The 139099-nt window shown below is 35.6% G+C and overlaps 1 protein-coding gene across 5 annotated transcripts; it reads left to right on the forward strand.

Moving 5' to 3' along the window:
- Window positions 1-21542: 21542 nt before the first annotated feature.
- LOC149807143 (lysine-specific demethylase 4C-like) lies at window positions 21543-103423 on the forward strand. Of its 5 annotated transcripts, none has more exons than XM_089962666.1 (18): window positions 21543-21662; window positions 38330-38518; window positions 49908-50083; window positions 54332-54690; window positions 55851-55954; window positions 60232-60369; window positions 62031-62176; window positions 69767-73154; window positions 81775-81952; window positions 82195-82358; window positions 84249-84468; window positions 87076-87155; window positions 90374-90538; window positions 92004-92189; window positions 94775-94945; window positions 96739-96858; window positions 99151-99243; window positions 99707-103423. In XM_089962666.1, the coding sequence occupies exons 2-18, from the start codon at window positions 38384-38386 to the stop codon at window positions 99824-99826; spliced, it is 5943 nt and encodes a 1980-aa protein (XP_089818792.1). In that variant the 5' UTR covers window positions 21543-21662; window positions 38330-38383; the 3' UTR covers window positions 99827-103423. The 5 variants fall into 5 exon arrangements, with proteins under 5 accessions (XP_089818792.1, XP_089818802.1, XP_089818783.1 ...); XM_089962676.1 differs by having other exon boundaries at window positions 21543-21621; window positions 38376-38518; XM_089962657.1 differs by having other exon boundaries at window positions 21549-21662; window positions 38376-38518.
- Window positions 103424-139099: the final 35676 nt, after the last annotated feature.

The raw sequence follows: 139099 nt of genomic DNA on the forward strand, positions 1-139099 counted from the left end.
TGTAAAACAAAGGCATAAACCTAATCCTGAATACAGGTGTAAAACAAAGGCATAAACCTAATCCTGAGTACAGGCATATTTTGCACATTTAAAATACATACCAGAGTAATACTGGTTTATTTTTCATGGTTAGTCATTGCAAGAAAAGTCATATGGTGGTAACAGGTTTATTTGTAGTTAGAATGAGGTGTGTCATTTGAAAAATCTATGAATGACTATAGTATTTCAATAGTGGAGCAATGAGTACAAATGAAAAAGAAAAGTCCAAAGAATTTACAAAAACTAATTTAAAATATTTGGGTATAATTTCTCTTCATGCACAAAACAATTTGTTGACTTTAGCAAAGATCTATACAAAAAATGTGGTGGCGTAAATTCCGAGACATAAATCCTTAGACTTGTGTCACTGAGGTTTTCACCTATTTAGACATAATCAGATGCAATGTACAAAAACAAATTTGACACTCAGAACCTGATAGCACACAGTGGTACTTATCCGTTGCCTGCTTTAGTCATTGTTATTTTAAGGTATCAGTTGGAACCTGCCATGCCAAGAAGTTTTTGCTTGTAATTAACTTGTGCTAAAAAATGCCCTGTAGCACAATTGCTTACCATGAACTTCTTTTGATACAGATGTATTTGTTATTTGAAAGTCTTTTCATTTGGCTTAGTGAAACCAACAAATTTTCACAATGTCATCTAAAGTTGAGACCTTTATTTTAAATCCTACCCAGGAATGGTTAGTCCTTGAAAAAGGATGAATTGCAAAACCATCTTTGTTAAATCAAGAAATAAAAAATAATATTTTGGTTCAATATTTGGTAGAAATGAATATTGTGGATAAAAATGCTTTGGGTTTGATTCATCATCATCATCATCATCGGTCCCGTAGTCTGGAAGACCGTTGGGGCACCGCACAAGACCTAACAACCAGCTTCCTCCATTCCTCTCGATTTTCCGTCTTTCTCAGTGAGGCGCTCAGTGTCAAGCCTGTCCACTCTCGAATGTTATCTTACCACCTCTTTCTTTGGCTGCCTCTCTTTCTTCTTCCTTGTACAGTGCCTTGCAGGATTGTCTTGACAAAACCTAATTATCGTGAGACATGCCCATACCACTGCAGTTTACGTTTGTGTACTGTGATCAGGAGGCCATCACGAATACCTCCTGGGTTTGAACTAAAGTAAATCTGCATCTAACTTGCAAATTATGGCATTGAAATTAAAATACAAGAAAGAAATGAGGTTAAGAAAGCTTGAGCTTGAAAAGAGGAAAGAGATAATACACATTCGAAGAAAATATACAAGAGATAGACATAGAAAAGATATGGAAAAGATATAGAGATGAAATTACAAAATGCAAATGCCAACGGGAGAAAAAAGAGAAATTGCGGAAAGAGGAAAATGCAGTTGCAAATGCAGGAAAAAGAAAGAGAGACAAATGCAGGAAAAATAGATAAATTCAAAAAGACATACGAGATGCAAATGAAATTGCATATTCAGAAAGAAGAAAGAGAAGCAGAATTGCGATGGAATGAAAAGAATTAGAACTGGTAAACATAAAGCACCCCGCTAATAAAGGTCCAGTTTTTGATGTTATCGGAAATATCAACCTAGTTCTCCCATTTCAGGAAAAAGAAGTAGATCAGTATTCTTTGCATTTTGAAGAAGAAGAAAAAAATAGCTACAAGTTTAAAACAGTCATGAGAGAACTGCTGTTTCTTCTACTTCTCTCGCCTTCTTCAATTTCTTTACTGGTATGGGTTCTTCTTCTGTTTTCTATTTATGTTTCTCAACATTTCTTCTCCTTGTTTTCTCTTTTATGGGACACTGATGACCAGTGTCTTTTTTTCTCGACATTGACAAGTATATTTCCTTCGGACTCTCTTTTTTCCTGTCTTAGTTGTTCCTTTCTGTTGAGGTTCTGGAGCCCAGTATCCAGTTTCCTGACAGACACAGCAGATATCTCGACTCGTATCTTGAGCAGAGTCGTCTGAAGCCTTGTAATTTCGAATGATTGTATGTAAATCTGTGAGGAGAAGTGTGATCTGTTGTGACTCTTCCTTCTCAACAGATTTAAAACTGAATGAGCATATCCTCTTAGGATGCGGGGCTCTATCTCCACAAGGGAAGGGAGTGTTGTTGTTGTTGTGGGGTTTGCCATGTTCTTCGCACAAATATTGTCATTTAACATGAAAGAATAAAGAGATGACAGAAAGATTGAAATATGACACATGAAACATTTTCTGTAATATCCAGACACTATAGTTTCAAGATGTTCTCATTCCAAAAGAAGTTTGTTGTTGTTGTTATATGGTTTAACGCCATTTTTCAACATGGTGGCCAGTATTAATGGTGGAGGAAGAACCCGGGAAAACCCCGGAAAGAACCACCGACCCAAGAGAAGCTACTGGCAAGATTTCTCACATACCCACGTTGGCTGAATCCGAGACTCGAACCGGCGCAGACAGAGGTGAGATGGCAGTGATCCGTAACGGAGAGCGCTTTAGACCACTCGGCCACTCGGGGCCCCTAGGAAATGGAGTGTAAATCGAATTTTGAATCATCATGAAAAAAATGGAACCTTTCTATAAAAATCAGTAAAAGCCGAGAGACGACGACGCCTTTCGACGTTGCCTCATACAATCGGAAATGCATTAGAATAAGTTCACTTGAGCGGCATTGAAGAGGTCATGAGCGTACACATCTGCTTTCACTGCAAGACATATAGAGTCAATATCAACATAAAAGGAAAATAGTTCAGTAGGTCCAAAAGATTAATTTTATATACGATCAATTCAAAAAGTGACTTTCAGAACATTTAGAACGACGGCTTACACTTAACAACACCCAATTTGAAGAGTTCACGTCTCGAGCTCCAGTAGACAAAGCAGTTGTCTTCATTTCAAATTTACTGAAGTGAATGTGAAACGATAGTGTAAGCTCAGTGTGACGATCAGTTTGAGACTATCACTCACTATTACTGGGCTCCAGAACCTCAACAGAAAGGAACAACTAAGACAGGAAAAAAGAGAGTCTGAAGGAAATATACTTGTCAATGTCGAGAAAAAATATAATTACTATCCCCACAAAACCAAAAGACCCAGTAACTAGCTAAATAAATTTAGAAGCCACCACATAAAACCCCATAACATATCATTCAATTTTATAACAGTATTAATACATAATTCACTTACGAAGCACCTATAAAAAAAAAACTAAGGAAACCGCAAAATCGGATGTCCTAGATGTCCTTAACGAACCGAATAATCAGCTAGGACTCCGGTCCTAGATGTCCTTAACGAACCGTGTAATCGGCTAGGACTCCGGTCTCTTGCTAAATAAAGTATAAATAACATTCAATCTCTAAAAACATTAATAAATAAATAACTTAAAGAGGCAATATCTAAAAACGTATACATAACATAACGTAGGAAGCATACCCTAAACACCTCGACTAGTAATAACATAATAACCTTGAAAATCTCTCTTCATACAAGATTTCTACTACGAACCTCTATAAACAGCATAGAACATCCCTCCCACCTTTTTAGAACATTTTGAAGAAGAAAAAAAAAATAGAAAAATAAAATCGCAAGAAACACCAGGCAAATGCAACAAGAAACCAGCGATGTAAAGCAAGCAAGACCGTTCCCGAGCTCTCCTTCCGACTAATGACAGCCAACCATTCAACTGTAAGGGACCTTTATGGACCCACAGATTGAGGCCAAACTATCAGGGTTCCTTGAATCCATAAAAGCCTGGGGGAAGTGGCACCATTCCCTTCCCCAGGAACAACTAGCAGGCTGCGGTGCAGCCAGAAAAAAGAGTGGCACATGCATAATTGTGCGCTCGCCACTATAATTAAACTCAAGAACAAAAACAACTATCACTCACAACAGTTTGAAATCTCCTGTCCCGGTCTAGTTTAATGCACATGCATAATTAATACTTCCAAAATCTCAGACAAAATAAATACACGCAATTCAACGACGAGTTTGACATGACCGATAGAAAAGCTAATGTTCACATGACACAAGTTTCACCTGCACGAGATAGCAGACGAGCCAAATTTTTTTCGATGAATCCTGTTCTCAGCACCAAATGAAGAATCCTCCTCATTGACAACGACCAAGACCAGATGTATTTAGCCCGTGCAATCATAGCTGATTGAGTGCATGCCGAGAGAAACGATACAGCAGAATGGGTAAGATTATGAAAGAGTATTAGAAAATTGGACAGAAATGTAACCAAACAACGGAGTGAGCTTAGAAGCTTAATTCCTTTTACATGAAGCGGGTAATTCCAAAGATAATATGTGTAGAGTCCCAGAAATGCAAAAACTTAAAGACATTTTGGCGGGGTCCATGGTGACCTAGTCGTGAAGAGCGCTAGTCTTTTACAGATCACTGCCATCTCATCACTATCTGCGTAGGTTTGAGTCTCAATCTCGGCCAATGTGGGTTTGTGAGAAAGCTGCCAGCAGTTTTCCGTGGGCCGATAGTTCTTACCGGGGTTTTGATGGGTTATTTCTCCACCAATTATACTGGCCACCGTGTATAGCTTATATTGCGCACAGAAATAGCATTAAACCCCAAACAAAAAACGAAAACAGCAACAAGACGTGTTGGCACCTCACTTTACGCTGAAAATATTTTCTGAGTTATCGAGGACTAGATATCCCAGATGAAAACTATAATCACGTTTATCCTCACCAAGATCATGTTGATGCAATTGCTACAATCATAGCCTTTATTAGAAGCGTATACGAATGCGAGAAATGTGACCAAGGATTTAACAGTTCAGAGCAACAAATTCATTTTGGAGAGAGAAGTCATGTCATGGTTGTTGTTGTTGTGTGGTTTAACGCCATTTTTCAGCACACGATAGGCTATGCATGGCGGCCAGTATTATTGGTGGAGGAAGAACCCTGGAAAACCCCGGGAAGAACCACCGGCCCACGAGAAGCTACTGGCAAGCTTTTTCACATACCCACATTGGCCGAATCCTAGACTCGAACCCACGCAGACAGAGGTGAGATGGCAGTGATCCGTAACGGAGAGCGCTTTGGACCACTCGGCCACTGGCGGCCCCTCATGTCATGGATGTTTAGCTTACGGACATAGCATTCCTGCAGGACAAGAAATAATACATTGCTCTACTTTCATTTCAACATTTGTCAGCCCAGCCTGTTACAAGCGACATTGCACGAAGCAATTTCATTAACAGAAAATTTGCGAATTACTGAGAGTGTGCTCTAAGTGAGGATATCTTGTTTGAATGAATAACCAAGAGCCGTGCGTTTGTGTAGGAAAGAAAAGATGTCATTTTTATAATCAAGACACTGATTTAAAAATATGACAGCGAATTCAAGGTATCATTAGGTCTCGAGGAGATCAAGAATAATATGAAGAAATGCATGCATTTTTTGTTTCTCTTATTCGCCTTTGAATGTTTACAAGAAATAGGAGAATGCGACGGACACTTTGCTTCGAATATTATTCAGAATAAGGAACCAAAGTTACATCAGTGACCATGAACGAAACCAAAATCATTTACGTGAATGTTGGAAACGTCAATTTAAATATTCCATGAGTTACTTGCTTGTTCTTTTGAGTACAATGCCTAAAACGATTGGAATGATAAATGACTAAAGACTATTTTTTCACATTTCACATTTTCAATAGCGAAGTTAATAAACACGTAGTGCTCGCACATTTGCCTGAAGTGCGATATTACGACCCCAACGGTATGCGAACAACAGGGGGAAAGCTAATCCTACGACTCTTAGGAGCGTCCCATTTCTGAAATCAACCCATTCTACGAAAATGGAAGCAAGGTAAAAAAGATTAAACCGAGGCATCTAACTGTGTTAACGCATTTTTGTTATTGACCCCTGGTGTTTTACACCAGGACCTTGGGTGTCACATTTTTATATGCCCTTGTTCACCGACCCAAGTTATCTGTGTTGGTCCTCCCCCCCCCCCCCCGCTGTTGTGCGTGTTTGAGTGGGGGTAAAAAAAATAGCTAGCGGTCAGGTGACAGGTCTCGCAACCAAAAATGTTATCAAGACCTACGCGATATCGTGACCGAGGATCATGTAAATTTATTGTGACAAATCCATGAGGAATTTCTGCGCTTGTGAGAAGAAGTTTTTAAACTCGATCATATCCATGTCCCCTGAACACCAAGTCTGGTGGATGTTTCTTAGTGTGTGGGTATCAACATCATTAAAGACAGCCATAGTATATGGCCCTATTATAATTGCTCTGGTGGAATTGACTGGCTCTAGCTCTCGTATCGCTGAGAAGTCGATCACATTCATGTTGTAGAACTATAATAAGTATATGGATTTATATTGTGTTCGATGCAGAGCACCCACCAATACTAGTGGATTAAAAACAATAACGACGAGAAATAAAAAGCGTGCATCAACAGGCATGTGTGTGAAATGTGCTACACACAAAAAAAAATATAACTTTGTCTCCCACTCATCAGTGAGTGGAGCAAAACGTGGCGGTGATATTGCGGCTTCAGTGAGAATATTACCAGGGACACCATGGGCTAAGTATCTTGGCGAGAAGCATTTTCCTGAATATAATTATTGTGGTCCCGGAACCTGACTTGATACCCGACTTGACGAGAAAGATCAACCTTGACCAGGAGAGCATCCAATAAATGCGATTGATCAAGCGTGCCATGTTCATGACGTTGGGTATAACAGATCAACAACAACGACATATTGCAGAGGTGAAGTTGATTCACACGCTTAAGTTTGTAAAAATGAATCTCTCAGAGAATCACTCGCTAACTGGTTGATAAGATCTGCCATGAAAGGTAAACTAGTGCTATGGGGTGGTGATTAATCATAGATAACTATCATACGAAGTCAATTTATTATAGGCCAAGGAGATAGTTGAAGGGTAGAGCAGCGATTAGTAAACTTGCTGGTGAACCAGGCGTCACACGTTCTGTTGCTCAAGATCGGTTGGCACGAATGGCAATATGGCAAATTTATCTACCGCCAGCTAAAAATAATCAATGCGCACATGTTGATGTCGGCACTCTCAACGAAGTTCATCAGGCATATATTTTGTTTTTGTTTTTACCACATGATACTATTAAAATTGGTAGACGTCAATCGCGTAAATATCAATACGTGTTGACGGTCGTCGACGTTGCAAATACATACAAAGATGCAGAGCCGCTATCAACTAAAACAGCAACTGAAGTTGCATCTGCGTATGAACGAATTTATCATCGTGGCGGCCTGCAATGGCCACAGTTGCTACAAGCTGATCCCGGCAAAGAATTTCTTGGTGCAGTAACGTCGATGATGAAACATAACGATCAGGCAATCGTTGAGTGATTTAATCGAACACTTGCTGAGCGATTGTGTGGATATCAGCACGCGAAGTAAATATCTACCGACCTTAAGTCCCTGAACAACGTTCAGGAGAACAAGAGATCTCGTGAAGGGGTCGCAAGACTACCAAGTATGATAGCTGCGTTAAATAATGAAATCACTCGTGGACTTTCTCTGAAACCCATCAATGCAATCTCGAAGAAACACATGCCATTTAAGCGACACGATTCTTCCTCTCAGAAACCATTACTCGGTAATGTGACTGTCAGATATTTATATGAGCCTGATGAACTTGAATGTGTTAAAAACAGAGCAACTGATACTATCTGGCGTGTGATCACACATAAAATTTTCAGCGTGTTAAGATCTACTGGCAGGCCTGCAATCTACAGACTTGATTCAACGGCCCCTCAGCGCGGATTTGTCCGTGAACAATTACAATTAATTCCTGAAGATACACAATCACCACCGTCTTCACTTTTGTGAAGGTTCACTCTTGTTAAGGTCGATTCATTAGCAAAGCAAGGAGCTAGCTTCTCGACGTCGATTACACTCAAGACAGGTCAGCATCACATTTTTGCATGTGTGGCCGAGACTACTATTAGTTCTGTCCACGGTAAATTGTCTTGAATTATTAATCGAATCCTTGTCCTTTATGTAACAGGAATAATTCTGAAGACAAGGGCCATACCAATATCGTGTTACAGCAAGCACAGTGATTATTTTGTCGTTGTTTCAGCGTCATGATAAATTCAATAGCAAGCTCAAAGTCGCGTTTATTTATTTTTTTTTGGTCACATCGCTGATAACCAGCCAATTGTTTCCTTACTACATCATTGCCAGTGATAACAATGGTTTCTTGAGTTTGATCCTTGTCCCCCGGCAAGACATCCACGGTGCAGTCTATAATAACCCTCCGTAGATGAGACATTCTTCTGACTCGAGATACTGCTAGATAAACTAAATTTGACCATCGATATGATCATCTAAAATCCAAATCACAGTATCAACAATCATTGACTCTGTGATGAATGGATACTTATAGCATATCCCAGAGTCCATTGAGATGTATTTATCGTTAACGCGCTCTCAACAAAATTTACAGGATCAGCAATAATATCATTAAGAACGAGTTTTTGTTTCTTCGACGATCCTGGAATTTCAACATCAATATTTTGTTTACGTGTATCTGCTGAGCAGGCAGATCTGAAAACTTTCCTTTATGTAACAGGAATAATTCTCGGTGAAGTGAATCACTAACAATTTTTTCTAGATGCTACGTTAAGGTCGCTAGGGTGCTATAAAATTCCAAAAATCGTCGTTTGTTTTCTCTGGAATTATCTCACGCATTATCAAACACTGGATGCTATCCGGCTGCAGTCTGATTAACCATTTGAACTCTTTCAGCGATTCATCAATAGCTCTGTGATCATTAAGTATTTCCTCATAATAATCTACGAATTCTTTTAACCAGCGATGTGGCGATTCGCCGACAAAAAGTGATGGTTGACCATTATCACCACACATGAAAACAGCGGTACTTTTCGTCAGTATCCAATCAGGAAACATTTTAACACATTTACGGATACCGTGCATATCTCATCCCAAATAATGATCTTATGACTATATTTCTCACCCGTTCGTTCAGGTGGCCACGCATCTCCCTTCCAACGAAAGAAACTGTGATAAGTATGAGATTTAACACCTCTTTCTTTCAGCTCTTTGGCAAGCCTGTGAGTTGGAGTTAGTGCTAACACATCTAAACCCCTAAACAGATTTATCGCTCGCGTTGTTTTATCGTAAACGCCAGGCCCATTAACATAAACAGTTATATGCCTGGCCACAAGATCATGTACCGATGGTGCTGATGATGGTTGTGACATTTGCTTTTGTGATATATATCAACAGGTTTATAATCAGCAGATTGAAAATAATCAAGAATCATCTCATTCTTGACTCGCCGTTGCCCCATGGCGCATCACAGATTCCTATATCACATTCCTCTAACAATCCTATATTTCCTTTACTGACATAAAATGAATCTGTGAAGACTCGAACCGTGGTATCAGGAAAGCTGTTTATCATAGACAGTAGGTTTATGGAAACACACGCAAGCATCGACGATCTTAAATGAGTATATTTCAGCGAGTCTCCGTCATAATAACCCACTATAGTCCCTAGTTTAGTTCCCTCTTTCAAATATGCATTTTCCCGCCACACAAATATGCCATTACTCGTTGTATCGGCGATTATAAAATCAAGCTCAGTATCGTTGATATTTAATCGTGTGCAGCGTCGTCGATGATTAGACGCGGTTCCTTGTGTGAATTTTCTATCCACATCCTCTGCGAGTGACATATTCTTGCTGCTTTCAGGTCTTACAACTGGTTCTGCTACTGATGATAGCAGGGGTAGGGAACTCCAAACCTGTTTTTTATGGGCGATATGAGATTATTGCCTCTCTCTCACGGTTAATGATCTATGTATGTTCGCATCAAGCATATATCGTAATAACACTATTGGGGCCAAAGCTCGTTTATTCTTCGCACAGTAATCCACCGGATTTATCTCTTGATTAGGTTTATTAAAATAACGGCCAAACCAAACAACAAATAACAGGATGAATATTCCTGGACAAGGCAAACTCAAACGGTTCAATCTCGGCAAATCCAGTTAAATCGAAATCTGGTAATGGGCCATTTGCCGCAAATCGAGTCATTTTATGTGTAGGATGTCCAAATCGTTTAAAATATTCCGCGCATTCTCCCATACCAAGAAAACTTTTAGGGTAACATGCAATCATGTCAACTGAGATAACTTAGTTGAAATCATATTTGGTATTCCACAACCCACCATGTCCATACTCGACACACGATCACTGAACGTCCTCAAGAAATTCTCCATGAATTATTTCTTCTGAGCAAAATGGGCAACACCATAAAGAATAGTAAAACAATTACTCAATAATCGTTCTATTTCTTCCTCATTGTCAACGTATTTCATTGCAGTCTGGTCATCTGCGTTTGAAGAGATTCCGCACGATAGAGATCACTGCACATTATCACGAATTGGTGAAATCTTTTATTTTCCTCATAACTCTAGAAGAACCACACGGACATTGGAACAGTTTAACTGATCTCATGAATATATTCAAATATATCACCATTCCTTGTCTACGACAAGGCCAGCACTCGCTTCCACTTGATCTAACTTCATTTGCCACGAGTTTATTTTTTGCATCGTAGATCTGCGAGACCTTTTCCTCGTAACGCGTTCATATAATATTCTATAATTCCCTGGGCGACACAATTTAGGATAAAACTAGTCGTGGTATTAGCACCAAGTCGCATTGGCAATAGCGCAATTATGTCAGGCTTATTTAACGGATAGATGCCATAAACAACTTCATTCACTGGATATGCTCTCTCGTAGTATGGTTTGACAAACATTCCTGGTCTAGAATTTTTTATCTAACACGGCAACATTCCCTGTACTAGCACTCGGGCGGTCTTATGATTCACGAACAGGGTCATGTTTATAATGGATAATCCAGGTTACGTCATCGTCGCCGCCATCCACGTCTGGATCGATGCTAGCGTCGATAGCGGCAACAATAAATTTTATTCTGAAAAATATCTTTGTTCTCCCGGATCCACATAAATAATTATTGTCCTTGCTCGTTGGTCATTCATGGTAGCATTGCTAAAAATATGGTCGTGTTTTACGTTTGTTGACCAGACATGGGTTGCATTGTCATCTCTAAACTCCTTCTTGGCTTCACAGATACGATAAACCAATTCCAGATTAACATCGACTAATACGTGCCGGGGTGGGTGCCTGGTCCCCCTGGTGTTTTACACCAGGACCCGGGGTTAATCTGTCAAGATCTAATCTAGCTTGAGATGGTTTCATCAGAGACAATCTTATAAACTCCTCCATCATATAATTAAGGCAAACATATATTTAAATTAAAGTCCAATTTATTAATATACAATACCTTTACGCACAAGGAATAGTTGCAAACGGTTGATGATTTGATTAACAACTCCGTGCAACAAGGCTTGTGTACAGGATTTATGTTGATATCACTTGCAGAGTGTACAACGGAGGAGGCTAGGACCAAAGCCATGTTTGAAATGCAACACGTGTGGAGGTAGAAAATTTATAGCTGTCAGCGACTGGTTCATTATGTTGAGTGCTGAGGAACTAATTAGGTATGGAGTTATTCTGTTTGACCATACCGCTGATCCAGACGCCACTGTATACACCACGCTGGCTTTTTGTTGTGTGGAATACGCCATCGACAATCTTTAAGATTTTATTGAGCAAAGTGTTAATGATCATGATCTTTGTTTCCATGTTGACCAGGTCAACAAGTTGCGTGTGAATTGCAGCGAGCCTGATATTGCGACCGTTGGATTTCCAAAGAAATTATCTGTGATTCTATTTATGTTTCTACGAAAATTTATGCACGCGAACACATGACTAGTTTATTCAGATCTGAGCGTGGTCAGTCCATCATTGATTGTCATTAACGAGGTCGTTGTGGTGGCGGCTTTCTTGTCGGAGTATTTTTTCGTTGTGGCGTCATCGTTTGATATTGTTTCTCTCACACCAACAGTTTTGTTGTTGGACATGTTGAGATCGCCAGACATAATGTCTCCAACTCTTTTGACACGTTCAACAATCTCTCTTGTGATCTTTGACACTGACTTCTCCGAGTTTTTTATTTTACTGTTTTTGGTGAACACCCGAAGTTATCTTCTGTCTCAGCTGCAACTCGCAGAATAATATCCGCCAGTGGAATATTGCTCGTTTTCAACCGTCCTTGCTGATCACGAAAAACGACCTCATTTTGGTCAACATCCGCGAGACGCAAAAGATCAGCAAGTTCATGTTGTGTTGCATATTTGGATAAATCGATGTCATCCTGGGGCTTGCCTTGAGCAGAACTTCCGTAAATATCCACTATTATAAACTATTAATCTATTTAAAATGACCACTTTTGTACAGTTTCCTAGTGAACGCGTGCACGACTTCATGCAGCGGTGCTGATGACCTTGGCACAGCGTTAAGTACAGAAAGCACTTCCGGACCGCATATATGTGGATTTATTAATGTCTGTGTTGATAATGTTGAATACCAGACCGGAGTGCTATGCATTCTTCTCCTGCTGTTAAAAATTATTTTGGTGGTACCAGTCCATATGAATCAAAATAAACACAACGCTGCGATGGTCAATTGTGTATGAACCTAGTGATTGCCTGGGTCAGAACTTACATCGAGATTGATGATATAAGTTTCCTGGACATTTGGTCGCTCCGGCAACTGATCGCGCATAAAGACGCCTCTGAAGTTTTTCATGTTTAATCGCCGGGCATCATCAAGCAGATCGAAATTGGACATGGGGATTTTCAAAAGGACGTTCTTGGCAGTATCAGACCCCTTCCCAAGGATCGATCGTACCACGTAAGAGTTCCGGGCAATCATAGGCAGCGACCATATCGTGGGCCTGGTAATCTTAGACTCTAGGGTTACGGTATTTTCGATGCTATTACACGTCTTCCATGTTGGGTCAGTACTCTTTCTGAGATTTCTGCGTGCACAGTTCCCTGTAAGGTCGCTTAGTTCAGTGCCATACAAGCGGTGTTTCCAACAGTACAAAGTGTGGAGGCCATTATAACAACCGAAGCTTCAGCGGCAATCAACGCTGGTTTAGCTAAAAGAAACGGAAATATGTCACCGGTCTTTAATCTCTTCTGGCCCTTGGAAGTACTGACGGTCTGTGCTGAATTCACTAGTATATTTACTCCAGAATTCCTTTTAGCTGCTAATTGTAGCTTTTTTATCTGACCAGGTGTCAGGGTAACATTGATGTACTGATATGACATTATAACATTATCAGCGATTTAATTACTGATTGGATCCGATCACGTGTTCTCCACTGGTGCATCAATGGCGCTCATTCGCCCACCAGCTCCCTCAAGCATCGCTGCTTTGTCCGACAGTAAAACTGTGATTGCTCTGTACCACCAGCATGCAGTCTTGCTACATGAGCTCGGAAGTGTTTGTCAACGACTGATTGTCTAAACAAATCCAAGTGCTCCAGCGAGAAATAGTGGATCAGATATAGCGTTGTGAAGTCCCGCTGAGATATCTGAAAACCAGAACCAATATCAAGATCGCGCCCCGTAAATGTCATCAACCGATAATATGGACGTGCAACGTGATTGTTGTCAAAATTCAGTAACACTTCCTCTAATGGTTCTTGATGTCCGTTTATTCTCAGGGAAACCTTACTAACTCCGAGAGTATCAAACACTATTGGATTTTGCTCCTGCGAATTCACTCGGGTATTTTCCTGAAACACGATGAATATGTGTGGTGGTGCTGACACTCCCTGCTGTGATATTATCTGCCATGTGAATAACCCAGAAACAGCACCTTGTATGCTATCAGTGGTCATCATCAACCATGACAACACAGACTTCCCGCACGTGGCATCCACAACAAAAGACTTGTTAGTACTACTTTACCATTATCAATACTTACAGGATGCCAGATTGCATCGTTGTCGGCGGTTTTTCTGACATGCAGCATAGTGTGTTTCGCCCTGAAGATGACTTTTCTCACGTTACGACAAAATCCAAAGATGAGTGACAGCGGATTACACATGAAAATTCTTCATCGCTGTTCAGCATTGATCGACGTACAGCAAATCCTTGGTTGAAATTTTCATTCATTGATGCGACTTCGGTTCCAGAAGCGTTCATTCTCAGGCTACTGCTCTAGGGGTAATCGGTGGAATCTTTGACAAACACCATTGACAGACCAGCGGACCGTGAATAATCATCGTTCTATCGGGCTAGCCCGATGCTCGTCATAGCAACGCCAATGTATTTTCAATACATGACTCGATTTCTTTTCCATTGATGATATATCGTGCACTGTTAAACAACACCGTAACACCATTATTGACAAGACCGACTAAATCTCCAATTCCATATGCTGTGTTATCTTCTTTCAGAAGCTGACTTTCGATCTCATTGAATGCCTAGGAGGGCAAGAAATATTTGCTCATATCTTGGACTTGTAGTTCGATTTTGTTGCGTTAGGTAAACGTGCATCATAAGAGTAATACTGATAATCACGCACCGATTCATCCTTAAGGACGGGCGCGATCATATCAAATGCGGGATAAGATACACGCTTGAACATTATTATATTTGCTATCGTCTAACACAGAAACTTGGAAGAAATCTCCGACGATACCCCGAAAACTACATCAAAGCAAGGGTCAAGGGAGGGAGAGAAGAAGGTGGAAAAAACAAAACAATTTTGCCCCGAAGAACCCCAAACTAAAAAAGCTGAAAAGCCACCCCTCCTACAAAGCACGACAGCAACGGCAACACCCCCGCCCCGGAAGGACACGTGAAATCAAGTGGTAAAAGATAAAGAAGTGTCAGCGTGCAAAACTCCCCTACGTCTCACAAGTCTGACCCCACAGACGGTGGAATCGTTGAGCCATCAAGGCAATATCAAAAGTTTAAAGGTGAACCAGATGAGTATATTCTCAAGCAGGCTCACACCTGGAAATAGATGATGTAGTGGAGAACCAAGAGATGGCAGTGTAGCATACTGATGATCTACGAAAGGCCCTAACATCGACAAAGATGCTTCAATGTCATGGATAAATATCCAGGAACCTAAGAGACGGCGCAAATTGTTCAGCATAAAATCTACGGAAACTTGGCTTGGAGAGAAATTCAACAGCTGCCCAGTAACCCCTTTGCGCGCTGATCATGAACATCCTGTTCGACCAATGGATATCCTTGTGGCTATCGATGAATACCTTCATTATTGATGGCCTTACTGAACCAAACAGAGCCAAAGACAAGAAGAGATGGAAGCTCGAGCCACTTGGTCGGATGAAACAGTACGTCTCTCCGCTGCTAGAGATTCCACAAAGCCTTTGTAAAAGCTACAAGAATTACACGCTTGCATATGGTTTTTGTTTGGCTAAAAAAAAAAAAACATTTCGACTCATTATATATCAGCAAAAATGTTTGATCCATTGGACCACTGGTCTAAAATTCTTTCCATACAGCATATCCAATTAAGATAACTGCATATGTATTAGGTTACATTAACCCGGATTCGCTCTATGCTCAGAACAAACGTAAGTGCACTATGTACACAAAATTCAAAATATGTTATGTAGTAGATATATTATTGTACTAACTACCTTGATCCTAATTACAATGTAACGCTAAAGCACAATTAGTTGTTAGCGCAAGTCCGATTTATATAACTGGGCATAATTTGAAGGCATGTACATGTGTGGAGTTTCAGAATAATGCTGTTGCCGCTTGGTGACTCTGGCCAGGACGTTCCCCCGCCCCTTTTCCTCGTCGTGATATACTAATTAAGAAGTATAATATGTATACAGTAAAACATCGAATTGTTACATGTTACGACCAGATGTAGAATTAAGTAGTGCGCCGTGCACAGTCAGCCCCAAAAGTATGTAACTGTTATGCATCAAGGAGCAAAGAGGTAAGTCAGCCCCCGAAATGTGTACTTGTTATTCAGCAAGATGCATTGACGTAAGTCAGCGCCCGATGTGTGTTTTTAGTGCACAGCAAGTAGCGTAAGTCAGCCCCCAGAGTGCATACTGGCATCAAGCAAGGGTAGAGACGTGAATGGCCAAATGTTGTGTCCAAAACCCAAGGTCAGAGAGTAAGCTACCTATCTCATTCATTTATTTGATTCATATCATTTATAGTCTGTCGCCAGCGGTGGAGAGGAGAAGATCTGGGAACAGAATAAAAAATTAGGCCATTTAGTTTAGTGTTTTTTTTTGTTTTTTTTTTTTCAGCCGGAATGTTGCCAATCAGCTTCCTTTGGAAGCATTTCGAGTACCTGGAGTTGCTCAACCTCTGGGAGCTACCATCAGGGAGCACATCTTCAGGAGGCAGGAGATGGGTAATATCGCTGGAGAGTAGAGCTGCAAAACCTGAATATAAAAATCTGAACCCAGTGTGCTGTGCCGACCATTGAAGAGGGACGATCCTTAGTTCGTTCCCTACCCACTGCCAGAAGCCATCAGGGACCGACTGTTCTGCATGGCTAATTGAAAGGGGGTTTTCTATTTGTCTTTTTGAAAATCTCTTTCAATTATAACTTTTAAAATTACAAATTTGACCTTTCCGAGAAATTGTCTTAGCACACAACTATCAATTTGTGTAAATAATAAGATCATTAACTTATTTAAGGGTAACGTATAAGCATGAATTGGTTTACATTTATTGGACACATTGCATGAAATAAAATAAAAATTAGCAAGAAAGATTACTGCAATTTAAATATGTGGCCAACGCATACGTGACCGTTAGGGACTACCCGGCTTAGACACCTGGGCAGACTGATTTAAAAAAATATATCACTGGCGTTTCAGTTTATAATCCCCTGGCGCTTTGCGCCGCTGGACATGCCTTTTTCAAACTTGGCCTCGACTGGACATTGTGTTTAACACCTCATAATTAATTTAAGAGTGCGATGTGCGCAAAATCAGTTTACCCGAAGGGTAATTCAAGACCTGCCAGTCTGCTACCCATCGTAGATTGGACAAGAATGAGTGGAAATAGGACCGGAAAATCAAACCAGACTTTAGTAACACCTAGCATATGTCAAGCGTCTCCTATAGCACGTCAAGGAGCTCCAGACAGATAAGAAGATTATTCACGAGAGTCTTTACCCATTTATAATTAGCCAAACAAGTTGTGCACTCATTGTTGGAGGATGATGTTGCGGAGAAGAATAGAAAATGGAAAATAGAAACGATCAAACGCCAGGGAAGCTTTGTTGCTCAAACAACACAGGAGGCAGCCAAGGACACTCTCGTTAAAGTATCACAGGCGCGTCCAGGCTGTTTCGTCAGAGCTGTAGTGAGGGTTCCACGACCATGCCAACAAGGGATGATAGACTGTGGCTTCCGAACTGAAGACTTGGAATAGAAAATGGAAATCGAACGGAGGATAACCCCTTGATTGAAGAAGAGTGGGATATGCAGCTGAAACAAACACAGCAGCAACATCAGCAGCAAAAGCAACAATTAACATACAGATAGTCCTTGAAGTAGAGGACTGGTAAAGTGAAGCAAATTTTCCTCACTTTTTCCCTACCTGTCTCCATTATTCTTTGGGGTGGGGGATATATGGAGTAGAGAGTAGAAGATGTGCTTCCTGCAGATCTCATTACGGGATGTGCGGACAATAAGAGTCAAATTTAATTAAATCTGCCCTTTTCACATATCCGGGATATCTTGAAATGAGATACAACTCAAAATCATTGCCAATCTTTGTGCCTTGTTTTTGCGTCGTTATTTACGTCTTCCACAAAAGCTAAAACTTAAAAACCCATTTTGTGTGATAATATTGTACATGTAAACTCTACTTCCCTTTGCGTTGGCGTGTTGTGATAGTAAGTGATTTCATCCTATTCTTTTACATGCTACCCATTTAATTTCTTGAATAAGTGCATAGGTGTTGGTCACTACACACGATGCGTTTGATAGTATGATGTGGAGTACTGGATAATAAATAGATAACAAGGCGACGAATAGTGATAAAAAGTATGTCCTTTATCATAATCAAATACTCAGATCTTACAACACGAATGAATAATTTCTAGAGAATCAAGATCATATAGTCCTCTACTTGATTTCAGGTCACAATTAGCATTTTTTTTTTTTTTAAAAACAAAACAATTTATGTAAAATTTCATTATGGAAGGTTCCAAATGTTTACAAGATAAAATCATTGTTATAATTAGAAGGTCTGTTACTAAAATTATGATACAATGTGTGGTAAACAATGGTAGACCCAACAATTCATGTGGAGTTTCCAATGCTCTGGACTCAGACTGAATAAATATTTTGTTCGCAAAACAAAAATCGATCATTTATATCAAGTAGAAAAAGAACTTGATTTATCCAAAGCATAAATTGAATAAATAGAAACTAACAAACGCATATTTTCTCTCTCTCTCTCTCTCTCTCTCTCTCTCTCTCTCTCTATATATATATATATATATATATATATATATATATATATATATATATATATATATATATATATATATATATACATATATATATATATATACATACATATATATATATATATATATATATATATATATATATATATATATATATATATATATATATATATATATATATATATATATATATATATATATATATATATATATATATATATATATATTAATGTGTGTGTGTTTGTGTGTCTGCATGTCTGTCTGAGTATGTTGATGTTGTGGCCTAGTCGTTTAGAGCTTTCGCCTCGGATGCGGGAGGTCGCGGTTCGAACCCCGGCTGAGTCAGACCAAAGACTTACAAAAATGGTACTTAGAGCTGCCTCGCTAGGCGCTCAGTATGAAGAGGTTAGTGTTAGAACTGGTCGGCCTGGTGTCAGGATAATGTGACTGGGTGGGGCATCATGCTACATGTCTGCGGCATGATGCCCCAGTGCTATAACAATAAACTGCCACACTGCAGACATCGTAGCGATATGACTGAAAAATTGTGAAAGGTACGTTAAAAATCCGAATCACACACATGTTAATGTTTTTGTTATATTGTTTTTTTTTTTTTTTTTTTTTTTTTGCCTCCACATACTAGTCAGGATATCTTAACTCATTTGTTAGATTTATGTAGAATTTATTTGTATACTGTGTATTGTACTGTATACTAATAAATAAAACTTACATACTAATATATTAAAATGGGTCCTGTACAATTTAGGATTTAGTTCGACACAATATCACACGTCTATATTCTCCAAATTTTGTGACATAGTATGACGAAATATATATTTTTAATAATCTTTGTTTAAAGCATCGTTTTAATTGTTTCTCTTAATTTATAATGTATCAATTAATGTTTTGCAAACTACGTTGATGGAGAAAAAAAAAATCGAAAAAAGCAGGGTCCCTGTAGTTCATTTGTTGTCGTCTGTATATATTATTCTCAAAATGCTAATGTTTTAATTATATATTTTTTTTCATCTACCGGTCTGAGCATGGCAGTGCCTCTAATAAAATAAATTTATGTAGAATTTATCTTTTTCTATAATAAATCTAATGGATTACAACAATGAGCGCCGTAAGTTATTTTCATTAGCAAATGAGCTAAATTTATAATGTTTTATTTCACTGTATGCAAATTGTTATTGACAATGTATACTATACAAGAGCAAATATAACAATTAAAGTATTATTTAAATTAGTTTAACTGCAAATAGCGAGGGCAGCTGACCAATAGTGTCCAAAAGCTGTTTAATTAATGCCGTTATAATTAAATATCATTATTATCACCGCTTCTTTCATACTTTGTTTGATCAGTGCTACCCTGTTAATTTAATTGCAAACACTAATAATGGGATCATTTTACTAGGAAGCGGAAATAATATTTGGTCTATAACTAAAGCACTTTTGATGTAATTTGCAAGTTTACCGAATTTAATACCATTATAGAACATAAAATATAATGCTGACTTCAAACAACTTTGTGATCTTTGATTGCATAGATATTTAGTTATATTATATATGTATCAGTATAATACCATATCTTTTTAGAAATCAATATTTAATGGATTTAATATGTGCTTTAAATGAAATATTTTAAAATATTTCAAAGGTTGAAATGAAAATAAGTTGGTTTAATAGACGGAGACTTCTCAAAAGATACAAACTGAACGACGATGACAGTAAAATACGTAATCCACTTGTGTTACCCAACAGTAGCTTTTTACACAAAACGTTTGGGGGCAAATACAGGGAAGTCGGCAGAATTATTGGGGGTTGGGGTTGGGGGCAAACATGTAGTGGTCGGCTATTAAGTTAAATATGTTTAGAAATGAAATGGGGGAGGGGGCGCAAATATCCCCTCCCCCTTTCCCTTATGTGCCCATAGGTAAGTACAATGGGAAGAAGCATGATTTGCATGAGAAATCACTAAAAACCATGAATAAATTTATATACATTACTGTTTGATAACACTGAATGTCGGCCATACCGGCCGATTTATGAAATGTTGCAAATTGTTCTCCACATACATTAAATCAAATAATAGCTTTAAATTTAAGAAAAATTAAACATAGAAAAGTATTTTTAAAAATGTGATAATTTGTATCTATTTTATTCTGATTTCGGAAACAAATTTGCAAATAACTAGTCCTATCTAATGTAAATTTGAGAAATGAAAATCACTTAATCAGTCTTAAAATTAAGTTGTCTTATAGTGTGTTTAAGGAAATATTTTTACCTACTAAAGTAAACCATGTATGCATGTTCCATTCCTTTTCCTATATTTCAAATGGTCCGAATCAGCTTGGTATTTGGGCAGAACCAGGACGTAATTTGGGCGAATAAGCCATGATTCGTATCAGCCAACGTTCCCCAAAGTAAACCAATGGCGTAATGTTAATTCCTCCCGTACCCATGTGATCCATATTATAATTGATACACTGGTTTGACTATTACTGTAGAACTTTTTCTTCGCTTCACAAATAACATTCCGCCATGTTTATGTAAAGAGATGAGTTTGTACATTTATATTTATTTCCGATTTTGATTGTGATATTTATCGCCTCATTCCTTGATGACTGATGTTTAACGCTCTCTCATTTGAGCGATGCATGTTTATTCAAGACCTACTGAAAAGCTTTGTTCCATGCCTTCTAAACAGAAAAGGAAGTTCTCAGACATAAATTTGAATTGTCAAAATAATAATCTAAATATTGTGTTTGATAACTTTGCCGGAAGTTTAATACAGTATTAAAACCGGGTTGTTGAGAGAAGTCATAAAAACGTACTACGTGACCACCATCAGACGAGTGAGTATATTAATTTTAGAACAAACTATAGCCTGGAATACTATCACACCGTAATGATATGTACATTGTTGGTACATAGGTATTCATGCGCGGCGATGTAAAGTATGTTTATTAGGATCAGAAACTGTTAATGGTGTACATTTCTTGCTCTCTTACATAATTTTTTAACCAATTTACTAATACAATGTAGATATCTGTGTGTAACATTCGTTTAAATTTATTTATAATTCTGGATCTATTTTTCTTGCTCAACGATTTCCATCTACATCTTGTTAAGTCGCTTATGAGTTTCAACTTGGATGATATACTTTAAGACCGAGTGATATTTGAAGCGTATATGGTGAGGACAACGTCGTAACTCGTTAAATGAGAGATTTCACGGTATTTTTCTGTCAATTTGATTTTGCAATAAGTAATACTTTTTTATACTGCTGGCTGTAAATGAACGTGTACTTGGTAACGTAAGCGGTTACAGAACATGTTTCACTATACTGTTGGACTGTTTTTGTTCCGTGTAGTTTATAACAGATCATGTTTTAGCTGGACCGACATGCATTAATGCAGAGTCAGAAAATCTTAAATGGGTCTTGCGCCAAAGCTAGATCAGGAAATATATCGAAATGTTTTGAAACGATGACTGAATGAAAAGTAATGCTGTTCCTATACGCCATTTTTTACCCCATAGTCTGTTTCATATAAGTAATATATTATCAGAACGGCTGCGAATTGTATTTATACTAAAGCCATCGCCATCATTTTATACATGAGAATAGTTTAATAAGTTGATTTTATTAAATAAGGAAGTTCATTTTTTTAATTCATTTTAGAACAGTACACAATTTCTTAGCATCGTGCATATGCTGGTGTTGGACAATGCTGGAAGTGTTCCATGACACAGCATTGAATCTATAGTATTTCAGAATTGATTCGTAGCAGGCATCAAAGCATCAGACAGATGATGAATATCAGTTTTTGTATAGTCTTTTTTATGGTATTGATACCCTTCCATACAAAATGATAAGTTACTGTTACTTGAGTGTTTTATTGCCTTCACTAACTGATGTTTTCGATACTTCTCTTTCACAAGGGTAATTCCCATCATTTTTCAAAACTGCCAATGTAAAACCTCTGATGAAGAAACCAGTGCTTTACCATAACAGTTTTAAGATCTACACCCTGTTTCTAATCTACCATTTATGTCAGAAATGTTCAAAATTATTTCAATCCCAACTTGTATCTCATCTGATTTAAAATAGTCTTTTTAACCAAGTACAGTCCACAAATCACCCTCACCACATTGATGAAACTGCCATTATGAGAGTAGTTAATGACCTCTTTGCTTTGGATAGTGGAAAGATTACAGTCCTCACCCTCCTTGTCTTGTTTGCTGCATTCGACACAATATACCAGTATTTATTCATCATCTCCAGTATGCACTTTGCATTAACAATACTGCCTTACTTTGGTTCAAGTCCTAATTAGTCAACAGGACACAGGTTGTGTTTGTAAATGTAATTGTCCTTGGTGCTTTCAAGACTAGACCATTTTAATTCACTTCTATCTGGTTTGTCTCAGCATCTACTACAGAAACATTCCAGCCCATTTGATCTATGTTCTGGCCTTCCACAAGGCTTATTTCTCTGTCCCATTCTCTTTATTCTATACACTCTACTTCTCTCGCGTGTTGTAGATGGACATCCAGTGTCTCACCAGTTGTATGTTGACTACATTCAAACGTACAGATTTCACTGCCCAACTGGAGTTTAGGCTACCATCCAAGGTGCAGAGATGTGCTATTCCAATGTGAAATTATATGTGACATGTAAGAAACTACAGGTCAGTGTAAAACTGATCACCATGCGAAAACTTTCTCCTTCACATCCTTTATGTCAAAAAAATAAGTATCTGAAATACTAACATTAAATTCAAGCAGTCAGTACAAACGTAGGTGTCACTTTCGACAGTACTCTCATTACACCAATATGTCTGGAGACACATCAGCTTCATTCTGTTTTCTTTAAGTTGATGCCAATAAAACACTTGTGTGTTCCTTAGTACTTTCAAGACTGTACCATTGTAATTCACTTCAGTCTGGTTTGTCTTAGTATCTACTACAGAAACTTCAAAAAGTTCAAAACATGGCTGTTCATATTATCCATAGAGTATGAAGAACAGAACACACTTTCCCCTTGCTCAGTAACCTCCACTGGCTACCCATACAATCCCGATTCAAACAAAAAGTTTGTTCACTATGCTACATTTATTTGACTGGCTCCAGTCCAATATACCTGTATAGCCACACCCATGTGTATCCATCTAGAAGGTTGAGATCCTCCTCCAGCACGTATATTCTTATTGTTCCCACTATTAAAACTGTCATACTTACAACATTTATTTGTGTGCCAGAGCCCAGCTGCATGAAACAAATTTCCCATCAATCTTAGACACAAGGACACATCTCTTTGAAGAGTGCTCTTAAAACATGCCTATTTAGACTTCCGGAAAGCTTAATAATTTTGAATTCTTTAATTATTGTCAGCATATTTGTGTATTAATATCATGGTGTTTGTTTTGGTAAACTTGTCATTGTAAATAATTGTATTTGTTATCTAGTATTTTAAAGTGTTTAAAGCTTCAAAAAATTAGGCATTGTGCTAAGTCTACATTATTATTATTATTATTAAGTGATATGTTATGGTCATTATAACATCCTCTGGATTGTGCTGAGATTGATGTGGGATATGTATGAAAATTGCACATGAATTGTTTTAAATAAAGGTTTGAATACCAAGTATGTAAACCATATCTGCATGAAAAAGTCCTCAAAGTTAATTTTACAAATTTAAAGCCCATTCACAAGGTTTCTCATTGATCATCATAAAGATGCTCACTCACGGAAATGTCTGTAGTCTTCTTGAAATAACCTTTAGGTTAAAAAGTTTAATATCAAGTTGGCATTTGAGTAAAATAACAAAAAATGTTTCCACGAGCTCACAAAAGTGCACTGTAGATATTAGAGTTGAGCATCACCAACTTGCCATCAGAACATCTGCCTCTTTAATCAGATCATTTAAGAAACTTACAATGTAATCCATCACCATTGAGAACTATTCTAAATTACTTTTAGTCACATGAAGCAGTATGGTAGTGGAAGGAGACAAGGACACAGTTAGAACATTCATGATCTTTGCTATGTTGTAACATATGTGGTGCACTCTACCAGAGATGAACGACCAAACACATCAGATTGATGTGTATTTTTACAGTTATGTCTGTGGTTATTCACAACCTTACAGAAGTGGCAGAGCAGTGTTCTGTTTGGTCACATTATGTTAAATAACTGGCTACTTGGTAGCAGTACAGTATATAGGAGTGACTCTGCATATCACAATACAGACTTCTACCATGTCATTTGTCATTGTTTGTAATGTCTACATCACTTTGTTGGCATCGTGTATGCAGACCTGCCAACCCTCATGGTTTTGGCATGAACTTCACGACTCTCAATAGCGATTTACTTCGCATACAAACAAATCATGAACACCCGAATTCTCAATTAGCATAAATCAGGAATAAAATAACTTTTGTCCCATTAAGTGCAAGTCAACATAGCAGCAGTGCTCACTGATGCCAATAATGGTCCTGTATTATTAGTCATGATGTTAGTAGAACTATATCAGAGTGTTACAGTTTTCCATGTAGCAAACATTGTAAAGTATATAATCTGTTAGAAGTTTTAAAAATGCTCATGAAGTAAATTGGGGCCCTACTGATTTGTTTTTAAATGGCATATGTACTTAAACATAGCAACTGTAATTTTTTTGAACAAACAGTGAAGGGAATTTTGAGATATTGAAAGAGTAGTATATATCATAATTTTCTAGAGTTCATAATTTTTCCATGCATGTGCTGACACCGTTAATCATTGTGAGGTTCTATGTGACCCACTGTTATGCCTTGGGGTGGGATGCTCCCAATATTCAATACAAATTAAACGATATTAATTTCTCAACCAATCTTCTTCCTCTCGACTATGTAACCTATTTCATCATGTGATTATAGTGTGAGATGGCTTTCCCCTGTACTTGGTTTCTACTCATCTGTGTTTACTCAGCCAATTCCTTTCCTCCTTCCGGCGTTCTCCGTACTGCGATTCTTCCTATCCTCTTCCCCTTTTGTCTCCTTTTCTCCTCCTCCTTCTCTCTCTCTCTTTCTCCAGCAACTAGGCTTGTTCTCTGCCTACTGCCTTGTTCTGTCCTGTCTCTCTGAGACTCGGGACTTGACTACCCGGTAGTTCTATCCCCAAAAGCTTCCTTTATGAAGCTTTCTGTCCTTGAATGTACCAAGGTTTTTGCCGCCAAATCACGAGTGGCTCCCGGAGTTATTGCTACAACTTGTCAGCATGATGCTTCACAATGACTAATTCGTTCCCAGCCCAAATGACTGTTAAATTCTGGTTCGAATTGATGGCCCCACTCTTTCTCAGTTCTGATTGGATATCAATTCTACCCCAGTCGGTTCAGATTAACAGACGAGCCTCAGGCCATCTGTCAACGCGGGGAGATTTACAATAGCATTGAGGGTCCTTTGTTCTTGTGCAAAGCTTCCAATGTCTACATGCGAGTTTTGACACCTAACGAAGCGGCTCTTGTACAACTCATGGCGCTAACCCATTCCTTTGTTCCTGACTTACGTAATTGCGGGCAGGCAAACATGACAATCATTAACTGTTCAACATTTCATCTTCTGGATTAATACCATTTCATGATTAAGCTATACTACACATAAAATGTTTTCACCTGCAAGGAGATATGTATTCCACAAAAAGTGAAGCATATATTGTAGTACACCAAAAACTGGCCTTGCACTCAGCAATGAAACATCAATGTACATAATGCTTTTCGCTCCGTAGTGTGCTGCAAATTTTTTGATTTCTGAATGTGCACTGGGGCTCATACCATTGCTTACAATTTACCTGCTATACATTTACATTATAATAATATTATTATATAGTACATTTATGACATAAATTGTAAGCAACGATACAAGCCCCAGTGGGCACATGGCAGAAAGATGTGAAGAAGCACACTGCTAGCAAATAGCATATAGGTAATGGGAAACTTTGGAGCAGCCCCCAGCAGAAGTCCTGCAAGCTACCAGTGCTGAAGCATTTTTTTAGTTTCCTGTTGAATATAATTTGTCTGTCTCAATTGGAGATAAACAACAGTGACAGTGAAAAGGTATTTCCTATTGTGAGGAAAAATAAGACAACATTAGTACCTCCTTGTGTGCTGAAAATTTAAACAAAATTATTGTCACCAAGATCAACTGACTGCTTCGGCGGCCTAAGTCGTTAGTGTCCACCTTGGATTTTGGAGGTTGCAGGTTCAATGCCTGGCTGAGTCATACCAAAGACTTACAAAAATGGTACTTAAGCTGTTTCACTTGTACTCCGCATCAACAGGTTAGTGTTAGAACTGTTTGGCGTAGTGTCAGGATAATGTGACTGGGTGGAACTTTATGCTCCGTGTCTGCGACATGATGCCCCAGTGCTAGACATCACAATAAACTGCTACACTATTGACATCATAGCAATATGACTGAAAAATTGTTAAAGCTTCGTTAAAAATCCAAAACACACAGATCAACCACTTGACAAGAAGCCTGAACTGTTTTGAAAACAAATTTACCATAGCTCAGTTGAAGAAGTTCAAGGCTTCCACAGCATCATATCATGACAGATAGTGTGAAGGTTGTGTATATCAGTAAATTTGGCTGCAAATAAATTTGTACATGTCTTTCAAAGTGGACAGAGCTAGTGTCATGGTATAATTTTTCAATAATTGTGTTCAAAATTCACTGATTTTTATCCCTCTTTTCACAAATTGTGAGTCTGGAGGGTTGGCAGCTCTGTATGGGAACATTGCTTGATTCATCTAAATATATGGTTTTGGTACTAACTGTACAATGTTTTTGTAATTATTTGATCCACTGAAATGTTAAATTATCCATTTTGGAGCTTTCAAAGCAGCTGAAGGATTAGCATTTAATTTCATCTGCCTTTTTGGCCTTAGCAAAGCATTATGTGGTCTGAAGTGTTAGTGCAATTACTGAGTATCTTTCATTTGTAGTAAAAGGTGTTCATCATATGATTCATCTGTTATTGTACAGAACTGGATCTGATTTAAATGTTCTGCTCCACAGTGTTTCAGGATGCTAAGTCTTGGACTTTTCACTCATGGCACTCGGGAATCACCAGCCTTTTTCCTAGAGTCCCTGGCATAAACTCACAAGTCCCTTGATTTCAAAATGATCTATTAAAAAGGAAAAGGAAAAGTATGTGATCATTATTTCTATAAAATATACTGTATTAAATTCTTGGCCTCACAAGATCACATAAGAAAAACTATTTTTTTAAATAATTATCAAAAAATAACTCTATACCATGTTGCACTCTACCATCTGGAAAACTAGTTTTTCAAAACAGTTTGTTTACTTTTTGCCATTCTTAAATACATGCAAATACATGTATGGCATTCTGGTTCTTGAAATCTTCAAGTACAGGACACTCCTCCATTATTCTGATTAGTGTATTCACTGTTAAATTGTACAGAACGGCTTTATGGATTTCCTCAACAGCACATGGGATTGTCTTTTTTACAATGCATGTTAGCCCTCAAGAACAATGAAATAATTTTGAAATGATTTTGCTTTTAAGCAGTTAAACACCCATCAAAAATTGTGTTTAATGTACTATCAGCATCAACTGCATCCACCTTTTTAAACCATGAAAACTGCTTCTCCTTCTTGGGTCTCTAAGTTCTCACATTCTTTGTTCTGCCTCTATTTTTATCAACATCCTTGACTGTACTCAAGACATAGTCAGCAGTAAATATGCATTCCAAGTTTAGTTCTTGCTTTCTTCACATGTACTCACACTTGTGCCTATTTATTTTTTACCTTTTTTTTTTGTCTTTTATTATCGTTAATATCCTTTTCATAGCAAGTCTATTTTCTGGAAAATTAAAACAGATTTTCCAACTCATTTTTAAGGGTCATACCAAAGACTAACAGCTGCCTTGCTTGGTGCTCAGCATCAAGAGGTTATTATTAGGACTGGTCAGTCTTGTGTCAGGATAGTATGACTGGGTGGGACATCATGCTGCATGTCTGCGGAATGATGTCCCCATGCTATGCATCACTGTAAACTGCAGACATCATATATATAACTGTTAAAAATCCAAATCACACACACAAAGCTCAGAAATTAATGAATGTGATATGGTCATCAGTGGTATATATATATATATATATATATATATATATATATATATATATATATTTCTTAGACTGCTCAAGAAAACCATTGCAGTACTATAGGAAGACCTCATAACAAGGAATATCTCTGAAAATCATTCCAAGTTCTTTGAGGTAACATTCAGTATAAGTAGGATTAGAAATGATGCACACAAAGTTATTACACAATTAGAAATTTATTGATGGGTAAGTAAGAACTTCTCGTGCTCAGCGCAGATAATTTTCGATAATTAAAGGTCATATAACTTCTCAGTAATTAAAACTTGTTATTATAAAATTATTTTCCTGAATAATAATCAATCTTGAGAACACATCATGAATAGAACATTTGTTATTATAGATCACTGCAGATAGTAGTATACAGTAATATGCCAGCCCACAAGTATAAGAGTTGAACTGTATGTTTTCATCAAGTATTTTTAAGAATAAATGAGTATCTATTGGTTTATGTTACTGCATCGTGACTCTTATCTTAACTCCCCCCCCCCCCCCCCCCCCGCCCATGACTGCATGGTAATGAATAATCTGAAAATAAACAAGTTAACTTGTCTAATTAGCAGCAAACAATGAACACCAAAGGTGGCACATCACATATTATGCAGATTCCTCAAAGATTTTGCATTTAGTTAATAAATGGGAATGAATGTGAATCCCAAAACTGCTTATGATACATTGGATTGGCTACGGAATTCTCTCTCTCTCTCTCTCTCTCTCTCTCTCTCCTTAGTTTGCTAACTCCTTGAACAAATATGGATACTAATGATGAGTTAACTCATCCTGTGATACATTTGCAGTAGCCAATTGCAACATTACTATCAGCTATGTGTAACTCGTGTGGCTTCTTCGATTGTTCTTGGGAACTGATTTCGCCCACAAATCCTTTCCGCTGTTCTGGTCCTCTCTGATGATTTTTGTGCTCATATCTTCTTTTCTCTTTTAGGCAGATTACTGAATTATTCACTCATGTTTTTTAAACACACTATTTCTGTGAAGTGTATACAGATGTCAAGCCTTTACAAATTTGATTGAAACTTTCTTCATGAACATACACTATGTTAATGACAATCCCTTTAAAGTTGCCCTACATTGATTGTGCATGCGTTAAATATTGGAGTGTAAAAACCCAAATTCGACTTTCTGAAAAAGGTCTATAACATGAACATCCGGCCTAGCAAAATTTGGTCCCCAAATTTTGATAACTTACTATATACTATTGCTTTGGCCAGATCATTGAATAAACTGGATTAAAGATGTATTTAATTGTGTTTTATAAGGTATCGTTGTTCACACACACCTGCTTGCACACTACCAAAATCTACTCTATTATTAGAATTTACATTCCATATATTGTAGGGCACTCAAGTACAACAGTATTGTGATTTATTACAATATTAGACACAGATGATAGTCCCAAGAGTTCTTATGGATGCCAATTGTAGTACTGTATATATCTTGATACATGTACATGTTAAATAGTTTTAAACCTCAAATATTAAGCAACTGATAGTTTCTTTGTCATTCTATTCAGTGTCATGTGAAGGACAGTTTCCTAAATGTCTGACATCTCACAAATCTAAATCTTCCATGAATGTCACATCACTTTTAATGTAATATGCAGATGTCACAAGTATTTAAAGACTTTCTTAGCCCTAATAAGAGTTGGCACCAAAATTGTGCCATTCACTGCTTTAAAACTACATGAAGTTATTTGTTTGCAAAGAATAATTCATTTGGAATGTGCAACACAGCTGTCAAAAGTTGAAGTGTGGGATTTATATATCTGTTCTGCTATGCCTTAGGAAGCAAGATGTGTATGAAAGATGTAGAAAAAGGTTGATAGGAAAGTATAGCATAACAAAACAAATGCGAGTCAACATTTCAGAAATATAAGATCAAGTCTATGTAGAATCTTCACATTGTAAACTTTTTCCTCTTTCCTTTTTAGTTTTTTTGTCATGTGAAATTCCTGAAGTAAAAACCAGTGTTTCCTCAGGTTCCCATGTTGTCTTTGGAAAATCTCGCCATTTAACCCTATAAACGTGTTTGCCACAGTACCAGCTGCAGGCTAGAATTGCATCAACAATACCCCATTCTTCCATTGGCTGCAACATTGCAGGTACATTTGGTGTCAAGGCCTTTGAAGATAAATCTGTTGTAGAAGTTGGAATATCATTTGTTTTGCTGTAGGCTGGTTTAATCGAGGTTTTACTACCAGATGTTGTGGTCTGTAAAGATGTTGTGGTCTCATGCGGTGTAGCTATCTGGCTTGTTTGGTCTAAATATTCATTTTTGATGTCCAGACTCTTGTATTGTTTTAGTCTGTTTGTGTGGACTAATGTAATGACCTTTGTAGTTTGTGATTATGGCAGTGGCGTAACTTGTATTTATGATTGGGCCCAATGTTGCTGATATACAATGGTCCTGTTATTTCTTTTGTGATTTAAATGATCTCCCTATGGGTACGTTTAGATTATACATGTACATCCATACTCTTTGCCCTAGGTGGAAAGAGGATTCTTGAGCATGTGTATCATATTATTCTTTGTACCTATGCTGTGAGTTCTGATGTTGTCTTGCACAACTTGTATAGTTATTTCCATTTGTGTTTTGAGCTTTTGTAAATAGGTTGTAAATATTGCCCTTGACTGGCTTCTTGGTATTTGTAGGGTCTGCAAGAGAAACATCCAGTGGTGCTTTCATTTCTTGTCCAGAGATTAGTTCATATGGGGAGAATCCTATTTAATTGTTGCTTGGTGTCTTTTGGTAAGCCATTAGGATTCCTGGAAACATAGACCCAGTTGTGTTGCTCTTCATCGGTATAATAATAAAATAATAATAATGACCTTATTTAAAGAGGGTAACACAGTTAGCTAAGAACTAATCTACCTTGAGGCCCTCATAGGTGCTTATAGAATGGGCCAATGTTCTGTTGAACCTCTCACGTGTAGAGTTAGTTTCTGGATGTAAACGTTTAATATTCATTTTCTTACAGAGTTCCGATATGATATGCAACAGTAAGTTCTGGCCATGGTCAGATAATAGAGCTGTAGAAGCTCTGTAATGGTAAAATTATTTCTTTGTACAAAATATCTGCTATTTCATTTCTTATTGTTATCGTAATGGAAATGCTTCCCAGGAATGGTCCTAGCTTTTAAAAAGTTGTTGACAAAAAAATTGCCAATATCTTGTTATAAAATGTCACATGATGATCCATCATGATTGTAGTAAGCCGCAAAGTGTTCCTCGTGGCACTGATAATGGCATTTTTGCTTTTACTAATAGCAGCGATCTTCGCTGTTTCCATGGTCTTTGCATCCCGCATCACTGTTGGTGCATAGGTATGACTGTTGACACCTGAAATAATGCATTATCAAATGTAAAATATCTACTTTCCTGACATCTTTGGTGTCTCACTCGTAATTGAGACATCAGGTATTAAGCAAATCTATATTATGTATAATATTTTCCAAATAATAGTTTGGTAAGGAACTTTATATAATGACATTTTAATACTAAAACCCTATGATCGTACTTTGCAATGTAAGATAAGTGACGTATAATGCAACCATCGATTTCATGCATTCAGTAATTAATAACCCCCCCCCCCCCTTTTTATGGCTTGCTTCACAAAGTACATCTCTGTCAAGCAGGTGTTCAGAAATATATTTTTGCCACGCTTTACATGCTTTGCTTATAGTGAATTGCTTCCTAAATCCCAAGAATGATCACTGACTGCTGTATAATTTTTCTTGACAATCAAACTAGGAGTAGGATCTCCATTCCCACCAATGAAACACACAAGTCAACACTGGCATTAATGTGCCATATATATAAGTATTAATTAACATCATTAAATTAAAAGAAGGAGTGAAGAAATATATCACAGAGCATATGTGCCCCCCCCCCCAAAAACTATTCGGAAAAAATGTGTTATTGAGTCAACTGTTATATGCATATACTAGTTAACATAAAGGAAATAAGGTCGGGGGTGGCCGAGTGGTCTAAAGCGCTCTCCGTTATGGATCATTGCCATCTCACCTCTGTCTGCGTGGGTTTGAGTCTCCGATTTGGCCAATGTAGGTATGTGAGAAAGCTTGCCAGTAGCTTCTTGTGGGTCGGTGGTTCTTTCCAGGGTTCTTCCTGCACCATTAATACTGGCCGCCATGTATAGCCTATCATGTGCTGAAAAATGGCGTTAAACCCTACAACAACCAACCATGTTTAAAAAAAAAATAAGGTGGGATGTAAAATGTGAGAAATAGTTATCACATGTATGATAGCTTGAGACAACATTTGAACTGCAAACATAAATTCACACCCATTTTAGGCATTGGTATAACAAAAAAGGGCATGGTTTATTTGTCAATCAATTGCTAGTGTTTTTACTCACTGTTGAAGCATGTCAAAGAGGCACGTTGGGGGAGGGGATAATGCATTCCACAGGGAGAAACAGCATGTCGTTTTCAAGAATTTCACATGTATTGAACCCGAAAAACAATGTTTAGTGAAAGCGATATTTGAATATGCTGCAAAAAAACTTTCTGATGGTAGGTCCCAATCTGTGTGTTTTCGCATTCAATCTCGGACTTTCTTTTAAAAAGATTTATTTTTTGCATGACACGCTAGAATAACTACGGTTTTAACTAATTTTATTCATCAACTATTTTAATTCTTTTAAAATTATTTCTTTCTGTATATTTGAAACTTCAACACAGAAGGGGTATTTTTCGTTAGAACTTATTTGGATTTCTTGGAACTATTGGAATTGACGGGACTTTTAGGAAATAGGAATCCATTCACCATACTGTAAGTTAATTTAATTCTTTCCCTCCTCTATTTTGAGAAATGATTTATTTTCAATTATGCAAAACTTGTTTGTTTTGCTATTTCTTATTGTGTAGTTTAAGTCCTTGCAGCTGTAACATGGGATTGATGGCAAAAGTAAAAGATCAATAGCAAAATTAACATATATTACTTACCCCACCTGGATTCATGTTTGGTGACACACTTCTTCAAAATATCACAGCCAGTTGTAAATAAATTGACGACTTGTGCCTTGATAAATGTATCACAGAAAATCTGCTTTAACTTTGTATCATATCTCAGCCACGGACGCCTAAGTTTCCAGCAGTTGAGAAATTTTCGGGACCTTTTGACTCGTTCATCCTGATGTGGTGTTGCACTAGAAGTGTTTACCATCACTACATGTAGATGATGTTTGACTGCCAGGTACAACATCAGGTTCATTGACTGTGTTGTCTGATAAATCTGCACTAAATCCAAATGCTGTTAATTTTATTAACTCACTCTTAGGATGAGATGATGAACATGCAACGTCTAACTTATGTTTACCCATGACAATGTTGCATTGTTGACAGTATATGATTCTGATTGAGATTTTTCCCATTTGCTTTGTATTTATACACAGCAATCGGTACTTCAGAAGTAATCAGTTTTTCTCTGAAGTTTCAGCAAAACTGTTCTGTTGGTATATTTAAAAAAGACAACAGAGGGATTAGCTGTCGTTCAATGACTTGTAGCTGTTTCTGCCTTTAGGTATAGTCTGGTAACATGCCTGAGTGTATCACAGCATACAGTACTCAGTCCAGATGTCAACATCAGCAGATTATGATATAACAATGCACTGTAAAGATGGGTTTGTCAATAGAAACAAAGAATTTGTTTATTTAACAGATAGTTTCCAGTGCATTGTGTATCCGAGTTTGTGGCTTCCTTTCGTGGTCCCTTTGAATTTCTCCACTCAAAATCCATGATTGTATGTACAAATTAAACAGCCAAAAAGGCTGTTGCCCAAAAAACTGCCAGATGGTATATTTTGTCGCCAGTAAGGGAAAAATGGCAATTTGCAACATTGGCAAAGCCCAGGACAATCCAAGCTAATGCAAGCCTGCTAAAACTGTCCACACACAAAAAGATATACTGGTAGGGATGCCTTGGTAGAATGAGAAGGCTGTTTTGCTTGTTTAATAATGGTACCTTGTAGTGTTGCATAAGTTCTGTCAAAGCCTTAATGTCCTCCAGTTACAGAATCATAACAGTTATGTAGAATTTCATGGCGTAACCCTGTAGGAATGGCTAACTGTTGCTAAGTGCAGATTTCTTTCTTAGCCCATCAGTCCCATAAATGGTACAAAAAGTCCATCAAGCATGGCATATTCACTGTCCTTGTAGCTTTTGTTGAGTCACTGGGCAGCTAGCCTGTTTCTAAGTAGTACTTAACTGGGGCTAAGTCAGGACGCTGTGACCAAGGCTGTTTGATTTCCTCTCCTCTTGGAAATTAAACCTGATACTAGCTGCTTATCCACTGTCAGATCTGAGACACTGTACACAAAGACTGGCTGATATTGCACTCTGCTGGGGGAGCATGGTGGGTCATATTCCAAGGCCACTATTGAAGGTTCATTGATGTTTGTAAACAGTATACTCGGGGTCAGTTTCATAGTCACTGAGCAGTCGCATTGTTATTTATTACTTCTTTATATGGAATCCTTGATAAAGAGTCATCCTTGGTATGCTTGACAACACTTTTGTGAACGACTTCAAAATTAAATCCTTGTAATAAAATACTCCAGCAACCCAAGCGCTCTGTTGGAATTTTAGTGTCCTTAATGTATTAACGGCTACATGATCAGTAAGTAACAGCAGTGAATTTCTGGTGTTCAAGAAAGTGTCTATAATACCGTACTCCTTCCACTAAGGTGCCTATAATACCATACTCATTTCACTAAGGCTAAACCTTATCTATCATATACACCCGATTTCATTTCAAATATACATAGTGATCTGCCTCCATAAGAAATCAGAGTTTCCCAACCCTGGTCAGAGCTGTTTTCAGTTTTTTAAAGCTGATTTATATTTATCAGTTCACTGAGATATTACCTTTTTGAGAACGCTGTTGAAGGGTGCACATATGCTACTATAGCTTTTCACTAAGTGCCTGCAGTAATTACATAATCCAGGAAACTTCCGATATCACATGCATTTTTCAGCCTTGGAAAGTCCAACCTAACTTGGTCTTATCGGAGCCCACTTCTACTCCATCTTTGGGAATAACATGTCACAAATATTTGACCCTTTTTATTGCAAAACGACATTTTGATGGTTTCAATTTAACATTTCTATCCCTAAAAATATTAGATGGAGATTTTGCTTTATTCATTCTTTTTCACCGAATTGCATTTTTTCAGGCCACATTTTAGCTATACACTGTTTTATTTACCTTGATTCACACTTGCAACATTTACCATTTTTTCAGTGATATAAGCAATGCGATGTAATCTGTTTGAAAAGATGTATTTACAGAGTATTTATAAACATATTTGGCATATAACCAGTTTGTATTCACATAACCAGCTTGTATTCACATAGTTCACTTGTAACCATTAAAGAATGACAATGATATAGATTAAAATTCTGATTGTAGTGTGTTTTCATTCCACTTTTCATTTTGGCATGCATGTGTTTGTTTTGGTGGCTACTTTTAATTTTAATTGGTTTAATTTGTCTTTTGTCTTCTGACAGAAATCCATATAACTGGCTTATGTAAAGAGGGAATTTGTCCAAAGACAGTGCCTGTACCCCATTGTTTTACAAATTAACCCTTCTGCTACATAATGTTAGCATGATTAGCATAATGTTAGCATGATTAGCATATTAGCATGATTACCATGACTAAGTAAACATGTACTTCTTTGAAAGTCTTTTACTTCAAAGTAAACTAGCACTAAATTATTGTTAGAATTATCTTGAAGGCATTATTTCTGAGACTTCTTTATCATATTTTTGACATACATGTATTTTGAAGTTAAGTTAGTGGTGCCTATAATTAAAAATGAAGTGATGTACTTTGTTCAGCACAAGTTTAAATCTTCGATCATGTACACCGCTAAAGTGGCTTAATGGTTAGAGCGTCCACCTCAGATGTGGGAGGTTGTGGGTTCAACCCCCAGCCGAGTCATACCAAAGACTTTAAAAAATGGTACTAACAGTTGCCTCGCTTGGCGCTCAGCATTAAGAGGTTAGTGTTAGAACTGGTTGGTCTGGTGTCAGGATAATGGGACTTGGTGGGACATCATGCTACATGCCTGCAGCATGATGCCCCAGTGCTAGACATCGCTGTATAAACTGTCACACTGCAGGCATCATAGTGATATGACTGCTTTTAAAAGCTACGTTAAAAATCTAAAACACACACACACATACACACACACACACACACACACAAATCGATGTACTTGCAGTCGCCATGATGTAAACAAGGTCACTATAATTTAAAATATAAACCTGAATAACTAACTAATCACTTTTTGTTTTTTTAGTACAGGTACCACATTTTACTGAAATAGGTTTTTAGATTTTCAAGTCCAGAAAATGTACTCAGTGATGGCTTGGAAGAGTATTATTTCTGCAGTGCATAAACTGACAGTAGTGAAGTACCAGTTACTGTACTACTTCTAATACTTATGCTCCATGTTTGTGATCATCTGATAAGTTAAAGCTTTTTGAAATATGTATAAAGAATATGAAATCTGAGAGAATTAAATGTGTATATTTTTATATTTGAAACAATTTTTTTTTTTTACAGCAGTGCCGTCTAGTAACTTATTATGGTAGTCCCATAACAATCAGCCTTGTTTTAAAAATAATGTTACGATCAATAAAATATGCCAAGCAATCAATTTATAAAATATGTCCCAAGATTTATAGTACAAAATTTCTATAATTTTATGTTCCAACTTTTACAGGTCATAAAAATTAGTTTTGAAAATAATTAAGGGTGTCCCAAGACTTGCTGTCATTAACTTATTTAAGAAAAGCTAATGAGAATGATAACTGAATGCAGTTTAGAAGTTAAATCAAGATCTCCTTATATTAAATAGATCTAATGACCACCAGTTACGGTTTGTGTCCTGCTGACCTTATTTAGGTAACCTGTTATGTCCATTGTTGCATTTCAACAAGATAATGCAATTTATAATAGATTCATTAACATGTCTGTGAATGAAAATTATGTCAAGAAGAGCAGTCAGGTATCTTTGGCAATTTGTAACCACATATGCTGAAAACTGATGTGATCTCAGTACTTTGTTGTACTGAATAATTTCACTTACTAATATACTTTTTGAGGTTTTGGTTCATCCGGAGACCTTCAGGATGGATTAGTGCTACTAGAATTACAGTAGAGATTTTCTGTTGACATGTCAGCTTTGATTTATACTAATAAACTATATGATTCTTATTGAATTATAAACTGATAACAGTTCCGATCAGCCTGTTTATAGTTTCTTTTATTTGAGTCGACACATTGCTTGCTAGGCACCAATTTAGCACATAGCAATCAATTTATTAGCATTGCATTTGACACTATTAATTAAAAGATGACAAAATTAGTAAGTAAACATTTCATTAGATGTTTACCTGAGGTGCAGGTGTTAATTAGGAATCTATTGTGATACATTTCCACACTTGTAAACAGGATGAAAGCATATTAATTAACATGACTGAGGTGATGTAAACAATGGAGAGGGGCATCACGGTGCAATTAAATTCTTGGGTATTTTGAATGCTGTTCAATATCACAAAGATGCTGTGTTTATAGAACATTTGATTAAAACATATACCTTCTTTCAAGAAATAATTTATATGGATTTGAAATTGTTTTAAAGGATTACTACACAAGCATTTTCATAAGGTCCGATTTATTTCTTCAGGAATTGTTACCAGAAATTTAGAGCTGATTTCTCGGTGTCTCTTCAGATGACGAGATGGAGTCGTCAAGTGGAGGACATAACATCCCCAAAATCATGGTCTTTCGACCAACCATGGAAGAATTCAAAGACTTCAATAAATACATTCTCTACATGGAATCTCAAGGTGCTCACAAAGCTGGACTTGCAAAGGTATTCAGTCTTGCTTACATAAAACTAACATGTATAATGTGTAATTAATAACACCATCTCTTCCTGCATCGCTGTGAAAATGTGGTTAGAAGGTACAGGTACTTTTCTTGAAAGAAAGATAACCAGTCTTCAGCAGCATATTTCTCTGGGTTTTGTTTTAGTACAGAGATTATCAGTTATTATTCTTATGCATTGATTCATTTTTTTCATAAGGCCCCAAAAATGTGTTTTCTGTTGCACAGGTTTACAGATTAGGATAGATAGGTAGTTTTTTAAATTAAAAAAAAACAATGATTAGTGTATTAAGTGCTTCAAAGTACTGGGCAAAAGGAGCTCAGTTAGAGGTACAAATCAAATTTATATTTATTTTTTTACCATAGGGGAAAAAGTGGTAGGGTTGGTAATGAGAAACAGGGACAGATGGCTGACCAGCAACAAACTTTTTTTGCATATTGGCATGCATTTTTGAGACCATTATATATGTTTGGAATAGCTTTGTAGATTTGCAATAGAACCTGTGAATTTCATTCCATCCTCTTGAGGTTGAATTTTTGGGAGGGATTGTTTTAAGGTAAATGGCAAATGAAAGGCATAGGCTATTTGGGTCAAATGGTATTTATTTGCAGAAGTCATCATGGAAAGTACATAAAATCAGACAATCGATAATGGAGGATTGTGCAACAGACTTAAGCATTTTCAAGCTCTCTCTCCTCATTAACACTAATGATATAATTTCGCTGATGTGATTAATGAAGGTATAATATTGAAAACAATGAACTACAGTGGAATCCCGCTATAATGCGATAATTGGGATCCACGAAATTGGATCACGTTAATATCAGGGTCGCATTAATGCGGGGTTCTACAGTATTTTACTTTTTTTATAGAACAACTCGTTGGCACAGATACGTGTATTCATGTCTACGGTATATGATGAATAGGGTATCAACACCGTTTACTATCGTGCCGTTGTGGCATTTAGTTCATCTATAATGCTTGTAATTCCACTGAAAAATTACACACAGCTTTACAATATTCAGTATTTTTTCCTCTGATCATTGTATTTGAATTCAACATCTAATATATAGCATGAACAGAGTGCCAACACCGTTTACTTGCCGTCTGATATCGTACCGTCGGGGCTTGAAATTAATCCATAAAATATGTAATTCCATTGCAAAAATTGCATGCATATTTAAACTATTCAGTAATTTTGTCACACATCATTATGTGTCTGAAGTCAGTGGAAAAAATTAACAGCAAAATTAGGTTAAGAAAGACGAAGCACGTGTACGGTTCATTACGTTCCAGGGTCTATGAACTGTGTCTGTACAAATTTCATACTGCTGAAAAATTTCTCATTTGCGTTTCCGTGTACATTTATCCATTGCAAATTTCCAATAATGAACGCTTGTACGCCTATTTGTTTGAATGACTGCAACAAGAATAATTACAAATCAACACATGCTTTCAGCGTGCATGTAACTTTTACTTCAGATTTTGTGAATATCGAAAGAAATGTGTGAAAACTACTATACTAATCATGGCGCAAAGTGCAGAGAACAACTTATGTTTGTGAACTTGCTTTTCCATAACGATAAAATATTTTTTAAATGAAAAATAGGAAATTAATAGCGAGTTCATAAACAAGCATCATACCCATGCAAAACCCGAGAACTAAGTGTAGTAGGCCTGCAATGGTCACGAGTCACTTTTTAAAAAATGTAAAGCTGAACGCATGTAAAATTTCATACTCTTTCAATTTCCAGCAAATAAAACGGACATTATTTCCTGGTCAACTGATTGCATCTAATAACACCGCCAAGCCCAGCAAACATGTTGGTGGCTTTCATTTTTTGATGTTTATTAAATTGTGAGAATCTTTTATCAACCAATGCATTGTCTGCTGCTTGTTTGTGTATGCACTTAAAGAAACACATGTCGGCTATTGTCTGAGCAACGATGGTACACAGAATTAATTGAAGACAATCACAAAGACGACTTACTGGCTTTACTCATGGATCAGTAACAAGTAACATTTCCAATAATGTTTATTTTGGCATAACACTTCAAGAACCTTTTGTCGAGTTTTGAAATTATTAAATTTCAGAAGCCAAGCCACGATTGTATTATATTCGAATTCATACTTGAACTCTTCCCCAAAATGATAATAAACGTTTTACACACTATTTCTCTTACTTTTAAAAAGTATTTTTCCAGGTACAAGAAAAATACACGTACATGTATTTAAAATTTCAGGAACCACGCCACGATCGTATTATATTGTATTATACTCAAATTCATACATGATCTCTTTCCCAAAATGATAATATTTTTGCATTTCCATAACGGTAAAATATTTTTATAAACAAATAGGAAATTAATAACAAATTCATAAGTAAACCCGATACACATGTAAAACCCGAGAACTAAGTGCAGTAGGCCTGCAATGGTCACCAGTCACTTTTATTTAAAAAAATAATTTTAAAGCTGAATGCATGTACAATTTTATACCATTTCAATTTCCAGCTAATAAAGCGGATATTATTTACTGGTAACATGTCCGATAATGTTTATTTTGGCATAACACTTCAAGAACCTGGTGATATTGTTAAATTTTAGAAGCTACGCCACTATTGTATTATATTAAAATTCATACGTGAACTCTTCCCCAAAATGATAATAAACGTTTTACACACTATTTCTCGTACTAAAAAAAATATATTTTTCCCGGTACGAGAAATATACACATACATGTATTTAAAATTTCAGGAACCACGCCTTGATCATATTAAATTCGAATTCCTACGCAATCTCTTCCCCATAATGATAATAAATTTGTTATTCACTATTTAATGTACTTTGAACAAATAATATTTTTTTATGTGTGAATGAATATACGAAATTTCGTGGGCCACGCCACGACCGTGTTATATCCGAATTCACGTTAAAGCAGGACGTGTTATAGCGGGGTTGCACTGTATGATGATGAGATATTAAAAAAGAATTATATGTACAGTATTGATATATTTTCCAACAGCAGCTACTAAAGCGTTACAGCAGAAACATTTTGCTGTATACTTGCAAATCAACAAATGTGTACAAATAATTTATGTAAAGCTATTCATACAGCTGCCACACACCTGATTACCTTGAATTCATTATTTTCAAGTCACTGTTAACCCTTTACCTCATGCAAGCGTCTTTGGACGCCTCTACTCCATTCGCATGGAAGCGCCTTTTGACGCTTCTACAAGATTTGCATGGAAGCGCCATTTGACGCCTGCTGTAAACATCAGCCATTTTGAGTTAGTTTTCGTAGCGCCACCTTCGGGGAAAACCCCCCTATTAGATACTACATTCATTTCTGCGAATGACAATTACGTCAGATCACGTGGTCGCTATTCATGCACTGGTCGATATCTGCTATTTAAAGCAACTGGGTCGTAATCTCCACTCTCCAAAATGGCAGCTGCAGACTTCATTCAGTACGTACAAAGTTTTCACGATTAGAATAACAACCACGAAAGATTCAGTAAATTAGGTAAAGTCTCTGATATTGATGTAGGCAGCAATTAGTTTTTATAAATTATCAAATTCAGATGACTTAGTGATGTAGATGCATATGAAAACCTTGTAAATTTTGAGTATTGGAAGTGGCAGCTACGGTTGGTCACGCAGCCTCACTGACATGACGGTGAACAAGTTCTCTCTCGATTTTGAAGCACATAAAAATTCTTCTGTGAAAAATAATTACACAGCTATAACAATTGGACTTGACTCTTAAATTTTTCCACATATAATATATGTGTGCCAAAAATGTAAAATGGTTAAAATTGTTGTTAAACGTAACATACACTACATTGCTTAACAGTTCACAGGCAATATTTTATTCAGTACTTATGAAGTTTTCATGATTAGAATCACAACCACAAAAGATTCAATAACTTAGGTAAAGGCTCTGATATTTATGTAGGCAGCAATTAGTTTTTATTGATTATCAAATTCAGATGACTTAGTGATGTAGACGCAGACGAAAAACATGTAAATTTTGAGTATGGGAAATGGCAGCTACAGTTGGTCACGCGGCCTCACTGACATGACGGTGAACAAGTTCTCTCTTGATTTTAAAGCACATACACAATTCTTCTGTGAAAAATAATTACACAGCTATAACAATTGGACTTTACTCGTAAATTTTTCCACATATAATAGATGTGTACCAAAAACGTAAAATGGTTAAAACTGCTGTTAAACGTAACATCACTACATTACTTAACAATTCACAGGCAGGCCTATGCGTATGCGGTCGGCTAGGTAACAGGTGTTCTATTTATAGCGTGATGCACTTTGTCACTGTGCTCTATGAGGTAAAGGGTTAAAGATGTCAAAATATTAGGAAAAGTCACCAGTGTATCAGTTGAACCTTATGATCTGTTACCCAGATACCCAATTGAATGGAAATTATGAACTGAACTGCTTTGTTGTAAGTTCATATACAGTGGAACCCCGCTATAACGCGATGATCGGGGTCCATAAAATCGGATCGCGTTAAAAGCGGGGTCGCGTTAATGCGGGGTTTTACAATATTTAACTTTTTTCCGAGAATATATACATGTATACATGTACAATGATCAAAAGTCGGCTTATCATCAGATGAATATTAACTGGAATGCATTAATTAAGATATATTCAAAATAATCGATGGCTAATATATTTATAGGTTATTACTGTGCATTAAAAACATTTACTAATTTTTATTTGTTTGAACGATAATACAGATTGACCGATAATACCAGACTATCGCTATATCATGAAAAGTGTATCAACACCGTATGCTACCGTGCCGTCGTGGCATGCAGTTCATCCATAATGGATGTAATTTCATTGAAAATCGTACAGATTTAAAATATTCAATAATTTTGTAATAGTCTGAATTCGTCGTGTAAAATATAGGATGAACAAAATATTGAAACCATTTACTTGCCGTCTGATATCGTACGGTCATTGCATGCAGCTATTCCCAGGTCTACATACGGTGTCTGTATTGGATATTATTTACTTTCAACTGTTTGTTGTTTGATCACACCGCCAAGCACAGCATACATGTTGGCGGCTTTCGTCCTTTGATGTTTATTAAATTGTGCGACTCTTGTATCAACCACAGCTTTGTCTGCTGCTTGGCTGTGATTGCAGTTAAATAAGAAGCCCATGTCGGCTATTGTTTGAGCAACGACTGTATACAGAATTCATGGAAGACAATCACAAAGACGATTTACTGGCTTTACTCATGGATCCGTAATAAGTAACACTTCCGATAATGTTTACTTTGGCTTAACAATTCAAAAACCTAATGAAACCAGTTTTCTCTTCTAGAGTAGAATACGGAGCTTCACCACAACCTGTTCAAATTGATAAATTTCAGAAGCCAAGCGTTGTACACACTATTTCTCGTACGTTATATATATCGTATTATTTTAGAATTCATACATGATCACTTCTCCAAAATCACTTAAAGAACCTGGATAAATTGTTAAGTTCCGATCGTTTATTATTAAAAGTCATACGCGAATTCTTCCACCAAATTATAATAAACGTTTTACACACTATTTCTCGTACGTTAAACAAATATTTTCACGGTCCGATAAAAATACACGTAAATGAATTTCAAATTTCAGGAACCATGCCACGATCATATTATTTTAAAAGTCACAACTAATCTCATGCCCAAAATGAAGTTAATTTCTGTTTTTTTTTACTTTTCTCCCAATTTTTTTTCTCCATGTGTGAATGAATATACGAAATTTCGGGAGCCATGCTACGACCGCGTTATATCCGAATTCGCGTTATGGCGGGGCGCGTTATAGCGGGGTTCCACTGTATGTCAATTCCCCCGAGAGGTATAAGTGTAATTATTACTAATATGAGTGACAAAAAAGCAGTCTGCGCATATAAAGAGTAATCTGTATTTTACTTAACACAATTACAGAAAACCTTACAGAAAATGTACATTTATTTTTTGCTACTTACCTGATCTGCAGTTAGTTACAAAACTTGTCACAAATCAGCTAAAACATATGGATTAGTACAAGGATAAAGACACAAAACAAAATGATGAATTATTTATACATAACACTAACCTAAACTAGTCTTCATCACGTTTCACTTTCACTGAAAGGTCATAAAGTCCGCAAATTTAGAAATCTGTATTACATCACTGTCGAGTTCCTCTTTCAAAATTTGCAATATTTTTTTATTTATCTGTCCTTATCCTGTTGCAACATGTTCTTCAGTTTAACAAAATTCCTTTCCTCTAATATTTTTTTAGCCATATAACATCCACAAGTCATATCAATAAAACCCGTTTCACTTAATATTTGGCACCTTGCTTTTTTCTTCTTTTCAATATAGACTGGTCTGCTACCTAAGTTTATATCAAATTATAATGAATATATGACACATGGTTCCAAATTCAAGAAAGCCATCTGTTTGGGGAGGAAAATGTCATGTACATTTATTATAAATAGAAAATAAGGAATCTTTTCACTATACATAGCCAAGTGGTTGCACACATTGACAATACAAGATTAGTAGATGGAGGTCTATGATAGATCAATGTCATATGACACAAGCCTCAAACTGCTCATTATTCTGTATCTTGCTTTGCTCCTTATGTCATCAGATATAATCTTTGATCTGAACTTGGAAACATTTTTTTGTTGTATTTTTGTTTTTTTTTCTAACATAGACTAAACAAGTTCCCTGTAGTTAAATTTATTACCTGGGTAACTAATTATGAATGGGTGGATACCCGAATATCCGGGTACCCGATGACACCTTTAGTCACTTTTGTTAAAACTTGTACAGTGCTATACTCCATCACCTGCAGGAGACATAGAAATATTCAAATTGAGGTCGAGCGAATCTGGTGGGTGAAAAATTCCAGTATTGTCACCCAGTCGATGAATGTTTCCTTTTATTGTATGCTTAGAGGAGTAGGCTAGTAAAAGTTTGAAAGTAGCTGATTGCTTATACCTTAGAACTTGATTGCTTATACCTTAGAACTTCTACTACCTCCAACCCTCCCAGTTTAAAAACATTTAGCTAAAAAAAACTATAACTTATCTGACTACTTAGGTGGCAGTCAGGCAGTGATCTCCTCTTGGTACAGTGTACCATATTCCAAGAATATCTCAATTACTACTTCCACTCGTGCTAAAAATCATGCTCACAGCATGAGATATCTCCTTGCAAAAGCCAGAATGAACTTTTGGAAGATATACCATAACAAGCTAAAGGAGTCTTTTCACTTCAAGGAATGTATACTCCCTCTATATTTCCAACTTTTCTCTGTTCCTGTAAATTTCCAACAAAGTTCTGCTTTTATGATTTTCTAACACTTTCATCTTCTTAATAGCACTTGAGCCTGTGCAAGTTCAGTTTATATTTATTTTTTATATGCATGCAGATCTCTATGAAAACTCTTTATGTATGTAAAAATCCTTTGTGATTGATTACATACAGGTGAGTTTTCTGTACCAAGGCATTCTTAGCATCCCGGTGCCAAGCTGCCTTGATTTTCCTGCACAGGCCATCCTTGGGCCTTCCTACAGGTAGTATTGTAAAGACATATTATTTCTGGACAAATCATTGCCTTGTGATCGTCTGTTATCTACTAGTTTCCAGGTAAAACATCATATGGTATAAGTCTGTACCCATCCTGTGTTCAAAGACAGGTAACTGAATTTACCTGTGCAGGACATCATTGAGCCTTCCCACAGGTAGTGTTGTGAATAGATATCATGTAGTGATGCTTCATTGCCCAGGCGTCACGCTACCCAGTGAAGTGGGCAACTAATTTGCCTAAGACAGTAAAACTGCTAGGAAAAGCTATCACTGGCTGATTTCTGCAAGTTATCATTTGATGATAAAAACATACAAATTATAATATTTGACTCAGAAATCAGAGTATAATTATTATGTTATTCAAGATGTAGCTTAAAAATGCATTTTTATGATGGTCCCAATGTATGCAAGGTTCCCACGCTAACGGGAAATTGGGAAAAAGACAGAAGAAATTATCCCTTTTTCCCGATCGTTAAAAGTCCCTGAATTTCACAAATATTGATGAAAGTCTGGGAAAAACCCAAGAATTTTCCGCTTCCACTTGACGCCCGAAACAATCATGTAATTGAGTCATAACTAAACTGATTTTGAGTTAAATTTATCGAGTTCTAACCAGAATATTTGGAGGGTGCAGTATGGATTATTTGCTTGCAATAAACATATATGCTGAATCAGTCCAGATGCCCAGTGGATTAGATCCGTCTAGTAGTCAGCTCAATATCCGTATCTTTTTCTTACCGGATGGCCTAGCAAACTTTAAAAGTGGCCTAATTGAGTGAGACATGCATGAAATCAATATGTAAATTACTTATTTTCTCAGAAATTGTGAGCAGTAAAATCCTTGAGTCTTTTATCTGCTGAAAGACAAGATAAAACCAAGTCATTGATAAAATTTGACCTAGTGCTCGCGATTTGCATTGCTAGTTGCATGAGTACTGTACACAAATCTAACAACCCACCTTTTCAAATGTTGTAGAATAAAAAATATAAAAAGTATTAAATGAAAGCCATCTACTGGTTGTAATAAGAATACAAAAACAAAAGAACACAAAATTCTCCATATTTATATATTCTGAGAACAACTTTTGGAGTTTTGTTGTATCACGTGCACACCACGTTGACATGTGCTCTCTGCTTGTTAAATCAGACTGGCATTTTTTTGTGCACTGTATGTTCTGGGACACAATATTTTTTTTGAGTTGTAAGTTGTGGGACTTCTTTTAAATCATTTGAAAATTACATGTCAGAAAATGCACTCCAACTGAAATTTTATTTTAAAAAATTTAACTGTACTTGAGATAAAACTCTTTAATCTACAGCAGCAGCATCTCATCAACACAACCCTTCTCCAGCACACGTACAATCCATTCTTTCAGTACATGAATATTTTATTTAGCTTTCCATACCGTGAAAATTGTTAGAGGCAACACATCACCTGAAGCAGAAACTGCAAGGACAAAAGTCCGATTTTTTCAAATCTGCACTAGTCTTGCTAATTCTCACACTTTTGACCCCCATCTTATTGTCAGTCCATCCAGGAATGCGATCAGAGTACACTTGAGTTTCATCCATGTTAATGATTATATTGTCAGCGAAATGATCTGTTTCTCTTCATGCCATCACGAAATCGTCACATGATTTTATTTTCTCCAAATCTTCTGGGTGATGCTGGGTCATCGATGTTCGCGCACGAAGCACTATATTGTCTCACTTTAAAAACGTTCCATCGTTTCACTTTATTTTCAAAATTTTCATGAATACCGGTGAAAAGGAACCAAAGTTAGCTTCCATATCTTGGTCGTCTTTATATATTCAAAACTAAAAAAATAAAAGATCTGTACACTTAAAAGAATCCATAGTCGGCTTCCAAGGTCAGCTTGCTTTGTAATGAAATAACCTTTGTATTGTTATCCTTTAAAAAAAAAATCGGTTTCGTAGTCCAAAGTCTGTTTCCGAGGTCTGCTGGCTTTGTAATAAAAATAACCTTTGTCTTTGATGTCCTGTCAGTAAGTTCAAAGAAGTTTACTGCTGGCTGCCAGTTGTGTTTATTTATCACCAGGGCTTCTATGTGCTTGGCATCTGTAGTAATAATTAATGCAAAGGTGTACTGATGTCTGCGGGTAAATAGTAATGATACTTTTGTAACCCGCGCTTGCATAAAGATTGTCACTTGCATTCAAGTGAATGTGTTTTCAAATAATGATTTTTATTTGCGAGATACTGTCATACAGTAGACCTGGATATAATTCAGTCTTGGCTATTTTGCACCTAACACCGTGTCATGTATGAATGGAAGTTGTCATCAATATATCGGCTGATTATTTCCCTCTCATTTGCGAAATCGTTTGCTTCTCTTTTGGCCTTCACGAATTCATCACATGATTTTATTTTCTCCAAATATTCTGGGTGATGCTGGGTCATTGACATCTGTGCACAGAGCACTATATTGTGTCACTTTAAATGTTGTTCCATTCTTTCAATTTATTTTCAAAATTCCCGTGAATACAGGTGAATAGGGACCAAAGTTTGTTTCCATATCTTGGCCGACTTTGTATATTCAAAAAAAAAGCTAAATAGGCTCACTTTACAGAATCCATAGTCAGCTACCAATGTCAGCTAGCTTTGTAATAAAATAACCTTTGTATTGATATCCTTTCCACACAAAAAGTAACCAAAGTTGGCTTTTGAGATCGGCTTGCTTTGTAATAAAAATAACTTTTTGTCTTTGATGCCCTGTCGGTAGGTTCAAAGAAGGAGTTAACTGCTCGCAGCCAGTCTTGTTTATTCACCACCAGGGCTTCTATGTGCTTGGCATCTATGGTTACAATTAATACAAAGGAGCATTGGTGTCTGCGGGTAAATAGTAAGGATACTTTTGTAACTCGAGCTGGTGAAAAGATTGTCACTTGCACTCAAGTGAATGTGTTTTCAAATGATGATTTTTATTTGCGAGATACTGTCATACAGTAGACCTGGATATAATTCAGTCTTGATTATTTTGCATCTTTAAGATATCGGTTGACTATTTCCCTCTTGTTTGCGATTTAGATGGCTCCAGTTTTTAGTCGGATAACATATTCAAACCTTTGAGCATAACCACACACAGTTGTTTCTCAATGTTCATGTCAATGAACAACATGGTGTGTGGTATCGGACATAATTGATACACGCTACAGTATGGAAGCCTGCTTATATGGATTTTGTGGATATATTTTATTCTTTAATGCTCATGTTGAAAAAGGGAATAAATGATAACACAAGGTTAGTTTCTTTCTTTTTATTATCACTTAAGCATTTTATTTATTTTATTGCAACGTGCAGTGGGGGAGGGCAAGCACAAATGCAATACATGTACAATTATTTTTGTTTTTTAAGTCTTGGGACATATGACCAAAGTGAAAAATGTTTCACTATAAGTTCTATGACAGGAAAAACAAATTATTTTATCGTGTCCCAACATATACGGTAGATGCTGTGGAACAATTGTTTGTAATTTGATAAATCTTCTGCCAAACCTTTAAGGGTATAATAATGGATATGTGTTATGTTTAGCTGAGTTATATCATTTGGAATAATTTGGACTTATTCCCTGTGCAGTAACCTGTCTGTTGTAGTCACATGGTGGCTGTGCGAATACACTTCCAAAAGTTATTTACATTATGTACATGCAAATATAAACTTCCCAGTTTTGATTGGGCATTATGACATGCAGCTGTGTTGCAAATAAAATGTCAGTAAATTTTATTCCCTTTTTTTCATTCAGGTGATTCCTCCAGCTGAGTGGATCCCACGTAAAATTGGCTATAGTGACGTTGACCTTGTCATTCCAGCTCCTATATCTCAGGTTGTGTCTGGATACCAGGGACTTTTCACCCAATACAATATACAGAAGAAAGCCACAACTGTGAAGGAGTTTGAAAAGCTAGCAAACAGTGACCGGTATGTAAGCATACAGAGCTTGTGTGAACTATGAATTGTGTAAATTAAGTTCAGTTAGGACATATGCTACCATGTGACAGCAAAAATTGGGAGTTGAATGCAGACAGATTACAGGTTAATCAAAATTCATTTTAATTCTTTCTAATTCTCCATGAAGTTGGAAATGCTTACATATGTCCGTAAAAGACCAATATTTAAAGTTTTTGCAATGTTGTTTGCATAGAAAATGTTCATTTACTTGCACCTTGCTTGGTATATGTATCTGGTGTTCATGTTGTCCCTTGAATGGTCTTGATGGAAGTCATCCATTTCTTAAGGAAGGTTTTGTCATTAGAATGCTTAAAAGTGTTGTACTTTATTTTTCTGCTATATAACTGCTGGTTAAAGCTTGTTTAAAATGTAAGGATGGGAATTACAGTACTTGTACTTAATAAATGTAATACTTTGCAATAGGATAAAAGTGTCATCTGCCACTTGCCATCTGTGTGTGTGTATGTATATATATATATATCTTGGTAGTCTCTTAAGCTGAGGAAGACAAGTTGTGCGATCTCCTCGATGTTGGATGCACCTGTGGCTCTGGAGTCCAAATTCTGATGCACACAGGCAGTTGCAGGTGGGGCATGGAACACTGGTGGTTTAGGGAGGCTGGGATACAGATCTGTGATGTCTATCACGAGTTGCAGCAAGATGCTGGTGGCAATTAATCTCGAAGGTGGAACAGGCTTTTCTAGTCAGGGGTCGCCAGTGGCTTCTGTCTCAGGCAGCGAGATCAAGCTGCTGGGGTTGAAGGTCTGTCCATTTGATGTGCATCTTGAGATTGTCTTTGTACCTCTTGCGATTTTGGCCTTTGTTTTGGTTGCCCTGGTCTAGCTTGCCAAATAACAGCTGCTTTGGGATTCTGTTTTGATCCATGTGGATGACATGGCCAGTCCAACGAAGCTGGGCCTCAATTAGTTTGGCTTCAATGCTTGTTGTGTTGGCTCTATCAAGGACTTCTTGGTTGGTGATTCGGTCCTGCCACTTGATCTGCATGATGGATCTCAGGGAGTGCTGGTGGAATTGTTCCAGCTGACTGATATGCCTTCGGTAGACAGTCCACGTTTCACAGCCATACAGGAGAGACATGTGGACAACTGCATTGTATACTTTCATCTTTGTTGACAGGCGTATGTTCTTGTGCTGCAAGACCTTGGTTCGGAGTCGAAACTGTCCACATTCTTCAGCTTCGTGTTGCCAGTGGTGATGCAGGGTTGTGATGGAATAGTGGGGCGGGCTGGATGGGACTTCTGTCTTTCCTAGACTAATTGTGAGTCCAAATAGGTTGGAGGCTTCAGAGAACCTGTCCACGATTGCTTGTATTTGAGTCTCATTATGGGCTATGAGGGCACAGTCATTTACAAAGAGTGCTTCAGTGATTAGTCTTACTAGCGTCTTGGTTTTTACAGCTAGGCAACCGGAGATCAAACACCGATCCATCCCAGTGATATCTAATGTAGATACCAAGGTCAAGGTCATGGATTGCATGGAGCAGTACCTGTGTGAAGAAGAGGTTGAAGAGTCTCGGATCAAGTACACATCCTGTATAACACTGTTAGATATGGGAAATTTCTCAGAGGGTTCACCGTCTGAGAGAATCCCTCCAGTCATGTCATCGTAGAAGAGCTGGTTGAGGTTGGTAAACTCCTGACCACACCCAAACTTCTTGAGTACTACCCACAGTACATGTCTATTGACTGTATCAAAAGCCTTTGTCAGGTCCACAAAGACGGCATACAGATTCATGTTCTGCTCAAGGCACTTCTCTTGGACTTGTCTCACTGCGAAGGTCATGTTAAATGGTACTGCAGTCGGGGAGAAAATCACACTGAGACTCAGGGAGGTTATCTTCTGACATTACCGCAATAGGCCTGTTGAGGATGATGTGAGCATTATTTTGCAAGCTATGGACAACAAGGAGATGCCTCTGTAGTTACTGTAGTCTGCAAGTGTGCCGTTTTTCTTATAGAGGGTCATAATTGATGCGTCGTGGAGGTCATCTGGCATCTCCTCTTCTGTCCAGATGCTAATTAGCACATCATGGAATGCCTCCAGAGTCTGTTCACTGAGAGCCTTGTACACCTTCGCTGGGATTCCATCCTTTCCAGGTACCCTGCCACAGTTCATTTGTTTAATGACTGTCCTTAACTCCTGTCGGTGGTGGAACATCCAGTTGGTTGTTCATTGGGGTATTTGGTCAAGAACAGATTGGCAGACTGATGAGGACAAGTTTAGGAGCTGACTAAAGTGTTCTTTCCATCAGTCCTTAATGCCAGCCTTGTCCTTTATAGTGTACTGCCATCTGCAGCAAGCAGGGGGCAGAGCCAGACTTTGAAGGGCTGAAGATTGACTTGATGGCGTTGTAGAACTCTTTGGAGTTGTTAGTGTCGGCATAGCGTTGCACTTCGTCAGCTTTCCTTTCCCATCAGTGGTCATGCATTTTGCGGATTTTTTTCTGAGCCTTAGCTTGATAGGATTTGAAGCGGTCATTTTTGGGGTTGGAGTTTGTGTTTGTGTCATTCTGAATGCTTTGTTCTTTCTGGCAAGCAGATCTTCAATGGCACCATTGTTCTTGTCGATTCAGTCTTGATGGGTTCGTTTCTTGGGGCCCAGAGTAGCCATAGCTGTTTCTCTTATCATGTCCATGACCTTATTCCCTTTCTCGGAGGCATTTCCATGTGTTCATAAAAGTGGGTGTTCAAGCACATTTATCATCTACTGCTCTGTCATGTTGGCCTAGTGGTTAGAGCATCTGCTCCAGATGCGGGAGGTCGTGGGTTTGAACCCCAGCCGAGTCATACCAAAGACTTACAAAAATGGTACTAACAGCTGCCTTGTTAGGCACTCAGCTTTAAAAGGTTAGTGTTAGGACTGGTTGGCCTGGTGTCAGGATAATGTGACTGGGTGGGACATCATGCGATATGTCTGCGGCAGGATGTCCCAGTGCTAGACATCACTTAGAATAAACTGCCACACTGCAGACATCATAGCAATGACTGAGAAGTTGTTAAAGTTACGTTAAAAATTCAAGTCATACACACACACACACATATTTTCTACATAATGATTAATGTTTACAGTGATTACTGGAGACTGTTAACAGTTCATAGATGTGAACTATGTAGTCGATGATAGCACTCACTGATTAGACTCTTATGTCATTTTGATGTACTTACCAATCCAGTCTTTAAGTTATTTCCTTTGTCATTTTAAAGTACTTACCAATCTAATCTTTAAGTTATTTCCTTTGTCATTTTTTATTTTTTAAAAAATAGTATTTGATTCCATAACTGCCAAACTGCAGACATCGTAGCGATATGACATCTCCTTTGACATTTGGGTTGTATTAGAAAATGAAAGTCTCTATTTGCTGGAAGCTGTTCTTCACATATTTTACCTGTTCTAAAGGATTTCATCACTAAATGTCAACGTAGATTAAAGAACAAAAATATAAATGTTTATAGTTGATCTTGGAAATAATAATCAAAATTTGGTCAGTCCACTTGTGCAACCAGTACTAGCTTTTTTTCACTAGTCATCACACAAATAAGGATAGGAGCCAGACCACTGTAATATATGAACTAACAGATACATATTTGACTATGATGTACATGTTGCATGTGATTGTAGTGTAAGAGCTGCCATATTTCAAAATGCAAGAGCTTGGAAATTTTCAACTTTTTTATTTTTGATGTACTTTTTGAATAAGCATTGAGTTTAATTGAATAAAAACATTAGTGGCCATTTGTAACAGATCATGGATGTTCAAACTTGGACATGTAGGATGCAAACTTTTTAGTGTATGCATTCCATAATATTTATTCAACTTTTTAGTGTATGCATTCTGTGACATGTATTCAACTTTTTAGTGTATGCATTCTATAACATGTATTTAAAAGAAGCAAGCACTGCCACAGATTTACTGTTCATAGATACAGTCTCATTTATCTTACAAAAATATGAGTGTCTCATAGCTTAATTTTTTGGGCTATTAATTTGTTGATGTATTATAATTAGTTTCACAGTCAAGTAAACAGACTGTGTCATTGTTAGTATGTGTACTCATTTTTCTTGCATGTTAAAAAAAAAATCACCGAAGATTTTGCATAACTTTCATTGAGCATGATTCACATAGTACAGTTACATGTAATGGTTCAGAATAAACTTGTTATAATGTACCCAGTTTCATTTACACTTATTTTTCTTCAGCTATCGAACACCTAGACATTTTGATTATGAAGAGTTAGAAAGGAAATACTGGAAAAACATCACCTTTGTCAACCCAATTTATGGAGCTGACATCTCAGGGAGCTTATACGACAAAGACCAGGACATTTGGAATATAAGTCGTCTAGGATCAATTCTGGATTTTGTGGGAGAGGACTATGGGATCAAGATCGAAGGGGTCAATACAGCTTACTTGTACTTTGGCATGTGGAAGACAACATTTGCTTGGCACACAGAGGATATGGATTTGTATAGTATTAATTACTTGCACTTTGGAGCCCCAAAATCATGGTATGCCATTCCTCCTGAACATGGAAGACGCTTAGAAAGGCTTGCACAAGGTATCTTTCTTACAGTCTGTGTCAAACTTTGACTAATAAGATTAAGTTCTTGTTTGTGATGGGTATGTTTTGATCTGGCATTTTATCCCAATGATTCAGTGCTTAAATGTTGCCCTTCTCGTCTGTCTTTCTATCCATCTGTAACTGTATCTTCCATATGACTGCACAGAATGTCACCAAACTTGTTAGAAGTGTTGTCCATAATAAACCTCTGCAAGAGAGGTTTAATTATTGGCCCTAGTCCCTAGGATTCCTGTGAGGATCAACAGCAAGAAGGGTTTAATGATTGGCCCCATGCTCTATGATTCCTGTGAGGAGGATCAAATATTGACGCATAGATTGAAATTATTTGTATGCCACCAAGATTTTATAACATTTGTACGCCATCCCAAGAAGCATGTTGTCAAAGTATGTGAAAACCATTCAACCTTGTCTAATAAAATTTTGCTTGCATATTTGTATTGATGACCTGATCAGATATTTTTTAGTTTATTGCGGTATATTTTCCCCCTTAAAATTTTTCAGCTTTTCAGACTTTGATATTTTGACAAAACCTTGAGGTAGACAAATGAAATTTGAAAGCATGTTTCTATGCTTATGTAGATGACATGAGATAGGCTGGCACAGCATTGTGTATTGCAGTTTGATACCTAATTCATTTATAAATTTTATGCGTAGAAATTTCCTCTTTATTTAAATTGAATGATTTGTGACCTAATTATAAATTGTAAAATTTTAACCTTGTAGAATTGGAATAAAATAATTTGAAAACTATTACTAAAGATTTAACATGTAAGTTTGTCAAAATGGGAAAAGTGTAAAACAGCATGAAACTTTTTGTTTACTCAGAAAAGATATTAATCACAGAGTTTGATCACATATTTTTTATTCAACAGACTATTTCTTCAAATGTAAAATGGAAATTAAAGTTCTTAAAAATATTCATGTTATTTAATGGAGTTTATGAAATGTAAATTTTACTTATTACAGATCATGAATTTGTGAAGTGAATATGATTATTTTTTAAATCTGCTGAAATTAAATTTTTGCTTTAATTTTATATCATATAGGACAGTATTAACTAAAGATTGTTGATTTCTTTCCTTATGATATTTTCAAGAATGTTAAAACTTACAACAAAATTTTGTTTTTGATTGTAGGATTTTTCCCCAGCAGCTTCCAAGCCTGTCCAGCATTCCTGCGACACAAGATGACCCTTATCTCACCGACTATACTAAAGCAGTATTCTATTCCTTTCAACAAGGTATTTATAATTGTTTATGTTTCATCTTAACTAGTAGAGGAAAACCCTGTTTGTTTGGAATCGGAAAGGAAGCCTGGATAAATGCTTGATACTGAAAGGAATTTTGTCTCGAGGAACATGGTATCATTTTAGATATGTGTCACTAAATCAGACAGTTGAGATTTTGATAATTGAAGCTCTGCTGTATTAATTTTCCAAATGAGTTGGCTGGAGTTCAGTCATGTCTTTTTCTTGTTTCCAGGAAACAGTTGAATGTATGCATCCAGCCATTGTTGTGTCTTTACGCATAATGTCCTATTATTCTTGCATTATGCATGTATGTTGTAAATAGAGGCATCAGACCTTGGAATATTAAATGTATGCACGGATATATACAACAGTTTCAGAACTTACAAATCTGTCTGCATGTGTCAAAGCAAGGGAGTGGGATACGAGTCAGCAGATACCATAATGACTAAATCTTGGGACACAAAAAAAATAATTTTTTCATGTTCCATGACTTGTATGAATTAAAACAAATTCAGCATTACAGTATATGAAAAATTTGCTATAATTTCATGTCTCAACATCTATAGGTCAAGACTTAGTATTTATAGTAGATTGTCAGTTTTGCATTTTTTAGCAAAAGATGTTGCTCTTTCAAGAAGGCTATTTGACAAATTGTTTTGGTAAAATAAAATGCAAAGTATTAATGCTGAGCAGAATATGTGAACACAGGTTGATGGTTTATGGTGGAAAATATAAGTTTGGCTTGGTCTGCCCCTTGGAAGCAGATAATGTTACTCTGTTGAGGTAGTTTGAATTGAATGTATGGTGAAAATAAATTATACTTTAACTGAATATTGTAATTGTCTTTGAGTTAAGGAAGGACCATGTCTTCATCACTTCACTGCTGTAGTATGTCAGGCTTCATGTACAAAGAATGTTTCTGTGTTTTGATGGCAAGCAAGAATTTTATGAGTGATCTTATGTATAATTAAAGATTGTGTTAACACAGTTGATCAGTAATAACCATGTTCAGGGTATTTTCCAGGATTGTAATTTCCCTTCAAGCCTGTGATGAAAAACTGATTTTTGTAGATGTATATTTACAATCATTGAAGTTATCTTTGCAGAAAATTGTATTGTTTTGTTCTACAGAATTTAAATTGAAATACTTATTATCTTCTATTTTTTAGATTTATTTTCATTGAAATAGGTACATGAATAGAGGGAAAATAAACCTTTAGTTGCTGGCAGCTAATTGTACCTTTAGGGAATAATTTGAGCATTACAGTAATTTGCACGTTTCAGTTTTATATTCTTATTTTGACTCTCAAGTAATTGGTAATATTTATGTTGATGACATAACAAGGTGAAAATCTTTAGGAGATTTGATTCATTATAAGACGTAATATTTTTGGGGGAAAAAAACTGACAAGTCGGATCCTTGATCTAGGAGTACCCATTGTACAGTTAATTAAAACAAAAGAAACAAGCAGCAGTAAAATCATCTTTAATACCATATGTCTGTGATTTACATAACCACACATTTTTAATACAACATCAATCTAGAACAAATTAAAATTATTTTTGTCTGCAAAGTTTTGGTACATGGAACTTTTTAGAGCTTGTAACTCAGAAATTGTAGATACTTAAATATTTTCTTTACCTAATCATTTCTTTTAATCTTGGACCACTCCGGTGGCATAGTGGTTAGAGCATCTTCCTCAGAAGCAGGAGGTTGTGGGTTCGAACCCCAGCCGAGTCATACCAAAGACTTACAAAAATGGTACTAACAGCTGCCTTGCTAGACGCTCAGCATTAAGAGGTTAGTGTTAGGACTGGTCGGCCTGGTGTCAGGATAATGTGACTGGGTGGGACATCATGCTATATATCTGCAGCATGATGCCCCAGTGCTAGACATCACTATAAACTGCCGCTCGGCAGACATCGTAGCAATATTACTGAAAAAGTGTTAAAGCTATGTTAAAAATCCTAATCACACACACACACACACACACTTTTAAACTTGTGAAAACAGTAAAATTTACACAAGAGAACTACAGAAAGTATCAGTCTTCTACTTTAAAATGTTGAAGATAAATGGGAGTGAAGTGGTCAGAATTTAGACTTTACAGCTGTCACTTAAAGCAGTTGTTTTTATGTGAAGTTTTAAGTCAGATTTATTTAAAAAAAGAAATACTCATCATGCTTTAAATTAATTTTTAAATGTTGACACTTTTCTTATTTGTATTCAGCAACAGTTTTCTGTTATTTTGTTGGGAACCTCCATCAAAAACAGCTGACAGATAGTGTGGTACAAGCCCAGTCTTCCTACTTGTATATAATGAAATATGAAGAAATTTTTTTATTTACCTTTACTGGCAATCAGCCTGTAAGCCTTCATAGGGTGACAGTTCATTTGTTTTACAAATGAATGGAATTTCTTTCCATTGACATGAAAACTGATCAGAAAGTTTCAAATGCAGTGTTTAAACTTCTTTACATTGCTAACTAAAGCAAATAAAAGACATGAGATAATATTGGATTCAAAATACATTTGTGACAAGCATTATTCTTTTGGAATAATCAGTCTGCTATTATGAGATGGTCAGTTGTCTGTTGTCCAACATTCATCTTTAACACACAAATCCACCTAAATGATTTGAGAATTGAAATTCATCTCAAAGGCTATTTGGTTCTAGATCAACATTGTGCTGCTTGCACAACCAATTGAAAATTTTGTTATTGCTACTTCTCCAGAATGGATGGTTATATCAATGTGGAGTTTTCACCAAAAGATTTCCTATGTTTTGTAGATATGTAGCCATCTTGTTAATTTTCTTTTAGCTACTGCTTATAATGTCAAGTCATTTTGGCTTGTGGTTTTCAACATAGGAGTTCATATGGCATCTTCATGGTCTTGAAAATATTGTTATTTCTTCTCTTAAATGGGTTGCTGTATTGACATTGTTTTCCCCCAATCATCTTTTCATTATACCTAATCGTTCCTTAAAAAAAATGATGCCAGTTTTACTTTCAGTATGGCTGCCATGATGACTGTCATAACTCTTGTTGTCACTGCTCTCCTGGAAAATCATTATGACATAAGGTTTTCACAGAAAGAGTTCTAATTATGTCAGCTTTGTATTAAATGAAAATGGTGCATTATATCCACCACATAAGCTAATTTGAGTGTCAGTCCCTTCAGGGGACTCTTGTTTACTGAACTACATCACACACTTACTTGCCTGTATCTGGATTACTCTTTTTAGGTACATTAAAAAAATAAAATGTTGGTTTTGTCATTTTTCCATCATCATTTCTTCAGTCCCACACATCATATAAATTCAAGAATAATCAAGAATTGAAGACCGTTGTGTAAAAATAGCTTAAGAGTATGCTTGTCCATTATAGACCTACATATACTTCATGTGTGTGTGTGTGTGTTATTTCCAATTCAGGTTATGAAAACTTGTCTTGCACATTCATTATACTAACAAAGAAATTTTCTTAGCAGACCTGTCTGTGCCTTACAAAAAATGGCTTAAGATGTTAAGTGAGACATGAATTACTGATCTCACACACAGATGCTAAATGATTGATTAATGCTAGAGGACATGGATTTTTAAATTTCAAAACATGTTTGATCAGAAAAAGAAGAAAAAGTCAAAATAGAACATGAGAATGCTGTACTCAGATTGAGAACATCATCATACACATTGCAGGATTTGTAGGGTTGATTGTATGATCACTCGGCAAAAGCTAGACATTTAGTCTATTTACTTTATGTTTTGTATATAAGATAAGAATTCTTTATTTCAGACTACATAGTCCATACATTTAATTAAAATATGGATATAATGTACAAGTATTTTAAACATAAGAGATCATTGATATCTTTTGTACAAGTATACAGGCACATCAACAGCAATGGACTGTGCCCTGCATTGTTAATTTGTCGGTATGTTTTGTGTTTGTACTATTCTGTATGGATCTTGCCATTTGACAGCTGCAGTTCTAGATTAGTAGCAAAGTGAAATTTATTTTTTTCGTACATTTTATTGTAATTATGACACGATGTACATTACATTTACAAACTTCGATTATTCTGTTTTATTACTATGGTCTTACCTGTCTAGTGATAAGCAGATGTGAGAATCTAAAGGCATTCAGTGGCCAGAAAAGGAGGTTTAAGATGTCTCAAGTAAGGCCTATGTTGTTTGATGTTTCTGCATTTATGGGCAAAATTGCATGCACAGGTTGACTATTTCACCTATATTGTTGTCTTCCAGATCACACAAGAAGCTGGAGAGTTCATGATAACCTTTCCTTATGGTTATCATTCTGGATATAATCATGGTTTCAACTGTGCAGAGTCCACTAACTTTGCCACTGAGAGGTGGATTGAGTATGGGAAAAGGTGTCTGCAGGTATGCATGCTTTTCTTAGTAAAGTCTGTCAAATTTAGGATCCTTTAAAACATTGAACACAGAAAATTATTGAGGAAAATGATAATTTCGAACATAAACCTACTGTTAATTAAAATCAAAATTTCAATTATTTGTTCCTATACTTCTGAGTTTAACATGACTTCACCAGTAATGAGCATTGAGGAGTCAATGAAAATAGTGTACTATACAACCTGCAATGCAACAGTCAGATGGTATTGATAGAACTGATGGATGTTTGTTTTTAAAGTACATTGTTGACCTTTAAGATATAACATGATCACTTGGTAAAAAACACTTTATTCAGAAGAAGCAAACAAGGCACCATATGGTTTTTAACTTGCCTGACTGTAAGGCCAAATGAATTTATGGTATAACTATGAGTGATTCATCTGTCATGGAAGAGTTTAATAATGAGAGAGATCTATGCATTATTGACAAGATGATCTTGTTATCTGATTGCTCACCCTTGTTACCTGCATATTTCTGATCCACTTTTGATCAAGCAGGAATATAAGTTATATCTTTAAGGTCTTAAACAGGTTTGAAATTGAGTGAGATCTGAACATAATAGTGAGGTGATCATGCATCTTATTGGTTGGAAATCACATTTATGATAAAACTTTGATCAAACATAGAATATTTGCTTATATCATTAAGATCTTGTATGAATTGATGAGTGAGATCCATTGCTCTGATTTTGATTAAACCTGGAATATGGGCTTATACTATAAAGATCTTGCATGGGTTTGATAATGAGCAAAATGCATGCATTTTAATGATTTAATCTTTAATCTGATTGGTTCATCTTATTTTCACTATGGAAGTCCTATTATTTTGATCAGACTTGGAGTATATGATTATATCAAGCTCTTGGACTATAATTGGTAAATCAGATACATGCATAGTTATGAGGCTATCATGCGGTTGATTTGCTAACTTACTGTCAATTCTGATCTGAATGTGATAAAAGATTAAATCAGAATTTTGACAATTATTATGCTCCACTCATAATGGAGTGATCTTTCATCTAATTTGCTGAAATAGTTGCACTCATGAAGTCATATTTTGAATTTATCTATGAAAGCAGTTTGTACACAGGTAAGCTTGGATATGTTAAATCTATAAAACCAGGTATGCTTGAGAATATGTCGAGTAGTAAGCTTTACTCAAGCTATTCAGACCATTTATGTTGTTTGTTTTTTGATTTATTTGTAAATTACCAGAGGTAGATGAAATAACCCCCCCCCCCCCATTTTTCTTTGCTGTGAAATTTGAGAATTTCCGCCATATTGTTGAAATTATTTCCAGTAATTAAAAATTCTGGCACTAAAATCAGCATACAAAAAATGTTTTTTTTCAAACCAAGTCAAACATTGGCAGTGCATCTATTAAGTAAATTTCAACAAATTTCAGTATTGGAGGTAGCAACCTCAGAGGTTTCTGCTTTCAGAGAATGATGATTATCATTGTTGAGGTGCTAAAAATAATGACATCTAAATGACTACATACATTATTTGGTTATTCTTAGAAGCATTTAAAATGTGTCATGGGAAAGTGTATTTCAGGTATATTAATTGTTGTTATGAACATGTTATGCTAAATTTACCTTATATGAATTATTTATCATGCCATTTTTCCAGTGCAAGTGTCGGAATGATGGTGTGAAAATTAGCATGGATACATTTGTACGGCGGTTCCAGCCAGAGAGGTATGACCTATGGAAGGCTGGAAAAGACATAGCGCCACATCCTGAAGATGACCAGAGCAAATTGTACAGTAGACACAGGTAATTACTCAATAAAATTTTATTTGCTTACTTTTTTTAGTTTCTTCCTGTTTTTGATATATTTTAGATTGAGTATGTATTAAATACTAGACACTTAAAGCATATACTTGCAGTGGATCAGATTTTGTAATTGATCTAAAGCTTTCTACTGCTATGATATCACCATAGATTCTATGGAATATATAGTAAAAATTTGGCCCCAGTTAAAGATATCAAATCTACATGTGGAATCTTTCTGCAGAAGTTTGTATGCCAGAGCTATTCATTTATTATGCTATTTTGAATAATTTAGCCCAGTTACTGACATACTTGAGAATGCTGTGGTGGATTCAGTTACGAGTGACTCCAAAAGTTTGATTTTGTGATGAACTGATGGCAAGTAAAGCAATGAGATTTGTGATCAGGCTGAATAACTGAGACGAAGTTATGCAAGAATTGTCACCTTTCATCAGCCATTTCATGCATATTGCAGTTATCAAATTTTGGGTGGGATGTTTCAGCTAAATTGAGGATCATATATGTTAGAGGTAGCTGCAGGCATAAAGTTAAGGAGTTTCTTCTTTAAATACACAGACATGATTTTTCTCTGTTTTTTTTTTATCATCTCCGATCCAGTTTTTAAAATAACGGTCAGTTCGGTCCCATTCCACAATGACCCTTGTAACATATTCATTTCATATATTAGTTACCCCACGACTCTCATAAAGAGTACTCTGATTGGTCAAAAGTTTAAATTCATCCATTGAATCTTTGTGTAATGGAAACTGATGGCAGTGGAAAGAAGCGTGTTTGCAAAAACTGGCATCCCAAGTTGTTGAGAGAGACCATGACACGAGAAGTTTAGATAAAGGTGAAAAAAAAAGTGTGGAAATGTGAATGGCTGGATGAAAAGTTGACAGAAATTTAGTTGGTCAGTTTATAAGAAAACTGAATGCTAGAGGACTGGCATTTTGTGACCTCTGCTCTACGTTAATCGTGATTGGAAGAGTTAGCAATGGCATCTACAAAAGAAGCTGCATATGGAAAAATTGAAGCTCAGAAGGCATCTGGAAAAAGTGCAGTTAATTACTATAAGAAGAAAGATTTCTTGCATGAGAGAACAGATATAGCTCACTGTCAGAATATGCGCACTGCATGTCGCTAATACAAGCACCAGCTTGAAAGCAAAAAGGTTCTCATTGAGAAGGAAAGGAAATAATTGCACAATGAACCCAAAAAATCAGTCAAAATGGAAGGCTAAACAAATCTTTGCCAAAGCCACACAAAGAGCTCGACTGGAATATCAACAGGCTGTGTCCATTGGAGAAAAAGACCAGTGAATGTATGGGATTATTTGTACATAGTTGATGTACTTGGGTGTTTATTTTACAGATATGAAAAGAGAGAAGTATAATCTGTTTGCTGCAAATAATTGAGAAATTTGTAGGACTTAATTACGATGTGAACACTGACCTGCACATGAAATAACTTAAGCACCAATAGTATTGGAGAACAAATTCATGTGACAATAAATATTGTGAAATTATTCAAGTCAAGTTGAAACATTTTGGTAAGTTTGTTTATTTTTATAGTTATCCACACCTACTTAGCTGAATATGAAAAGAAACAACTTTCCAAATAGTCTGCTTTCTGTGTATCTGGATTAAAATATCTGAGCATTTCAAATGGATTAATACTAACACACCTGAAATATTCCTTATGTACAACTGTGACGTACGAATGGCATACCAAAAAAATAGAAATATGATATACTAAAACTCTGATACATACATAATACATCTTCAATATTAGTTATAATAGCGACAAGATAACCTACCAACAGGAGTATTGCATATGTGTTCATATCCCTGTTAATAATCCGAATCGTACCATTCTCACTACCAAATTACATAAGCCATACACTCTTGATGAATTAAACTACAAGTACGATAAAACAACGCAAACGTATAATACAACATTGAACGTGTTTTGCGAAACTGAACATTAATTAAAAAGAGCTGATTAAAAAGAATATAACTCACCCAACTCGTTGGCTAAAACTAAGTAAGACATGATGGCAATCCCGCCCCGACATCTAAACACATAAAGCTCCCCTCTAATGGCTGTGTCAGTCAAGATCCCTAAGTAACATATGTAGTCGCGCGCATTAACATGTATTACGCACGTGCTAAACAAGCAATGAAGGCTTCACGCGATGCAAAGAAAAAGTCTATTTACAAGATGCTATGGCGTGCAAAACACGTCAAATACTGGAATTTATGGTGGTCCAAGAAAGCCATATCAGGTATTTCATAACAAAAGCCTAACATGTCATTTATAACTTCCACTCATGCTCATGGGTTTGAGTCTTAGGCTGGACTGATGTGGGTATGTGAGAAAGCTTGCCAGTAGCTTCACATGGGTTCTTCCTCCACAAGTTGTACTAGCTGCCATATATAGCCTATCTTGCACTGAGGAGACCCAAAACCAGAACAACAAATGCAAACGTGCTGCTACTGTGCTGTGCAAACAGTAACTACCAAACAGATACTGTCAATGAATGCAATGGTATTCATGTCATGGTTGTCATTAAACAAGTCTACATTTAGATTCACATAGCACAAAGCAAAGGTCTCTTGATATATGATTCAGAATTCAAACGGGTTGTAAAATGGAAGCAGCCAAATAATCTATTTAATAGTCAAACCTGGATATAAAGAGCACACAGTTAATCATTTGGAAATGGTCTTTATGAACAGATAGTCTTGTATAATGATAAAATTGTACTTTTTTATGTACTGTATCTTTGTGATATGGAAATTGTTTACAGGATGTGCTTACAGTTGCCTGAAGCTAGTGAAACTTCCCTGTGGGCAGTAAAATGCCATGTTTCAGCATTAAAAAAACACAGAGGAAGCAAAAATCATGTTATGTTCTTTAGATGGTACAAGATTAATTTTCTTCATTAATTGGACATGAACCAGAATGAATGCACTTTGGAATGGAGACATTGATTTGTGCAAAATTCTAGGGATTATCTCCACATTTGTTTTGAAAAAGCAATGAGATATTGTGATACCCTTCATCTCTCCATGTCTCTCTTCATCAGTCTGTCAGTCTATTTCTATATCTAAACTGTGAGATTGAATTTCATGAAGCATTGTAGTTATTTTGCCCCATGTTGCAACCATCTGTGTGAGTTGGGTGTCATCCTTAGTTTCTGCCCCCAGAGTTTATGGGAGGAAGTCAAATGTCAGATATACAAAGATTGCAGTGTAAGTAACAAATATTGTAAGCAAACTTTATACAATTGTGGAAAGAAGATGCAATAATTATATATGAGATTTGGCGTTATGATGCATGAATCCATTGTCCGAGTGTGTTTATGTGTTGGTGCATTAGTTAGGAACAGGTTTCTGGTATATGCAATGGAAAGAATGGATTTGCATTGACAAGCCATTATAGTTATACATGTTTTTTATTAGAAACATTGCAGTTATGTCAGTGTCCTCCACAAGCCAGTAAGCTGTAGTGTGACCCATATAGCTTTCTGTTTGTCCCACTGTTCCCAGTACATTTCATTAGCTGCAGTACATTGTAATTGATTTTGCCACCACACCTTCACAGTATCATTGACACATTTGGAAAGTTTTATCAAAGAAAGTTACTTTAAAGACTAGTGTGACCAATAGGGTAAAATGATTAATATGTATATTGATGCATCAGTATTTTTTCCATATTGATACCCATATCAATGCAAGAGGCAGAGAATCAATACATAATGATACTTGCCATTTAGAAGTTACTTTAATCTTAAGTAGTTGTGAATAATTATTAATTGTTTGCCTCTTTATTCTTTAAACTGAGAATTGTTCTGAGACAGTCAGAGCAAGCACATACACTTAATTATGTAAGTAACAAAGAAAATTGATTGACAAAACCCACTCTCTTCATACAAATTAGCAAGGGCCCCGAGTGGCCGAGTGGTCTAAAGCGTTCTTCGTTACGGATCACTGCCATCTCACCGCTGTCTGCGTGGGTTTGAGTCTCGGATTCGGCTAATGTGGGTATGTGAGAAAGCTTGCCAGTAGCTTCTCGTGGGTCGGTGGTTCTTTCCCGGGTTTTCCCGGGTTCTTCCTCCACCATTAATACTGGCCGCCATGTATAGCCAATCGCGTGCTGAAAAATGGCGTTAAACCCAACAACAACAACAACAACAAATTAGCAAACACAAGATGACTAACTGTCATAATTGAAATCTGCCTCCTCCCAACAATTTCATGCTGATCATTTTATCCCATCATTACGCTTAGCCATAGATAATCTATATTAACATAAAGAAGACGCCCCAAATTTGTTCTTGATATATGATTTAATTACTTACTGATCATTTAATAACCACTTTTATGAAACATTTCTTGCACTTCACATCTTGTCTACTTGTATAGAATATGAGGGCTATACTTCCAGTGTGTCACACAGTGAAATATGTTACATTCAGTTCTGATTGGGTGTTATTGTTTGTTCGTGTCCAGAGTAAAATAATAACCACCAATCAGAATTAACTTTAGCTTATTCACTGCATGACAGCATGAAATCATACATTGGGAACAAGTTTGGAATGTCTACTTTTTATGCTGCTGAACATGCTGAATGACGGAAATTGGTCAGAATTTCAGAATTGATAATCGGTTTCACTTAACCAACTGATATCAGTTATAATTGGTTATGAAGAGTAAATTGATATTTTGTTTCTTATACAGAGATATCTTTGCCCAAGAGTTCAAAATATTAATAAATATACAGGAGTAATCTCATTTAATGACATGTATACTTTAATCTGATAAAAAAGTATTACATTTTTTCTAATGTTATTTTTGTTCCAGAGCTTTGCTAAATGAAAGCAACATTTTATGGCTGGTCACTTTTATGTAACTGAAAAACTGTTGCAATCCCCCAAAACCCTTTCATTCATATGTGATGTATCAAAGTAAAGGAGGGCATGGTTTTACAAATAATACAAAGGTATTTATATTTAAAATGAAACTAATCATCAAAATTTTTAACAGATTTATTAGCAGCAAAACCAGTACTCAAAGAAACATATCTTAGACACAGGCCCAGGCTCTGGCTTAAATTCCACAAGTCTGACTCCAATTCTACATGCACAAAATTTCCCCTTTTTGAATATTGTCACACAACGTTGCAATTACTAAAATTCAAATATAAATTCATTAGTGTTCAGTAGGGGGTTTGTAGGTAATGCAAGTGTCATTAGTGTTCATCACTAACCTCACTAGAGACTGGGTGGTCTTGGTGTTCAAACTTCTCTGCTGGATTCTCTGAGTTAATCCTAGTTAGAACCAAGCTGACATATGTCAATATGTTTGCACCTTTATTTTTCTGGTAAAACTCCGTTGACCAGCAATTCTGAACTTATTTCTGTTGGGCTTTGCTGATAGCTCATTACTGCCTAAATCAGACCCTAAAAATGTATTACACTTTACTCTATTCTGACATTTCAAATGGTCATGCTTTGCATTTTGTATATGCAATAAAATCCGACCTCAAAGAAACGTTGTCGTTGTTAACAAACTTGTCAAAAATCCATAATGCATATGCCTTAAACATTCTCATTTATAGCAGTGACCTGTAATAACTTTTGTTCTCCTACATGTATCTAGCATCTCTTTGATTTACCTATATTGGGTTGTTCCACGTCCTGACCATACCTATGCAATTAGCACAATGGGCTAAACCACTGCAGTCTTCAAACACATCTCGCTAGCTATTGTTAGCCAGTTAAGTAATATGGGAAATGGTGATTAATATCTGACCTCTACCTTTTAATTGCCGCTATTTAAACTGCCCCAAGGATAGTTTTACTTCAGCTTCATCATGACTATTTACCATTTATACATGCTACATGTAACGGGTATCTATATTAAAAGATTTTTGTTTTCTTCTTCTGTTTTTGAAGTTTACAGAAAATTGTTTTCTCGAAACTTGGCCATGTCTTGGGTTTGGGAGTATTACAAAATCATATTACAGCATGAGATGCGATGTTCTAGTTTGATTAAAATCAAATATCTACTTCACGTAGGATAGTGGTGATCTGATTTTAATAAGATTTCACCATGTTACGGCAGGTATGTTAACATTTTGTAAATACATTTCTGCATTTCATCAGCGTGATGAAAGTTTTCTCTTGCAAATTTGATTATTTTTTTCAATGAGCCCAATGGGCACCTCTCTTAGAATACAGGATAGACCCATTCTGAAATCAGAGGGGTGTGGGCATCAGGTTATTTGATTTTTTTTTTAGCACTGAAAATCATGTAATCATGACTCTGTTCTTAATTAAGTTTTCACCTATAGACTATGGTACAGTTTAATATTTGTAAGTTGTTAAGGGAATAAATAATTCTGACAGACTTTTGTGGATTGGAAGTCCTATACAACTTACCATTTACCCAGGAGTTTTACAAACTTTTGTGTTTTGCATCCAACTAAAAAGAAGTAGTCTCACTTTCCATGCAGTCAATTATGGAGTTTCACAGTCAATTATCTTATTGATTCGCTCAGTTAACTGATAGTTGATTATAATCAATAATCGGAACAACACTACTGAATGGATTAAAAAATAATTGTTGCAGAATCGGCAAGGGGGCAGATTCTGAACTGCGTGAGTTATGAATCATCTTCTTACTTTTTAGAAGTGGAGGAGGTGTTGTCAATAATTTCCTTTTTTACTCCACAGAAATGAGTGTGCGTGTTCATAGCAGTTATTTTGCATCTGCATTAAGTACAATGTAAAGGATTTGGTTGTTAATCTTTACACACACTCCCATCCTTGGACTTGTTCTAGACAAGATTTCCTTGCATGAGGAAACTGCACTTTTTGATCTCTTTTGAAGATAACACAATACTGCTTTCCAAATTTAAGTGAAGACATGAAATTGGTAATGTTATAAAAGTATTCATGCAGTACAAAGCAAAGGGCATTTTGACCAGGTTGAGCCCAGTACCTGATCAAATGAAGCAGTCTGCAATGGCCTAAAAGGCTGAATAAACATTACCGACACCTAACAGGTAGACTGCTTGGAAGTGTTTTATTTTATCATATCAAGGATGAGAATGACATATGAACAGATGATAAGTTCATGAATGTGAGTAGTCTGCATGCTAGAAATGCAACCAATCTGTCAACACATAAAATGGCACCACCCTACAGCAGGGCGATCTGCTAAAGATTAAAGCCATAAAGATGATATGTGTATCGCAAATGTATTGTATCAAAGGCTATGTATCATTAATGTCGATATGTGGCAGTCGTATTATTTCATGTCTAATAACCAATATTGCTGCTTATTTGTTCTAATATTGGCATTGTACTTGATTTCTGAAGGCATGTTCATGCTTTCATTAATAATATTGGAAAGTGGACTCTTTGGCAGTGACACAACCTTACTGTCGGTGCATTTACCACTACACCTTGAAAACTTTCTGGGAGGAAACTCTGCATGATAAGAGATGCCATTTATTTATATTGATTTTTCTTAACTATTTTGACTCTGCTTGTAGGTAAGCATTTTGTTTTTCTATTTGTAGTGACCCTGACCTTAAGAGAGCAGTGGAAGCCAACAGTTCTGGAACAGTATTGACCAAGAGGCATCCCATTACTGTGGATCCATTAAAGAAAGGACATATTTTAAAAAATTACAAATCTGGATCTGATTCAGATGGCACAGGTAAAGAACTACGGATAGATTCACCTATGAAGAAAGAGGAATCCGTAGAAAGACGTGATGAGTTCATGAAAACAAGTATAAATACAAAAAACAAGAGTGGAGAAACTAAGGTTGATAATAAAGGGGAAATGACAAAAAAGAAAGTCATAAAAACTGAATCGAGTGATGGCTCTAAGCTAAAACAAGGTCGGAAAAAACATTTGCAACCACCACTAATAATGAAAGCAACACACAAAAATGTGAAAACGGAAAAAAGAAGTGAATCCAAACAATTTAAATGCCCAGGAGGGCAAAAAATTCCTAAATATTTGAAGGACAAAGAGACACCAAAGAGCAGTATTAAGTCAGCAAGCACATTTCAAGCAGCTTTTGAATCTATGCTGTATGCTGATAGTATTCGGCAGACAGAGATTATGAAAGTTGAGCTTGCAGCTAGGAAGAAAGCTCGAGAGGAGGCAGAAACAAGACAGAGGGAAGCTATAAAAGCACGGATTGACAGAGAAATGAATCAACAATATGTCAGTCCTTCTGATGAAGGCTATAATCGTATAGAAGAACCACCTGTGAAAAAACTGAAGTCTGATATTCAGGTCACAAGTGGACAAGAGGAAAATATTTTAACAAGCCTGTCACAGGCTGGATCTTGTTTGACATCTTTGGCAAACCAAGGGCACAATTATTTTGCTAAGTTCACTGGATTTTCATCACGGCTACCTGCTCAACAGAAGCCTAGCACAGGTTTATTGCAAGGAACATTATTGAATAGCAAAAGCAATATGCCACAAAAAATTGTACTGGGAGTGGGCCAGTCCATGTCTATGAACAAAGTTGGTCATATCCAAGGATCAAATGGACAAATAGTAGTATCAAATGCAACTGGTATAGCCAACCATTATTCTGCCAATTCATTAGAAAAAACATCCAAAGATCTGAGTCAAGAGTTGTTACAATTAACACAAGATATTATACATAGCAGGTATGCCATAGAATCAGCCAGCTTTCTATCTAAGCATGCAACCCAGTCTACCTCATCAAATTATCCAGTCTCCAAATCTTCACACGATGGACATGTTCAAAGTGCAAATTCCTTTCACTCTGCCATTTATTCAACAGCTAATCATAGTAGTATACCTCATAGTACCATATCAGGCAGTGGTCAGCTGTCAAGGAGTGAATTAGTACAGAGAGGTGTAGGTTCTGCACAACCTTTTGGTGGTGTATCATCAATTAACCATCCCAGCTTTTCTCACTTGGCTCAGAAAGCCCATCAGTATACTGTTGGTGTCACAGATTCATCAGGAATTGGTCTTCACGCAAATCTGCAAAAGTTACCAAGGCTAGCTCACTCAGGAACAAGCAGTATGGCGTGTTCTAGCAAGGTTTCATCTCCACATCCAAACTTATATAGTCCACCCATAAATCTGTCATCTATGAATAATTTATCTTGTAACAATACAGCTTCTAGCCAGACTATCAGTCAGAGTGAGTGTGTCCATATTCCTGCTAATACCAGCAGTGTTCAGCTAACTCATACCGAAAACAGCAACGAACCGATTCCCTCACAACCTCTGTCTCTATCTGTGTGTCAGAGTAATAATACAGTACATTCTCAAGTTTCCCCCAAGATCATGCCACCTAGTCAAGTCAGTTCATCTTCAGTTCAGCCTCACACATCAACCACTTTGTTCACTCCTAACCCTTCTCTTTTGTATGGAGTGCGCAGTGCCCAGTACTCCTTGTTATCCCATCAGCAGTCACATGGTTTTATGAATTCAAATGTATTAAGTAACCCTAATAGTAACAGGACTGAGCAAACTCAGCAGAGATACATACAAGCAGGAAACCAGGCTTTTTTAGTGAGTATTCCTGTGGTGACTCCAACAACTACCACCAGTATTAGGACTGGTGGTAGACCAGTGTCAGCCATCACTTCACCTACTTCCATCGGATCACCACAGGAGAAAAACAAAGTTATGGTTGGCAAACATATGTTAGAGGGCACTGTTGAGAGCACAAGATCTTTAATTACAACACAGACCTCATCCTCCCACACTAATATTGGCAGCATTATGGTAAATGCAGCACAACCCAAGTCAAACGATGCAGCCACAAAAGTATCAGTAGTAAACATAGTCACACCTGTTTTTACGCCACTTAATGTGAATCAGGGAAGTAACATTGAGGAGTTGAGTGTGAATGTATCCTCACCAATACAGGTACCCACCAGAAGTACAATGTCTCCACTGCCAAAGTCTGTCTTTGCTTCCAGTCTAACAGTTTCCTCCCATTCTGATAATTCTGGTACAATACCATTGCTTGTAAAAATAGACAATGCAAAGGAACAAAGTTGTTCTTCACTGACTGAATCCAAAACTAGCTCAGATGTGGGTATTAAGGCAGCTATTCCAATAGTTGAATCTAGTAACACCTCCTTATTAACTCCTTCCTTAATTATTGATAAAGAGATCCTGCAGTCCCAGTTTGGTGATTCTGCCAAAGCTGGATCATCCACCCATCTCCCGAAAACTGTAAATCCGCAATTCTTCAACGTGTCCAGTGATCAGGAATGCTCAGAAATATTGGGAGATGGACAGCTGATGTCTGCCTATCAATCAGCTCTTGCTGTGGCAAACAATTGGGGAGGCACATTTATGCAGGGAGATGAACAAGTGAAAGCTAGCACTCAGCCAAACTTTACTGTGGAGAACAATCAAGGAGACATGTTTATGCTGGGAGATAAGCAACTGCAGTCCATTGAACAATCAGTTTTTGCTGTGGAGAACAATCAGGGAGGCACATTAATGTTGGGAGAAACTTCGGCAGATTCTTTAGCATCAAGTATGATGGATAATTATGAACCAAGTAACAGTCATGGATCAGTCATGCAGGAAGGATCAGGAAAAAGTTTTAAGTCACATGTGCAACCACAAAATGTGCAACCCCAAAAAACACCACAGCTCGTTCCACAACCAATTGTTCCAATATCTCAGGCTTCATCTGTTCAGTGTCTGTCTCCTAGATCTTCGGTTACAGGTCATACATTTACTATGGCTATTGAAAATGCCAGCAAAAAGGAGGCTGTTCCAAATTATCCAATGAGCAGTTCCACCAGTGACATTACTCAAACAGTTATTCAGTCTGTGAGTTACAATGAATTCATTGGCACAGGTTTAGGGGCATCGTTGAACAGGACCAACAGTGGCAACAAGAAAAAGCGAAAGTCTAGTTCAGGGGAGGACTTGAATCAGGTATGATAACCCTTTTTCTTCCTGTTAGAAACAGTATGTAATTTAAAGCTTTTTAATGTCCCACTAGTTTCGAAGTAGTCTTCATTTACTACTACTTTTAAATTATGTCAACCCTATGGGTCAAGTAATTACATAGAATTCAGTATTACACAGAGTTGTTTGTGCAAAATAAATTTTTGTCTTTGCTTTCAAAAGATTAAATGAAAAGGCTGAATTTTCATGTAAGGTTAGCTAAGTCAATATTTCTTTTTCATTCAGCTAAAGAATGTCCTTCTTTGCAGGAGCATTCTTTGTTTTTTAAGCTTCAGAGATGTCGTACATTGTGTTGGCAGTTAGACCTTAAGATCTGATTAAGTTTGTAGAGATATCACAATGAGTGTTAAGTTAGTATCATTTACAGCTAGGTATTTGACCAAATCTGCATTTGGTTTGCATTCCATGTGTACTTTTTGCATTGGATCTGTTACCTCATTTTTTGTTTGTTTATGGTCTCAGAAATGCATTCAGATGTTGCATTCTTCATTTCTCTTTTACATATTTTTAAATTAATGAAAATGCATTTACTACAGTCAGGCATTCTGTTTTTGAGCTTATTACTGGGATAGAACTGTAACACTAAAGCCAGCATTGAATTATAAGATGAATTAAAATATAAGCAGTTGACATAAGCATAAAAATATAGTTCTAGAGTATTTGTCAGAAATTGTATTTGTTCAAATAAAGGTAGATACATCTAGTGGTGATATGTCATCACATTATCATTTGTTGCTCATTGAGCTTGGGATTGAGGGCTTCCCCACAATTTTTTGTCCGGTATTCTCAAACTTACAAGACTGTCCTATTCCCCTGCATGCTTTTTCATCAAGATTTGTTTTTTAAATGCACCTACATTTTACTTTAGTGCACATTTGTCAATGTATGTTGGCACTAGCAGTGGACAGAAGGTGCTAACGATGATGACATCTTTAAGATTGCAGTTAATCTCAATTTTAATTCAACATTTTGGTGCAATCAAAACATTTAAATATTACAGTACTCTGCCAAGTTGAAGTGCAAAATTTTTATGTTGAATTGATGGAGAAAAAAAACTACACTAATCTGGTGAAAAATTTACAGAAACACATAATTTGGCAATTAATGAATAATGAGGGAATTTTTATAATATAGTAGATGATTATAGAATGCTAAAATTAAATGAAAGTAAGATCCAATATAAAAAATTCAGTAGTGCTGTTTTTGGCTATTAAAACCTGTAAATGTTATTTTATGGCTACTTGAGCACTTGATAAAACATTTATAACAATAATATTAGTGTTGAAGGAAAAGCTAATTGTGCAGCACAGACACGAAAGTTAATAAAAGATTATCACTATTTTTAATACTACTAGTACATTAAGTACTATCTCATACTTTTCTTTGTCCTTTTGAAATTTTGTTTTTCCCTCAAATTTGGAGGACAAGGAAATGCAATTTCTTGTACCATTAGGATTGTAGGTGCAGCAACAATGCATTAATGGTGGTTATTATGACTGTCTCTGCAGAAATAGTGTCAATTCCTGAAAGGGCCATTTGAGTCCATTTTCTTAAAAATACATTCATCATTTTTGTTTGCATTTTATTTCATCTTGCAAGTAAAATTACCTGTTTCAGGGTCTTAAGTTTTAAAACTTTACAGGTTTACACATATATGGCTAAGGATATGCTCTTCAGCCATCCTGCGGGACAAATTTGTTATGGATCAATCGTCTGGTATCCCATCTTCAATAAAATAACAGTTGGAAGATAACTGTCAGTTTTCCTTTCCAAATATTGCTTGTCAGAGCACTACTGTCATTAACTTGTAATTTGGGTAACAGGATGACAAATTAGATATTTAACTGATTATTTCTTTTATTATTTGGATGATAATTAGCATAAATCTATTGCAACAACATAATGAATAAAAGTACCAGCAGCAGCAGCATCTTTATGGTTAAGATGTATGTAAAATGTATCCATTTATCATGTACTCATAATCCATCATGAAACAACTTCAAAAATAACATAGGAACAAATATTCCCATGTGAAACATTTTCTGAATACTTTTTTAAGATGTTAATGACCATTTGCAATTAGCACAAAACAACAAGAGATTGTTTCATGGTCCATTAAATTGATATTAAAACTATTATGGTAGAAAATGTAACTCATGTAACAAGTATAGAAAATTTTATTTCTCTATTTAAAATTCATAAAATATTTGGGAGCCAGCGCTTGACAGGTTTGGTGCTGGAAGTAATTTTAAAATATTGATATTGTCCTAGGTTTATAATTTGTTGCATGACTTTCATTTGCAATATATAGGATTAATTATTTATGTACCTCTTGGTTTTTACGTATGCTAAGTGCCATGCCAACTTGCTTAGGGTGACTTGTCAACTCAGCACTTGATGTCAAAGGGAACTTTTTGGTCCTTATTGTTTATCTGAGGCTGCTGTTGCTATAAAGTCTCTTAATTTATTATATATTTTATTTTCTGAAAGTTCTTTATAAAATTGCTGTCAAGAAGATTTCTAAACTACTTTGAAACAACCCCTTTAACATGTACGTAGGAGCAAATGCACAAGTGACTTCATACCATACTGTTCATAATAATTTCATTGTTGTCGATAAAACATTACTGTAACTACACATATGCAACACACTGGAGCATTGAAGTCAATGAATGACTGAACCAGACCCTTCTTTCCGACCAATCGACACAACCAAGAAACATATTGCACTGTGTGAGTGCATCTATTTTTAGAAAGAGGGATTTTCTTAATATAACCATTTACTTTCTACCTTCGTTACAACATTTGATTGATAGGATTGCAGATTTGATTTTATTATTTGCCTACATACTGGTAGTAATGACATGCATTGGTTTAAATAGTATCTGTTTTACTGCCTTCTTTAGTATTTTCACAAAAATGAATTTCATCAGAAAACAACCTTGACCGTAACAGCATTTTTTTCGAAATCCACAACATAGCATTGTTCCATATGTTTCTGATCTTCATGTTTAAATATTAAGGCTAAATTGGCAATCACATAATATTTAGACTTTGTTTTCATTGAATTATATATTTTCCTTAATCTTTTTGCCCAGTTATTTACGAAAACAGACAATCGAATGATCTGGTATTTCAGAGACAGAGCTGTCTGCCATTACAGGTTTGCTTACAATTTTAAACTGATTTTATATAGAAAATAATGCGAACATGGCAGTTAAAATCTTCATTTTAATAAATATATAAGAAATTCCTCTTCATTGATTATATTCTTAAACAAAATACTACATGTATTTACATACTGATGTTTAAATTTTGAAACAGAAGTTGGTACATTTTCATCTTCAAATAGTACACTAGTCTTAACTTTAGGGATCGAGCATGATATCTTGCTCAGGAAAGGGTTAAAGGTCACTTAGCTGTTAAAACATGCATGTGACATGGCAAGAGTTTGTTTGTCAATGTAATTGGTATTAACACCGCATACATTTTGAGCTACAACACATTTCAGAACTTCCTGGCCACAGCAAGGGAGCATCTCAAAACTCATAAACTACTGTCATTGTATATTTAACAAATAGCAGGATGAAATTGTTTTCACTTTCCTAAAAGAAGTAGGCAAAATTTTACATTTTTCTGGCAACGTAATTGCCCAGTTCACTTGTTAACATGACCACTGCAATTTATGTTCAGTATATTTGCTACCAGTTTAAAGAATTCTCATATTTTGTCACATGTGACATAATTACTGGTTCACGTAATAGTGATGTAACATCTATACAGACATCTTAGCAAGCATTCAGATCAACTGGAAACAACCTCGGATTGGTTCCATGACGGTATTTCACAACAGGATGGTAAGTGTTATGTGTACAAACTGGATGTCATGTGCAACTGTTTGGGGTTTGGGTCAAAATAGAACCTTAAATTTTACTCACATAATGGTGAATGCCGTCAAACAAGGATGGTTTGTCTATAAATTCGTAAATTTGTCAAGTATTCGAGTTTTCTTTATTGGAACACAATATAAAATGACTCCAAAATGAAGATCTTTCAGTGTGATTGCGATTAACACAAGGGTTACGTTTTGAAGCGTGTGCATAATTTGAGATTCATGTAAATTGAGATCTTTTTCTCTGTATCAATTCAGTATGTTAAAATTAGGGGATGCTTCTACAAAGTAGATTAAAATAAAAATAATAAAAAGTTTCAGAAACAAGCATAGAAAAATGAACTTAAAGTATAGGAAACATAAATAAAAACATTAAATTATGAATTTTAATCAATGGAACATATGTAGGTGTAATTAAAAAGTGAAAGCTGCATTGAACAGTAGTGTTCATCAAGCCACATTGACAACATCCTTTTGATGCTGCCCATTATGTTGGGGCAGGTATAGCAACTTTTCTGGTTCAAAATGGAAGTTCCAGCTTTCACACTTGATTTTATTTTTTCCACACTGTCACGTATTGTTCTACATGTACTTTTACTAAGGTTCAAAACCTGCTTTATCATGGCAGTAATCTGACCAGCTTCATACCGTTTCACTACTTCAAGTTTAACATCTAAATAAATCGCCTTCCTTGGTCTCTTCTGTCACTTGCATGTCTTTTAGATGCCATTACTAATAACGTTCCAAAATAGTAACAACCAATTTGTACATGTATATACATATGCAGCACTGAGTCTACAATAAACAGATTGGTGGGGATGTAAGAGATGGGGTGGGTAATGTTTGCCTGCACTAGTGGCTCAATCTATATGTATGAGAGTCGCAATCTTTTTCAGATTTTTCCCCATCTCACCTTATTTCGAATTCACATAAATTGAGATCATATAAATCGTTATCACACTGTAATATTTAATTTACAGAAAGTATTATGACAGGACAAGTTGTTGATCATCACATAACTGGTTGGACAGATGCGTCACATTATTGTAACATAATTTTTCCAACCATCAAGACAATTAGAAATCATAATAAATAAGTTTGTACAAAACAGCCATAGCTTTATGTACTGGCTTAGATAACCAAATTTTTTAAAATCTTTTTTATGTAGGTGAGTTATGTCCCATTTTTATCTCTCTGGAATGTAATGTTTTCAGAAATGACAGACTATATTGATAAAAAGAAACATATATAGTAAGTAATATTTATGAGCAGTTAAAGTATGAAATGCTTTCACAGCCTCTTTCAAGAAACACAGCATCTGACTGTAGACACAATCATATACCTTTTTTGTGTGCCACCCAAGTTTGAAGGATGGGGGGGGGGGCACAATGTCCACATCCCTTGGGATCCTGGGTAGTTGCAACTGCATCAGTGACTTGTATTTTAAGTCTGATGTGACAAAAACAGTGTTGCTGCATGTAAGGAATGAAAAAGTGTCAAGTGTAAGGAATTTGATCCCGGATTATCATTCAACAAGGCTTTTGCTGAATATTTAGCAGAAGTATAGTTTTGTTTTGGTTTTGTGTGTTGAATGCCATTTTTTTGGTACATGGTAAGCTATACACTATATTTGATGGAGGAAGAACCACAAAGCCATTGGAAGCTATTAGCAAGCATTCTCAGATACCCTTTAGGATTAACTTGAAATCAAAAGATTTTCAAATCCATTAATGCAATCCTTTCACGTTTCAGTACATTTTTGTTTATCATTCTGCATTTACTATTTAAAGTCTATTTTCTAAGCAATGTACTGTATGTACTCACTTATAAGCCAGGTAAAACTGCAAACAACAATGACCATAATCTGCCATAGCATAATGTGCCTACTGATCAGAGTATATGTTGTTTGTTCGATTGATTAATCCTAACAAACTGCAGATCTGTTATCAGTCAGTAGTGCCCATCACCCCTGCCGGAGTATAGGCCGCCCGCAAAAGATTGCCAGAGACTTCTGTCCTGTGCCATCCCCTTGACCTGACTCCAGGTGTGACCCTGCTTAGTGATGTCCATCACAAGGACGCATCACCAGGTGTTTCTTGGTCGGCCCCTTCTCCGCTTGCCTTGAGGGTTCCACCTCAATGCCTGTCTGGTAATGTTGGTTGGCAGCTTACATAGGGTATGTCCTATCCAATCCCACATAATGTGCCAGCAGATCTGGGTCTGTTAGTCATAGGCAATTACATTGTATATATGGTATTCATCATTTTGCTTGAATCATGCTGCATACTGTTTCATTAGTAAATTGACTTGTTTTAGGGTCAGTGACCCAGATTTAAAAATTTGACAAGTTTAGATTGATATACTTTATATGTAAAGTACCTAAATCAGCCCTGATCAGACCTTGTCTGAGTATTAGGAATCACTTCAAAAATTGTGATGGCTTTTTATTTTGTATTGGCACCCCCACCCCAACCCCATTCTCGTTTTTCATTTCAATAACACACTGCTGTGCAACATGGCTGCATGGTAGTTCTGTTCTCATGCACTCTTATTAAACAAAATATCGGGACCCTCCAATGTTTGGAGAGCATATTTACAAAAACAAAATCTCTAATTTTCAATAGTACACGAGACTGCTCTGGTGACCATATGGTTAGAGCATCTGCTTTGGATGCAGGAGGTTGCAGGTTCACACTGCAGACATCATAGTGAATTGACTGAAAAATTGTTAAAGCTGCAATTAAAAATGCAAATCACACACATATTTAATAGAACATAAAATTTCCAGATACCAAAGTATACATTTTAAGCTGAGAAATTTCAGAATATTTTATTGAATTAGTTGTTGTTGTTGTTGTTGTAGGGTTTAACGCCATTTTTCAGCACAAGATAGGCTATACATGGCGGCCAGTATAATTGGTGGAGGAAGAACCCTGGAAAACCGCGGGAAGAACCACCGACCCACGAGAAGCTACTGGCAGGCTTTCTCACGTACCAACGTTAGCCGAGGCTGAGACTCGAACTCACGCAGACAGAGGTGAGATGGCAGTGATCCGTAACGGTGAGCGCTTTAGACCACTCGGCCACTCGGGGCCCCTTATTGAATTAGTACTGTGGCCATTTATTGCTTTAACACAGAATGGAAAAACAAATCCAGGTTTGCCATGAAGATGTACCTTACATACTGAATCCTGTCCAGTAAAAAGATCCACAACAATTAAAACTTTCACAAGATGAGTGAGAAATGATGTGTACATTATACATATATCCAGTAACAGTAGTTGACTGTTCAGTAAACCTAGCTGGCAGTTGCATGGGAGGATGGAATTTGTGAGCATTTTGACTAAATGCCGTGATTTTGGTTAATGTAAAATGTGTATACATTTAGAGATTTTGGTAAATGTTGCAACCCTCTAAGGTGACTATAAGAGGTGTCATCACTGGCTCCACCCCAGGAAGCCTTGAAAAGGGTCAAAGATCAGATGTGGAAACTTACAGCTACAATAACATTTTCAAATATATTCAGTTTATAAGTGTAATCCTAGCAGGAAGCTGTGCTTTATTTTGCAAAGTCTGCATCATGACTCAATTGTCTTGGATATGTGTACTGGGGAGAGGGGGTTGGAATGTGCAATAAAAAGCAGGGGGATTTGTGATGGTGAGCCATTGCAGTTGTGCTAGCTTTTGGCTCATCTATCCATTAAGCCAAGTGAGTTTTGTCTTTTGTGTTGCTCATTCAAAATTGGTATTTCAAACTTTTTCTCAAAACCCACTTGACCAATTAGCACAATTATACAGGGATCATTCAGACATTAAGACCTTACAGATTTGTTCCATGGATGTTGATCTGCCATCTAATGTAGCCATCATTACTAAAAATTGAAAAACATTCAAACAACCTCTTAAAAATGCTCAGCAGAATTTGATCAAGTTTGACATGAAGCATCCTTGCATGTAGGTCCAGAGGATTTATAAGAAAAGCTGCCCATCATAATTGAACCAAAGCTGCCTGGTATGGATGGCTTTAGAGTTGATACAAATGATGCTGATCTGCCATCAAATGTGGCCACCATTACTAAAATTAGAAAACTTCTTACAAAATGCTCAGCAGAATTTGACCAAATTTGACAGCATTCTTGTATTAAGGGCTTTCAAGGGTATACAGATGATGTCAAGTCACCATCAGATATGACCACCATTTAAACAGCTTCTCAAACACTATGCAACAGAATTTGATCAGATGTTTCCAAAAATATTCTAGCATAAAGGACTTCTAAGTGTAAACAAATAAGGCCAATCTGCCATAATGTATGGGTGTTATTACATGTCCTTCAAATTACAAGTATTGGTAAGGTCCCAATTTGTGTGGATTTCCTCATATGAGCTGTACTGTATGCCAGAATTCCTAATAAGACAATGGTATGGACCTATGACCAGAATGATACAAATGTATGTTGAATGAAGACAAGATGAAGCTTTGTGTTATATCTTTATTTCCGTTTCAAAACACCATTATTGAAACATTTTTGATAGTTGCTATGCTAAATCACCTCAGTATATTACAATATTCTCAATATATCAGTTTCATACATAATGTAGCTCTCAGTATAATTCTTTTTGGCATGAAACACATTATAAACACCTGATCTGTTTTATGAGGGAGAGTTATATTTTTGTAAATTGCACATTTTACAGGAGAAGCAGCCAAGAAAAGAAAAGGCAGCTACAAAGTTCAGTGAGAAACATCTATCCAAGGAAAATGATCTGACTGCTAAATCCAAGAGAATAGAGGAGAAAAAACCAGCAATTAAGGAAGAAGAAAATCACCATAATAGGAGAAGAAAACCCGAAGAGTCTACTGATGAGAGTAAAGGTAATGTCTGTTGAGTAAAAGATACATTAAAAACATGCGATACTTCTGATATCTGGCCTGTGTTACATAAAACTGCTGTATGGCTTTTCATCTGTATATGTTGTGAAGTTCCTGTTAGAAGCAAAATAGTCTACATTTTTATGTCTATCAGCTTGTTATTTATAATCAGTCCTGGATAAAATTATCAAAATGCTGTGTTGTTAGTCATTCAACATGAACTGCATTGTACTTCCCTTTTACAGAACCTAGCTATGTTCCAACAGAGATCACAGAAGCCTGGGCAGCACCACTTGCTGGCCTTTGGAAATATCAGCCTGCTGACTTCGAAGTTGAAAGAGCTTTCAACATCTCTGTCTCTGGTAAAGAACCACAGTGCCAAGTCTGCAGTCTTTTTAAGCCTTTCCAGGTAAAAGCATATTTTACCAAGTACATAAATTTTTTATTCTAGTTACTCATGTGCTTGTATTAATGCATAGTTCTTGCATTAAATGGACAAAATCACTTTCACCAAATGTGTTCACATGTAGGTCTTGATAGGAGTATGCTAAAAAGTACTGTTTTGATTATTGCTTCCATCTGTTATGAATTTTCTAAATTGTTACTGGTCTAATTATTTAAATTATAGTGAGCAAAATTGAAAAGTAATTCTGGCCTTTGGTTTGATTATGTGTGCTCATCCATCTATCCAGCATTAGCACTCAAGATAGGATTTGTGTTTAGCAGTTTCTCACACTGTTGCGAGTAGATTATGTAACTTGGTATGTTATCTTTTGAGAAAACTGCAACTTTCAATCACATTTAGGTCACAATGACTATTTTATGTTCCATTGATATTTGTTTTTAGCTTTCTGAGACACTGTTGCCAGCAGTCATGTAACATGGTATGTTGATGCAATATGATAAAAACTAGTCAGAACTAGTCCACTATGACTATTTCATTTTCCAGCAACCTGTGTTTAGCTCAGTTTCTCAGACACTGTTACCTACAGAATAATGTAATGTGCAACATTGATGCATAAATAAGGCATACTACACCATTTAGATAAAGCAAGATTGTGATGTCTGTCCACATAGCTATTTGTGGCTTTCAACACACACCACACCCCACTCAGAATTTAATAGAGATGGGGGTTATATTGCAGTTGAATTGTCTGTCTTAATGTCTGTCTATCCATACATACTTTTGTTTCTGGAGCACAACTTGAACCTCAAAACTGTACAAGTATTTCAACCAAAACATGGTACATGTCAGGCAAGTTTTGCAGAGTTGCCTTCTGATACTTGGGATTTTCAGTATTCATTGTCTCTTATGTTACCATGGAGAGACATTGTCGCATAATTAGTATATATACTTAAATTGAGTTTTATTGACTGACCACAGGAAACTAGAACATGTAGTACAAGAATGTAGTCTGATTTACTATAGGGTACTTTCATTTGGAGTCTTTACATTGATGGGGAACTGAAAGTAGTATGATATCTCTTTTTTAAATTTGCTATTATATAATTGATTCTGATGTCAAAGTCAGATGTAAATTTTAGTGAGGATTTTGATTTTTAATACAAATCCTGTTAAGTTTATAAAATGTACTTTTTGAAACTTGCTCGGATTCAAAATTCTTGACTAATATCAAAGTTGAAGTCGTTTTCTTTCATGTGTCTTTCTTTATCATGATTGGAGCAGCATGCCTTGAATTTGCACTTTTCATTTTGAAGGAAAGGATGTAGTGTCGGATTAAAATTATTTGCAAGTCTTGCTTGCATGCATCTTGAGCTTAATTAAATCAATACTTTAATAAATGTTTTCTTGATGTATGACCTTTGTTTAATTAGATTTTTAAATGACTGCATTTAGTAATAAGTAATTAAAAATTGCCAGTAGATAAGAGAGTTTTGCTACCCTTGGATTTTGACCTGTAAAATGAGACTTGTGGTAACCTTTACAAATGACAGGCATTGGTTGTTATTATATGATATGAAATGTGCATTACGTGTATTTTTTGTAGGTAGAGTTAATATGTACTTTTCTTTATCAGCTTTTGGGATGCACTTGTAGTAATAAGACTTATTACAAGTTGTTGCAGCCCTTTGTTTTATTTCTGTTTTATCAATTAACAGTTCATAGATATTACTTCAGTTCATAGATATTACTTTTCTGAATGTTATAGCATTTTCATGGTCAACAATGTAAATATTTGGTGTGTGAGTTGTTGAAATTCATAAAGCATAATAGTGTCGTGTACACTAAAGACATATTGTCTAGGGTCATATTTCATTAATAGTTTTCATTTCTCAGTCCTTAACTGATCAAAATGGAGCATCCAGTTCATCAGAATCAGGAGATCCAGGCAAGACTTCCAATTTGACCCTCAGGCGAAGTCTTCCCATGATTCCAGAGATGATTTTCTCCTGTAGCACCGACAGCCCCAACCCATTTGGTTCCAATACGCTTCTGGACAAAGATGGCATGAGTTATTTACTGGTCTGTGAGGACTGTAAAGTGTGTGTACATGCAAGTGAGTAAAAACTGTCTTTATTATAAACTTCAGTTTCATGTATTAGATCAAAGGCTGAGTTGGGAAAATCCATTTGATCTGTGACAAGTCTCAGAGTTCACAGTTTGTTTAATACCCTTTGCATCTTATGTTCCTCGCAGAAGATAGTACCATATGCATATTAAAATATGATTGTATGTGTATCATTTTTTTTGGCTCATCTGGTCACAAGGCCATGTGAGCTTATGGTATGACCTAGCATGTGTCGTGTATCCGTGAACAATTGCCATTTTAATTATATTCCAAAAGACCACTGGACCAGTTTTCATCAAATTACACACAGAGAGCATTTTTGTGTGAAGGTCTATAAAACTTGAACGTCTTAAAATACACAAACCATATTTCAACAAAACTTAGCATAGAACATCTGCATTTGAAGGCTTTTAATTTTTTTTTTACAAACGTTTCAGATCTCTGTAAAATAAGACATCCTGGCCTGAAAACCTTTGAAATTTTTACAAATGCCAATCTGTGACCAGATATGGCTGCTGTTTCTAAATGCAAAAAGAACTTTAAGCAACTTGTTCTTAAAATAACACTCCACAAAATTTGACAGAAGTTTCTGGCTCAGATGGTTTTCAAGTTTTACAACTGATACTTAATCTGCCTTTAAACAATATCACCATTACTAAAAACTTTGACAAACCTTTAAGTGACTTTACATCATCCACTCAGAAAAATTTGATTATCTTTGTCAGAAAGCATTCTGGCATTGAAGGTTTTCGGTATTATATAAATGTATGCCATCTGATGTGGGCACTCTAGCTACAGTTTTAAAAACAACATTTAAACATGTTCTAATGAAAAACTTGAACTGAATTTGTCCACACTTGCAGAAATGTATACAAATGATGTCATTCTGATTTCTTTTAGTTATGTGTTTCCAATTTATTCAAATGATGCTACTGTTACTAAACTTAGAAAATCCTTTAAACAGCTTCTGAAAAACCACCACTGAAAAACCACTTGACAAAAATTGACCAAATTTTACAGAAAGCTTTCTGGCATGAAGGACATGAAGTTTGTACTAAAAACACAAATCTGTGGCCACTGTTGCTAAGAAAAGGATAAACCTTGAATAACTTCTTCTAAAAAGAAAATCACTTAACTGACTTAGATTAAATTTAACAGTAAGTGTTTTCTTATTTTCAGATTTTTTGTTTTGCCATAAAGAAAGCTTATTGATTACTTTGGCCTGTATATCCATCTGTTCAGCCACACCCTACGTTAACCTCATTGTTAGAGTGTTTTATGTTACCATCATAATAGAAGCTATGGGGTAGGCTTGACATGCAGGCCATGGTAGCTTATTGTTTTTATGGAAGCATTGCTACTAGGCAACTGCTCCGGTGGCCTACATGGATAGAGCATCCACCTCAGAAGTGGGAGGTTGCAGGTTCGAACCCCAGTGCAGTCGTACCAAAGGCTTCTAAAAATGGTACTAGCAGCTGCCTTACATGGTGGTCAGCATTAAGAGGTTAGTGTTAGGACTGGTTGGCCTGGTGTCAAGATAATATGACTGGGTGGTACATGATGCTACATGTATGTGGCATGATGCCCCAGTGCTAGACATTACTACAAACTGCCACACTGTTAAAGCTACATTAAAAATTAAAAAAACATGCGCTGTTAGGCAAGTTAAGCATATGTCTTGAGTTAAGCTAGAAATGGGAAGTACAGTTCCTGAAATAGAAATGCTAGATGAATAGGAATGCAGAATTAATGCAAACAAAATGTTGAATGTAATTTGAGGGAATTTGAGGATACAAAATGTAGAATGCAGAATAGTAAATGCAAATGAAATGTGAAATGAATTTCAGGATTGGATTTGCAAATCTGTTTATCTGTATTTTAGGCAGCAACTAAATTTACATGGTCAAAGGCCATTTTGCATGGGAATTCAGGATCAGATTCTTTACACGCCAATTGTTCACTATTATAAAGCCATGAAATTGTTCTGACAGGTGCCATTCAGCTGATAATTGCATCATAACTGGTAATTGTCTCTCGACAGTGTTTATTTTGAATGGAACAAAGTAAATTACATTTGTTGATAAAAACACTCTACTATAACTATATTGTTACATTTGTTGCAGTTAAATTTTATCATAAATTAATTGTTTTTTGAATTTATATTTTCTGTTTTATTATCAGTACACTTTTAATAAGACATGATAGAAAAGCAATAGTTGTATCCAATTAATACCATAAAAATGGAACTCTCACTTTGGTAATGGCATTCCCATTGAATAAAAATGAAAGGAAATGATGAATAAAGTAAGAAACACAAAATCAGAATGCATTTTTTAGACTTGATATGATATCAAACATGAAGATAGCAGAAATGTAACTGTGACTGGAATTAGATGAAATACAAATTATGTGTAAAGAAAATGCAGATTATTAAAATTACCATTTCATGGATCACAAACATTTTATAGTGCATATGAATTTTGTTTAGTATTAAAACTGTTCCAGTACTTGGAGATTATGATACTGTCTGGCATTGTGGAATTGGTCCTTGTCAGGAGCATTTATTTCATTGCCTCATTGACTGCTTTTTTTCAGGCTGCTATGGTGTAAATCCCTCAGAAGAAGATATGAATACATGGAGATGCACTCGCTGTGAGATGCGGGACTTTACAGCTGTAGGTTTATGCAACTGTAGTAATGTAAACGATCACACAATTACTGTGCAAATTATGAAATATGCTGTGAAATAGGTTGTTACCTGCTGCATTGAAATCAAATTTTTTATTTTAATTTAAAATGAGCACAAATATAAGATAATCTTCACATGATAGCATTGAGTTGTCTTTGTACAGTATTGTCAGAATTGCATCATTTTGAATATGGAGTAAAATGTAGATTTATGACACCTCATGTCTTGAACGTACAATTAGTTAAAAAAATATATCTATAGTAGGACTGAAAGAGTACATATATTGCTTTTGTAAAGGTAAGGAAAAGAAGTGCTAGGTATTTGAGCCAGATAAGTACAAATAGGGTTCAGATTAGAAGCTTTTAATTATTATTATTCTGATCTCTCCTCTCCCACTTACCCTAGAACCATAAATTGTGCCATTTTATTCTTTGTTTTCATAATCTGCATATGAAACTAAGAAGGAATTGGCATACTAGTAAAATATGTATATATATATATATATATATATATATATATATATATATATATATATATATATATATATATATATATATATATATATATATATCCTGAGTCCATACATTTCAAATGGATATATTATGGAAAATGACAAAGTAATGCCTCCTGAATAAAAGTCAATATCACTATGACTGCATTATGAAAAAAACTAGTCAAAACTATCCACGACTGCACAAATTACATGACTTATTCACAGATGTTAAAGCAGAATTACTACTGCTGAGATAGGCTTCATCAGGTCCATATATCATGTGCAGTAAAGTTAAATGTAAATTTTTAAATGAAAGAAAATTTCCTGCAGTGTGATTTTCTTCATTTCAAACAATTCAAACAAAATTTTCCATGTTGATCTAGATTTTGTTTTTATGGTTATACAATTTACCATTCAATAGTCCACGAAATGTTTGAAGGTCTAAATGCTAACTTAATTTATAGGATTCTACAGACTTGTATTAAAGATTCAGTGATCATTATTATGGGATATAAAAAGTTTAATAGTTTTGGTCTTTATTTACATGTTTTTAGGGTCCCCGAGTGGTTTAAGTATAAACTGGGACAGTTGGGTGCTTAGTCACAGACATAAAGGTTAATGAAAGTGCAGATAATGCATCCAAAGCTTCCCCGCAATCACCTGTTTCCAGATGGAAGATTGCATATACTGACTAAAAATATTGTATAAATCAACATGTTCGTCATATTTGGCAAAATAAATAGAATGATAACTCACCTTAATAAACTCATTATTAAGAGTGGCATCCCTTGTATCAAACAAATGGGAGAGATGAAATGGTATTGTGCTGATCATGTATTGTACATGTACCTTGCTTATGCATACTTTCTAAAGGGCGAACTTCAATCCATTGTTTTCACGTGACATCACAAAACATGTGTACTTCCATATCTGCCATTTTGAGTCCCAAGCCCCGCAAACCAACACCTTAGAACATTGTTCTTCCTGCATAATTATGAAGGCACGTCTCATTTTGTGCGTAAGAATATAATAATACATCACATTCTGTTGTGCATGTCAACTGCACGAGACCAAATGCATGACTTTTCTTCTTGTTTTCTTCAATTAAAACATTTAAATTTCAACAATCTTTGTTAATTTTTTCAGAAACAAATAGATCGATCGATGAACAAAAGCATAAACAAATGGATACACAAACAAGTAGAAACATTTAATGATTTTCAATTTTCATAGGCTGAAATAATCATTTGGTTATCGTTCAAGTTAAAAAGTTAATTGTTAATAAATAATTTCATATTTCTAAAAGCATTTCAGGGGTACTTCATTTTGACATTCGACCCAAAGTCATGTTCCGCTAGGCATGTGTTTCATTTGAATACACTGGAGAGAAAACATCTTTGAACGGTTATCACTTTCATTCAGTGTCATCCTACGTCCATCATCTCCACAACAAATACAGTATTTGACCAAACTAATTAAATTGGTTTGTCAACTGTCTTTAGCACAAACACTTGTCGCAAAAAGTATTTGTACATAAAAGTTCTGTCATAAAACACATGCTATGAAATTTTAATTTGTAACTGATATTGTATCCTGAAAATCATTGTCTGGAAGTGCTATTTCAAGATGACAAGCTTAGGATTAGGAATATGATACGACACTTTTTAAAAATGTCAATATTGCCTGTTTGTAAAAAAAAGAACTGCATTTCTATTTGATAGCAATATACATGATTATGGTTCAAATTCACTATTCTGTCTTTCGATACAAGCAAGGGAACTTCCAGCTTTTTATTTTCATTTTATAGGGCACATAATTTCAAGTATAATCGATGTATCATTTCAGTGAAGTAAATGTCCTTATTGACAGTTAAATCAAATAATTATCTTGAATATACATTGTGACTAATGATGACAAAGGTTTGTTAGGGACTCAAAATGGCAGCTCAAGGTGTGTGTGCCTTGTATTGTGGGTATTTGCGTACTCAATCGTGATGTCTGTGAAAACAACCCATTGGAGTGTGTACCAAGCCGATGTCAACTGACAGCAGAGTATAACATTGTTGTGTATGTAGAGGCCCACCCGGTAACCTAGAAGTGTTTTAATGTGAACTTCGCGAAGAAAATGTACAAAGATGAGTCACCCAAAAAAATATTGGTCTTTTTAAGGGAACATGATTTGTGTTAGAAATTTTAATGTTTAAGTAATATTGATTATATTTCTTATATAAATTGTGTAGAATTTTTTATAACCATGCATTGATAATTTATCATACATTTAATGTTCACATTTATTGGAATAGTATACCTTTCACAACATTTGTGCAATACATTTGTTAATTTTTTCGAGCTTTACCTTTATTGGTACTGCATAGACACTAATTTGTGTTCAGTGCCATATATTCAGAAATAGAATTAGGGGGTGAGGAGGCAGCAAGAATTAACTTTCTTCTATATAACAAGTTATATAGTCTTCAGAATCTATCTCCCACCTTTCTGATTTACTATCACGATAACAGATTCAGTGTTCTATCCACAACAGAAAATCCTTTTAAATGTGAAAATAACCTAGAAATGGTACAGAATGACATTGCTTCAGACAACTGAATGTGTTGAGAGCTTTTTTCAAGACATTTGTCAGTTTCCATCCAGGAAACATGACCAGGTATTAATAAATCATGTTTGATATCTTGTGAACCTTTTTTTCCATAGGAATGTTGCCTGTGCAGTCTGCGTGGAGGTGCCCTAAAGCCTACGACAAAAAGGCAGTGGGCTCACATTGTTTGTGCTCTGTGCATTAAAGAGGTCAAGTTTGAAAATATTCAGATGCGAGAGCCAATAAATGTGGACAAGATCCCTTCAGCAAGAAATAAACTGGTATGCCAAGTGTCTTTTTCTATAATTATCCTTTCAACAGATGTTAAAAACTTTTTATTAACCATGGGTGATAAACGCATGCTGTTTCTTCTGTATGTAGACTTGAATACTTAAAAACTTATTACTTTTGATTTTGCTTTTGATTTTTTTTTGTTGCTTTTTAGCAGTGCAAAGTGTAAAAAGCATTCCAATTTAAAAAAAAGGAAAAACTTTAATGCTTTATGACAAAAATAGTAACAATCTTTCGCGAGTACCAGTATTATAAGTATATTTGACTTACATTGACACTCATGATTGTAGAGATGGAAACTAGCAATACATGCACATGAAGGTTTGTTCAGTTTGTGCACAGAAAATGGTTACCCTAATATAAAAGAACATGGTGACTATATATATATATATATATATTGATTAGCTACATGTTTTAACATTAGCAGCATAACTTGCAGTAATATAATTTTAAAAATGCCATGAGCCCTCACATATGGTTGATCTTCAAGGTGGTGGGGGGTGGGGGCAAGTTTTCAACTTTAATAAATTCAGTCAGCTGTAGTGCATCCAAATGGTGACCCCAGCCTCCCTACCTCCATTAGACATTCATTTTGGGGGAAGTATTGTGCACATTCAGGGTGTCTCTGTTTTGGCTTTGAGTATCTTTTGTGCTTCACCATGAATGTGCAAGGGGCATATACTGTAGGATAACCCTTGTCAGTTCTTGGTGTCAGTTTGGTTGTTTTGCATTTATGTCAATGAATTCACATACTGTAAAACTGCTGTTCACAGGGAATTCTTATTCTGTGAACACATTACTGTCGTCTTTTTTTTATGAAGGCCTGCTTGCAAAGTTAGGTTTTGTAAGGCTTCAGCAATTTTTAAAGTTATAAAATGCATCTGTCCTCTGAACAATTGCGTGTATATATATATATATATATATATATATATATATATATATATATATATATATATATATATATACACCATCCAATAGTCCACGAAGATAGATAGTTTGTTCGTTTGATATAGATAAGTTTCAACCAACTTTGAAAACAGCATCCTGGCATAAAGGTTTTCAAATTAGTCCAAATCCACCATAAAACCATCAGATCACTTCTTTTTTGTTTTAAAAAATCTCTGAAGAATATCAGAGGTGGTTTCAACACTTGATAGTTAAAAGAAGAAATTGTCTCGAATTCCTGGAAATTATTTGCCCAATAGGATGTCGGTCAATTTGAGGGACGGGGGAGGGGTGGCATATTTGCAAGTTTCATTAGTAACATGAAATGTGTTCATGGAGTATGAATTCCCTACCATGGTGCCTCCCAAAAACTGACATAAATGCAAAACAACTAGATGAATGGACATACAAGGGTAACACTTTTTGCCCCTACTACATTTTTGAATTTTCATGAGAGCCTTACAAGAATTCCTCAGATGTGCATCTTTTTCCCCTCCCTGTCTTCTACAGAGATGCCAGTACTGTTCCTTCGTTGTTCAGGAGCCAGGTACATGCGTCCAGTGCTCTAATGGCAGATGTACACTTGCCTTCCATGTGACATGTGCACATGCAGCTGGTGTCCTGTTTGAAACAAGTGATTGGCCTTACCCTGTGTACTTCACATGTCCAAAGCACATCAGTATGAACAAAGAAAAGGTGAGAAGAATAGGATCTTATTATGTAATGCTCTTGTAACACAGGTGGAAAAATGACATGCTTTCTTACTATTGTCAGAATTTCCAGCAATATAATCCACTGTATTCAAATTGCAATTTTCTTAGTCATGACTTGGTGCTATCAACACATTCATTTTCTGCATTTTTGAGGGAGGATTGCAAACCAGTTGTAGGCAATGGATTGAGCATGTCTGTCTGGATGTAGGTCTAGTGTCAACATGTAGTTCACGGTTTGCATTATGTCATTCTCTATTACACTGTTGCTCATAGATTCACATAAAGTCCTATTTAGATGTGTAATATGGAGTAATGCAATTTTAATCAATATTAGTGCCTTGTAACCTAAATTCCATGGTCCACTGATTTGTTAACCTTTGCATTTAGCTCATTTCTCAGGCACTGTTGCCTATGGAATCAAATAACATCATCGGGAGCACTATATTCACTATTGAGAGCAAGGTTACTGTGACCTATAGTTCATGTTTCAGTGATTTGTGCTTAGCTGTTTCTCTTCATTACGATTTGTGTGTAGGTCAGTCTCAGATACTATTACTTGCAGTCTCACAAGTTATCTCAGTGTCTTGTGGAGTGCTACACCTATCAGTACAGTTTTAGGTCACTGTGACCTATATTTTTGATGTTCAGTGATTTGGGTTAGTATTTTAGTTTAGATATTTTTCACTTTCAGTATTGCTTATGTAATCACATTGCTTGGTATATAATTTTGTCACAGTGACTACTACAGTCATTGTGACCTATATTTTATGTTTCAGTCATTTGTTCTTTCCTTTGCATTGAGCACAGTTTCTATAGGTTAGGATTTGCATTTTAGATCATTCCCAGACTATTGCATGTAGAGTCACACATGATGATACTGGGAGGTGTCAGTCAGTGGTCAAGAGGAACTAAAATTTGCAAAGATTGGTATCCCAGAAATAAAAATAATTTGTAGCATTAATGGTTTGCATTTCCATCCATGCTTTCATTTGTGGTTTTCTTGAGTAGATTTACAATACATTGTGGACAAACAAGAATCTGAAGTTGTGCTACAGAAGATATAATAACATCTATATGCATTTTCATATCAAGTTCATATATAACAAAAATAAAGAGGTCAGTCTATATGTCCATTGTTTTGTGAATCCAAATCATGTTGAAAATGAGTTTTCTATGAATAAATTTATAATTTCTGTTTATATTCAAAAAAATTATGCTTTACAAATATCCCTCTTTCTTTGGCAGTGAAAGCCACACAAAATATATGTTTAGAAATATTGGCAATAAAGGTTTATTCAGGAGATAATCTTGAAAATGGTAATTTAAAAAATTGCTGTTTCTTGAATATTATGTGTAGAATAAAATCCACTTACATGGTAAAATTAACTCCTGCTGAAATCCCAGAATTTACTATTAAACTTGATGAAGAATTCAATTATCAAAACTTACTAGCTGTGTTACCTTATTTGTTTGTTGTTGTGTGTAATGTTATTGTAGAATGAGCCAAGTAGCCATTAATGTAGAAGTATAACAATTACATAGTCATTACAAGTAAAGATGTATATGGTCACAAATTGTGACCAAAAACAGGAACAAAATGGCAGTTTTCCATTTATTAATAGAAGAAAGAAGATATCTATCTACTGATTTATAATGTGTGAAAGAGGAAAGGATTAAAAGTTTTCTGAGTAGGCCGTCCAATTCATTCTGTTTTCTTTCCAAGCATTCTACAAGTGAATAAATCATAAATCTTTTTAAACATTCAGAAAGAATTGAGGCAAATAATTTATGCAGTCATCATGAGATACTGCAAGTGAGTGAAGGATGGAGAGAAGAATATTGAAAAATAAGTTGTCCCCTTTCATAGGTTATTATCAGTAAATGCATCTCTTCATTAATCGTTACTTTTTAGGTCTATGAATGAGAAATAAAAACAGCAAATGTAGAGAACATGAAGAAAGTATATTAGAGACAAGATGATACATTAAATGATGCAGGATTTCCCATCTGCCGTTTTTAAGATTTACAGCTTTTATAAAGAGTTAATATTTATAATTTTCACTTAAAATAAGGATTTCATATATTTATTTTCACAGTGTGGTTTATAAGGTATAAAAGTTGGATTATAAATTGACATCATGATTCTTTGTTGTAATACATAGTTTTTTCATAATGTTTTCCATCAAATATTATCGTTTGTTTTTCCTTTTTTCTTTCATTTCAATTTATTTATGACGATATTGACTAAAGTGCAGCATTTGTCTTTTCAGTTCCTTAAGTTTTCACAGAATCACTCTTCATTTCCTTATCTATCTACACTACAATCTCTACATAAGCAGATTCTTTGTGTGATACATTGCCTCTGCACACGTTTCAGTAGAAAATAATACCTGCACAAACTTTCATGAGAATCATATTTTTTAATGGAGTTATTCATGAATATGCAAAATAGAAATATATCAGCAATTAATAATGGTTTTCAGGCAGAAACTTTCATAATTGAATGTAATGTTTTATCATACAGTTTCTTCAAGATATCTGTTGAAGGAAGAAACTTTATTTTTACAGAACAAGCCTCGGAATCTACGGGAGTTAAAGAAGGGAGATAAAGTGTATGCTAAACATCGTAACACACGTTATTATCTTGTGGATGTGATAGATAAAAGCTCTCAGACATTATACGAGATTGACTTTGATGATGGCTCCTTTAGTAATGATACCTTACCAGAGGACATACAGGTATTGTAGTAAACACATCTTGTTGGATAGGATATCTTTAGAGCAAAAATAAAGCAAACTCTGAATCTGTTGACTGATTTTTATTCCTATCTGTACAGATACCATTGATTTGTTTGCAACGGTAATGTGTAATTACCTGGTGTTGTCAATGTCTGCTCCATGAAGCAACAATCTATACTGTAATACTGCTGATTTAGATAGGTTGAGATGCCACCTGCATTTAAACATTCAGAAACATATAGTACAGTCTTGCTTGACTATATATGTGAATGAGATTTAAATATGCCTGAAATGATTTAAATATTGATCTGCCTATAAACTCCAGAATTATTTTTCTTGGTCTTTTGAATTCTAATTGAACTCATATTGGCAAATGCATCATGGATTTAGACGTGAAAAAGCACATATAGTCTAAAGATTAACAAGGAAAAATGTCTTCATTTGCTTTAAATTTAATCAAGTTCTTAAAATTAATGTAAGTAATTGAATAATTTACTCCTCACAGCAGAAGTATAAGTGGAATAGTCCTAACATATAATAACCTGTATAAGATCAAAATTAAGAAAGCTGATTGCATAGATTGGCAGTTCTTTGTGTGCAGGTCAGCATTGAGAACACTGATGGTATAGACCAGTCATAAGCAACTTCCTCCAGGGCACGGGTCAGATAAGTGATTCATAATTGATTCATGACACCACACCCTATGATGTAAATTAACAGATAAACAGGCCACGGTCCAGATACAACCTGCGTGCCGTATTTTGCCCATTCCTTGTGTAGATGGCAGTATGCCTTGTGTGCCTTCCTTATTTGCAGGTGCTTGTTTATGTTACTTGTGTGAAAGATTGTCAGATGTGAATGTATGATTGTCTTGCCTGTAAATGGCAGGACAAGGGTATCAGTTTCTAGTGGCAGCAGCAATGCCATCATTATCATTGTTCAGATTGTGTCTTGTAGATTTTAATTTTTCCAATTTGATCTTGTTTTACCCATAAATTTCAGTTTTATGAAGTCTTCTAATTTCAGCAGGTTTAATGATAGTTCTGTCTTTTTCTCAAAGGACCAAATTAATTTGTAAAATATTTTACCTTGACCTTTGTTGTTTCTTATATAAACTTCCATCAATCCTAAAGGATACATAATTCATTTATTTTTTATGTTTTTCAAATGTGTACATGTTGCATTATGGTTTGTAATCTTTTTTCATAGTAATTTGTTATTCATTATTACCAGTTTGGCATTTGGATATCATAATAGTTGCAAAAGTAAACACTTGTTGAAAATGTATGCTTTTAAGTTAACACTACACCTTACTATATATTCACACAACATATTTTTTTGTTTTCAAAAATTAGCTTTATCAATAAAATTTATGAACATGACTGTCAATAGACTCAAGTTGCATTTCAAATTATTTAGATAAAAAATTACGAGTATTCCCAGATTTAGAATTGAGGATAAAGATGCACATCTGCTGCTTATCTTTAAGATACTGAGAATGTGCAAAAGAGATCATGCTGTGTTTAATCTGTTTTAGCCCACCTGACCATAAGGCAATCTTATGATATAAATCTGTCTCTGTCATATATCCGTCTGCAATTTCTGTGTAAAACATTTTGTCCCAAACCACTAGGATGGTTTTAAAGGTATAAAAGTGATACTAATCTGCTATCAAATATGGCTGCCATTGCTAAAAATAAGAAAATATGTTCAGAAAGAATATTATGAAAATTTTAAAAGTAAACTTGTTTATAGTTTAGGTAAATGTATATGTTGAATACATTTTTTTTCAGAGTCACAATTGTTTGGTAGATGGACCTCCAGAAATTGGAGAGGCAGTCCGGGTAAGATGGACAGATGGAGGGACCTATGGAGCAATCTTCAGAGGAATTAACAGTCAGGCTCTTTACAAGGTATGTAGATGCATTGTAAGGTGCAGGTATTGTTTTAATATTTATTATGGTATATTGTCTATGTATAATCGGTGTCTTTCATAGATATGGGGTGGGAGGGTCTTTCAAAAGAGTGGAGATTCACTGAATTTTACCATCCACCATTATACTTTTCATCTTTCCAATACCGTCTAAAAAGCTTCTGGTCTTAAAAGAGTATCATGGAATATTCTGACAAAACAATTTGTCTAAGTGATCTTGACTAGATTGAACGTACTTCTGGATTTTGGTTTCCCCAAATTTGACTGGGGTGTGGGGGTTAGGGTTGGGGTTGAACAAACGAGTCTGAATAATCTGCATATTCAATAATTAATGCATGTAGTTTTGTTAAAGTGAGCTGATAATCATGATCAGGGATGATGTTCTCTTTGGGTCTTTTTTTTTCCTTCATATTATTCTTGGACTGAAGCCATGTCCTGCCCAACCTCAGAGTATAAGCAGATCAACAAATTTGAATTCCAAGTTTAGGTTTTTGAGCATTTTCGTTTCCCTCCATCATAGTTAAGCTGGATAATTAATTATATTAATTTAAACATTCTGTTGTACGCAAAAAAGGCAGTTCTCATTCATATAGTGTAAGATGAATTCACGTGTACCATGCATGACCCATCATAAACTCAAGTCTCGAAGAATAAATAAGTAAAACTTGTTATGAGAGATCACCCCTTCTGCCAACAAAAAAGCGGTGTCTCAAGACCGGTGGTCTCTCATAGCAGATTTGTACAAAAAGACCAGTTTCCATGGTCTAGTTTCGGAACAATTTCAAGAAAAATAACCACAATCTCTGTACATATATTCTATTCTTTATTAATAGTTCTTGCTAAAATATTGTATGCATTCATCTAAAAACAAAATTTTACAGCAATAAAGATAAACTTCTTTCATCAAACATGAAATCATATTTACATTTGAAGATCACATATTTTAGCATATGAAATCATTTCTGAATTATTCGTTTTCCTTTATAACAACCTAAAATTTGCTTTACCGATGTTTAAACCGCTTTTTGTGAGTGGTCTGCTCTTTTTCTCCAACCTTAAAATTTATCTCTTTTTAGTTAAAATTATTAGTGCTCAGTTGTAATATCGAATGTAAAGATGGTTTTGACTTGGCCGCAGGAAAATATGAAAGACCTATACATGTCCATTGCATATCTAACCATTAATGAAATAGAAAGAAACAATTATGTCATCCAGAAACAGAACCATTTACTCAGAGACAGAAGCCAACTGCTTCATTCAAAGATGACATACAGGGGTTAACTCTGTAAGCAAAGTGTGTAGCCAGGTCACACCAATTTGAATAGATGACAGCTTTGTGATTGGAATATAATCACTTAACATTGGTGGGAAATACAATAAACATCACAAGTCTTGAACACTATCAATCGAATCCCGCAAATGATTCTCTCTTGCTGGTTTAATAGACAATGACCTTATTCACCCCCGTCAATACAGATTAACTCTATAGACAAACAATATACATGACCACTATGTCAACTTTGGCACTACAATGGCAATTCGTGACATGTACATTAGCCTGGTTTATGAACTGTGGCATCTATCACCGGTAGCAACAATCCTTTTTTTAAAAATATTCCTTTTATGTTTGTTTTTGATCAGAACAATCATTACTTATCAAGTGGTCATCATAGCAACTGATTACATATCAGTCATTGGTGTCTGTTCTTGCAATAAAGTCGTTCACAGGGATGCCGGGTCCTATGATAAGGCGGGTAAGCAGGCTGAGTGCGGGAATAATTAGTCTGGTTCCCTGCATTGTATGCTCCCTGTGTTGCTCACCCCTATACAAATAGCATACAACGTAGGGAACCAGACTAGGAAATAATCTACATGTACTTTAGTCTGGTTTGCGATAGAAACTATAAAACATTATAGGCATAGCCAAAAAAAGTTCAGACATCGGTAGCCAGCCCATTTTTTTTAAAAAATCATTTTTTAACGGTATGAGCAGTCATTTTTACAGGGATTAAAAAAAGGTCGGTGGAGTTTATCCTCATTTTTGTAATGCGGTCCTTCTTAGCAGTGTCGTAATGCATTTTTTGCCAAGACAGTTGCTGGTTGCGTTTAGGAGGTCGTTGCTCATAACAGAGGTCGCTCATAGCAGTTTTTACTGTAGAACAAGAACATTTACGTTTTGTTGTATTCTGTCTGTTAGAAAAGTCAAAGATTTAAAGTTGACATTAAATGTTTTAGATTCCTAGAATGTTTCCATTACACTTTTTATTTTTAGGTGGCACTAGCAGATGGCTCTGAAAAAAATTTTACCAGGGAGGAGCTGTGGACAAAAGATGAAGAGCTTCCCAAGCATGTTAAAAGTAGATTGGTAAGTGATTCTCACAGCTCAGCATCAAGCTGTTTACATAGGTGCATTCTTGTGATTCTTTCTGACAACCGATTCTCTACAGGTCAGCAACATAGCTTTGTATACGGCTAATTACTGGTAAGTGATTTTCAACAACTTAGTGACCAAGCTGGATACATAGCTGCATTTCAGTCTGAATTATCCAGTCCGATATTCTAAGCAAAGCATATCTTGAAGTCAGATATTGTTTAGATGTTTAGCGTCGCATCAGCATGGAAAATTATTTCTGTCAGTATTTTTCATTCATATGTTAATTGTATAAAAATGAAAACTAATTATTGAATGAAATTTAGAGAAAAGGAAAATTACATTTGGCATAAATATGAATATTTTATTGAGTGTGCATGGGGGAAATAATAACAACCCTTACACACAGCAGCAGTATTGATTTCTAATTCTGGTCATTTTTATTATTCTTGTTTAGTCTGTGGCAACTGAAAGAAAGTACAATATGTTCTATGATGATGGAACTAGCCCAGAAGAAGGAAAGGGACACAGACCCAAGCCGAAGATCTCTTATTCAGCTCTTTTATCCAGTATCTGATTGTACTAGGTTGATTTCAGATAGCAATTTAGTAAATTGGATACTTGGAACTTATGTACAATAGATCAAATATTTGTTTTATTAAAGAAATGGCCTTAGGAACAAGGCAGGTTAATCAGCAGTTCATTAAGTAGAATTTTTATTGTTTAAATGAAAATGAACCAGAATAAGAATGGTATTGATATGTTTTCTATTGACAGATAGCAGTTGATTATATAACAAATGTTACAGTTTCTCAGTATTTGTAATTATTTTCATTCAGCACATCATTTGACAGCACCATATCACAGGAGATGGGTGATTTCAGAAAGGTTTGACAGGCTTGAATAGGCAATATCAAAAATTTTAAAGCATAAATTCAAGCAGTGTTAAATTTTTTTTCTTTTTTATATCCATTTTTGTATTCTCATCCGTCTGTTTTATTGGTCTGTATTTTGTTTGCTGATCTAGGTCTGAAAGTCCTTAGTTGATTTAGGTTTTACTGTTGTCCATGAGATAGGCTTGACTAGTGATTCTCATAACTTATTTCATTCAGTCTACACTAGTGACATTTCAGCTTAATATAAACTTTGAAGGGAAACTTTAGAAATTATAATACTTGTGGTTTTTTACTTTGTGTGCTGACTAGTTCATTGAGCAATAATTGGACGGTCATTAAAATAGTGTTTGTGGGTATGTATACTGTAATGTCTATGGGTTTTTATCTTGTAAATTACATCAAAAAATGAAAACAGAAAGTAGAAAGAAATTTGTGTAGTGCAGCATTAGACTGTCCTAAAGGAGAGATGTTATTCCAAAGGGCATATGTGTGTGTGTATTTTTACACCCTCACATTTGTTTATTGTTTATATGTCCGGTCCAGCTGAAAAACAACAGACTCCTGTCTGCCATCACATAATGAGCCACAGATCATTGTCTGTATTGTTTGTTCTACTGATTAACAAACTAGATAGACCCAGATCTGCTGATGCAATATGTATTGGAGATCTGGATCTGTGTAATTTGAAGTTGGACTTGACATAAGCAAGTATATACAGTACATTTTTGAGGCAAATATATGACAAACTATTGCAATATACTGGGTCTTGACATATACATGATTTTATGACTAATTTTTGTAAGCGCTGCTACAAAATCATTACAGTTGTGATACAGATACATTTGTTTTTGGGGATGTGTAATAATTTCAATGAAAATTTTCTGCTGTTCGAGACCAGTGTTGTCGTTCTTGCTAGATGAGTAACTATGTATTACACATTTCTCTGGGTAAAATTGTAGACAATTGCCAGTTATATTCTTCCATTGCAAATTCTTAGTTTAATATTGAAATAAGGATGTTGGGTGAAACTAGCAGTTTAAGATATTGTAAGACATTGAGTGATAATTATTAATTATCCCCAAAAGATGACTTTCTCCACCATGAGTGTAGTTTGTTGTTGAATATTTTCAGAATTGAATAATATATACACTTGTAGATGTATTTTATTGACACTGATTTCAGTAACTCAGATGTTGAACTTGTTGTTTTTCACTTGTTTTGTGAAGCTAGAAATGTTTCTTGATTCCTTTATTAGAATACTTTACAGAATGAGTGATTTTTAAAATTAAATGGAGTTTCCAGTTGTAAACAGTTATGATTTTAATTGTGTTTACAGCAATGCACAACAAACTATATGTCAGCATTTGCAGTTTCTTTTGGCTTGTTTTAAAAGTATGACTTTTTAAAAGTATGTGGTCACAAAACATTGTTTTTCATTTTTAGATGAAATGTCTTTATTATGAAGTTGACTAGGTGGGAATATTTATTTTTTGTGCCTCTAGTAAGACAAGGTTGTTACGTTTCAGATGGCAGCAGTGAAATTTAAGAATGATGCTATCAAATGTAGTAATGTTTGAAAAACTGTATTAAATGTATCCTTTGTACTAAATCTGGGACACAGGAACATTTAAATAATTGATGAAAGTTTTCCCAATAAAAATAAATGGAATGTAAGGAAGACTACAAATGTACATAGCCATCAACACTTGAAGTAGATTGTGTGATCTTGAAAGGTAAAGGAGATGCATGAGTAAGGTCATATATTTTATCTGGAGAAAAAAAAAGTAGAGAAAGGAATTAATGTGACAAGCAATTTAAGAAATCTACATTCTACATTCTTATAGGAAAAGAGGTTGCATGTTTGCCACATGCATGCAAGTTGTATATAAAAATAGTTAACAGTGTTTTAGAATGGAACTTTACTGTAATGTTGTGACTTTAGATGTAATGCCTCACTTTTGGACACCAGAATAATCACTAACAACAGCCTGAATAATTTGTCATGTATTTATATACTTTGTTTCTCTCACTTCAGTCATATGTTTCAAGTTAATGAAGCATTGTAAGGCATTTTGGCAGTATTTTTTCTCCTTTTGTTTGGTAATGGAAAAGCTTCCAAATAGAAAAGTATTAGTCATTGTATGTTTCTACAGTGCTCAGTATCACCAATGCTTAAGTATATTACTGGATGTTGAAAGCACACCTCTCACATTACAATTTACATTGTTCTCAACAATTTGGTATCAATCTGTTAGAGATATTCGTTCATACTAATAACAAAATTTTGACTGCAGAATGATGAAATATTGTAGGAGAGTTAGGTAATATTTGGTTTTACTTTATCTGTGTTAATACCTGGGTTCTGTTTCTCTCCCATGTTTTAGGAATACAGTTGTATATATTCTATGATAAGCAGACTTCAGAACAAGCACATGCAGAAATTAAATAGTAATTGTGATTTTTTTTTCTCCTAAAGCTATTTTAATTTCACATGTATATTGTATCAGTTTGAGCCAACAGCAGAGGGGCATTTCACCTCCTTCTGCCCTGGTTGCCATCCCTTCTTTCCCATGTATTATTCTAGACCATGTCCCCACCTCTTTAACAGCCCTTCCCTCTGCCTTGTTCCAGATCACTAAAACTGGTATTTTCTATTTATTGCATTTATTTCTGAGTGTTTTAAAATTTAGGATAAACATATTAGAGAAACTGGAGCATTGTCAGAACGTTTGTATAGCACACACTCAACATAAATCTGCGGTCACATAATGCAACAGCAAACAGATTCAGTGTTGTTTCCTCCAATCACAGGTGTGATAGAGTTAGTAGCTGAAACCTTGGTGCATTATAGGATTGTTGTGTTGTACAGTTGATATGTCAACATTGTTAGCTGTTAATCTGTCACCAATGTTTGCTGTTGGTCTTTCAACACGTGTTGACATTTCACTACTGCTGCTGATTTGTTGATTTGCTGTTGATCTGTCAGCTTTGTTGTTAATCCAATCAACACTTTGCTGTTGATATGTCAACACCGTTTGCTGTTGGTTACACATTATGCACAAGCAAATACATGTAAAATGATCTCCTATGGCAGCTGATGGTATCATAAATTCTCATTCATCAAAAGCAAGTTTGCTGCCTTTCATTGATGAAACTCCTAGATTTTGGTATTCACATTTTCATACTAAACTTGCAAGATTGTTGTGTATTTGTACAAAATGTATGTAATTTATGACTCTTGGTTGTCATCTCATTTTTAATTAAACATTTATATAATCTGTTATTTTTGTTTTCTTTTTTATAAATGAAAGACAGATTATTTACTTCTGCCAAAAATATCATCTTTTGCCAACTATTCCATTCTAAAGCTCATTTCTTTTCATAGCATTTTCTTTTGTAGGGATAGAAGTCTTTAAAAAATGGGAAAGTTTACAGCTAAATTTATCAGCGTCATAAATTTGAGAGATATTTTTAAGACAACCTTAATGTTATTACATGAAATAAAAAATCTGTAATATAAAAGATGCAGTTAGAGAACAAAAATTATTTTGTTGTCTCGGCATCTACCCATGCACAAGCATATACATCATTGTAGAATAATTGTAACTCAACCAGTCTTGCTTCTTGAATCTAAAATTCCAGTTTGGAGTAGGTATCATGGCGCCAATCCCAAGAAGGGCCCAGAAAAGCCAGCTTTTTAATTACATGAATCCACAATTGTTAGAGCTTGTGCACTAAATGCACTAAACTCGTGACTTTGGATTGTACATCCATGGTTCATACAGCCTTGAAAAATCCTAATTTGAAGGTTTATCCAGTAAACTTTTGAACAATTTGGTTTTATCTTCATTTTGATTAAACACTATGAGAATTTTTCTCAAAAGTTATTGAATATATCTGAGGGAATACAAAACAGTAAAACTGAATAAAGTCTATTGTATTTTAAATTCAAAACTTTTTGTGATGTATTTTTCAAAAATTAATACATGGAAAGGGAGGCATAAAATTGGGTCAATCAAATGATGCGTGACAGAATAGTTAGTACATGGAGTAGCATCCTTTCCCTTAGTTGTATGTCAATTATGTATTTAAAAAAATTCCTGCAGGGATAAAAAAAAAATAACCTAGTAAAGTCAAATTTCCAGTAGAATAAATTCCTTTGGAAGTTCTAGAAAATTTAAAGGAATTTGTTATGGCTGTGTCAAACATGGCATCCTGTACATTTTATTGCTATAATGGGATTGGTGAGGATATGCATGGCTGTAAGGAGAACACCTTTTTTGCAGTTGTAGGTCACTGACCTGCATTTGTTTTGTCACTGATTTAAGTTAAATTTTAAAGTTTGTGTTTCAGTCACTTCATGCTACAATCATATTATTGCAAAAGGTCACACTTAACCACTTTACAGAGATTTGTTTTTACAATTTTGTGTTTAAGATTATGTATCTGGCATTGTTTATGGTACTATGAATTGTGGTAAGGACATTAATCTTTTTTTAGTTCTAAACACAGAAAAATGGTTTCCTTGGGTCTATATTTAATGCTTCGCAGATTTTGCTTAACTTATGGTTCAAGGTTATTTTTCAGGCACTGTTCATAAATTATGAATATCTCAGGTATGTTAATTACAGTTATTGAATTCTTGATTTCATGAGTCATCTCTTTTCTGTATATTATCATAAAGAATTTTATGCTTCATAGGGGCCCTTGATGGTGGAGTGGTCTAAAGTACTTGACTTTACTGATCACCGCCATCTTACCTCTGCGTGGGTTCTATTCTTCAGCTCAGCCATTGTGGGTATGTGAGAAAGCTGCCAGTAGCTTCCCGTGGCTCAATGGTTCTTACTGGGGTTTCCCAGGGTCTTTCTCCACCAGCATTACTGCCCACCATATATAGCCTGTCCTCTGAGAAATGACATTAAACCCTAAAACAACATGCTTCATAGACTTGCGTAACTTTTTTATGCCTGCATTAGCTGGTACATAGCAGGTTGTGAAGTCTGCCCTTCCATCTGGCTCTCCATCTGTTCTGTGGTTCATTACTGTAACATTTACTAGTACTTTGTAAGTTGTTAGCATTTGTGACAAGGAAGAAACCTGTCAATTTTGGTCTTAAAAGGTCAAGATCATAGAACTTGGCTTGTAACATGCATCGCCAAATAGCAGAGTTTGAGTGTACTGTGAAATCGCTTTCTTGGTGTTATGATAGAGCACAGTTAGTCAAGATTCCTGTAGGGGACAAATTGATAGATGCATAGCCATGCAACAACCAATATAAACATGCAGTATCACAACTCCGTGGTCTTATAATAATAGAAAAGAGTGAGAAGCAACAAGCTTTTTAAATTTCAACAAAATATTTATTTCCCTGGAATACAAAGTGAAAATGTAAAAAGAACTTGTGGTATTGCGAATTAAATCCCAGATAATCCCAGAATTACTAACACAAGTCCTAATGAATAAATTTTAGTGGTATTCTAAATAATATCCAACACTGAAAATGTTGATGTGCCTGTAATGAGGCAGTAGTCTCTAATGTACTTATGCACCGATGGCCTAAATTTTAATGATGTGCCAACAGTCTCTTGTTGAATCACAGTAATATAATCCAAGTATTCCTTGTTTGAATTCACTATAATTCCCAGATAAAGTCTCTTTCTAAGAATATTATAGAACACTTTGTATTTCTAGAGAAGAATAATTTGAATTAAATAATTTCAGCCCAAAGCAAAAGTGAACACAAGAAATGATTCTGACTCGAGATCTCTTGGCACAAATGAATCATTTCTAGATAAACAAGAATTAAAAACAAACAACTAAGACACAAAGGAGGAGCCAGGAAGTATGACAAAAATTCATTTCTAGAACAATCCAAGCTATAATCAGATAAGGTCTGTTGTTAAATTATAATAAAGAACATGGTTAACATATCGACCTTGACTCAGACCAAGATAATGGGCCTAATATTTATCCTACACTCAGAGAAATATAAAATAGGTATTGTTTACAAAATATAAACAATGATTCTAGTTCGATGGACATGGAATTTTATTTTTGACAAGGTCAGCAAAAATAATTTATTTTATAACCCATTGCATATAATAAATTTAAAAAAATAAAAAACGTTTACATGACAATAGATAAGCTGTGTCTTCTACCCTTTTTTCCTTTATCTTCCTGTCAACTGACATGCTCAGTTTTACTATATTTTCTTTTTTATAGAGTTTAACCTATATAATCAGCTATTTGGTTTCTACAATCTAATGCTTCATTTAATTCTAAAAAATGTGTACAATAAACTCCTAATAGCTAAGATGGCTTTACCCATTTAAAACTATTTAGTAGAGTTGAGAGTTTCCAGAAGGACATTTAGGAGCTGTGTAGTTCCAAAGCTGGAACAATTACACATCATACAACAATGTAATCATATTAGTTTGCAGTAAGACCGCTCTGGTGGCCTAGTGGTTAGAGCATCTGCCTTGGATGCAGGAGGTCATGGTTTGATCCCCAGTCGAGTCATACCAAAGACTTAGCAAAAATGTTACTAACAGTTGCCTCACTTGGCACTCAGCATATAGAGGTTAGTGTTAGGACTGGTCGGCCTGGTGTCAGGATAATGTGGCTGGGTGGGAAATCATGCTACATGTCTGTGGTATGATACCCCAGTCCTAGACATCACTATAAAATGTCACACTGCAGACATTATAGCGATATGACTGAAATTTTTTTAAAGCTACATTAAAAATCGAAATCACACACACACACACACACACACACAAGAGTTTGCAGCATACATTCTACACAAAGAATATTATAGTTAAGATAACTGAACTAGAGGGATATGCAGGATTTATAGTAGTCAAGAAAGAAGCAGGAGCAAATATGGGTGATCATGCATTTTCTCATTTTGTTGTTTTTTTTTTTTTTAGCTAGACAATCATTGCAGGAGTCGGTCAATGTTCATATTTCTGACAGCACTGTCACTCAAAGATTAAGAGAGAATTTAAGATGGACTGATTGGGTATCAGAGTGGGTTGTAGTAGTAGTAGTAGTAGTAGTAGTAGTATTAGACATGCCAGTTCGACTTCATCTTCCATCACTTTTATTATATCATGGTGTAGCGACGTTAGAAGCGGACGGGATTTTTGTGGGTTACCGTTTGACTTAAACAAGACGTAAAAATGAGTTCCTTCCTTTCCGTGCTCCCTCCACCCAGTCTTGCTACGGAGAGGTGCATGGGGCCGAAAGCTTTTGGTGATTAGGCCTACTATTAATGATATTGTTGGTGGATGTGGCCTTTGGAACCGCAGTGACTATATTAGCAGCGGTGAAACAGTGTAGTGCGAGGTGTCCCAAACCAGCAGTTCCACCTGGCCTTTTTTTTTATTGGGGTCACGGGCCTCGTACGATTAATATTGCTGGTCATACGAGCAGTACTGCTAGTCTTGAATGCTGTAATCCCAAGCACTGGTGTCTCCCTCCCCAAATCGATGGCGGTGTCCTGCATGCCCTTATAGGACGACATCGAATATACTGACGCTGGGTATACTCTAATTATGGGAGCGGCGCAGGCCCGAGTTCACGGCTAAGTTACCAACAAGCTTGTTCTACCACTGCTGGTATCGTATCTGTCCCTTTTGACCAGGGAGTTGTAAAAGTTTTCCGTATCAGACACGAATGCTGCTCTGATTATATAGTCAAGCAGCAGAGAGGGTGAACAGACCACTTAGGGGAATGGTCACCCTTGTGTTTTACCAAAAAAAATAGTGACCACTCATAGAGGTCAATTACCACGTCTACGATTATTGTTTGTCCCAAACAGAACCGTAGACGCCCCTCTCTGCTGCTATCAATATTGGGAATCATCATCTGAATCAATGGGAATCTTCATCTGTTTCATCTTTATTTGTTTCATCTTTATTTGTTCTATGTTTCAAGTAATATTCAAGTTCTGATGGTGGTTTTTCTATTTTTGGATTTATGTTCTTTCTGTGTTTATAATATATCATCAAACTTCGATATCGATCTCCGCCGCAATTTTTACAAATCTGATATAATCCTCTAACGCCGTTGTTACATCCAACACATCTTCGTGGACCAGCATGAGGATTTTTCTTTATAAGATAATTATGTTTCTTGCAATATTCTCCACGGCACCTTTTGTTGCATTTATCTGTTGTTCCTTGACGTAACCACGCACAGTTGTTCATTATATTAATGATATCTGTTTAATTAAATTTAATTTTATCATCACCCCTCTCTGCTGCTCCTCTTCTGCTGATATTAATTAAATTATTATGTTATAATAAAAAATGGTACATCCAGAATCTCATACTGCAAGAACAGCACGAGAACGATTAGAAACAATTAAAAAATTTCTTCCTGTCAGAGACTCATTTAGAAAAAATCTGCAAGCGCAGCAAGAATCAAAAGTTGAGTACGAAGAAGACACTAAAAAACTATTTAAACCCGTCACTGCAGCTGCTAAGAAAGCTGCATCGGTTGTTGAAAAAACTATATGGGGAGATATTGCGGAGGAAGATGAGAAGAGGAAAAAGGGTATTTTTCCGGTATTAGAACAAACTGCAGTGCAGGCTGAAAAAACAGCAAGAAGAACCAAACAAACAAAGAAGATTTTACGAGACCTTCCAACTGACATAGCTGCGGCTCAGCCTCCACCTGTTGATGAGGAAATACTTGAAGATATTGGAGAACTTCGTACTGAAGTCGCCGATGTGAGAAAAAAACTTGCATCTAAATCCAAACCAGCAGGAGAAAACGTAGAATTAATTGCAAAATTTAACGAAGGAGTTGTTGAGGAAATTAGAAAAACTGAAAGAGAGAGATTACCTGAAGCAATATTAAATAGTTTATCTAATAAATCTAGTATTTTAAAACCCCGTTATGAAAAAACAAATGATGATAATTTCATTAAATGGATATATCGCGTATATTACAACAAAAAACAAGCTAGAGGTTCAGAACTTGAAGGACTTAAAGAAGAAGTAAAAAGACTTTATATAGAGAGATGGGAACAACCAAAACAAGGAGAGTCCTTCCAGTATCAGCTTCCTCCACCTCTGCAACAAATAGAACAACAACAACAATCTTCTTCGCCACAGCAAAGGTTGAAGTCGGAAATTAAAAGGACTAAAGAGCTAATTAAATTACTACCCCCGAAGAAAATTTCTGCACCTTTACATAAAATTCCTTCACATTTACGTACAATTTCTGCACCGAAAATGACATTTACACCGACAGGTTCACCACATGGATTTCGAGAAGGTGACTCACCCCCGGCCACCACTGAAGTACTTACTTCGGTAATGCAACCACCAGTATTTAAAACACCTCAAGATGAACCTAAAACAGGATCTGGTTTATGTCCTGATAATATCATCAATGATGTGTCACGGTTAGAAGTTCTCATAGGAGGAAAACGAGCTGGAAATAATTCACCAGAAATAACCAATGAAGCAGCTGATATTTGTCGGCGACTATTTCAAGGTGGTATCATGGATATTGGCGTTTACCGAGAACTTATTGATGAGCTCGTTGATGACTAGTTGTTAGATAAATGGTAAATAAAATAAGATGATTGTGCATGATAATCATCGTAAACCCACACAGGTTAGAGCGGTAAACTCACGATTACCAATCTTTGAAGCAATTTACGGAAATGGACTTGGTGATGTCATTCGAGGATTATTCACGAGGATAGCTCCAAAAGTAGCACCTGTTGCAAAACAATTATCGATGAAGGCTATTGATATTGTTCGTGATAAAGCTCCTGGTGCAATTGTCAATGTTGCTGGTAAGGCGTTCTCGGCGATCAAAGAAAGATTATCACGATTATTGCGACGAAAACAACAACCACCGGTGAAACTGGCAAGTACTGAGGTGATGCCCGCAGATGTTAGTAAAATAATAAATCAGGCTGCAAATCAAAAACTAGCGGCGTTAGCAGATCAAGGACTCGGTGAATCTGGAAATAATATCTCAAGTTTGATATCAGGAAGTGGAACTTCCCGAGGTGGAACTTTCCGAAGGCGGTGATCAACGTGTTAGACGAAAAATAATTATAATAAAATGTTCAAGCGCGTGTCCGACACAGCATTTGATATGGAAGCACCCGTCCTTAAGGATGAATCTGTACGTGATTATCAATTTTATTCCTATGACGCAAAACAACCAAATCAGCCGGGGAGAATTGAACTACAAGTTCATGACACAAGTAGATACTTTTTACCCGCTGATGCCTTTCTTGAGGTAGAAGGTACAATTATAAAAACGGATGATACTAATTACTTAGATCCAGTAAAAATTGGGTTTGTCAACAACGGGATCATAGCATTATTTAGTGGCGCCACATACATGATTGATGGAAAAAATATTGAATCAATTCAGAATGATGTCGACGTTGCTACAACAATAATTGGTCTGGCGAGATATTCTGATGATTATACAAGATCAGCAGGTCCCACAATGATGTTTGTGAAAGATAACTCCAATAACCCTGAAAGTGATCCGTATAATATAAGACAACCAAGAAACCTCGCCAATACCGCTGATGCTGATATCTGGCCAGTGGTTCATGGTCCTAGTGAAAATTTCAACTTGGGATTTGCAGCGCGTAGAAATATGTTGCTAGGAGGCAATAGAGGTTTTTCATGTACAATTCCACTATCGCATATTTTTGGATTTTGCAGGAATGTTAAAAAAGTTATTTTTGGAGCTAGACACACGGTTGTTCTTGTAAGAAAGAACGATGATAATGATGCTCTGTGGAGACCCGTTGGTGATCCTGGTAAAGTAATATTATCAAAACTTTCATTGTGGATGCCGGTAATGACTCCAACGATCGCAGAAGAACAGCGATTAATTTCTTTCATGGATGCAGGTGGTAAATCCTTGTTGTCATGGTTAACAACAAGCACAGACAGTATGCAAACTAACGTTAACGGTCAGTTTACATGGCATATAGCATCACAACAGGGTGTTTCTGCACCACGACATATTTTTATTGCTTTTCAGAGAACTGATCGTTTAAACTCACAAGTTCACTCTCATATGATATTTGACCAACTAGGTCTCACAGATATTTCTTTACGGATAAACGGACAACAGGAACCAACAGAAAATGTACAACTAAATTATGCATTAAATCACATAGGACGTGCATATCATCGTTTGATGTCATTTATGGGACGTGATCAAAATGTTGATACTGGGTTGCAAATATCACAACTAGATTTTAAAAACTTGTACCCGATTTATTATTTTTCATTAGAACATCTTGATCTATCAAAACAATCTGTCGTTGATATACATCTCAAAGCAACATTAAATACCGGTGGTGGTGTTGATTACAGAGCGATCGCGGTCATACTTAGCGACAAGGCCATGTTACTTGAAGGTGGTAGTGGTCGAATGAGGGTCGTTGATGCACCGGTGGAAAATCTTTAATCGTGTTATTTAGAAAAATATATTTTATATAAAAATGTCGTATGGTCATGTTAATGTTACTCTGACCCCGGGTCAGGTAAAAAAGCTTCAATCAAAAACCGCCAACAAATGCGGAACTAAAATATCACTAAAACGAGATCAGATTAGTGGTGGTCCAAACAAATTATCGTTGACAAATAATCAGATTAAACATTTCAATAAAGCCCTAGAATCAAAAACTGGAGTTCAATTCCATCTCTCCCCGAGCGCCATCAAAGACATGGTTAAAACGGGTGGTATATTCCCACTATTTGCGGCCATTCCGGCATTACTAGCTGCGGCTGCTCCGGCCTTAGTAAAAGCGGCCGCGTTAGGTGTTGCTGGAGGTGTTGCTGGAGCGGCGGGTAAAAAAATTTTCGAAAAAGCTACTGGTGGACGATATAACAAAAAAAAGGGACGCGGTCTAAGATTACCGGGATCTCGTTGGGGGAGAGGCCTAAGGCTTCCAGGGTCACTTCGTTAAATGTTCCATCATCAAATTTTGATTTACTTGATGCTGCTAAAAAATTAAAAATATCCGCCTTTAGAGGTGTTTTTATGCGAGATCAATTACCGAAACAACCAAACAAACTAGAAACAGGTATTATTAATCTTGACAAACGTTCCGGACCTGGTACTCATTGGGTATCATACGCGATTGATCCGCGTGGAATTGTTTATTTTGACTCGTACGGGTTAGCTCCACCTGTTGAATTTATCAAGTATGTCGCACCACTCCACGCAACAACTAGCGGTTATAAAGTTTGGTATTCAACGCTACCCACACAAACAATGACAGATCCGCCAATATGCGGCCGTGAAGTAATTAATGTACTCGACGCAATATCAAAATCATCCAAGCCGCCACATAAAGTCGTGCACGATTATACAAGCAACCGATTTGTTGCGCGTAAAGCATTTTAAACAACGGATCTTATTATAATGGTTGACATTTACGGAAGATCTTCTACTGGTAAGAAAATAAAATCCGACGTTGATCTGTCAAAGTATGCGACTAAAGATGACCTCGCTGATATCATGAACCTTGCTGGAGTTGACCCAGATGAAGTTGTTATTTTTCAAGATCGATATGGTAAACTAAAAACCAGCAATATCAAATGGAATGATATAGTCCGGCGAGTACTTGGTGCAGTTACGGATAATATTCCCGTGTTTACTGATAGCGGCAAAATCAGAGATTCAAGTATGTCACTTAAAACCATCAGAGATGAAATTGTAAAAAGTGTTGCTAATCGCGTGAGAAACACCGGTGACACAATGATGGGTGAACTCAGCATGAACGGAAACAAAATAGTAGTTTTAAAAGATCCAACATCTGACGAAGACGCAGCAACAAAAAAATACGTCGATGTCAACTATGGCACCGTAGACGGTAAATTATCCACGCTACGGGCCGAGTATGACGTTCACACGGGCGCGTTTACAAGGCTTTGAAGAAATTTTCAAAAAACCGATGATGCCATAAATAAGTTCTTTGGAAATCCTTCCGTCATTGACATGAAACTTTCTGATATCAAAAGTAACCTAGACACGATCAAACGAACACAACTAGACATCGTAGCGGGAATTCCTGAGATTATCAGTAAAACCAATCTGATTAAAATTCCAGCTGAAATAACTCCCGGGCATATCACAAACATCGTATGCACGGTATCATCGGGATTTGCAACATGGTCAAAACAAAATAATACCATCAAATATACCGCAACAGTCACTGGCGTGTACAGGCTGTCTGTGTTTAGTGCTGCAAAATTTTACATATTTACAACGTTTCCATGGCGTCATTCCACCGACAGGTTTCCCGGGGTTGTATCTGTTGTATTAAATAGCGGAACCGAAGAAGTATTTATGCTGGAAGCAGCTGATAAGGAATTAACCGCAACATCTTACTGGTGGTGTTTGGAATTTGTAGCTGAAACACCTCAATTGTTTACTGCATAAAAATATATATGGACGGTGCACAATACAGATACAATCAAGCGCGTGAATGGCAGGCTGCGCTAAAAGATCAAGTCGATCAATATACAGTAAAAGTAAAAAAATATCGACGACGATTGGTTATCGTTGATGTGATTGTTTATTCAGTATCCGCTGCTGTTGCTGGAACCGGTGTAATATTATCAGCGTTGACAACGATGGCACCAGTAGCTGTAACTGTTTGTATTTCAGCAGCAACAACTATTGCAGGTGTGCTTGGTATCATCACAAAAAAAATATGTACTTGTACGAACGAAAAGTTATCCGATTACAAAATAAAATTACATACAGCGACGGTAGCATACTCGAAATTATCCTCGTTGTTATCAGCGAGTCTCAGTGATGGAATTATATCTGATTTCGAATTTTCAATGATGACCAAAATATACGATGAAGGTATTAAAGATACAAGTATCAATAATGACAGAATTACTCCAGCAGATCGTGACCAACACAACTCCGCCAAAGATAACGATGATCTCGGTAAGTTCAATTAATCCTGAATTTAGTGTTAATTTTCCTACTGCAATTCCAGTAAAAGAAATAGCACTAGCTCAATTACGGGTATATTACAGCTGGCCCAATATCAGATCAAAATCGTTTCATGGTACACCAGCAAATAATTCGCTTGTATTTGCTAACAACAACAAACCCGATGGAACACCTGACTGGGTTGTTGTTGAAATACCAACTGGCAGTTACCAGATCGAACAAATCAGTGAGGAATTTGCGCGTAGAATAAAATCAATAACGGGAAAGGAATCAAAAATATCAATTAATGTTCATGAGCCGACGTTGTCCTCGACGGTTGAAATAAACTCGCCTGATTATGCAGTTGATATTTATCAATCTTCAATCAGATCCGTACTAGGTTGGCCTGAAATTCCCCCGGTGCATAAAGGACCACCAGAACCAACTCGGGATGATTTTACGTCAAAGACCAGTCTTCGTCATGATATTAAAATGAATTCAGAATGGCTAGATTACATAGAAGTAAAACCAGGATGGATGGGGGGGGGGGAACACCTGTATATGATCCTAGAGCTCTTTTGTATAATCTTAATGAACGTGTTATTGCTTTGAATATTGATTCTATATTTGCTTCAATAAACTTAGACCATGAAATACAGGTAAATAATTTACGTGATAGTTTTCAAGAGTATTTATTTGATTCAACATCCGCGCGCGATAATATTATTAGGTACATAGAAGTTTTAAATTATATAGTTAATTCTTCTGAAGTTATCTATAACAGAATTAGAGATATGGTTCTTAAGTCATCAAGCGATTATAAAAAATCCTTCGCAGCCAAGTACAAAATACCCGAAGCTGACATTGTAACGTTTAAGTTTCCTGATTATAATCCGGATAAATTAAGAAAATCTGTCAGTGATGTCATTGATGAGTTTTTTCCTAAAATACTCGATGCATGGAAAAAACTAGCACCATTAGCAGTTGTTCTTAGACATGATAATGATCCACATGGCGGCGGAAGACACGTATCCCCGCGGATCGTTAATATAACATCGACGGTCGTGGTCAATCTGGTTTGTGACGTAATCGATGGCAGCTATCAAATAGATCTCGGAAGATCAAATCAGGCTCAACAAGGATACATCCTGTACACGTTCACACCACAAGTTCCCCCTGGAAATTTAATCGTGCAAGAACCAACTAATCCCGTGTATTTGCGGTGTCACAATAATATGTTAACACGAATCAATTTTAAACTCACAGACCACCTTAATCGCTTAATTGACATACGTGGAGAAGAACTTGTAATAAATCTGTATGTAAAGTCGTAAGGACTTCCGTCTTAAGGATTTCTGTCGTAAAGACTTCCGTCGTAAAGACTTTATCGTAGATCTTCATGTGGAGGAGGTTTTTACACACGAGGATTTCTTAACAGTTAGAAGAACATTTGTAACAGAGATCAGACTCAAATTCGATCAACTTAAAAAAATAAAAAAAAATAATATTTATTAATTTTCCTGATTGTACAAATTACTTGATTTTGACTACCAACTACCCCCTCAGAAACATAAAAATGCACGAATTACTTGATTTTGACTACCAACTACCCCGTCAGAAACATAAAAATGCACGAACTACTTGATTTTGACTACCAACTACCCCATCAAAATCAAGAAAGTTCTAACCTTGTCAAATTGTTCCTAACAAATTTTATTTATTATAAATTAATTTTATTTATTTATTTACTGAGATTTTTATTTTTTTTTAACGAAATTGCTCAATTTTCCTGATTTTGACTACCAACTACCCCGTCAGAAATCAAGTAATTCGTGCATTTTTCTTTGATTTTGACTACCAACTACCCCGTCAGAATCAAGTAATTTGTGCATTTTTCTTGATTTTAGTAAAAAAAAAATAAATCCTCAGTAAAAATAAAATTTATAATAAATCAAATTTATTAGGAACAAATTTGACAAGGTTAGAACTACTTGATTTTGACTACCAATACACGTGGTCAGCGTTGACATGGACCCCAGTTACCAAAACTTTCATTTTCATTATCATCAGTAACGAAGTTACCTTGGATCGTTTCATCAGTAACGAAGTTACCTTGGATCGTTTCACCAGTAACGAGGTTACTCTGGATCGTTTCATCAGTAACGAAGTTACCTTGGATCGTTTCATCAGTAACGAGGTTACCTTGGATCGTTTCATCAGTAACGAAGTTACTCTGGATCGTTTCACCAGTAACGAAGTTACTCGCTGACATTATTTTTCTTAATAGTCTTATGCGGGTACTAATCGTTTTCTTTGCCTCATACTCGTGGGATAATAACGACTTAATTCTTTCTACGGCGGTAGAAAGAGGAACGAACTCCTTCACATGATCATCTTCTACGGTAGCTAGCGACTGAAACATTGCCGATTGAATCCGTTTCATGAGACTGTATTCAGATGATAGTGTGTGTGTCCCCATGGTTTTACGTTCTTGTAAAATCTCAAAGTCAGAAACTATTTTTTCAGGATTAAGTTCATCAGATATATTAATTCCATCTTTTTTTAATTTTTTAATAGCGACAATTACATCATTGATATTTTCATGGTTCATTATATAATATATAAATCTTTAAAATAAAAAAAATATCCCTAGAACACCTATCGAGTGTATTAGCGAGTTCGTCGGGATGTTTCAGGGACAGCACAACCAAGAACTTGTAGCTTGCCACCGCAATCTACCAAGTTCATTAGGCAAATATTCCCTCTACGAGAGCCCCTAACCCGCCAAACAACGGTCTAGAGGCCCAAGAGGGAGGACAGCACAACCCTCATTAAACTCGTAGCTTGCCACCGCAATCTACAAAGTTTAGAGGATATACACATAACATATAACTAACTAAGGACAGCACAGTCCTCATTAAACTCGTAGCTTGCCACCGCAATCTACCAAGTTTATCGGACATACATACAATGAATGGTTATATACAATGAATGAAGAGCCCCTATCGAGTGTATTAGCGAGCTCAGATTATGAATACGGCACTAACTAAGGACAGCACAGTCCTCATTAAACTCGTAGCTTGCCACCGCAATCTACCAAGTTTAGAGGATATACATATATACAATGAAATGGTTATATACAATGAATGAAGAGCCCCTATCGAGTGTATTAGCGAGCTCAGATTATGAATGAAGTACAAACATATAACTTAACTAAGGACAGTACAAACATATACGCTCAGCAAAATCACACCCACACTAATTAATCCAGTGGGTGATACGAAAATATGTATCAACCACAAGTCAATATTGTGGTTGTGAATTTGCTGAGCGGAGGGGTTCTTGCGGTTCCCCCCACTATTATAAAAATCGCAATTATGCGCACCACCGACAAATTGTCAGCCATGGGGATTCGATCCTGGACCGCGAGCGTCACAGTCCAATACCATACTGATCGAGCTATCAAACATTGTTACGAACATATGTTTCGGAAGTTAATATATAGCTAAGGAACCAATATTTACACTAAACAGCGGTTTCTGTATTTGTAGCGGTTTCTGAATAATAACAGTTTCTGTATTTATAACAGTTTCTGAATAAAGGTTTCTGAATAATAACAGTTTCTGTATTTATAACAGTTTCTGAATAATAGTTTCTGTATTTATAACAGTTTCTGAATAATAGTTTCTGTATTTGTGGCTGGTTTCCTAAGCAGACCGAAAATCAATAATAACAGTAGCATTAATGCACCAGTCAAAGAACTTTCCAGAGTGTAAGTTCAGTGAACACACAACTGCAGGTCAATTACAATGAGTAACGGTTTCTGTTTACACACAGCTTCCTACGGATCATGTGTTGTATGATGCGAAAATATTTAAAAAACATAAATAATACTTCTACGAGTAATTAGTTACGATGTAATTAGTTACGATGTAATTAGTTAAACTGACTAATTACGATCATAAAAAACCAACCATCTACGAAGAAAACTATATATTACAAAGTAATCTCCCCTTAAATCAAAAATTCAGTAGTGTATGGAGGACCTACTGTGACATAAATTAAAAAATTAATTCAATGTGGTGATGATAGTTAATAATGTGGTGATGATAGTTATTGATACTGAAATGTAATTTTCTGTTTATATTTTTTCGATAAAGCTGTTTTATATATATTTTCTGCCACTCTTTGTACTGATTGCGGGTGAATATCAAAATATTTCGCCGCTGAACGCATCGAACGAAACATAATTTCTTCACCAGTTTCCATGTTTGTGGAAATTACTACCCTTCTAGAAACTGTCTTACATCTTCCTGTATTTCCACGTGTATTATTCTCGCTGTATGTGACAACACGAAGGTTGGATAAATTATTGTTTTGAGGATTTCCATCAATATGATCAATAACAAGACCGTCATTGATCACTCCGAAGAAACATTCATACGTAAATCTATGACAGAAATAATGTTTCTTTCCAACTGTAAATCTAAGATAACCAACATTATTAATACAACCAACTTGTTTCTTCAACTTGCAGTGTCTGATGATACCATTAATATTTGATTCATAGTTTGTTATGACAGGATGTGGGACAAATATATTTTGCTCCATTATAATAATATTATATGTTTAAATCATTGTTTGTCTGAAATCTTGATATATAATCCTCCACGGATTTTATAGCGTTTTCACCGCTATTATTTTTTTTGTCATAATATCTTTTAAGTTCTCTGAACCGTTTCCCGCCGCACTTCCCACATAATTTTGTCTTTCCACGTACTCCAATACCACACCGTAGACATGGTATTGGTCCTAGACTTCCTCGTCGTATGTTTTGTGAGTGCATCCAACAAAATTCCTTTCTACAGGATTTGTTGCATCGATTTACTGAGCCGATCATCAACCATCTACATTGGGACATTGTATATATATATATAATTTTCTTTATTTAAATATTTGTTTTAATTATATGAACGAGTTTGAGAGATTATCCCAAACTAGGCCTGTTAAGTATAAATTCAACCTTGACAGATTATCTTCTGACTTGCCAGTACGAGATCTGGTTGATCCGAAAAATAAAAGTTTGATCTCGAAAATTCATGACGCTAAGAAAGAATTTTACACGGATGGTGCATCTCATACATGGTCAACGTTCAAGATTATACGAAACACTGACTTTGTCACGGACGCCACAATGAACGACAAGCGAGCGGCAACTATCATTAACTACATCGCTGAATACGAGGGCAATCAAAAATATTTCTTCAGAGTAAAATTTATTGTATTAACAGAAACAGATAGTTGGATTATCCGTGACAAATATGATCCTGTCCTTAATAATAATAAAACTATCATATTAAGTAAAAATTCCAGACCGGGTCTATTGACTGGTATTGATAAACCGTATTATGAGCGAGCGTATCCTGTAACAGCGGTTATTTATGGAATTTATGAGATAAATAAAAAACCTAACGTTGATAAACTAGCGCCGATGAAATTATCATCCTTGACCTTGTCAAGGCTAAATTGTGTGGCTGAACGAGTAATAGAACACTTTACAAACGCGATGCGTGGAAATGGATTAACTGATTTAAGGCGTGAAAAAATAAATTCGTGGGCTGATTCAGTTAGGGATACTGGTGCTACAATAAAAGATGTTGCTGAGTTAGGAAAAATATTAAAATTTCCAATAACCGTAGCAACAATAACGGGAGAAGTACTGTACCAGTCGAAATATAAATCGAAAGGAGCTCCAATAAATATTATAGATCATAACGCGCACGCATGGACTAACGCAGTAACAATATTTCCACGTGATCGAACTGTTAGATTTTACCCCACAGATATGGCTGTGGCAGATAATTCTGTGGCAGATATGTTTGATTTTATCAACGAAATAAGTAAAACCGATCCTGTATCGGTATGGTTATTCAAAAGTAATGAGGAGGGTGAATTTGATCAGTTTGTCAAACCGAACGGTGAAATATATCGCACAGAATCCCTCCATGACGAGATGAAAAATCTTGCGACGTTTTTACAGTGCAAGCACGCGGAAAATACTGACAAATTACTAACTAATTGTTTTACCGTTCCATCTGTTGCGGCTCATTTCGCCAGAGAACGAAATTCATGGAAACCAACACGATTTGATTTACTCGAGGACGTACGTGCAAGTTGCGTCGAATACGGACATGGCGGATTATGGAATACCAAATACAATTACAATGATGTTATTTCGGTTGATATGGTTGCATGTTATCCAGGAAGTTTTCTGGGATACGGAGATTGTTCTACGTACTTTGAAAGATTTGGTCACCCTACAAACGAGATGACGCGAGTGGCAATTAATGGACCATTACCTGATTTTGATCTGACTGGATTCGCCTGTATTGAGTCGTTCGAGTTTAACGAAAATCTTCACAAGATTTGTTATGTTTGGTTTGGCAGACATTTTTGTGAAAAACGTTGGGCACCTATAGTTTTGTTGCGATATATGCTAGATTGTGCGATACTGACATTGTTGGTGGTCAGTGAGGCAATTATATCATATCATGCACAGACCAAAGTTTGGTTGCCCATGTCAGATTCTGAAGTTATTAGCGAGTTTAAGGAAAAATATCCTGATGTTTCCGAAGATGATATTCCTAAAATTCTCGAGAATAAACTCAAAACCGCAAAAGATCTCGGTAGAAAAATTATAGGTAAATTTACTCAAGGTGGTGCATATGATTATAAAAGACATCACGCACGATTAATTTTAGATGATGCCGAGTACGATTTTATAATCGCTGATACAACGGCGAAAAATACATTTGTAAATCGAGAGAGTGTTTATTTATCCGACGGAACAAAATTAGGTACGATCGTTAGTTACATAAATGACGTATCCCCGCAATATACTCATCTAAGATCTTCCATGTTGGCTTATGTTTCTATAAATTTATTATCGATGATTAATAGATTTCCTGAGACCGCAGTCAGAGTCGCAACGGACTCATTTTATATTTCAAGTAAATATTTAGAACCTGTTATGAAATTTACAAGTAATGATGAACGATGGGGTTCGTGGAGAATAAAAAAGGAACTATTACACAATTATGTAGAATCAGCAGATGTTCCAGTGAGAGATGTTTATCGTGAGGGTAATAAAATATCAGAAATGTCGAAAGCACCATCGTTGAGTGATCCAATAACTAGATATAAGACAGTATATCTCAATGGACCTGGTGGATGCGGCAAAACAACTCGAACGATTAATGTTTTTAGAAATTCAGATATGATCGTGCTGACACCCACACATAGACTTGCACGGGAGATGAAACAACGGCAAGTACAATCGTGCACGTATCATAGTTTCTTCCGATGGCGCGGGGATACATGGACTCCTCAACGGATGGGGGAAAAATATATACCTAAAATAATTATTTGGGATGAGATATGCACGGTGTCATTAGATACATTAAAAACGTTTCTTGATTGGTTGTTGACGAAAAATACCGCTATAATAATGTGTGGCGATCATGGTCAACCGCCGCCTTTTGTTGGACCATCTCCACATGATTGGTTAAAAAATTTCGTTGATTATTACGAAGAAATAGATGATGATCATAGAGCTCTTGATGCAAATTTGAGGGAGTTTAAAAAATTAATCAGATTACAATCAAACAAAATTCAGTGTGAAATAATACGTGGAGTGATCTCAGAGACATCAATGAGTGATTTTTTGAACTCATGGAGACCCAACGATTTGATCGTAGCAAGTAGAAAGATAATCAGAGACGCTTTACAACAACAGTTATTTCAACTACATAAAGAACAATATTCAGAATTACCCGTTCCGTTATGTTATAGACCATCAGATACACGAAAACAGAATATTAATGTTGATATTCCAGGACCCTTGACAGAGTCAAGGAAACAGAATCTCGTATTAAATGATATTGTCGCCGTTGATATCAGTGTAGTCGAAGATGCATTACACGCTGACAAATCTCCATGGGTGTTGGGATACGCCATGACGATCCACTCGTCTCAGGGATTAACTATTTCTGACACACGAGTCTGGATTGTAGACGATCGCATCGAGTGGTCAAATTTAGTTTATTTAGCGGTATCGAGGGTCAGAAATATATCTCAATTACGTAGAATTATAATTCCTGAAATCGTTGATAAATTTAACATCATCGATGATGATATAATAAGAAAAAAATTAATCGGATACAAACAATCTGACAAAAAAAATAAACGTGACTTTGATCTTGATGTTGAATTTATTATTGAGTTAAAACAGCAGCAGAATAATCATTGCACCAGTTGTAATTGTATAATGTTATGGCGGTATTCGAGTAATGATTCAAGACAATTTACCGTAGATAGAAAAGATAATAGTCGCGGTCATACACGAGAAAATACCATGTTAACCTGTCTTGAGTGTAATCGACGTCGGGGTGCAGGCACCCTTGGCGCTAGTGCTAGTTAAGTGATCGAAATCACCGAAGTGATCGCGGCGGTAGTTGTGTATCCGCGGAAATTATTTGTAGTTGTTCACGTGTAAATCCACGTTGAGGAGCAGCAGAATCTAATCTGTAGATTGCAGGTCTGGAAACGCCTACGTTTCTCCCGGTGGATCTTGTCACGGTAGATATTTTGTGTGTGGTAACACTCCAAATAGGATCAGTTGCTCTCGCGCTACCACCTTCAAGTTCACCAGGCTCATATAAATATCTGACTGTGACATCACCTAATATTTTTTGTTTTCCAGCATCTTTCCGTTGTGTTGGTATATTTTTTTTTGTGACCGCGCTAATGGGTTTCATGTTGGTTGTTCGTGTGATCTCATTATTTAATGCAGCTATCACGATTGGTAATCTTGCAACCCATTCACGAGATCTCTTATCCTGAATAAATTCCCTCGCGTATTGATATCCAAATAACCGTTCAGCAAGTGTTCGATTAAATCGCTCAACAATTGCCTGATCACGGTGAATTGCGGTATGACCTCGTCGTATTTTGGTATTATGTCGTTTCATCAGCGATGATACTGGACCAAGAAATTCCCTACCAGGATCAACCTGTAGTAGCTGTGGCCATCGTAGACCACCTCGTGGTCCAAGTCCTCGTTGATAAATTCGTTCAAATGAATCAGCTACTTCAGATGATGTTTTCGCCGATAGCGGTTCTGCTTCTTTATATCTACTTGCAACATCAACTACGGTTAGCGCGTACTTGTAAGTTTTTCCACGCACAGTATCATGCGGTAAAAACAGAATATCAGCTTGATGAACTTCATTAGGAACACTGACATCGAAATACGCGTACTGAATTTGTTTAGGACGTGGTAGATAAATTTGCCATATTGCTTGTTTAGATAACCACGTTTTAGCAGTAGAATGTTTAACCGATGCTGCATCAGCGAGTTTACCAATTGCTGCTTTGCCTCTCCAGTATCCTCTCGGTGAATAATAAATTGATTCCATTATTAATTACCAGCCCCAATCGCTAATTTACCTTTCATCGAGGATCTTACTAACCAATTAGCTAATGATTCTCTAATATTTTTATTTTTTATAGAATTTAATGAATGAATTAATTTTACATCTGCAATATGCCTATCTTGTAGATTTTGACTTTTATAAGCTACATCATGAGCATGACAAGCTCGATCAATAGCGTTTATTGGTTCCTCGCCTGGTTTTGGTTGATCTTGATTATCGAGCCTGATATCAAGTCGAGTACCAGGACCGCAATAATTATATCCTGGTAGATGTTTTTCCCCACTGTATTTAGCCCATGGAGCACCTGGAAACTTTGACATCAAATTAGCAATATCACCACCGCGCTTATTAGGTAAAAATGAAAATTTCTTTCTACAGCATACAGAACATTTTCCACCGTACGCTATTTTTTTATTTTTTGTTGTAACCGTAGCTAAATCAATAGTTGGAGTTTTAACTTTACAGCGTAAACAATATAAATTCATGTTATAATATATATGGATATAATTGATTTCTCAGCAACTCGGCAGCGAGAGCCAGTTAAGCATCATCCTGCGCTACCGAACTCCATCAGAATGATTATCATAGGACCATCTGGATCGGGTAAGACGCAATTATTACTTAATCTGATAATGAGATGGTTGAAATGGGATAAGTTGTATTTAGTAGCACCATCCGTTGATGATCAACGATGTTATGATGTACTTAAAGATTTCAATGAAAACGCGCGATTACTGGATGAAGATAATGATGTTATAGAGTTTATAACCGATATTGATGAAGCACCATCTGTAGATTCCATAGACGGATTTATTAATAATTTAGTTGTATACGACGATGTGATGCTAGATAAACAATCAAATCCAGCCAGAATATTTTCCCGAGGGAGACATAAAAATACAGACGTGATCTATGTTACTCAACGATATACACAAATTCCAAAGGTGATCAGAGACAACTGCAACATTTTAGTTGTGTTTAATGGCGTAGACACACACACGTTGCGAAATATTCATCAAACCTGGTGTGGTGGTGACATGGATATAATTAAATTCAAAAATTTCTTCTCACGAGCGCAAGCTACCCCGCATGGATTTATAACAATAAATTTACATGATCCAAGAACAAGATATCGTGTGGGTATTGATAAAATATTTGGGTAACAGGGGGAGCAGCAGAGAGGGGTGATGATAAAATTAAATTTAATTAAACAGATATCATTAATATAATGAACAACTGTGCGTGGTTACGTCAAGGAACAACAGATAAATGCAACAAAAGGTGCCGTGGAGAATATTGCAAGAAACATAATTATCTTGTAAAGAAAAATCCTCATGCTGGTCCACGAAGATGTGTTGGATGTAACAACGGCGTTAGAGGATTATATCAGATTTGTAAAAATTGCGGCGGAGATCGATATCGAAGTTTGATGATATATTATAAACACAGAAAGAACATAAATCCAAAAATAGAAAAACCACCATCAGAACTTGAATATTACTTGAAACATAGAACAAATAAAGATGAAACAAATAAAGATGAAACAGATGAAGATTCCCATTGATTCAGATGATGATTCCCAATATTGATAGCAGCAGAGAGGGGCGTCTACGGTTCTGTTTGGGACAAACAATAATCGTAGACGTGGTAATTGACCTCTATGAGTGGTCACTATTTATTTTGGTAAAACACAAGGGTGACCATTCCCCTAAGTGGTCTGTTCACCCTCTCTGCTGCTAGTCATTTAGTCAAAGAAGATATTTAATAGCTAATTTTGTTATTTTCCATTCTGGGTTTGTACTTTAAGATAAGGTCATTTTGTTTGGTAAACATGTGTTGATGTCGTTTTTGTTACCTTATAAAGGATGGAAGAAATCGTGATGGGATTTGAGTTCTGGTAATTGGTTTCGCCCGTTGGAATACAAGGTCACGTGATTCCTGATTGGTTAACTGTAAAAAGACCTGGCTTTGTTGACAAGTTGGAATTATATGAAAATTAATATTTGGTCCTCGTCCTGTTTCTGAAATAGTGTTATTTTTTTTTTAAATATAAGGGATGTTTATCTGAGAATTGATGATTCCTATCTTAAACATCAGTTTTAGTTGAATCAGCTTTAGTTGTGTTTAACTATTATTTGAGAGGAATTTTTTGTTTTAATATTTTATTGGAATTACAAGGTGCTCATAAACTTAAGGATTATGTAACTATTCAGGAATTACTGTGAATTCATTTGAAGACATTTGGATTATAGCATTGTGATTCAATTAAACTTTTAGCACATAAAACTATTCCAGACTATTGGAACGTCAGCACAATAGATTGAACTTCATTCGGAACGCAACTGGAACTAATTTGGAATACTCGATATTTGTGGACTTATGATATTAATTTTACAACTATTTAGAATTTCACCCACCATACTGTACGTTATTTATAATTTTTTTACGTTGTGTTCTACAGAAATAACTTATTTATTGAATTTAACAAAACTTTACAGTTTTCTTTTTTTTTCGGTTACTTAGCTTAAGACCACAGAGTTGTAACTATGGTCTGTGACTGCGGTCCGTCGTAACAATGGTCATAATCTAAATACATCGACTACCGTCGCACATGCCTTTTTGGGCACACGCGACGTAAATCCAATCATTCAATCAACATCGACTACACTTAGCCGATGTCAATAAAGCATAAAATGTAGATCACAGTGACATTCCTTACAGACAAGGGGGTAATAATAGCAGACTTGCACCTATTTCTCAAGTTTCATGTTCAGAACATGAGCAGCATCCAAAAATAAATTTAAGTACAGAATTTGAACAGTCACTGAAGTATGATATACGGGTCACAGAGACCTCTTTTTACAGGGGTATAGTACTAAATGAAATCCATTCTCTCGTCAAGTTTCAGGATTTTGGTCGGATATGACGCATGTAGAATACCAAAAAACTCGCGAGCTAAACGTAACATGCAACCAAAGCCAATAAACGATGTAATATAGCTCACAATGAACTTTTTTCGTTCATATGGTGTGGTAATATCATACATGAATCTAACCATCAATTTTACAATTCTAGCATGAGCAGTGCCTGAAAATTTAAAATAAAATACAAAATTTAACCCAAGTTAGTGAAGCACAAAATATGGGTCATAATTACATTCTTTTACAGTGATGGATTAGTGCTCACCAAGATGGATCTTCACTGTCATGATTCTATTTTTGGAAACACGTGCATAACAGGCATTAAACGTACATAGTCATGTGTTAAATGCCAAAACTTATACATACACCAGTTAAAGGTAACCGGTTTTTTAGGTCTAGTACAAATATAAAATCATCTAATTTAAATTTTTTAACGTGAACAGTTTAAAAACAAAATATAACCAAGTTAGTAAAACATGAAATCTGTGCCACACTGGTCTACTTTTTATGATGAAGGTGTCGTTCTCACCAAGTTGTATCACCTCGCCATGTTTTCTATACAGTCTGCAAAATATATTTGTGTTGTTATGACCTAAACGAAAAATACCTTAGCATGAACCCTTAAAATATGAAATGTAGTGGCTGTTACCTTTTTGTAGGGGTGTAGAACTGCATGCTATCATATAGTTTCAGGCCTATAGCATGAACAGTGCTAGAGAAACATACTTAAAATAAATAATTGGACTCTTGTGAGTAAAGTATGATTAGGGCGATATTGATATATTTTTATGACGGTATAGTACTCAACAAGATACATTCCATGACAAAGTTTCAAGGTATAATAGGATATATACACTTTGCAAATAACTCATGAAGTCATGAGAAACTTAACATAGGATATTAAAATGTAAAATGTAGGTCACAGCGATCATTGTTTATAAAAGTGATCCTATACAATCTAGTTTGATGAATCTAGCATAAACACAACTTTAGAAATAAACTTTAAACAAAATGTAAACAACGTGAAGTTTAAAATTGAAATATAGGTCACAAATGCATAATTTTATAGTGATGATAACAGTATTCGTCAAGATGCATCCCTTCTCCAAGTTTCGCAGCTCCAGATATAAAGGTGACCCGTTTTTTTATGTTTGATACAAATATAAAGTCACCTAATTTAACTTTTAAACAGTTAAAAAAAAAAAAATTAACCAAGTTAGTAAAACATGAAATCTGTGTTACATTGGTGATATGGCATACAGAGTGCAAAATCCCTGATCGAAACGCAACCATTTAAACACAAATGTATAGCTTGTGATAAGTCCATTCCGTGCCCGTTGTGTGTGTGTGTGTGTGTGTGTGTGTGTGTCCCAACACGGATTATACTACAGTAGTTCTTATAATTCTTAGAGGCTGGTAAAAGAGCAACCAATGTTGGATTCACTAGCCTGTTATAGGTTCATTCACCAGTTCATGAGCTTGTCAAAATGTGAAGGATATTGTGTCACCACGATCCAGTCATGTTTGGGAATGTTTCACGTCAAAAGTAAAGGATTTAATTGCTTGTCCAATACAAGCGCAAGACTGCAAGCTTTACTACGTTTTCTTCCTTCTAATGTTAATCTCCAATGACAACTGGTTAATAATGTCATACCAACCGTACAGTTACGGGAATGAATGAATAGGTATTAAATGGCACATAACTGAATCTGAAAATCTGATCGCATATAGCCATAGCATCGAACTGTAGTGTTTTGCTAATACTTCTGTCAAGTGTAACTCAATCTAAAGTTATCTCGATCGATCGAGTAAAGATGCATGTAAATTTTTAATGCAGTAATTACACTATTTAACTGAAAGAGGCTCTGACAAATTAGGATATACATTCATATGAAATATTTTGTCTAAATCATATAATGAAGGCAACCAATGAACTTATTCTAATTTGCATCAAAGAGAAAGAATGAGCCTTCACAATACGACATACGCTATTGATTGTGTGTGCACAATTTGATGGCATAAACTTGGGTTGAGAATTTGATAAAGGAAGCTACACGAGATTATATACACATTATATTGAACATGTAACTCTCTCAAACACTTTATATTAAATAGCAGGATTATCTATATTCAGTGCGCTTGTGAAATGAATATTGGGTATTGATTATATAAGCACCTCTATTTCCATTAAGTAGACTATCATTAGCACTGAATTCTACATCTAGATACTGTTCATACAATGTACAGACCCATAATGCACCTTAAAACAATAAACTTAGAGCCAACACATGACATTACACTATTTTATTTAGCTTATTATACATTTATCCTTCACAACATGGTATGCTGATGTAAAAAAAAATGTGCCTGGTGTTCTTGCGCGAAAAGGCAAGATCGCCAATTTAGTGCACAACTCAATGTTCGGTAATTTCATGAAAATATTTGTGAGTTTTCAGTATAAAAGCGACCTAGGACAGAACGCTCCGACCCCTGACAGGGATAGTACATTAGTCCCCAAGGGTAATAGCCACTCAGGGGAAGGACAAAAGCCATTTACAATATTAAGCATTTTCATTGTTCTTTTCTATACAACTTGTTATGTATTTGGTTGAGGTTTATTTATTTATTCCAACTATATTTACTATGATGTCTCCCTTCCACACTTTAGTAATTTTATAGTGTAACGTGTATTTTGTGTGATGTCTACAAAACAATTTAATAAAACTATTTTATCTTTTTTTTCTTCTTTTGATACAATACAGGTATATTTTCATATATATCAAAGAAAATAATAAATTTATTGAACTCATCTATGTATCTCACACATAAAATCGTACAAATAAATAGTTCAGAAGTGCCTACGATTGATACAAAACAATATGGTTTTAACATGTTTAGGTGTATATAGGTCAAATAATAAAAGTATATTGCAAGTAGTAAGGTGGACCCACCTTACTACTATTGCATAATACTAGTTTGCTATTAACAGATGTTTCACTTTCACAATTACAGTTTTGGCTCATTGGACCTTTGTCTTAACTCACTTCAGCTTGGATCGCAGCAAGTGAAAACTGGTAAATGTTTAACCATGCGTTAAATGCTGAATTATATAAATAAAAATATTGCGCATGTAATAAAAGATTCTATTTTAACAATTGTATTATAGATTTGTTATCTTCATGAAACATTTAATGTCAAAATTGATGTGATTCATAACAAATAATTAAAACAATGAAAACTACAATGCAGTTATTTATTTAAAGAAATCTAAACGGAGGGTGGGGTACGCTTTTGTCCTACATCTGTCAGGGGGATTCTGTCATACATGGATTTTGTCAGTACCCCGCTTGGGACGAGCAGTATACAGGTAAAGTTTATAAATGACGCCTCAAGAAGTTTACATATTCATGTCGATTCAGAACTTTTATAAATTTTTCCTTCCAGGCTTCGTAATTCAGAAACCTCTCTGAAAAATGACGGAAAGTTTGTAGTCCTAGCTACAGACATAAAGATACATGTTATATTGAACTTTCACTTGTGGAAGTTTTAGCGTGGAATTATCATTTCAGAAATTCTTTTTTAAAGAAAAGAGTCAGTAATTAATGTTTGTCGTGTGTGAATAATACAGCCAAATAGGACACGACAAAGTGTTGCTTGTTTGTTATGTGCATATGTACCTTGAAAGGGGGGTGGGGTGTTAAGTTCGAAAAATCTTGGAATTGTGATTTGGAATATGTTTTAATTTTTTTTTAAATATCTAAATCACTTAAAGGAATGATGATAATTTTAAAAAGAACAAATTCCACATGCAACAAATTTTACTGTGACAAATTTTCCATTGGAAAAAAATGTTTTTAATTACTTTTGAAAATCGTCAGTTTAAAATATTGAAAACTTGCTAAAATCAAATAGAAAGTCATACTAACCAAAAATACTTAATTTTTGACATTCTACTTTATGAAAGTTTACAATGTGCAAAGTGTTTCTTCAGTAGTTAAAGATTTAAAAATCATTGGTTATTCCTATTTCAATACGGTTAGAATTTTGTGCCTATGTCTGGCATCGTAATATCGTCCGATCAAATTATACATATTTGTAACTGATAGATACGATAAGAGAACTGAAGAAAATTAAAATAATATATCTTTTTATTTTTCAAATAATATTAATTTATAGCGTTGCCATCTTCATATAGATACTCCCTTTTTTGGTGTTTTTAAAAAAAATAATGTTAGATTTATAAAATACGCCCAGCGATCAGTAGAAACAAAGATGTCTATGATGTTCCGACTTCATGCAAATATTGCCATAATTTTGTGTACAAACTTGTATAGGCAATAAAAAAGATATTTTAAAAAATGATTAAGGGCGTCACAGACTTACAGTATCTCAAGACTTACCGTCATTACGATATTTAAGAAAGACCAATAAGAAATACAAACTAAATGCAGATTTAGAAGTTACACATAAATCAGCTTATATCAAGTATATCTAAGAAGCATCAATAAACGTTTGCGTTCTGTTGATCTTCAAAATGTCTGGATCACTCGTTTTAGACCACGTGTTTGAGGAACCTGTCAGATCGGTATTGCATTTCTTGTTGGAGAAAATAATCATCGCAAGGAACGTTCCTGGTGAAGTTGTTCAGTTTCATAAATGTGAAATAAGTGAGAGAGAAAAAAAATGGTGAATTGAAGTGTCAACGAAACATGATCTTCTATCTGTGTCTGGCATATCTCCATTGTGTTAGGGATCTACATTTTAATCAGACATGACTTAGTATAACAACATGCAAAAACAAATAGGTTTCATACAACTTACATATGATCAGTCCTGGGAAATGAGCATTTACTGCACAGCGCGAAATGACATGATCGTTACACAGTGAAGTAATCAATATGACATTGTAGTGATATGAACTTTGGAAAGGACTGGACTAAAAAATGACATGATCATTAAAAAATGAAGTAATCAATATGACATTGTAGTGCTATGTACTTTGGAAAGAACTGGGCTAAAATGTCGTGATTGCAATTTTAGTCTGGTTTAATCGTTCAAATGAAAAATGATCATGCAATATTATTACAATAACAGGTCTGTGTCAAAAAATGAATATGTCAATAAAAGCATACTTGGCTGTTAGATATATCAAGCGATACATAACCAAACAGACTTTCAGCTGATAAAACAGGATGTGATCACAGTAACTTGGTTCTACTGAAGTATGTCATTCACAAATATATTTTTGTGTATACTTGAAACCATAAAAGACTATGCCATTCATCCTGTGCACATTTGATGGATTTTTCAATGCTCACTGAGCTATTCATTTATGTACAAGTAGAGACATTGTACTTCTTCTCATATTTATCTAAGTTATGAATCTCACTTGTAGATGGATATTAATGTAACTATTGGTAGCACAAGAAATGCACACCAACATTTAATATTTATGTGATGTTGGATCGGGATACACAGTCATCCATGGACAAAATCACATTTGGGCACCCCACCCCGAACCCCCAAGCAAAATGAAAGGTATGATATAATCCGCTTTCCACCAGTATAAACTTAGCCCTTTTTAAACAGAAAATTTACATCTTGGTGTGACGCCTTGGGCCTTTTGAAGTTTTTGTGTCGGCTTTTCTTTAGTAGATCAAATATGTATATTGTGACGGTTAGATGATAGTTCTTAACATACAAAGAGATTAAGATGCCTAATTATGTTTTTGATCTAAAGATTATTGCACGCTCGTATCTTTTGTCACATTGCTTTCTTAAGTACCGAATTTACTGTATTTGACCTTTATTGTTATATTTTGGAAGTACTTACAATATTAGCCATAACTTAATTAGATAAACATAAAATTCTAGCATTTAATTAAATATGAGGTATACTGATGATATGTCACGTTTCTTCATTTTTATCCTAGGGTTTAGGTACTGACAAGCTAAGGCATACATGTATTGGATAAACAAAAAATTCCATAATGAAATTAAAAATATGAGATATATTCTTATTTTTGCCCTATCTCGATTCAAAATAGGCCAGTATATTTTTTACGGTTGACAGAGCTAAAATACTTAGACATGGGGAGGGACTCATGTCATTCTCTCATTTTGTCCTCGGTGGATTTTGTCTGCACCTGTTGGCTCTATTGAACCCTTAACTAAGTAAATGTATATATGTTTCAGATAGTAGTTAACTACTGCAACATTTCACTGACAATCATTCTTAATACAGTAGTGGACATATGCTATAATTTAGAACACAACATTACCTATATTTGACATAGACTATAGTTTAGAACACAATATTACCTATAGTGGACATAGACTATAGTATAGAACACAATATTACCTACAGTGGACATAGAGTATAGTTTAGAACACAATATTACCTACAGTGGACACAGAGTATAGTTTAGGACACAATATTACCTACAGTGCACATAGACTATAGTATAGAACACAATATTACCTACAGTGGACATAGAGTATAGTTTAGAATACAATATTACCTACAGTGGACATAGAGTATAGTTTAGAACAATATTACCTACAGTGGACATATACTATAGTTTAGAACACAATATTACCTACAGTGGACATAGAGTATAGTTTAGAACACAATATTACCTACAGTGGACATATACTATAGTATAGAACACAATATTACCTACAGTGGACATAGAGTATAGTTTAGAACACAATATTACCTACAGTGGACATATAGTATAGTTTAGAACACAATATTACCTACAGTGGACATATACTATAGTATATAACACAATATTACCTACAGTGGACATAGAGTATAGTTTAGAATACAATATTACCTACAGTGGACATAGAGTATAGTTTAGAACACAATATTACCTATAGTGGACATAGAGTATAGTTTAGAACACAATATTACCTACAGTGGACATAGATTATTGTTTAGAACACAATATTACCTATAGTGGACATAGACTATAGTATATAACACAATATTACCTATAGTGGACATATACTATAGTATATAACACAATATTACCTACAGTGGACATAGAGTATTGTTTAGAACACAATATTACCTATAGTGGACATATAGTATAGTTTAGAACACAATATTACCTATAGTGGACATAGAGTATAGTTTAGAACACAATATTACCTACAGTGGACATAGATTATTGTTTAGAACACAATATTACCTATAGTGGACATATAGTATAGTTTAGAACACAATATTACCTACAGTTGGCATAGACTATAGTATAGAACACAATATTACCTAAACTATGACATCTGTTTAGCTTAAATTGTCAGCTTTATCTTTCGGTTGACCAGTTTGTTGCGCTCTATTACATGTAACATAAAAGCATTGAAAATGAAAGATATGTGGACAGAAATGGTGATTTATTATCATTGGATAAGATCATAACAAGGAATGGCACATAAGATATATCCTCAAACGCAAGTTCTGTGATAACAAAGAGAGCTGCAGCTTTGCATGTGTATGGATTCACAAGCCAGTAGAACAATCCATTTCGCACCCGAATAGTGAAACTATTGAAAACTGTGCTGGACAAGTTAGATATTATGTTAAGTTGCATAGAATTAGCGTTTCCTCCAGGATTAAAAAAAAAATCGGTTATTGTAATTATCCTTCAAAAAGGACACATTCAATATAATATCGTGATCAAACGGTCACCATGCTTTATCTTGAATCGCTGATAATATTATCATCATATTCAATATTATGTTGTTGTTTATTTAACAGTATTTATTCAAAAGATACGGAAATTGTTGTACGGATAGTCCAGTAGGTTGACATTGTGTCATATTATCTATCTGTATATTGTGTGCAAAACAAAATCGTTAAATATATTTAGCTTTCTCTCAATCATTGTCACCACAACCCCTTTATAATCAATGAATCGCAGACTGGCTTTTCAAAATTTCGCTGGATGTATTTAACAAATTTCCACCACTCTTTAGAATTACCTGATCAATTTGTTAATTTTGTCTGCCAACTGCTGATTGTGGAAATATTTAGATTTACATATTTCACTAATACTTTCATTTCTTTTGTGACAATGTAACAACCAGTGTTGTGAACTTTGCGTGCGTTTTGCTCGATCGTAAAGCCGTTTACTTGTCTAATGAGTTTTCTAATTTCGTTGTGCATCCAGAGTGGGTCTTTACCACGAATAGTAACCATTATTATGCGTAGTACATTTTTACTTACTGCATCAGAAAGTAAACCTGTGAATTTAGAAATGATATCATTAATACAATTTTATCAAATATTTCCTCCCAAAGAACATTTTGCACAAGCGAATTTAACAAACTGTCGTCTCCTTTATCATATAATCATATCACTCTCATAGAAATGAAATTGTGGGGGAGAAATTTTGCGAGGGCATATACGGCAGCAGCATCTGACTGCTGAGTGAAATGGACCATGGGCACCAGCATTCAATACTATAATTCGGGGTCCGACACCGTTATTACAAATATCAAAGTTTCAAAATATACACGAGTAGCATTGGGGAAGTATTATTTTATCAGGAACAGGACAATTTTCATTACAATCTCCAAGAAGAATTAGGTAGTCTGATTTACTGTTCTCGGTTTTCTCAATGCATAATTCAACACGATTCACTCTTAGGTAGTCTGATTTACTGGTCTGGGTTTTCTCATTGCATAATACAATACAATTCACTATTATGTAGTCTGATTTACTGGTCTGGGTTTTCTCAATGCATAATACAATACGATTCACTATTAGGTAGTCTGATTTACTGGTATAGGTTTTCTCAATGCATAATACAATACGATTCACTATTAGGTAGTCTGATTTACTGTTATAGGTTTTCTCAATGCATAATACAATACGATTTAAGAGGATTCACTATTAGGTGGCCTGCATAGTCCTACAATCAGTAATTTCTTCCTATTTAAAGTTACTTCTACGCAAATACATTATATCCCCGGTAAATCAAGATCAGATTGTAAGACTACAGAAATGTAACTTTTAACGTACATAGCTACCCAACTCCCAAGTGTGTTTATGTCGTAACGGAATGGATTATAATAACTTGCATTTATTGTCTTGTTGTGTTTGTTGTAATATTATACAATCTTCAGGGAAGTAGAACGATGTAAATATCAGACATTTCATATATAGTCTATCCAAGAGTGTTATTTGTTTCTTATTTCATTTGAAAAAGATTAACGCATAGGTAACACCTTTGAAAGAAATCGGATGCATGATTAGTGACAAAAACAAAGTAAAAATCTTTACAGTAATCATACTTGTCATCAGTTAGTGTAAGTATCGGTGACATAAGAAATATATTAAGCCCTATAATTTTTATATATGTACTTTAAAGTCATTGGTGATCTGTGAATCGGTTTATAGAAGGGTTTGATATGTGTGTTCAGTAGATCTGTTTGTATACTGAATCCTAAAGGTAGCCATCAACATTTTTGTTGACATTGTTGGATTTTACTTTGAAAATGAATTTGTGCTACTAAAACTGCAGTAGTGATTTTCTGTTGACATGTCAGCTTTGATTCTGACTAATAATTATGTGGACATCTTTGAATTATAAACTGATTACAGTTCCTATCAACCTGACACAAGCTTACTTGATCGGGGTAGAGGCATTTTTCTGACAGCCACAGATTGAGTGCGTAACAAACTCATTAGTAGCATCGCCTTTGGCAGTAATATTGTCAAATCACGGAGATTAAGGGATTATACAATAGGTAAGTAAACATTTCATTAGACACTTGGGGCACAGGTGTTAATTAGGAAGCTATTTTAATTCACTTATACACTTGTAAACAGGATGAACACATATTAATTAACGGGACCCAGTCAGGTGTAAACAAAAAGGGGCGGGGCGTCACAGTGCTATAAAATTCTTCGATATTTTTAATGCTATTCAGTTCCACAAAGATCTTGTGTTCATAGAACATTTAGTAACATTACACTTGGTTTTGAAATTGTTTTAAGTGGTTACTATACTTGCATATTCGTACTGGTTTATTTCGGCAGGAATTGTTATCAGAAATTTAGAGCTGATTTCTCAGTGTCTCTTCAGTTGACGACAAGATGGAAGCATCGTGTGGAGGACATACCATCCCCAAAATCATGGTCTTTCGACCAACCATGGAAGAATTCAAAGACTTTAATAAATATATTCTCTACATGGAATCTCAAGGTGCCCATAAAGCTGGACTTGCAAAGGTATCTAATCTTTCTTACCTAAAGCTAACATGAATAATGTGTAATAATGTGTAATTAATAAAACTATCTCCACCAGAATCATCGTGAAAATGTGGTTAGAAGGATATCTGTATTTTTTTAAAGGTACATTATTTTTAGCAGCATATCTTTATATTCGTTGTTTTTAGTACAGAGATTAACGATTATCATTATTCGTAAGTATTCTTTTTTTTACTGTTAATAATGGTATGCATTTTCTCTTATAGTACTTGAAACCATTCAGAATAGCTTGTTGATTGCACAAAAATTTAAATCTACCTTTTTCACGCTGGATTTTTTGGAGGGAGTTGTATTGTATTAAATATTTAGGCATAGGCCTTTTGGTTTAAACGGTATTTATTTGCAGAAGTCATCGTGGAAAGCACATAAAATCAGACAAGAAATATAGAGGATTGTGCAACAAAACAAGCTTATTTCAAGCTCTCTCCAATCGCTAACAGTACTATTTACTTATATCATTTGGCTGATGTGGTTAATGAAGACAAATATTTAAATATAATAATGAGATATTAAAAGGAAATTATTCATACAATATAGTTTTAATGTCATACAGCAACAAATAAGTGTTTACAATAGAAACATTTTATTGTATTTGCTTTGCAACTCGACAAATGTGTTATATATATATATATATATATATATATATATATATATATATATATATATATATATATATATATATATATATATATATATATATAGTGATGCTAGAAATCACTATAAACTGTCACACTGCAGACATCGTAGCGATATGAAATTGTTAAAGCTATGTTAAAAATACAAATCACACACACACAGACACACACGTAAACACACGCAAAGCGACTACTCACTTGACGCATAATAAATTTTACCATCATTTTATTCTTGCACACGTTTATTGGGTATTATGTACACTTTAGAGACATACACTTTTTATTTAGTGCCCTTTTGAGTCAGTAGAGTCCTTTTGAGTCAGTAGAGTCCTTTTGAGTCAGTAGAGTCCTTTTGAAATTTTGCACAGTTCAAAATGTGGAGAGAAATAGTATCTATTGATAAATGTAACTTTCAGCATACAAAACTAAAACAGTAAATCTCTGAACCAAAACAAGTTGGGACTTGCTTTAACTTGGATACATTTTGACTTGGGTACAGTTTTACTTGCTTCATATGAGATAGATATGATTGAATAATTTCCTTTTTTATGGTGCTTGTAGTCTGCCAAACCTGTTTGGATGAGTTTCATTCAAACTATTTTGGAACGTTCATAATACATTGACTGGTCTACTGTGGGCGCAAGGTGGCAATGCAGATAGACACTTTCCAATATTTAAGTTGAGGTTAATGACATGTTGCAAATAACAAGTCTTTAAAAAAAATATTTTTTTTTTTTTTTTTGTGTTAGGTGATACCTCCAGCTGAGTGGATACCACGTAAAACTGGCTATAAAAATATTGACCTTGTCATCCCAGCTCCTATATCTCAGGTCGTATCTGGACACCGGGGACTCTTCACCCAATTCAACGTACAGAAGAAAGCTATAACTGTGAAGAAGTTCGAAAAGCTAGCAAATAGTGACCAGTATGTAAGCTTAAAGAGATCATATTATCAGAATCGTGTGTGGATGTAGACGGGAAAATATCCTTCTTTGTGTCCATTTGACAACACAAATGGGAGTTATATGTAAAACATTACAGGTTATTCAAAAGTTATCCGTGTTTATTTATTCTAAGTCCAAGAATTTGGAAATGCTTATGAAACTGATATTTAAGTTCTATCTGTTTTGCTTGTAGATAAAATGTTCATCGTTTGGTACAATCATATGTGTTGATGTGGTCTTTTTAACAGTCTGGTTTACAGTTTTATAACTGTCAATGAATACAGTGGCCTGTGCACTTTCATATTTCTCTGAACACTCGTTACAGAAACTGCACATCTGTTTTGCAGCATATTTCAGCCATCTGTACTTCCTGTCCCAGGCATTCTAATATCCTTTTTTACTCTCTTTTCTTCATTATTATTTACAGTTCTGTTTTCATACATTAATTTCTTAAGAAAGGTTTTGACTTTAGACTACTTCTGTTTTATTTTCCAGCTAAATAGCTGCTGTTTAAAATGTGATATAAAAGAATGTAATACATGAATTAGGATAAAACTGTCATCTGCCTATTGTCTATAATATATAAGACCTTTACTTTTGAGAGATTAAATTCTGTTAATAGGTCAAAGTCACAAAGTATTCCAGGTCTATTTGTTCAGGTAATGTTGTCTGATGGTAGTGTTGGAAATTTGTTGAAATTCAGATTGGTTACCAACTATCAG

This window comes from Sinohyriopsis cumingii, chromosome 1, assembly GCF_028554795.1.
Source record: "Sinohyriopsis cumingii isolate HCF-2022 chromosome 1, ASM2855479v2, whole genome shotgun sequence".
Classification (NCBI taxonomy): Eukaryota; Metazoa; Mollusca; class Bivalvia; order Unionida; family Unionidae; genus Sinohyriopsis; species Sinohyriopsis cumingii.

Coding starts and splice junctions, on each gene's coding strand:
- LOC149807143 (XM_089962666.1), top strand. CDS start 38,384: ATGGAGTCGTCAAGTGGAGGACATAACATCCCCAAAATCATGGTCTTT. Junction 55,955..60,231: donor ATTCTATTCCTTTCAACAAG/GTATTTATAATT, acceptor GTTGTCTTCCAG/ATCACACAAGAAGCTGGAGA. Junction 82,359..84,248: donor GTCTTTTTAAGCCTTTCCAG/GTAAAAGCATAT, acceptor TTCATTTCTCAG/TCCTTAACTGATCAAAATGG.